The 144,179-nt window shown below is 44.5% G+C and overlaps 3 protein-coding genes and 1 pseudogene across 7 annotated transcripts in view; 2 read left to right on the forward strand and 2 right to left on the reverse strand.

Annotated features, from left to right (window-relative positions):
- The window catches only part of LOC123163820 (uncharacterized), a 12,810-nt gene extending 10,733 nt beyond the window's left edge, over positions 1-2,077 (forward strand). The window contains exons 2-5 of one of the 5 annotated variants that reach the window (XM_044581206.1): positions 191-247; positions 331-395; positions 613-830; positions 1,467-2,077. The gene's annotated coding sequence lies outside the window, so the exon portion shown is untranslated. Of the gene's footprint in view, positions 1-190; positions 396-500; positions 831-1,466 lie in introns of all 5 variants that reach the window. The other 4 variants (XM_044581203.1, XM_044581204.1, XM_044581202.1 and 1 more) reach the window with 4 other exon arrangements.
- A 52,369-nt stretch (positions 2,078-54,446) lies between these two features.
- Positions 54,447-58,702, reverse strand: LOC123168029 (beta-1,2-xylosyltransferase XYXT1). Its single transcript, XM_044585893.1, has 5 exons — positions 58,371-58,702; positions 57,289-57,390; positions 56,253-56,363; positions 55,963-56,094; positions 54,447-55,864 (listed from the first exon to the last, which is right to left on the reverse strand). The coding sequence occupies exons 1-5, from the start codon at positions 58,546-58,548 to the stop codon at positions 54,666-54,668; spliced, it is 1,722 nt and encodes a 573-aa protein (XP_044441828.1). The 5' UTR covers positions 58,549-58,702; the 3' UTR covers positions 54,447-54,665.
- Positions 58,703-60,709: 2,007 nt separating this feature from the next.
- LOC123171035 (alpha-1,3-arabinosyltransferase XAT2-like) lies at positions 60,710-117,293 on the forward strand (annotated as a pseudogene).
- A 1,556-nt stretch (positions 117,294-118,849) lies between these two features.
- On the reverse strand, positions 118,850-122,424 carry LOC123167499 (alpha-1,3-arabinosyltransferase XAT2). Its single transcript, XM_044585335.1, has 6 exons — positions 122,183-122,424; positions 121,284-121,346; positions 121,110-121,169; positions 120,916-120,990; positions 120,425-120,490; positions 118,850-120,321 (listed from the first exon to the last, which is right to left on the reverse strand). The coding sequence occupies exons 1-6, from the start codon at positions 122,316-122,318 to the stop codon at positions 119,132-119,134; spliced, it is 1,590 nt and encodes a 529-aa protein (XP_044441270.1). The 5' UTR covers positions 122,319-122,424; the 3' UTR covers positions 118,850-119,131.
- Positions 122,425-144,179: the final 21,755 nt, after the last annotated feature.

Here is a 144,179-nt window from a genome sequence, read left to right on the forward strand (position 1 = left end):
TAATATTTAATCTTTACTTATTATATATTGTAAGTGGAATTGATGCCTGCGGTGTTATACTTATATCATCTCTCCACCTCTGCGATTTTGAGCACTGGCACGTGGCCCTGGTGGGTGCTAAGTCCTTGAACGAACAAATTGATGATGAACCCTAAATTCACCCGCCACTTTCCCTTCCTCCTATTCTCAGCTCGTCGCCATGTCTTCTTCCTGCAACTCAGCTTGTCACCGCCATTTCCAATCCTAGGTATCTCCTCCTATGCCATATTAGTATGGTCGCTACCTCCATTATTAGCCCAGCTTGTTTGATTATGTATGGTTCTTGTGCAGATTGGCAAATAGTCGTGGTCAAGGAAAGGGCTGCCACCACAGCCAGGCGTTTCACAAATCCAAAGGTGCATCTACACCCAAACTATGTCATTTGTGCGTCAGTTGATTGTTTTTTCTCGACTCTCAAACTTGGCTGTTTTTACAATGTCATATGCATGATTCAACACAAGATTTACCTGCCCAGCCTTGTTTGGATACATATACCGGTTGCAAAGTTTTATTACCAAATAAATTCCACATAGAAAAGGTGTAAAGAGGCAGCCTTATATACACGCTTTGCAGGCAGCACACGGTGAGAAGATGACCTGGTATCATCAAAGGTGTGAGGACGTTGACGGGGTTTGGACTTGCAGAGGATGGCATTACAGTGGATGCAGATAAGATGATAAAAGGGCAAGCACAAAGCAATCAGTGCCATCAGGAATTGCTAGCCGTTGCCTCATTTGCTGTGACTGCAGTCTGTAGGTCTGGCCTATAATTTTTCTTGTCTGCAATTTTAGGTATTTTGGCTATCCTGTTCTACTGCTTGGTCATAAGGAGTTTCATTATTTTATATAGCAGTAAAAATTATGTTGATCTTGTTTTTCCTCCGTAGATATCAATTTTAACACTGCATACATGCTACCATCATGTTTGCGGACTGATACTGAGTATTTCTGTTGACTGAAGTTTTCATATACATTTTCTGTCACTAATGACTATAGTTCGCCTTTATGCATATACACGTTTTAGGACCTGGTTGCCTTGTACTCCCTCCATCTGTCTTAGATTTGTCTAGATACGGATGTCTCTAGACACGTTTTAGTGTTAGATACCACCGTACCTAGATAAATACTGTATGAGACAGATTTGTCTAGATACAGATGTATCTAGACACGTTTTAGTGTTAGATATATCCGTATCTAGATAAATACTCCCTCCGTCCGGAAATACTTGTCGGAGAAATGGATGTATCTAGACGCATTTTAGTTCTAGATACATCCAGTTTTACCCATTTCTTCGACAAGTATTTCCGGACGGAGGGAGTACTGTATAAGACAAGCTTTTCGGGATGGAGGTAATAAATGTTATGAATATATTTATTTATGCTACTGGCTAAGTATGGTTGTCTGAAAAAGTGAATTGTCTTTCTGCAGGAACCTCCTACTCATCTGGATAAGAGGGCCATCAAAATCACGATATACATATCTGTGTGGTGAATTTGAAATTGTGTGTCTTACCAGCAGCACCGCCTGGACCTTTTATATCCGTCCAGGTTCAGAACTGGACATGAGGTTCATCCAAACGTTTGAGAACTGCAGGAGGTTAATTAAAATGGTTTTTGCAAAAAAGTTAACTGGTGGCGAGCATAATAAAAAATGCTGAAATGCAAAGTCTTGTTTGGCACATAAGACGGCTATCCAGATTCCAGAGGCAATATTACTGCATGATGATTTGATTTGTTTCCCAATCTTCAGACATTGAGTTAGTGCAAACATATCGGAAATTACACTAATCTCATTTTGTGATTCTGATACCGGACGAGGAACTCAGTTTGGACTAATCTCACTTATTTCCGCATTGATGGATTTTCAGTTTTCCAATAATGTGAGCAAATCAGGATAGGCTAGTTCACTTCAGAATGCTGGGAAATATTAGCAACCTGCTATTACCATCTACAGTAATAGGCTAATTATGGGTCACTTGCTGTAAGCATGTGTAATTGGTGCCTGAACTCCTTTGAAGTGCTTCTAGCTTGTTCCTTTAATTCTTCTTTTTTTGCAGGAAACTTTCGATCTACGAGTATTTATCTTTAATCATGAGTAAACATTAGAAATAATAAAAAATACATCTAGCTTCGTAGACCGCCTAGGGCCCGTTTGGTTGCACGCATTGATTTTGGCGTGTTTGCATACACTTCTCAATCGGGCCTGGCTGAGCAAAAACAACCTATAAACCACCGTTTGCACATAGGTTAGTTGCATGAGGGAACTAATTTTGACCTGCTGTATCGCATTAGGCACACACAAGACTTGCTGTTTGGTTGCAACCTGCGTAGGCGTTGTCACCACTTCTAACTAGTGGTGACCTTAGCACATACGATTAACAATTTCACTCCTAGCTATGAAACAAATTACGGTTCATTCTAGCTACTATTAAATGGCAGTACACATTATTAAGAGCCAAATGGCTGAATGGGGGAAAGTTCATCATCCCTCCTCTTCCTCTTCTGTTGCTGTTGCTCTTGCTTTTCGTCTTTCTCGGTTGCTGCTGCTTCCTCCTCTGCTGCTGCTCTTGCTCTTCTTCAGATTCTTATCTAACCTTTGTTATCCCACATTACGTGTGCCCACTCCAGCCTTTTGTTTTTCCAGGCTTTGTTGTCAAATGCCTCAACACTATGGCCATTGAGGTCAAGATCGTCAGGTGTCACCTCTTCCTCCTCACGCACTAGTTCATTAACACACCATTGCATGATCTCGTTATGCAGAATGCGACATGCAAGAACAAGCTTAACCTGGGTAGGGTAAGGGTGGAATGGCTTCTAATCCAGGATCTTGAACCTGTTCTTCAGAGCTCCAAATGCCCTCTCAACCATTACTCTAAGGCTGGAGTGTCTGAGATTGAACAACTCTTGTGGAGTCCTAGGGTAGTCCTACTAGAGAACTCGTTCAGATGGTACCTGGTTTTCCTGAAGGGTGGAAGAACACCTGGCCGACATGCATAGCCAACATCTCCTAGGTAGAACTTGCCATCAAGGCGATTGATGTTGTCACTGAGTATAGCATCATGCGTTGACCCTTCCGAGCCAGCCAGTACATAGGTGAACTTCAGATCGAAGTCAACAGCAGCACGCCCATTCTGGCTTGTGTAGTGCTTCATCCCCTTGAATGCTGCAGCTTGTGACCTCAGCACTCTGGCAGTGACATCTATTGCCCCAATGCAATCCGGAACTGGCAATACAAGATTGTGTTAGTGCTCACCTTGAACTATCGAAGCATATGAAGCAATGAACTACATACTGCAGTGCTCACCTTGAAGTATGGATACCATCTTGGGCTTGTGCGAATCTTGATAGGAGTCTGGCCAGTTGGTGACTTGATCATCTCTCCTCTGAGCCCCCCAACAGCATACAACACTTGCTTGAAGTACCTTGAGATGGTCTCCATTGACCTCCTGAACGTGTTGTGGATACATTACTGCAGGTTGCTGCTAACGCGACACTACAATCAGAGACCCTTCGACAAAACTGTGTGCGATGCATTAATCGCAAACGGTGGTGTAAAAACCGTCAAAAAAGGTGCAAAACGTTTGCGATGGAGGATGTATCAAACACGGTTCAAATTATAGTTGCGTGTGCGATTCAAGGTACATGGTTAACCCGTTCGAACTGTTTGCGATGAGGCAGAACAACAGAAACGGGCAGCTATATCAATGTGTGTGCGATATACGACATACAGTTCGCTCCGATGAACTGTTTGCTATTAGGGAGTGCAATAGAAACGGTTAGCTAGATCAAGGTGTGTGTGATATAGGGCATACGGTTTACTCGGACGAACTGTTTTCGATTAGCGAACACAACTGAAACGGTTCAACTTAACAAGATGTGTGTGATACGTGGCAAATAGCCGACTCAGCTGAACTGTTTGCGATGAGAAATTACAACACAGACGGTTAATACAATTAGTTTGTGTGCGATTCTGTGTGTACAAAAAACTTTGAAATACAAACTAGTTGCTTGCAGTGGCTAGGAGTATCGCACACGATGCGTCTGCGAGTACTCGTGTGCGATGATTAGTAAGTTACTCATAGGTTTCCTTATGTTAACACTTGTGGGATAAATAACACGTGGCACCGGATACAGTATTCGGGTTGTGTGTGTGCTCCACTTAGTCTTCCCGCGCTCCAGCGAATGCTTCCCGCGCTCCACATGGGTGAATTGTAAAATCCACGCCTCTTCCCTCACCGATTTCCCGCCACCAGCTAACGGTTTGCTACATATAACCCAGGCGGCAACGCACCGCCGCGACACTCTGCGCAGATCTAGTCCTCACTCATCTACCATTAGTTATTCCAAGCATGCCAGGCAACAACCAAAGCTTCGACATCGACGCCTACCTGCTGAAAGGATCGAGATGGACCTAGAGGGGGGGGGTGAATAGGTACAATTAATTTTTTTAATTATGACTTAGCAATAATGCGGAATGTGAAGGTGAGCCTAAAAATTTCAAATGTAGTACAAAGTGCTAAGCAAGTAAAGCAAGTATGTAAGTAGGCAAGCACAATATGATAAAGGTAAGTGCTAAGAGACAAGTAACCACAAGTAGGGAGTTAGGGTTAGGAATAACCGCCACTCCAGGAGACGAGGATGTATGCCGATGTTCACTTCCTTGGAGGGAAGCTACGTCACCGTTAGAGAGGTGGATGTTACCACGAAGGTACACCAACGCCACGAAGGCTCACCCTATTCTCCCTTTGAGACAACACCACAGAGGCGTTTCTCAACCACTAGTGGTAGACCTAGGGGTGGTCTCCAAACCCTCACAAACTTTTCCGGGGGGTAATCACAAAGGTTGATTCCTCTCCGAAAGACTCCTACCGCCTAGGAGTCTCCAACCTCCAAGAGTAACAAGAACGATGGGGAAAAGCTCAAGACTTGCTCAAATCACGAATTCCTTGGGTGCAAAGAAGGGGAAGGAGTGGATCTATCACTTGATTGGAGAACTTCTCTCAAATGTTCCCAAATCACTTGGGGATCTAGGATTTGGTGTAGAGGATTGAGAGAGAGAGAGAGAGAGTGAGTGAAAAGTGTTCTTGGCAAGCTCAAAGTGAATGGCCGGCCTTCTCCCATGGGAAGGAGAAGGCTATATATAGTGGGTGTGGAAAAAGTAACCGTTTGAGCCACTTAAGTGCACTGAAGAGGTCGGACGTCCGGACTGGACCGGATGACCGGTGGCACAAATGAGTCCGGACGTCCGACAGCCATCGGTCATCCGGCCGCTGGGAATTCATAAGCCACGAACCAGCACACAGCATCCGGACGTCCGAGGCGTGCCGGTCGTCCGGAGACCGGACGTCCGGAGTGGCTTGGAAATCCGTAAATATTGTTCTGTGGAAGAAATATCGGACGTCCGAGACATGCCGGAAATCCGGAGACCGGACGTCCGAAGGGGCTCGGAAATCCGTAAATATTGTTCTGTAAGAGAATCACCGGACGACCGTAGAGAGCCGGACGTGCGGACAGCTGAGAGGGATCGGACGTCCGTAGAGTACCGGACGTCCGGAGAAAAGCTGGAGTTGGTGGGTTTGAGCAAATCTTTCACTAGATCCAACGATCCCCTCTTAATAGTGCGGGATCCCTATACTCAAGAACAAACGGTAAACAAAGCAAAGGCTAATGTCTTGTATCTCCGATCTTGAGCAATATGCATTTGTTCCTAGTCATGATCCACACACGGCCTTTGAGACATAATCCTGAGATATACTTGAAAAACATGATTGGTCCCATATATGCATGTTGTCATCAACATCAAAATATGATTAAGGGCATGATTGCACTTTCAATCTCCCCCTTTTTGGTAGTTGATGACAACATACATGCACTTCTTAATTATAATAAAACTTTGAATATCGAAGGAGTTGTTGTGGAGCTCCCCCTAACCATGTGCATAGTAAAACATAATGTGAGGAGCTCCCCCTCAGATTTATACCGAAGCACCCAAACCAAAAACTCAGCCAAACACTCAAAGAACATAAGAACCCATAATACCATAGTAAGTACCTCACTCATATCATAGATCATAAAGCATAGTGAACATGGTACATGGCACGATACATAACATAGTTCGATACATAACATAGTTCATGGTACGATACAAACTAATATCACCATATTACATAGTACTAAAAGGAAGTGCTACTCCCCCTTGGCATCAAGTACCCCAAAAAAAGGGGCCAAGAGGAACAATCAGAACAGCATCATCATCATCAGAACCCTGCCTCATCATCATCATCATGAGCACCACTGCCACCGGCCTCGTCAAAGAAATCAGACCACTCAGGACCCAAGGGAAAGCCAAAGTCAGAAGGGGGCTCATCAGGAATACAGTCATCATCACTCACATCGAACACTCCGGAATCTCTCAGACGAGCCTTCAGAGCATTCTTGGAGGTGATAAGGCGCGTGACAACATTGTGATTTTGGGAGCAGTTAAAAGTAACAGCCTTCATCAAGGCAGAGTGGGCCTTCCCCAAAAAGCGAGCAATGCGACCAAAGGGGGCAGAATGAGGGATGCTAGCAGCAGTGCGACACGGATGAGCAGAAGAGTAAGATTCCTTGGGAACATAGTTATCGGCCATGTGAGCAGGAATGACCCATCGCTCATGCAAATGAGTGCGAACAATAGGAAACGGAGCCACACTCTCAATAAATGCCTGAAGAAAGGGAGCATGAGGAAAGGCCCGCTTGTGCTGAAAGGAAGCGAGGCGAATCTCATGCCATAGAAAATGAGGCACATTGATCTTTCCTTTCGGAGACGCATAGAGGCGATGCATGAGATCAATGCAGTAGCTACTGCAGGACCCCTTGTCACCCATCTTAGGATAAATTGTGCGAATGACACATTGATAGATAATGAAGAAAGGAGCACGCCAAATGGAGACTTGGTTAAAACCCTTGTGTTTCTCCTCATCAGTTAGTTCTGCTGTGGGTTTGATAAGACCAGCACATGCATTAGTGCCCTTGGGTCTATGTTCGGGATCATCATTGTGAATTTTGAACCCGGTGTCGGGAAAACCAAGGGCAGCAACAAATTGAGAATAGGAAGCCGAGAGCTTCGTGTCGGAGGTCATCCAAGTAACATTGTTATTTGGACCAAAGAAACATGTGGCATAAAATTGATGAATGGCGGTGCAGCGACGGGGAAGGAGCCCGAGAGACGAGCAGCCGCGACGAGGAGCCGCGAGGCAGGGGCGCCCCTAGCGATGCGTCGTCATCGAGGGGCCCGGGCAACGAGCGGCCACGGCGAGGAGCCGCGAGGCAGGGGCGGTGGCGGTGGAGAACAGAGGAGGGGAACAAATGGATTAGGGTAAGCCGCAGCCCGCGCTATATATATGTGCCCAAGACAAGCCCAGTCGACCGGGGTTCTACGGATGACCGAAGACTGGGCCAGGAAAAAGGTAACGGACGACCGGATGGACCAAACGTCCGGACTAAGGGTACCAGAAGGCTTTTTACGGACAACCGGGGTTCTACGGACGTCCGAAGCCTGGGCCAGGTGAAAAAATTATCGGAAGAAGGAATAGGCCGGACGACCGGAGTCGTACGGACGTCCGGTGCCTGGGCCAGGAAAAATAGATAGGGCAGCAGAAGAGATTTTACGGTCGACCGGAGACCATCGGACGACCGATCAGGAGAGTCATTACGGACGTCCGGAGAATGCCGGACAGCCGACACACAGAAATTTTTCAATGAAAAAAAGAGAGGAGATGATGGCAGTGATGATCTAACTTATGAGTAAGGGTACCAATGATGATTACAGCAAGTAGTATTCTAGGCTAAAAACAACAATAACACCACTAGGGCACACTGATAAACCCATGTTTGAGTATATGTGACATGGCACAGCAAAAATTTGAAGTTTGGGTGCATACTCACTACTCCATCATGTTAAAGCACCATAGTTAGAATAACATGGTAGCTTTGAGAGTGTTTGTTCTTTTTATGCATTTCATAGGGTGAGATAACTCATGAGTTGAGTGTCTCCCCCTAACTATATGCCTACATCGAGATAAGACATTATGACAATGCATGAATGGGTACTATTTCACATAATATTGTCAAGCTCTAAGATACCAAGTTCACGCCTAAGTTGACAAAACCTTGCTTCATCCAATGGCTTGGTGAAAATATCTGCAAGTTGCATGTCTGTGCCAACATGAGCAATGTCAATATCACCCTTCTCCACATGATCTCTCAAGAAGTGGTACCTAATGTCAATGTGCTTGGTGCGGGTATGATCCTTGGGGTTCTCAGAAATATTGATGGCACTTTCATTATCACATAGAAGAGGCACTTCTCTATAGGTGATACCGTAATCCTTCAAAGTTTGCCTCATCCATAGTAATTGAGTTGCACAACTGGCGGTTGCAATATATTCAGCTTCGGCGGTGGAGAGGGCAACACAATTTTGCTTCTTTGAGGACCAACTTACCAAGGAGCGTCCAAGAAATTGACAGGCACCGGAGGTGGACTTACGATCCACTTTGTCTCCAGCCCAATCCGCATCCGTGTACCCAATGAGATCAAACTTAGCATCCTTGGGGTACCATAGACCCAACTTTGGGGTGTGAACAAGGTATCTAAGAATATGCTTAACCGCCTTATGATGACTTTCCCTAGGGGAAGCTTGAAATCTAGCACACATACATACACTAAACATGATGTCTGGTCTAGATGCACAAAGATAAAGCAATGAACCAATCATAGAGCGGTATTTGGATGGGTCGAAGGGGATACCGTTTGTGTCTTCAGTGAGTACAATTTTGGTTGGCATGGGTGTCTTACATGGGCTAGCATCAGTCATGCCAAATTTTGCTAGGATATCCTTGAGGTATTTTGCTTGAGACAAGAAAATTCCTTCTTGAAATTGTTGAATTTGAAATCCAAGGAAGAACTTCAAATCCGCATTGAGTGACATTTCAAAATTCTTGGTCATTGAAGCCGCAAACTTCTTGCACAAATGAATGTTAGGAGAACCAAAAATGATATCATCTTGTTTCGGATGATTACACCATTCTCATCTTGCTTGTTCTTGAAAATCCACTTTGTTCCAATGATGTTGTGTTCCGTAGTTGGCCTCTTGACTAATGACCACACTTGATTGCGCTCAAAACTATTCAACTCTTCTTGCATAGCAATGAGCCAGTCGTTGTCTATCAATGCTTCTTGTACCTTGAGAGGCTCAACAATAGACACAAAAGAGAAGTGAGCACAAAAGTTTGTCAATTGTTTACGAGTGACTCTACCTTCCGATATGCCGGTGAGGATTTTATCAACATCAACACGACCGGCCACTTGGGGCATGATGGAGGTTAAGGTTTCACGAGGTTCAACTTCATGTCCATCATCCACGTCCTCAACATATGGATCATTAATGTGTGGTGGAAAATCTTCTTCTTCAGCTTGCATTTGTTGAGGTTCATTGTCAATGATTGCACTTTCTTGTTCTTGCCCTTGAGGATGATCTTGTTCTTGATGATTATCATGAAGAGGAACTTGATCATCATTTTGTACTTGGACTACGGGCATTGGTTGAGTAATAGGAACTTGTGTTGGTGTAGATGTTGAAGTAGCTTGATGATGTGTGAAGCTTCCATCTTCTTCTTCATCATCATGAGGTTCTTGTTCCATTGGAAGAAGTGCACCGACACCCATGGCCAAGATATCTCGAGAGGAATCTTCTTCACCTACATCACTTAGATCAACTTGCACCCCACGGGAGCCATTAAATTCATCAAACACCACGTCACAAGTTTCTACAACACATCCATTGGATTTGTTGTAGACTCTATATGTGTGAGAGTTCGATCCATACCCAACAAATATGCCCTCATTTGTTTTGGATTGAAATTTCCCTAACCGTTCTCTTTTGTTGAGGATGAAGCATTACACCCAAATACGTGAAAGTACTTGACATTTGGCTTGTTCCCGGTTAGGAGTTCATATGGAGTCTTTTCCAATATTTTGCGGAGGAAGAGCCAGTTTGATGCATGGCATGCTGTGTTGACAGCCTAAGCCCAAAAACTATGTGGCGACTTGTATTCATCCAACATGGACCTTGCCATCTCCACAAGTGTTCGGTTCTTCCTTTCTGCTACACCATTTTGTTGGGGAGTGTATGGAGCTGAATATTGATGCTCAATCCCTTCATCACTAAGAAATTCTTCCAAGGTGTAGTTCTTGAACTCAGAGCCATTATCACTTCTTATTGCTAAGATTTCTTTGTCAAACATGCGTTGAGCTTGCTTGGCAAAATCAATGAAGGTGATCTTCGTCTCGTCCTTGGACTTGAGGAAGAAGACCCATGTATATCTTGAGTAATCATCATAAATGACAAGCCCATATTTTTTCCCACCAAGACTATCCCATGACGGAGGCCCAAAGAGATCCACATGAAGGAGCTCCAAGGGTCTTGAAGTAGACACAATATTCTTGGGTGGGTGCTTTGATTGATGTTGCTTCCCGGCTATGCATGCACAACACACACGATCTTTCTCAAAAGAGACATTTGTTAGTCCAAGGATGTGATTACCCTTTAAGAGATCTTGAAGATTGCTCATGCCGACATGGGCTAGCCGGCGATGCCATAGCCACCCCTTGTCGGCCTTGGCCATTAGACAAGTTGCATGGAATGTGCTCTCTTTCGAGAAATCAACCGTGTAAAGGTTGCCATCCAACTCTCCAACAAAGGCCACTTCGAGAGTATCTCTCTTAAAGACTTTCACATCCGTCAGTCCAAATAGTGTATCATAACCAACAGAAGCCAATTGGCGAACATAAAGCAAATGATATTTAAGGGATTGGACAAGCATGCCATTTGCAAGAGAGATGTCATTTGTGATAGCCACCTTACCCAACCCGAGTACCTGTCCTTTTGATCCTCCACCAAACATAATGCTCATAAATAGTTGAATAGCTTCCATGAAATGGTTGAGCAATTTGCTATCTCTGGTCATATGATTTGTACATCCACTATCAATCACCCATTTTACTCCACCGGAGAAGGCAACCTACACACAATTATTACTTGGTTAGAGGCACCCATTTTGCAATGGGACCTCTCAAGTTAGTCACAAGGGTCTTAGGGACCCAAATAGCATAAAACCGAAATGCATTTCGAGGACCAACAAACTTTGCATAAACTTCTCCATCCTTAGTCTTACGAAGTACATAGGATGGAGGCATTAACTCTTTTGGCTTGTTGAGAGTGGGCATGCCCCTTGTGGCCTTCCCACTAACAACCTTACCTTTCTCCTTGTGTCCTTCTCGTACAAAAGTTTCTTTTAGCGGGGTGGTGCACTTTTGAGAGGACACCTTCTTCTTGCTTGTGCTTGGGTCAAACCCGAGTCCCTCTTTGGCAAACACTTCATTGTGTTGGCTCAACACCTCATTAAGGTTCTTTCGCCCTTGGGCACATGTCATGAGCCCTTTTTTGATTTGAGCCTTGAGAAAACGATTCTCCTCGAGAATATATGCTAGATCACTACTAGAGTTAGTAGAACAAGCATCAACATTGATAATCGGAGAAGAGTAAGCCTTGGCTAGAGTTTCAATATAAGTAAGCTTGAGTGTCTCAAAACTCTTTGTAAGAAGGGTGAGCTCTTCTTCCTTAGTCTTGAGGGACACGGATAGGAGCTCACAATCCTTAGAGAGAGAAGCATTAGACTTCTCAAGCTTACTTTTATCATTCATCAACTCTTCGCAAGAGTCAATAGCCTTTTTCAAGGAGGCAAGATCTGTAGTATGAACATCAATGTTTGCACCAATTTTTAAGCATAGTTCATCATTTCGTGCTTCCTCATATTGGACTTTCCGCTCAAGGATTTCATATTTTTCATTTTCCTCAGTGACGAGAGTTTCGAGTTCCTTAATGGAAATGGTGTGCTTAATCACCATCTCCATAAGCATACGAAACATAGTGAGCTTCTTTCCTTTAAGGGAGCACATGAACTTATTTAGTTTAGCAAGCATAGGATCATTTATATCATCATCCTCATAACTATCCTCCGCATCAAGATACTCATCACTAGGAGTAGGAGGAGTGAAAAGAGGAAGGTTTGATCGTGGGGTTACCTTGACCTTGTCAGGAGAGTGTTGGTCCTCTCCATCTTCCACCACGGCCTTCGCCATGAGGCACTTGTGAGCGTTGCCCTTGTAGTCCTTCATGTAGTTGTAGGTGACAACATCACCACTCTTGTTGACTAGCCTCAATGTGTTTTGAGAATCTTGAGCAACTCCGGCAACACCACTAACATCATCCGGATCGGATTCTTCTTGAGCAACCATTGCTTTCCCATCTCTCTTCTTAAGCTTGGAGTTCAAAGGATTTGGCAACTTCGTCTTGGGAAAGGTCTTAGGAAATCTTGGTTTATCCTCTCTCTTCTCATAAGGGCACTCATTTGAGAAGTGGTTGGTTTCTTCATAGTTGTAGCATTTTCTTACTTTCTTCTTTTGAAATCTTCCCTTGAATTTTCCCGCGCTAAACTTCTTGACAAAGAGAGCCATGTCTTCATATGAAGGGCCCTCATCGGATTCAACCTCGTCACCATCTTCATCATCATCTTCTTCTTCTTCACTTTGCTCATCTTCACATACATGCTTGGCCTTCAATGCAAGATTGATCTTTGATGTTGGAGTACCATGCATGGCAAGATGTTTTGTAGCATTTGCCTTCGACTCTTCAAATAGTTGGAAAGTGGATATGATGTCATTTGTAGTCATTTCCTTGAAGGCATGGTGTTGTCTTATGTCCCACACCATTTGATGGTGATATGGGGCAAGAGCATGAAGCAACTTGTCCACAAGGAACCGCTTAGTCATGTTGAATCCATCTTGTGTCTTGTCACACTCACACGACTCAATGTTAGCGGTGAGAGTCATGAGACGCTCAAGGAGTTGATTGGGAGTTTCACCTTTCTCCATACAAAAGTTTTGCAATTGCCCCTTGGCAATTTCATATTCAGCACTCCGGAGGGTGGAGGTACCGGTCTTGGATCTTATAATACTTTCCCATAGTTCCTTGGCACTTGTGATGTGTATGAAAGGTCTCCTTTGCTTTTCAACCATACCTCTCCTTATACACATGGTTGCAGTGTCATTGAGATTCTTGTCATAAATTTCTCTTGGTGTAGGATTCTTTGGATCAACCACATGGTAACCATACTCCAAGATCTCCAGCATCTCATCATTTCCGTATCGAAGATGATCCTGCATAGCAACTCTCCACAAGGCAAAATCGGAAGTGGCATCAAGTAAAGGAGGTTTGCCTTGAGGGTTATATTTCGGTTTCTCAACTTGGGGTCTTGCATAAAGCCAAGGAACACTGGAGTGTTCATTGCTAGGAGGTTGTTGACCAAGCGACGGAGTAGGCACAGTTGGCCTCGAAGCTGCACCACCTGAAAGTGGTGCAAGCACCGTGGACAACGTGGCTATCCTCATTTGGACCAAGGCCTCAAGAGAAGCATCATGCTCCTCCTTTTGCTTAGCAAGGGCCCGTTCCAGATCCTCAGAAGTAAAGGTCTTGACTTCAGAAGAAGCCTCGCCTTTATCCTTCGGATCTACAACAAGGGGAGTCCCATCGGGGTTCATCTTGCTCTAGGGTGGTTAAGCCAGAAGAATAGAGCATGAGGCTCTGATACCAATTGAAAGGATCGAGATGGACCTAGAGGGGGGGGGGTGAATAGGTACAATTACAAATTTTAATTATGACTTAGCAATTTTTGGCAATAATGCGGAATGTGAAGGTGAGCCTAACAATTTCAAATGTAGTACTAAGTGCTAAGCAAGTAAAGCAAGTATGTAAGTAGGCAAGCACAATATGATAAAGGTAAGTGCTAAGAGACAAGTAACCACAAGTAGGGAGTTAGGGTTAGGAATAACCGCAACTCCGGGAGACGAGGATGTATGCCGATGTTCACTTCCTTGGAGGGAAGCTACGTCACCGTTAGAGAGGTGGATGTTACCATGAAGGCACACCAACGCCACGAAGGCTCACCCTATTCTCCCTTTCAGACAACACTACGGAGGCGTTTCTCAACCACTAGTGGTAGACCTTGGGGTGGTCTCCAAACCCTCACAAACTTTTCCGGGGGGTAATCACAAAGGTTGATTCCTCTCCGAAAGACTCCTACCGCATAGGAGTCTCCAACCTCCAAGAGTAACAAGAACGATGGGGAAAAGCTCAAGACTTGCTCAAATCACGAATTCCTTGGGTGCAAAGAAGGGGAAGGAGTGGATCTATCACTTGATTGGAGAACTTCTCTCAAATGTTCCCAAATCACTTGGGGATCTAGGATTTGGTGTAGAGGATTGAGAGAGAGAGAGTGAAAAGTGTTCTTGGCAAGCTCAAAGTGAATGGTCAGCCTTCTCCCGTGGGAAGGAGAAGGCTATATATAGTGGGTGTGGAAAAAGTAACCGTTTGAGCCACTTAAGTGCACTGAAGAGGTCGGACGTCCGGACTGGACCGGACGACCGGTGGCACAAATGAGTCCGGACGTCCGGCAGCCATCGGTCGTCCGGCCGCTGGGAATTCATAAGCCACGAACCAGCACACAGCAACCGGACGTCCAAGGCGTGCCGGTCGTCCGGAGACCGGACGTCCGGAGTGGCTCAGAAATCCATAAATATTGTTTTTTGGAAGAAATACCGGACGTCCGAGACGTGCCAGACGTCCGGTGACCGGACGTCCGGAGGGGCTCGGAAATCCGTAAATATTGTTCTGTAAGAGAATCACCGGACGACCGTAGAGAGCCAGACGTCCGGACAGCTGAGAGGGATCAGACGTCCGGAGAAAAGCTGGAGTTGGTGGGTTTGAGCAAATCTTTCACTAGATCCAATGATCCCCTCTTAATAGTGCGGGATCCCTATACTCAAGAACAAACGGTAAACAAAGCCAAGGCTAATGTCTTGTATCTCCGATCTTGAGCAATATGCATTTGTCCCTAGTCATGATCCACACGCGGCCTTTGAGACATAATCCAGAGATATACTTGAAAAACATGATTAGTCCCATATATGCATGTTGTCATCAACATCAAAATATGATTAAGGGCATGATTGCACTTTCACCTGCGTTACATCTTCGGCGAGGAGAACGAGCCGGAGCAGGTCGGGGAGCAAGAGCTTCATCGGCCGGTGCAGGCACCATGGCCCATCGGCAGCGATATCGGTGTGACAGTCCTTGGGAGCACAATCGACATATTGCAGAGGAGGTGTGACGAGCAGTTTGCCATCCACCGTGCAAAAGATCCAGAGCTGCTCGGCGGCATGGTCGACGACCAATCCGAAGAGCCGCCGTCACCAGTGCTCAACGAGAGCCTGATGCCCCGCAAGGAATGGGCAGAGGACCTCTGCGATTCAGTTAAGACACAGGCAGCCTGCGGCTTCATCGTTGCCCGCGGCGGCCGTGTCAATCTCGATCCCGATGATGTGGTGGCTAGGCTCGAGCACATCCTTGGCGGAGTTGACGTCCCAGACGAAGTAGAACATCGCCAACGCGATATCTTGAGGATGCAGGTGATGGACGGAATTTGCTACCAGACCAGAGACATGGAAATGGAGCGGTTCCGCGGAGTTGTCATGAGTGCAATTGCACGCTGTCAAGCTCTTCTAGAAGAGGCCCAGCAGCCCCAAGAGCCTGCCAGCGCCAGCAGCTCCGTAGGCGGAGGCGGGTCGGGGCACTTGGAGTGAACGGCCGCAAGGGTGCTATGCTGATCATGGAGTCCGAGAAGACCATCGTCGGAAGGCCGCCAACTCAGCCTTTTAGCTTATATTTTATTATAATTGTATGCATATGTAGGTCGTGAGTGTTCTGGGCCTTGCCGCATGTGGCATTTTAAATTATCCTGAATATGTAAGACAATTATTAAGAATTATTAACCATTTCCATTGTAAATTTGCCTCAACGACGAGCAGAGCGCGCGCAGGGACGCTGGAGCGGAGCGCGCCGTGGCCGCCTCAATGGTGAGCAAAACGCGCGGATGGACGATGAGCAGAGCGCGCCACGGCCACGTCAACGGCGAGCAACCATGTGGTCAACCTTGTGCCATCAATAAATTTTGACCTTGTTTCTCGTCAGATTGGAGATTACAACGCAATAAGTAATTGCAAATCTGTTCACACCTATCAAACTAATATATGTTCACACTTAGCACCGGGCTATAAAAAGTATATAACCACTCGAAAATTACTTCACAGTTCCTCTCCTCATCACCCACAAAACTGGTCTTTCCTGTCAAGTAGTTCCGCCATGACCGGTAGGTGGAGTTTAGGGTGGACATATAACCAGGCAGCAAAGACCAAGGCCGCGGGAGCACTAGAGAGGTCCCGCCGCGAAGCCGTAGCCGCAGCAGAGATGTCCCGATGCACCGCGGAGCCCTCGAACGAGCTCTCACGGGCACACTAGGGCTCTCACAAGCGCATTCGCGATGTCGGCCATCGCGACGAGCCAGCGTTCCTGAAGTCCTTCGCCGGCGACGACGACCTTCTCGCTGGCGTCACTACGCAGCAGGAGCTGGTCGACGGCTTGATGAAGCTGCTCAAGATCAGCGATGCCTCGGTTGACAAGGCGACCGGCCTCATCGAGCAACTCATGGGTGACAATGCGAAGCTCCTCAAGTTGGTCACGGAGAAGGAGGTGGAGGCCGCCGGCTGGAAGATGCTGCATGAGCAAAGCAGTGCCTCGGAGATGACGCTGAAAGCGGTCGTCGAGGAACTTATGGGTGGCTTGAGGAAGCTTCGGATCAAGCGCGAACAGGAGGTGGAGGAATCCGTGGCTACTTTCAAGCAAAGTCGTGAGAAATTGAAGAAGGAGCTGAAGGATTTCGTCGCCCGGTGATCCATCGACGAGTAGAGACAGTAGCAACCCAGATCGTTGTCTGCAATTTCCTTCTTCTCTTGCCCCCATGTCTTCCAGGCTTTGCCGCATGTGGCATTTTAAATTATCCGGAATATATAAGACAATTATTATCTGCACCATTGTAAATTTGTCGTCGTATTATCCGTTGCCATTTTATTTATGGTCGTATTATCCGTTGCCCTATGTGGCAATTTAAATTAGGGCGGAATACCAGTTGAAAACACAAACAAAGCAAATGCTGCCATGGGTTCACAAGCAAACACCCTCCGTCCAGGTGTTTTAATTAACCCATTAATGGAGAAGTTGTGAGTGAGGTGGGCGGCGGCTGGTGCATGGAGGTCAAAGAGCTCGCTTCCCGGTGAGCATGGGCGGCCTTGCTGCTCGCCCGTGTCCCGTCGAGCTTGCGAGGTGGACAGGATGCACGCGTCCCGTCGAGCCTGCGCGGCGGACTGCTCACACGCGTCCTGTCGAGCCTGCACGGCGGACTTCTCGCGCTCATCCCGTCTAATCAAACAGCTACACGCACGCCACCGAGTATGGTTAAATTTTGACACGGTTAATATAATACAACCGTTTGCGATATTAACGTGTCAGCTTTTTGTTTCGAAAAGGACTTCGTTGGCTACTAATGTGTGCGCTTCTTCTCAAACTGGATGATTTTTTTACCACGACATATATGTGCCATGTCATGAAACCATGCCAAGTTTCATGTTTTTTAGGTGAGTTTTTGATTTACTGGGATTTAAAAACCGAGATTCTCAATGTTTCACAACGACGACAAGTTTGTAATTCATTCCCATTCCTTAAATGAGACCTAAACATGCACCCAATGACATACGATTTCCCACCCATTTTGCTTCACTCGAGCATGTGCTTGTAGTTCAAATTTGAATTATGGACTACATTAAATGCGTAGAAAACTTAGTAATTAGTAATATATATATACAATGGCCAAACGAACCCTGAACAATTTCAAATTTCAGCCAGACACTCCTGTTATTCTATGTTGCCTGTAGAAAACAAATTTCAAGGCGAGAAGAGGCAGCAATTATTGTTTCGCCCACAAGAGGGGCATGTTTCCCTACCGGAACCACGAGGGTTGCGATAGGCTCCGGTTTGTAAGAGGCTTGTAATATAGCTTCGCCCAAATTGGACAATTATATGTACAATGTAGTGACACTATGCCAAGTTTCATGATTTCCTGGTGAGTTTTGGATTTACAGAGATTTAAAAACCGAGATTCGCAATGTTTGTGGCCAAGCCAGGACGGCGAGACGGTTGAATTTGTTCCCATTCGTTCCATGGGACCTAAACATGCACCCCAAGGAAGCATGTACATTTTTTTAGCCATTTTGGTGCACTTGAGCATGTATTTGTAGTTCGGATTTGAATTATGGACACTAAATGCCTAGAAAACTCAATTAATGAATAAAAAGGGTCAAACGAACCCTGAATAATTTCAAAGTTCAGCGCGAATCTCCCGTTGTTCCGTGTCGCATGTAGAAGAAAATACGAGGCTAGAAGAGGGAGTGATTATTGTTTGTCCCACAAGGGGACACGTTTCCCTATCGAAACCACGAGGGTTCTTGCAACAGGCTCCGGTTTGTAAGAGGTTTGTAATAAAGCTTGGCCCAAATTGGCAATGTTTTTACCACGACATATATGTGCCATGACGTGATACCATGCCACCTTTGATGACTTTCTGGTGAGTTTTGGATTTATGGAGACTTAAAAACCGAGATTCGATTTTTTTGGACGAGCCAGGACACTGGTACGGTTGTAATTCGTTCCCATTCCTGACATGGGACCTAAACATGCACCCAAGGACACAAGTATAATTTTTCTAGCCATTTTGGTGAACTGGAGCATGTATTTGTGCATTATGCTTAAGTTCAACCATGGAGTCTCTAGATTGTACATGTGGCAGAATCTGGTGGAATTAGATGATATCCAACGGCCAGTAGTGCTCGGATTTGCCATCTCTATACCGTGGGATTGGCTTCATCCAACGACCAACTTTCAAAGTTATTCGCACTATATATATATATATAGATGTGTCCCATGCTAGACCAAATAAAGTTTGAGCGCATGCGTTGGACGACCCCCCCCCCCCGCCGCCGCCTCGAAGTTGGGAAACTGACATCGTACGTATTGAACCAGGCTTGGAGTCGGGTATGGTGTTCGGTTTGTAATGTAGTTGGTGGCCCATCGAAGTTGTGCATTTGGGATTTAAACACATCACACACCATCGTACTCATACATATTTTCGGGCCGCATGCAGTGTATACGAGGTCTTCTGATTGACCACGTCTCCCTTGTGTGGTTTTTTGTGACGACACGCATATCTGTGGGCTCCCTGAGTGTATATATATATCATCCCTTTGACCGATAATGAGGGGTATTATGTGTTGGCCATGAATGGATTCCTCCTAGTTCGTGTTAGGGCCGGTCACCGTCACATGTCACTCAACCAAAGCTCGAGCTCATGCGTTGTCAGGATTCCCTCCCACATACTCGGATTGCTGGGTTCGACCTACATCAAACCCTGCGTATCTCGTCCTTAACTACCTTGCCTTCATGGTTGTTGTCTGTATCGAGAGGTAGGCACCACATCTAAATTGTACATTATTCTATATTGAAAAGACACATCACCCCTTCCCAACGTACATCATTTTGGGCCGCATGCAAGAGGTGCTGATTTTGTGGTCCCTCTCGTGCAATTTTTATGATGGTTCAATCTATTGGCCCAAGCGGTTTATCGACAACATCTGTATTTAAAGTTTTAAACATCCCCAATATCCGTACATATATTTGGCCACTTCCAGGTGGTTCTTGACTTCTGGCCCCTCTCATCGATCTTCGACGACGCGCCCAACCATGGGCCCGCGCGGTCAAAGTTGTGCATTAGAATTTTGAACATCACAAACCACCCTTTTCACTCATATATATTTGGGCCACATGCTGGTGTGGCTGTCTTCTGACCCTCTCTAACGTTATTTTTTGCTGCAAAGACTCTGATGACGCTCAATAGACACGGGTATACTATCTTAACCGTGTGCGATGCAAGTGCGCTGTGAATCACCATGACCGCGCAAGCGCGAGCAAAGGGGTGGAGGTATTGGCTCAACCGTGTGCGATGCAAGTGCGCTGAAATCACCACGACCGCGCAAGCGTGAGCAAAGGGGTGGAGGTACTGGCTCAACCGTGTGCGATGCAAGTGCGCTAAAATCACCACGACCGCGCAAGCACGAGCAAAGGGTGGAGGTACTGACTCAACCGTGTGCGATGCAAGTGCGCTGAAATCACCACGACCGCGCAAGCGCGAGCAAAGGGTGGAGGTACTGGCTTACCCGCGTGTGATGCAAGTGCGCTGTAAAACCACCACCTGTGCAAGCTAAAGGCGGGTAAGTTTATTTGGAAATTAGGACGAACCGTGTGCGATAGACCAGCTAGCTAGAAATATAAAAACAAACTACCCGAGTGTTGCAAAAATCGGTGGTTCCGCGCCACTATTCCTTATTATCATACACACATATTGTTATTGGACCATGCGCGATCTTGGGCACTCCCGCCCCGCATCAATTCCTTTACCCAAATTTTAGTAGCCGCCGTACTTCAACCATCGCCCACACTTCTCCAACACCGACCTTCTAGTAAAATTGCAGTAGCCGAGGCATTTGAACCGTCGCCCTCCCTCGTCCACCACCATCTCCACCCACCATTACTAAAATTTTCAGTAGCCGCGGTGTATCCTCAAACACCACCCCCTGAAGGAAATATGCCCTAGAGGCAATAATAAAGTTGTTATTTATATTTCCTTATATCATGATAAATGTTTATTATTCATGCTAGAACTGTATTAACCAGAAACTTAGTACATGTGTGAATACATAGACAAAAAGAGTGTCCCTAGTATGCCTCTACTTGACTAGCTCGTTAATCAAAGATGGTTAAGTTTCCTAGCCATAGACATGTGTTGTCATTTGATGAATGGGATCACATCATTAGAGAATGATGTGATGGACAAGACCCATCCGTTAGCTTAGCATAATGATCGTTTAGTTTTATTGCTATTGCTTTCTTCATGACTTATACATGTTCCTCTGACTATGAGATTATGCAACTCTCGAATACCGGAGGAACACGTAGTGTGCTATCAAACGTCACAACGTAGCTGGGTGATTATAAAGATGCTCTAAAGGTGTCTCCGATGGTATTTGTTGAGTTGGCATAGATCGAGATTAGGATTTGTCACTCGGTGTATCGGAGAGGTATCTCTGGGCCATCTCGGTAATGATCATCACTATAAGCCTTGCAAGCAATGTGACTAATGAGTTAGTTGCGGGATGATGCATTACGGAACGAGTAAAGAGACTTGCCGGTAACAAGATTGAACTAGGTATGATGATACCGATGATCTAATCTCGGGCAAGTAACATACCGATGACAAAGGGAACAACGTATGTTGTTATGCGGTTTGACCGATAAAGATCTTCGTAGAATATGTAGGAGTCAATATGAGCATCCAGGTTCCGCTATTGGTTATTGATCGGAGATGTGTCTCGGTCATGTCTACATAGTTCTCGAACCCGTAGGGTCCGCACGCTTAACGTTCAATGACAATTTGTATTATGAGTTATGCGATTTGATGACTGAATTTTGTTTGGAGTCCCCGATGAGATCACGGACATTATGAGGAGTCTCGAAATGGTCGAGTGGTAAAGATCAATATATTGGAAGGCTATATTCGAACATCGGAAAGGTTCCGAGTGATTCGGGTATTTTTCGGAGTACCGGAGAGTTACGGGAATTCGCCGGGGGAAGTAGTGGGCCTTAATGGGCCATACGGGAAAGGAGAGAAGGGCCTCAAGGGGTGGCTACGCGCCCCCATGGCAAGTCCGAATTGGACTAGGGAAGGGGCGGCGCCCCCCCTCTCTTTCCTTCTCCCTCTCCTACTCCTTCCCTCTCTCCTCTCTTGGAAAAGGAAGGGGACTCCAACTAGGATTGGGAATCCTAGTTGGACTCCCCCTATAGGCGCGCCCCTCCTAGGCCGACCTCCTCCTCCTCCCTCCTTTATATACGTGGCCAAGGGGGCACCCCAAAGCACAACCGACAATCTCTTAGCGATGTGCGGTGCCCCCCTCCACAGTTACAAACCTCGGTCGTATCGTCGTACTGCTTAGGTGAAGCCCTGCGCCGGTAGCTTCATCATCACCGTCACAACGCTGTCGTGCTGACGGAACTCTCCCTCGGCCTCAACTGGATCAAGAGTACGAGGGACGTCATCGAGCTGAACGTGTGCTGAACACGGAGGTGCCGTACGTTCGGTGCTAGGATCGGTTGGATCGTGAAGACGTACGACTACATCAACCACGTTGATATAACGCTTCCGCTTTCGGTCTACGAGGGTACATGGACACACTCTTCCCGCTCGTTGCTATGCATCACCTAGATAGATCTTGCGTGATTGTAGGAAATTTTTGAAATTACTGCGTTCCCCAACAGTGGCATCCGAGCCAGGTCTATGCATAGATGTTATATGCACGAGTAGAACACAAAGAGTTGTGGGCGATAATAGTCATACTGCTTACCAGCAACGTCTTACTTTGTTTCGGCAGTATTGTTGGATGAAGCGGCCCGGACCGACATTACATGACCGCGTTCATGAGACTGGTTCTACCGACGTGATTCACACACAGGTGGCTAGCGGGTGTCAGTTTCTCCAACTTTAGTTGAATCGAGTTTGACTACGCCCGGTCCTTGTTGAAGGTTAAAACAACAAACTTGACGAAAAATCGTTGTGGTTTTGATGCGTAGGTAAGAACGGTTCTTGCTAAGCCCGTAGCAGCCACGTAAAACTTGCAACAACAAAGTAGAGGACATCTAACTTGTTTTTGCAGGGCATGTTGTGATGTGATATGGTCAAGACGTGATGAGATATAAATTGTTGTATGAGATGATCATGTTTTGTTAAAGTTATCGACAACTGGCAGGAGCCTTATGGTTTTTTCTTTATTGCATAAGATGCAAGTGCCATACAATTGCTTTACTTTATCGCTATACGACAGCAATAGTTGCAAAAGCTATAGTTGGCGAGACGACCATGTGACGACACGTTGATAAAGATCAAGATGATTGAGATCATGGTGTCATTCCGGTGACGATGGAGATCATAATGGTACTTTGGAGATGGAGATCAAAGGCACAAGATGATGATGGCCATATCATTTCACATATTTTGATTGCATGTGATGTTTATTTTTTATGCATCTTATTTTGCTCAGTACGACGATAGCTTTATAAGATGATCTCTTACTAAAATTTCAAGGTATAAGTGTTCTCCCTGAGTATGCACCGTTGCGACAGTTCTTCGTGCTAAGACACCACGTGATGATCGGGTGTGATAAGCTCTACGTTCACATACAACGGGAGCAAGCCAGTTTTGCACACGCAAAATACTTGGGTTAAACTTGACGAGCCTAGCATATGCAGACATGGCCTCGGAACACTGAGACCGAAAGGTCGAGCGTGAATCATATAGTAGATATGATCAACATAGAGATGTTCACCATTGAAAACTACTCCATCTCACATGATGATCGGACATGGTTTAGTTGATATGGATCACGTGATCATTTAGTGACTAGAGGGATGTCTATCTAAGTGGGAGTTCTTAAGTAATATGATTAATTGAACTTAATTTATCATGATCTTAGTATAACTATGTTGTAGATCAATAGCTCGCGATGTAGCTCCCCGTTTATTTTTTATGTTCCTAGAGAAAAATAAGTTGAAAGATGATAGTAGCAATGATACGGACTTGATCCGTGATCTGAGGATTATCCTCATTGCTGCACAGAAGAATTATGTCCTTGATGCACCGCTAGGTGATAGACCTATTGCAGGAGCTGATGCAGACGTTATGAACGTTTGACAAAGCTCGGTATGATGACTACTTGATAGTTTAGTGCACCATGCTTTACGGCTTAGAACCGGGACTTCAAAAACGTTTTGAACACCACGGAGCATATGAGATGTTCCAAAAGATGAAAGTTATATTTCAGTCTCATGCCCATGTCGAGAGATATGAGACCTCTGACAAGTACTTTGCCTACAAGATGGAGGAGAATAGCTCAACGAGTGAGCATGTGCTCAGAATGTGTGAGTACTATAATCACTTGAATCAAGTGGGAGTTAATCTTCCCAATAAGATAGTGATTGACAGAGTTCTCTAGTCACTATCACCAAGTTACTAGAACTTCGTGATGACTATAATATGCAAGGGATAACGGAAACGATTCCCAAGCTCTTTGCGATGCTGAAATCGGCGAAGGTAGAAATCAAGAAAAAGAATCAAGTGTTGATGGTTAACAAGACCACTAGTTTCAAGATAAAGGGCAAAGGGAAAGAAAGGGAAACTTCAAAAGGAATGACAAGACAGTTGCCACTCCCATGAAGAAGCCCAAAGCTAGACCCAAGCCTGAAACTGGGTGCTTCTACTGCAAAGGAAATCGTCACTAGAAGGGGAACAGCCCTAGATACTTGGTGATACGTCTCCGTCGTATCTATAATTTTTGATTGTTCCATGCCAATATTCTACAACTTTCATATACTTTTGGCAACTTTTTTTATACTATTTTTGGGACTAACATATTGATCCAGTGCCCAGTGCCAGTTCCTGTTTGTTGCATGTTTATGTTTCGCAGAAACCCAATATCAAACGGAGTCCAAACGGGATAAAAACGGACAGACAATTATTTTGGAATATTTATGATTTTTGGGAAGTAAAATCAACGCGAGACGGTGCCCGAGGGGGCCACGAGGCAGGGGGGCGCGCCCTGGACCCTCGTGGGCACCCCGTAAGGCGGTTGACGCTCTTCTTTTGCCGCAAGAAAGCTAATTTTATGAGAAAAATCTGGGCGAAAGATTCAACCCAATCGGAGTTACGGATCTCCGGATATAAAAGAAACGGTGAAAGGGCAGCAGAACAGAACGCAGAAACAGAGAGAGGCAGAGAGACAGATCCAATCTCGGAGGGGCTCTCGCCCCTCCCACGCCATGGAGGCCAAGGACCAGAGGGGAAACCCTTCTTCCATCTAGGGAGGAGGTCAAGGAAGAAGAAGACGAAGGCCCCCCCTCTCCCCTTCTCTTCCGGTGGCGCCGGAACGCTGCCGTGGCCATCATCATCACCGCAATCTTCACCAAAAACTTCACCGCCATCATCACCAACTCTTCCCCCCTCTATGAAGCGGTGTAACCTCTCTCTTACCCGCTGTAATCTCTACTTAAACATGGTGCTCAACGCTATATATTATTTCCCAATGATGTATGGCTATCCTATGATGTTTGAGTAGATCCGTTTTGTCCTATGGGTTATTTGATGATCAAGATGGTTTGAGTTGCATGTTTTATTATTGGTGCTGTCCTATGGTGCTCTCCGTGTCGCGCAAGTGTGAGGGATCCCCGCTGTAGGGTGTTGCAATACGTTCATGATTCGCTTATAGTGGGTTGCGTGAGTGACTGAAACACAAACCTGAGTAAGGGGGTTGTTGCGTATGGGATAAAGAGGACTTGATGCTTTAATGCTATGGTTGGGTTTTACCTTAATGATCTTTAGTAGTTGCGGATGCTTGCTAGAGTTCCAATCATAAGTGCATATGATCCAAGTAGAGAAAGTATGTTAGCTTATGCCTCCCCCTCAAATAAAATTGCAATAATGATTACCGGTCTAGTTATCGATTGCCTAGGGACAAATAACTTTCTCGTAACAAAAAGCTCTCTACTAAAACTAACTTAGTTGTGCCTTCATCTAAACAGCCCCTAGATTTTATTTACGTGCTCTTTATTTTCTTGCAAACCTATCCAAAAACACCTAAAAAGTACTTCTAGTTTCATACTTGTTCTAGGTAAAGCGAATGTTAAGCGTGCGTAGAGTTGTATCGGTGGTCGATAGAACTTGAGGGAATATTTGTTCTACCTTTAGCTCCTCGTTAGGTTCGACACTCTTATCGAAAGAGGCTACAATTGACCCCTATACTTGTGGGTTATCAAGACCTTTTTCTGGCGCCGTTGCCGGGGAGCAATTGCATGGGGTGAATATTCTCATGTGTGCTTGTTTGCTTTATCACTAAGTAATTTTTATTTGCTGTTCTTAGTTGTTCTCTATCTTTAGTTATGGATATGGAACACGAAATACCAAAAAAATTAGGTGTACTTGCTACTCATGGAGATGGGGAACCTCCTAAAACCCTCGATGCTCGTTATGTGATAGATATTATGTACTACTTTGATAATCCTGAGAAAACCCCATTCAATCTGGTAATGGGAGACACTTTGGACCAACGTGAATACTTTAGGGATTATCGCTTGACTCAAAAAGGGAAACTATGATGGGATCAAATTTATATGTTGAAGTGGTATGCTAGGCAACTATGCTTGAGATATGATTATACTTGTTGCTCTAGGATGAAAGCTCCACACCTTCCCTTTTTATGCAAATTTAATGATAATAAAACCTTGGCTTCTTATGCTAATGGTATATATGGTTACTATGATGTGGAACAAATAGAAGAATTTGTTGCTTTTATGGGTGCTTATGAAATTGAATCTATGTTCAAAGAATATGAAAATCTTTATGATGCTGTCTATAGACCTGAAAATTTAGCTATCCTTAAATATTGCTATGCCAATTATGAATTCAATTCCGATATTGATGCATTTATTGAGAAAAGTCTCCGCTGTCCAAGAAAAGACTACTATTTTGCAGGAGTCTATGGAAGAAGAAATTGATGAAACTGTGAGCTCATTGGATGAAAAAGATGATGAGGAGAGCGAAGAACAAAAGGAGGAAGAGCGGATTAGCTACCCATGCCCACCTTCTAATGAGAGTAACTCTTCAACTCATACATTTTTAATTTCCCTTCTTGTTTACCGAAGGATGATTGCTATGATCCCTTGAATTCATTTGAAATATCCCTTTTTGATGAACTTGATGCTTGCTATGCTTGTGGCCAAGATGTCAATATGAATGATGCTTATGGAGATGAACTTGCTATAGTTCCTTATGTTAAACATGAAATTGTTGCTATTGCACCCACGCATGATAGTCCTATTATCTTTTTGAATTCTCCCAACTACACTATATCGGAGAAGTTTACCCTTATTAATGATTATATTGATGGGTTGCCTTATACCGTTGCACATGATGATTTTGATGAATATAATATGCATGTGCTTGCTGCTCCTACTTGCAATTATTATGAGAGAGTAACTACATCTCCGCTTCTTTATGTTTCCAATATGATAAAATTGCAAGAAACTGTTTATACTATGCATTGGCCTTTACTATGTGTTCATGAATTGTTCTTTTATGACATGCCGATGCATAGGAAGAGAGTTAGACTTCGTTGTTGCATGATATATGTTACTTTGTGCTCACTACTAAATTACAAATCATTGTTAATTAAAATTGGCTTTGATATACCTTGGGATCCGGGTGGATTCACTACTTGAGCACTATATGCCTAGCTTAATGGCTTTAAAGAAAGCGCTGCCAGGGAGACAACCCGGAAGTTTTAGAGAGTCATTTCTTTCTGTTGAGTGCTTTCATATAGTTTAAAAACAAAAAAAATAAAGAGGGGAACCTAAAACTTTTTCAAAAAGAAAAGCGAAAGTGAAAAAGACGAGCATTGTTGAAGTGGGAGCTAGCCTTGAACTTTGTTCATGCTCACAGAAACTTTGTGAATCTTGATTACAGAAACTTTTCAACAAAAATAATTATCCCCTTGTACAATTCCATTGTATTATAAAAATAATGTGCCAAGGTTTGCCTTTAGGATGTTTACAATGCTTGTTGGTTTGTACAGTGCATGACAGAAACTTTGGCTGTAGTGAGCGATTTTACATTTTTTACTGGAACGTCAAATGGTTCTGATTCTTTTTGCACTGTCTTTCTATACAAATTTTTTATTTTTCCTATTTTTTCAGAATTTTTCAAGTATCAGAAGTATGGTGAATGTTCAGATTATTACAGACTGTTCTGTTTTAGACAGATTCTGTTTTTGATGCATAGTTTGCTTGTTTTGATGAAACTATTGATTTATATCAGTGGATTAAGCCATGAAAAAGTTATACTACAGTAGACACAATGCAAAAACAAAATATGAATTGGTTTGCAACAGTACTTAGAGTAGTGATTTGCTTTATTATACTAACGGATCTTACCGAGTTTTCTGTTGAAGTTTTGTGTGGATGAAGTATTCGATGATCGAGAAGGTCTCGATGTGAGAAGAAGGAAGAGAGGCAAGAGCTCAAGCTTGGGGATGCCCGAGGCACCCCAAGTAAATATTCAAGGAGACTCAAGCGTCTAAGCTTGGGGATGCCCCGGAAGGCATCCCCTCTTTCTTCAACAAGTATCGGTATGTTTTCGGATTCGTTTCGTTCATGCGATATGTGCAAATCTTGGAGCGTCTTTTGCTTTAGTTTTCATTTTTCTTTTATGCACCATGCTGGTATGAGATAGTCCTTGGTCGATTTATAGAATGCTCTTTGCACTTCACTTATATTCTTTGAGTATGGCTTTATAGAATGCTTCATGTGCTTCACTTATATCATTTGAAGTTTGGATTGCCTGTTTCTCTTCACATAGAAAACCGCCATTTATAGAATGCTCTTTTGCTTCACTTATATTTGTTAGAGTGTGAGCATATCTTTTGTAGAACGAATTAAACTCTCTTGCTTCACTTATATCTATTTAGATAGTTGACAGGAATTGGTCATTCACATGGTTAGTCATAAAATCCTACATAAAACTTGTAGATCACTGAATATGATATGTTTGATTCCTTGCAATAGTTTTGCGATATAAAGATGGTGATATTAGAGTCATGCTAGTGGGTAGTTGTGGATTAGTAGAAATACTTGTGTTGAGGTTTGTGATTCCTGTAGCATGCACGTATGGCGAACCGTTATGTGATGAAGTCAGAGCATGATTTATTTATTGATTGTCTTCCTTATGAGTGGCGGTCGGGGACGAGCGATGGTCTTTTCCTACCAATCTATCCCCCTAGGAGCATGCGCGTAGTACTTTGTTTCGATAACTAATAGATTTTTGCAATAAGTATGTGAGTTCTTTATGACTAAGGTTGAGTCCATGGATTATACACACTCTCACCCTTTCACCATTGCTAGCCTCTCTAGTACCGCGCAACTTTCACCGGTACCATAAACCCACCATATGCCTTCCTCAAAACAGCCACCATACCTACCTATCATGGCATTTCCATAGCCATTCTGAGATATATTGCCATGCAACTTCCATCATCATCATATACATGACTCGAGCATTCATTATCATATTGCTTTGCATGATCGTAAGATAGCTAGCATGATGTTTTCATGGCTTGTCTGTTTTTTGATGTCACTGCTACGCTAGATCATTGCACATCCCGGTACACCGCCGGAGGCATTCATATAGAGTCATATCTTTGTTCTAGATATCGAGTTGTAAGTAAATAAAAGTGTGATGATCATCATTATTAGAGCATTGCCCCAGTGAGGAAAGGATGATGGAGACTATGATTCCCCCACAAGTCGGGATGAGACTCCGGGCGAAAAAAAAGAGAAAGGCCAAAAAAAAGAGAAGGCCCAAAAAAAATGAGAGAAAAAGAGAGAAGGGGCAATGTTACTATCCTTTTACCACACTTGTGCTTCAGAGTAGCACCATGTTCTTCATAGGAGAGTCTCTTGAGTTATCACTTTCATGTACTAGTGGGAATTTTCATTATAGAACTTGGCTGGTATATTCCGATAATGGGCTTCCTCAAACGCCCGAGGTCTTCATGAGCAAGCAAGTTGGATGCACACCCACTTAGTTTCCAGTTTGAGCTTTCATACACTTATAGCTCTTAGTGCATCCGTTGCATGGCAATCCCTACTCACTCACATTGATATCTATTGATGGGCATCTCCATAGCCCGTTGATACGCCTAGTTGATGTGAGACTATCTTCTCCTTTTTGTCTTCTCCACAACCACCATTCTATTCCACCTATAGTGCTATGTCCATGGCTCACGCTCATGTATTGCGTGAAAGTTGAAAAGGTTTGAGAACGTCAAAAGTATGAAACAATTGCTTGGCTTGTCATCGGGGTTGTGCATGATTTGAATATTTTGTGTGGTGAAGATGGAGCATAGCCAGACTATATGATTTTGTAGGGATAACTTTCTTTGGCCATGTTATTTTGAAAAGACATGATTGCTTTATTAGTAGGCTTGAAGTATTATTGTTTTTATGTCAAATGATAGACTATTGCTTTGAATCACTCGTGTCTTAATATTCATGCCATGATTAGATACATGATCAAATTATGCTAGGTAGCATTCCACATCAAAAATTATCTTTTTTATCATTTACCTACTCGAGGACAAGTAGGAATTAAGCTTGGGGATGCTGATACGCCTCCATCGTATCTATAATTTTTGATTGTTCCATGCCAATATTCTACAACTTCCATATACTTTTGGCAACTTTTTATACTATTTTTGGGACTAACATATTGATCCAGTGCCCAGTGCCAGTTCCTGTTTGTTGCATGTTTATGTTTCGCAGAAACCCAATATCAAACGGAGTCCAAACGGGATAAAAACGGATGGAGAATTATTTTGGAATATTTATGATTTTTGGGAAGTAAAATCAACGCGAGACGGTGCCCGAGGGGGCCACGAGGCAGGGGGCGCGCCCTGGACCCTCGTGGGCACCCCGTAAGGCGGTTGACGCTCTTCTTTTGCCGCAAGAAAGCTAATTTTATGAGAAAAATCTGGACGAAAGATTCAACCCAATCGGAGTTACGGATCTCCGGATATAAAAGAAACGGTGAAAGGGCAGCAGAACAGAACGCATAAACAGGGAGAGACAGAGAGACAGATCCAATCTCGGAGGGGCTCTCGCCCCTCCCACGCCATGGAGGCCAAGGACCAGAGGGGAAACCCTTCTCCCATCTAGGGAGGAGGTCAAGGAAGAAGAAGACGAAGGGGCCCCCCTCTCCCCTTCTCTTCCGGTGGCACCGGAACGTTGCCGTGGCCATCATCATCACCGCAATCTTCACCAACAACTTCACCGCCATCATCACCAACTCTTCCCCCCTCTATGCAGCGGTGTAACCTCTCTCTTACCCGCTGTAATCTCTACTTAAACATGGTGCTCAACGCTATATATTATTTCCCAATCATGTATGGCTATCCTATGATGTTTGAGTAGATCCGTTTTGTCCTACGGGTTATTTGATGATCAAGATTGGTTTGAGTTGCATGTTTTATTATTGGTGCTGTCCTATGGTGCTCTCCGTGTCGCGCAAGCATGAGGGATCCCCACTGTAGGGTGTTGCAATACGTTCATGATTCGCTTATAGTGGGTTGCGTGAGTGACTGAAACACAAACCCGAGTAAGGGGGTTGTTGCGTATGGGATAAAGTGGACTTGATGCTTTAATGCTATGGTTGGGTTTTACCTTAATGATCTTTAGTAGTTGCGGATGCTTGCTAGAGTTCCAATCATAAGTGCATATGATCCAAGTAGAGAAAGTATGTTAGCTTATGCCTCTCCCTCAAATAAAATTGCAATAATGATTACCGGTCTAGTTATTGATTGCCTAGGGACAAATAACTTTCTCGTAACAAAAAGCTCTCTACTAAAACTAACTTAGTTGTGCCTTCATCTAAACAGCCCCTAGCTTTTATTTGCGTGCTCTTTATTTTCTTGCAAACCTATCCAAAAACACCTACAAAGTACTTCTAGTTTCATACTTGTTCTAGGTAAAGCGAACGTTAAGCGTGCGTAGAGTTGTATCGGTGGTCGACAGAACTTGAGGGAATATTTGTTCTACCTTTAGCTCCTCGTTGGGTTCGACACTCTTACTTATCAAAAGAGGCTACAATTGACCCCCTATACTTGTGTGTTATCACTTGGCAGATAATAAGGATGGCAAAGTGAACAAAGGTATATTGGATATACATGTTATTGATGTGTACTTTACTAGTGTTTATAGCAACCCCTCGGTATTTGATACTGGTTCAGTTGCTAAGAGTAGTAACTCGAAACGAGAGTTACAAAATAAACAGAGACTAGTAATTAAGGGCGAGGCAATGATATGTGTTGGAAGTGATTCCAAGGTTGAGAAGATCACCATCGCACACTCCCTTTACCTTCGGGATTAGTGTTGAACCTAAAATAAATGTTATTTGGTGTTTGCGTTGAGCATGAATATGATTGGATCATGTTTATTGCAATACGGTTATTCATTTAAGTCAAAGAATAATTGTTGTTCTGTTTACATGAATAAAACCTTGTATGGTCATACACTTAATATAAATGGTTTATTGAATCTCGATCGTAATGATACATATAATATTGATGCCAAAAGATGCAAAGTTGATAATGATAGTGCAACATACTTGTGGCACTGCCGTTTAGGTCATATTGGTGTAAAGCGCATGAAGAAACTCCATGCTGATGGGCTTTTGGAATCACTTGATTATGGATCACTTGATGCTTGTGAACCATGCCTCTTGGGCAAGATGACTAAGACTCCGTTCTTCGGAACAATGGAGCGAGCAACTAACTTATTGAAAATAATACATACTGATGTATGCGGTCCGATGAGTGTTGAGGCTCACGGCGGGTATCGTTATTTTCTGACCTTCACAGATGATTTGAGCAGATATGGGTATATCTACTTGATGAAACATAAGTCTGAAACATTTGAAAAGTTCAAAGAATTTCAGAGTGAAGTGGAAAATCATCGTAACAAGAAAATAAAGTTTCTATGATCTGATCACGGAGACGAATATTTGAGTTACGAGTTTGGTCTTCATTTGAAACAATGTGGAATAGTTTCGCAGCTCACGCCACCTGAAACACCACAGCGTAATGGTGTGTCCGAACGTCATAACCGTACTTTATTAGATATGGTGCGATCTATGATGTCTCTTACCGATTTACCACTATCGTTTTGGGGTTATGCATTAGAGACAGCTGCATTCACGTTAAATAGGGAACCATGTAAATCCGTTGAGACGACACCGTATGAACTATGGTTTGGCAAGAAACCTAAGTTGTCGTTTCTTGAAGTTTGGGGTTGCGATGCTTATGTGAAAAGTTTCAACCTGATAAGCTCGAACCCAAATCGGAGAAGTGCGTCTTCATAGGATACCCAAAATAAAATGTTGGGTACACCTTCTATCACAGATCCGAAGGCAAGACATTCATTGCTAAGAATGGATCCTTTCTAGAGAAGGAGTTTCTCTTGAAAGAAGTGAGTGGGAGGAAAGTAGAACTTGATGAGGTAATTGTACCTGCTCCCGAATTGGAAAGAAGTTCATCACAGAAATCAGTTCTAGTGATGCCTACACCAATTAGTGAGGAAGTTAATGATGATGATCATGAAACTTCAGATCAAGTTACTACCGTCGTAGGTCAGCCAGAGTAAGGTCCGCACCAGAGTGGTACGGTAATCCTGTTCTGGAGGTCATGTTACTTGACCATGACGAACCTACGAACTATGAGGAAGCGATGATGAGCCCAGATTCCGCGAAATGGCTTGAGGCCATGAAATCTGAGATGGGATCCATGTATGAGAACAAAGTGTGGACTTTGATTGACTTGCCCGATGATCGGTGAGCCATTGAGAATAAATGGATCTTCAAGAGGAAGACGGACGCTGATGGTAGTGTTACTATCTACAAAGCTCGACTTGTCACAAAAGGTTTTCGACAAGTTTAAGGTGTTGACTACGATGAGATTTTCTCACTCATAGCAATGCTTAAGTCTGTCCGGATCATGTTAGCAATTGCCGCATTTTATGAAATCTGGCAAATGGATAACAAAACTGCACTCCTTAATGGATTTACTAAATAAGAGTTGCATATGATGCAACCAGAAGGTTTTGTCAATCCTAAAGGTGCTAATAAAATGTGCAAGCTCCAACAATCCAAATATGGACTGGTGCAAGCATCCCAGAGTTGGAATATACGCTTTGATGAGTTGATCAAAACATATAGTTTTATACGGACTTGCGGTGAAGTCTGTATTTACAAGAAAGTGAGTGGGAGCACTACAGCCTTTCTGATAAGTATATGTGAATGGCATATTGTTGATTGGAAATGTAGAATTTTCTGGAAAGCATAAAGGTGTGTTTTGAAATGAGTTTTTCAAAGAAAGACCTCGGTGAAGCTGCTTACATATTGAGCATCATGATCTATAGAGATAGATCAAGACGCTTGATAAGTTTTTTCAATGAGTGCATACCTTGACAAGTTTTTGAAGTAGTTCAAAATGGAACAGTCAAAGAAGGAGTTCTTGCCTGTGTTGCAAGGTGTGAAGTTGAGTAAGACTCAAAGCCCGAGCATGGCAGAAGATAGAGAGAGAATGAAAGTCATTCCCTATGCCTCAGCCATAGGTTCTATAAAATATGCCATGCTATGTACCAGACCTATTGTATACCTTGCCCTGAGTTTGGCAAGGGAGTACAATAGTGAGGACTAAGAAAATATTTCTCGGTTATGGAGGTGATAAAGAGTTCATCATAAAGAGTTACATTGATGCAAGCTTTGACACCGATCTGGATGACTCTGAGTCTCGATCTATACATATTGAAAGTGGGAGCATTTAGCTAGAGTAGCTCCGTGCAGAGCATTGTAGACATAGAAATTTGCAAAATACATACGGATCTGAATGTGGCAGACCCATTGACTAAACCTCTCTCACAAGCAAAACATGATCACACCTTAGTACACTTTGGGTGTTAATCACATGGTGATGTGAACTAGATTATTGACTCTAGTAAACCCTTTGGGTATTGGTCACATGGCGATGTGAACTATTGGTGTTAAATCACATGGCGATGTGAACTAGATTATTGACTCTAGTGCAAGTGGGAGACCGATGGAAATATGCCCTAGAGGCAATAATAAAGTTGTTATTTATATTTCCTTATATCATGATAAATGTTTATTATTCATGCTAGAATCGTATTAATCGAAAACTTAGTACATGTGTGAATACATAGACAAAAAGAGTGCCCTAGTATGCCTCTACTTGACTAGCTCGTTAATCAAAGATGGTTAAGTTTCCTAGCCATAGACATGTGTTGTCATTTGATGAATTGGATCACATCATTAGAGAATGATGTGATGGGCAAGACCCATCCGTTAGCTTAGTATAATGATCGTTTAGTTTTATTGCTATTGCTTTCTTCATGACTTATACATGTTCCTCTGACTATGAGATTATGCAACTCTCGAATACCGGAGGAACACTTAGTGTGCTATCGAACATCACAACATAACTGGGTGATTATAAAGATGCTCTACAGGTGTCTCCGATGGTGTTTGTTGAGTTGGCATAGATCGAGATTAGGATTTGTCACTCCGTGTATCAGAGAGGTATCTCTGGGCCCTCTCGGTAATGATCATCACTATAAGCCTTGCAAGCAATGTGACTAATGAGTTAGTTGCGGGATGATGCATTACGGAACGAGTAAAGAGACTTGCCGGTAACGAGATTGAACTAGGTATGATGATACCGACGATCTAATCTCGGGCAAGTAACATACTGATGACAAAGGGAACACCGTATGTTGTTATGCGGTTTGATCGATAAAGATCTTCGTAGAATATGTAGGAGCCAATATGAGCATCCAGGTTCCGCTATTGGTTATTGACCGGAGATGTGTCTCGGTCATGTCTACATAGTTCTCGAACCTGTAGGGTCCGCACGCTTAACGTTCGATGACAATTTGTATTATGAGTTATGTGATTTGATGACCGAAGTTTGTTCGGAGTTCCGAATGAGATCACAGACATAACGAGGAGTCTCGAAATGGTCGAGAGGTAAAGATTGATATATTGGAAGGCTATATTCGGACATCGGAAAGGTTCCGAGTGATTCCGGTATTTTTCGGAGTACCGGAGAGTTACGGGAATTCGCTAGGGGAAGTAGTGGGCCTTAATGGGCCATACGGGAAAGGAGAGAAGGGCCTCAAGGGGTGCCCGCACGCCCCCCATGGCAAGTCCGAATTGGACTAGGGAAGGGGCGGCGCCCCCCTCTCTTTCCTTCTCCCTCTCCTACTCCTTCCCTCTCTCCCCTCTTGGAAAAGGAAGGGGACTCCAACTAGGATTGGGAATCCTAGTTGGACTCCCCCTATAGGCGCGCCCCTCCTAGGCCGGCCTCCTCCTCCTCCCTCCTTTATATACGTGGCCAAGGGGGCACCCCAAAACACAACAGACAATCTCTTAGCCGTGTGCGATGCCCCCCTCCACAGTTAAACACCTCGGTCATATCGTCGTAGAGCTTAGGTGAAGCCCTGCGCCGGTAGCTTCATCATCACCGTCATCATACCGTCATGCTGACGGAACCCTCCCTTGGCCTCAACTGGATCAAGAATACGAGGGACGTCATCGAGCTGAACGTGTGCTGAACACGGAGGTGTCGTACGTTCGGTGCCAGGATCGGTCGGATCGTGAAGACGTACGACTACATCAACCGCATTGATATAACGCTTCCGCTTTCAGTCTACGAGGGTACGTGGACACACTCTCCCCGCTCGTTGCTATGCATCACCTAGATAGATCTTGCGTGATCGTAGTAAAATTTTGAAATTACTGCGTTCCCGGACACCCCCCTCCATAGTCCCCCACCCGCCCCCTCCCCCCCTCGAACCCTAGCTCGCGGCCGCCACCGGCGCCGGCCCCGCCGCCAACCCCTGCCGATCTGCCCGTTCCTCCTAGCTTAGATAATAAAGTTCAGGTTACCCAGCGATTCCAATACCGTCGCCCTACTCCCCTGAGTTTTAGACGAGGCCTGCGGTGTCCCTCCCACCTGAGCAAGCAGTCATTCTCCACCACATATCCTCTCCCGTATGTTCCTTTATTCTCTCTCCTCGCTCACCTCGGCCAGCTCCGGTTCAAGGATAGACTTTTTTCTCTCTGAGGTATGCGAAGAGCAGCCGGTGGTGGATCGTGTGAGGCCGGCATGTTCTTTGCCAATCTTTATGGCGCATGCATGGAAGGTGTGGCCGCCCCCGACGCAGTCCTATATCCCGACCACGAGCTGCAGCTCCAGCTACGAGAATGCTACCCGACCTCGACTCGGGGTCCTCTGTGTGAAAATAGCTGGAAGCGCTTGCACGATGCAGGGGCGCGTTGCGTGTTAATAAAGGGCCCAAGGCGGGCGGCTTACAGGAGGTTAGGATTGGGATAGGTGTGGATTGATCTCCAAGCTAACTATAGGATCATATCACAACAACCTAATCTATCCTAACAGTTTACAACGCACACCACGCCCTATCTATCACGGTTCATAACGTGACCGCAACATACAATTACAATGTTTAACACTCCCCCTCAATCACAACTATCTAAGTTGAGATTGCGCCTAAAAACCTCCAGCTGCCGCAGTGATAGTGGTTTAGTGAAACCATCCGCCACTTGATCACCAGTAGGAATAAAACGAATGTTCAGAAGCTTGTTGGCAACCCTCTCCCGAATAAAATGATAATCAATCTCAATGTGCTTCGTCCTAGCATGAAAAACAGGGTTGGCAGAGAGATAGGTAGCATCAAGATTGTCACACCAAAGTGACGCTGCAGATGGGTGACGAATGCCCAACCCTGTTAACAGATTCTGTACCCAAATTATCTCAGCTGTGGTATTTGCTAAGGCCTTGTACTCAGCTTCAGTACTTGATCTGGACACGGTAGCTTGCTTACGTGCACTCCAAGAAATCAAGTTACCACCAAAAACACAACAAAGCCTCCAGTAGATCTCCGGTTATCAGGACAACCTGTCCAGTCTGCATCTGAAAAGGCACTAACAAGCGTAGAATCTGACTTAGCAAGTTTGAGACCATGACTCTTGGTTGCCTGAAGATGCCTAAGAATTCTTTTTACACCTGTCCAATGAGTATTAGTAGGAGCATGCAGAAACTGACAAACTTTGTTGACTGAGAAACAAATATCTGGCCTGGTTAAAGTTAAATACTGCAAAGCTCCTACAACACTCCTGTACCTGGTGGAGTCCTCGGCTCCAAGCTTCGAACCATCATACAGAGACAACTTCTCCGAGGTAGATAAAGGAGTTGGAGAAGGCTTGCAGCCTTTCATGCCCACTCGCTCAAGGATATCTTGTACATATTTTTCTTGAGACAGAACAATGCCACTAGCAACATGCTTTACCTCAATCCCAAGGAAAAAATGAAGACTGCCCAAATCCTTAAGCGCAAAATCCATGCGCAGATCCTTAAGAAGTGCATCAACTGCTTTAGTGGAGGAGCTGGTGACAATAATATCATCAACATAAATAAGCATAAAACTAGTTATCCCATGTCGATGATAAAAGAACAGTGAAGTGTCTCCCTTGGAGGCAGAGAACCCAAGAGACTGCAACTTGGAATACAGACGATAGTACCAAGCTCGAGGTGCTTGCTTCAAGCCATAAATTGCTTTATCAAGCTTGCAAACATGTCGTGGCAAAACTGAACTTTCATACTCAGGAGGCTGCCTCATAAATACTTCTTCTTCCAGAACACCATGCAAAAACGCGTTCTTAACATCTAGTTGTCGCATGCACCAATTTCGAGATATTGCAACTGAAAGAATTAACCTGATAGTAGCAGCTTTGACCACGGGGCTAAAGGTGTCCTCATAATCGATTCCGTACCTTTGCTTGAAACCTTTGGCCACAAGACGTGCCTTGTACCTGTCAATGGTGCCATCAGATTTCCGCTTGACCTTGTACACCCATTTGCAGTCAATGACATTCCTCCCTCTAACTGGAGGCACCAGGCGCCACGTGTTATTCTCAATAAGAGCAGAAAATTCTTCATCCATGGCTTGTTTCCACTTGGGATCTCCCAGGGCATCTTGCAACGTCTTCGGTTCACCTATGGCACAGAAAGAGCCCCAACGAACACACCCATCATTATAAACTTTGGGTTTAGCAATACCACTTTGTGACCGAGTACGGGGACAGGCAGGAGGAGGCGGAGCTGGCCGAGCTTGCTGGAGCTGAAGACGGTTGTGCGTGGACGATACGGCGGAGTCGGACGAGGCAGACGTAGGCGCAGAAGATCCTGAATCCGCTGCCTGCAGAGAAGCAGACGGATCTGGTGTGGCAGCCGATGACGAACTGCCACTTGGCAGTTTCGGAGTGGGCGCAGGGTGGGAGGGAATCTGCGCCGCACCGGGTTCCAGGCTCCCAGCCCCGCGGACGCCACGTGGGCCTCGCCCAGCCAGCCCGCCGGGAGAGTGCGCATCGTCCCACGCGGGGGACAGCGCGGGGGTCGGCCCGCCAGGGGACAGCGCCTCGGTGCGCCTGCCTGTTCCGCCTGGCCGCCCACCTGGCCCGCCTGGCCACGCGGATCCCGGTGTGGATTCGCCTGCCGCGTCAGAGGGCACGGATCCCGCGGTGGATTCGCCTGGGATCGCCGCGGCAGCTGATCCCGAGAGATCCTGCGGATCTTCTGTGGAGCTCCCTGTTGGCTACATAAAATCATACGAGTTTTCGCCAAAAATTTCAACATTTTCCTGTTCTGTTTCCTGCACACTTTCAGCTGGGTTATTGGCATTAGGCATAGGCATAGGCATATGATCAACAGCAAAATCAGTTCCCTCTTGACCAAAACTCGAAGACGGTAAGAGGTGAGATGGTAAAAGTAGTAACTCCTTACGAAGTTGGGCGCCGGCGTTGGAGTGGAGTTTGGCGAAAGGGAAAACTTGCTCATCAAATACCACGTCACGAGAAACATAGACATGGCCAGAAGCAATATCGAGGCACTTATAGCCTTTGTGAAGAGTACTGTACCCTAAGAAGGCGCATTGTTTGGACCGAAATTCGAGTTTGTGTTTGTTGAAAGGACGCAAGTTGGGCCAAACAGCACAACCAAAAATGCGGAGAAAAGAGTAATTGGGTTTAGTACCAAAGAGCTTTTCTAGTGGAGTTTGGTTCTTGATAACTCTACTAGGGATGCGATTAATGAGGTAAACTGCCGTGAGGAACGCTTCGTCCCAAAACTTGAGCGGCATGAAAGCATGGGCAAGTAGAGAGAGAGACCAACTTCCACTATGTGTTTATGTTTCCTCTCCGCGGAGCCGTTCTGTTGATGAGCATGGGGGCAAGAAACGTGGTGTGTGATGCCAATATGCTCAAAAAAGGAGTTCAACCGTTGGTATTCCCCACCCCAATCGGTTTGCATGGCAATAATCTTTCGATCAAAGAGGCGTTCAACATGAGCTTGGAAAAGACGAAATTTCTCGAAGACATCAGATTTATTTTTGAGCAAATATATCCAGCTAAACTTGCTAAAATCATTGATAAAACTGACATAGTATTTTTGTCTTCCTACAGAGACGGGTCCAGGACCCCAAACATCTGAAAACACTAGCTCTAAAGGAGTTGTGGACTCACTAGTTGAACGAGAATAAGGTAACTGATGGCTCTTGGCTATCTGACATGCATCACACACTAGAAGATGATCTTGTTTATTGGAGACAGGAAGGTTGAAGTCGCGAAGGATCTTTTGAACTACCGGAAGAGCAGGATGCCCTAGGCGCTTGTGCCACCGTGAGGTGGATGGTTTGATGGCAGCAAGAACTTGGCGTTGAGGAGCACTTTGCCGTCCGGTCACGGGGAACAAGCCCCATCTACTCTTGTTTTGCAGAATTGTTCTCCGGGTAGCCTGATCCTTAACAAGAAATAATTCAGGGTGAAGTTCAATAAATACGTCATTATCACGCATAAGATTATAGGCAGAAAGAAGGCTTTGGTCGGCACTAGGAGCATGGAGAATATTGTTCAAGTGCAAGGAACCAGAGGGAGTAGATAGTACTGAATGACCAATATGCTCTATATCCATACCTTGACCACTAGCCGTGTGGATTTGGTCGGTGCCGGTGTAGCGATCACGGACAACTAGTTTCTCCAGCTCGCCTGTAACATGGTCCGTGGCGCCGGTATCAAGATACCAGTTAGTATCCACGCCGTAGGAGTGAGCGGAGTTAGCAGCGCGAGAGTTGCCGCCCCCGCCGCCGCCACCACGCCCACCATTGCCGCGTCCACCACCACCGCCACCTCCAGCGGGGTTGCGAACGTTGTTGTTGTAGCTTTTATCGAACTGTTTCCTGCAGCGCCACGCACCGTGGCCCTCTTCCTTGCTGATTTGGCAGCGTTCGCGGTCACCGCGGTCACCTCCCTGTTGGCGCGGCGCACCACCTCCGCCAGCATTGCCTGAGTTGTCGGCGTAGTTGCCGCCGCTGTAGCCACCGTGTCCGCTACCCTGACCGCCGCGTCCGCCGCTGTAACCGCCCCGACCACCCTTTGCAGCTAGGTTGGCAGAGTGATGAGCGGTATAGGCGGCGTGCTGGGCAGCGATCCGGGCCTCCGCAGACAGCAGGAGCGAAAAAAGTTCGCTGAGACCGATCGTCCGATCGGTGGCAGCGCGCGTGGAGATGGAGGTGACGAACCCGTTGTAGTCAGGCTCGTGCATGAGTCCCTCGAGGATGTGCGAGACGATATCATCCTCGTCCAGGGGCTTTCCTACAGCAGCAAGTTCATCCGCTAGCCCCTTCATCTTCGTGAAGTAAGCGGAAGCAGAGAGATCGCCCTTGCGGGCGTTGCCGATGGCCGAGCGGAGTTGAATCTGGCGCGCCCTGGACCGCGCGGAAAAACTTTCTACCAGGGCTTGCCAGACGCCCGCGGCCGTGGTTTTATTGGACACCTGCATGAGCACTTCGCAAGACAGAGATGCAAGCAAAAAGGTAAGCACCTGTTGATCTTGGGTAACCCAGATCGCATGCTCTGGATTAGGCATCTCGATGGTCTCCTTCTTCCCGTTGGTTTCCTTCTCGGTGACGATGACAGCAGCGGGTTCCTTGATCGAGCCATCAAGGTAGCCCATCATCGCCGCGGCCCTGACGTGCGGGAGAACTTGGACCTTCCACACCAGGAAGTTGTCGCGGGTGAGCTTCTCCGTGATGGTGTGGCCGAGGGAGGCAAGCGAGGGCATGGCCATGGCGTGGGAGGAGGAGGAAGACGACATAACCTAGATGAGATGGAAGAACTAGGCTCTGTATACCATGTGAAAATAGCTAGAAGCGCTTGCACGATGTAGGGGCGTGTTGCGTGTTAATAAAGGGCCCAAGGCCGGCGGCTTACAGGAGGTTAGGATTGGGTTAGGTGTGGATTGATCTCCAAGCTAACTATAGGATCATATCACAACAACCTAACCTATCCTAACAGTTTACAACGCACACCACGCCCTAGCTGCCACGGTTCATAACATGACCGCAACATACAATTACAATGTTTAACACTCTGCTCCCATCTCAACCTCCCGCCACGACCTCCTCCTCCCGCTGTGAGCTCGTCGGCCGGCGCCGTCCTCTGCCCCAGCCATAAGGCGCTACTGAATAGGCTGAGACCTCAGGTCCCGCTCTCCTTGTGAATCCGGTTGCTGCAGCTACGTCATCTGCCCGCCTATACGGCCAAGCAACCTCCATCCGGCCAGCTGGTGCCACTGTCGTACTTCGCCGCTGCTTCGCGCGGCTCTCCCCCGACCACTACTGTTAGAGGTCGTGCCTGTGGGTGGATTTTCTTTGCTGGATATTTTGGTAAGCACGTCTAGAGGTGGGATGGGCAGGTAGGACAGATGAAGGAATCGGGAACATAACGTTTCAGAACAAAGCGAATCGTTTTTCACTTAAAAAGGGAGTGTGGGTTGATTACCTAAAATCATAGGGACTATTTTGCAAAAGAGTCGCGACGGTGAACCCGACAGACTCAACCCATACTTTATTATTATTATAGGGAAAGAAAACAAGTTTGGATTCTTTCTCAGTTATCTATATTTGTATGTTTGCGTATTACTTATTGCATTTTTTTTAACAATTTGCTGTATCACATCACTTGCTCAGTCTATACTGACCGCTGGCCCTGCCCCCTCCGACCAACAAAGTGATGTCAAGCGAATTATCACGAAGTTGTTTTAAAGATGGATAATGACACAGTACAAAACAAAAACAGCCAAATGTTTAGAAGTAGTAGGGCAAATAACAAAAATCACCCACCCCTTTTGTTTTAGAATTTTTAAAAAGGTTTGATTTGTTTTGTCAAAAGAAAAAAAACAAGAGTGACGAACCAATCTGTGGTTGGATGGTTATGAGGATAGTGATATTCCTAGTCCATCAGGGTTTAAATCCTGATGCTCACATTTATCCTGAATTTATTTCAGGATTTTCGGCGATATGCGTTCAACAGGAGGAGACGTTCCCGTAGACTACGAGGCGTCTACGGTGACTTCGTAAAATCTCAAGATGACATGTCGACTCAGTCTCTTGAAGGTGTTCATAGAGATAGAATGTGCGTGTGTGCGTTTAGAGGGATGAGTGTATGGCCCGTATGACATTGACGTGACATGGGCCGAGCCCGATGTGCTTGGTGGCAGCGAACTCCATGGGACGGAGGACCCACCTGTCCAATATATGCCTTCTATTCGATGGATTTTTGGCATATTTTTCTGTCTTATTGTAACTTCAAGTCCTATGTTTCTGCGTAAAAGTCTCACTAAATTTAGGATAGTATTATATTATACATTAAATGAATTTTTGCGCACTCATTGAAAGTGACCCAATTTTGATATGTAAGTGTATGAAATAAGTTCTTAAAAATGTAGTAAAAATATGTTGAAGGATATATGTACATTTTGAGGTCATGTGCTGGGGACAGATAAAATATTCAACTTTGCGCTATGTTAGATCCGGACGGAGTTTTCCTATGATTTTATAAAAATGATAAAATAGCTAAATAAAGTCAAAAAAATACTACAAATTTGGCACATATGATAAAAATTGAGAAGAACACATGAAATAAAGTTCCGTAATATTCATCCCAAATCTCTAACTTTGTAACACCCAAACCAATTTCAGTGATCATTTGAGCTCTTTTCAGCTTATTTTTTTCTACAGCTTGTTTATCATTTATAATGATGAATGTGAACTAAAATCACAATTTGTTACATAATAACATTGTTTTTGCATTATCTTTAGCTATTTAAGTCTGAAAAATGAAATAAGATCTAAATGTTGTCCAAAATTACTAAAACTTGGCATGGAGTCGAAATATTCGTATGATATCTTACGATAAAAATCTTAGAAGAACACACGTAACATAAATAATGATTGTTTGCCAAGTAGACTATCTCCCATAACATCACAAGCAAATATCCACACAACATTTTTTAAATGACCATCTGCACTCATTTTCACTTCAAATGTTGTGTACTTTCTTGAACATTTGTAATGACAAATGTAAATTGAAATCACCGTTTTTATGTAATGATATATTTAGTGTTTTCTCTCACTTTTTTAGTTTAAAAATAAATAATAAAAATAAAGTTGTTGAAAAAGTCAAATCTAGCATGAATTCCCAATATTGGTACATGAGCTTGTCATGAAAAACTGACACGATTTCTTAAAAGGGTGAAAAACACTTTCTTAGAAATGACCCATTGTGGCCTACATATGACGCTTTAGCTAGACCCTATGCGTATGCTCTAGGAATCAGCTGTCCCCATCTTCCGCCGTCCCACATTTGGAGTGATCAACGCATTCACCTCGCCAAGGCATACTACCGTCAACGTCAACATAATGCCAGATAATGCCACCATCATGCATGCGTCCATCCACACGCGCCCGTCGCTGAAACTCCGCCGTGCCTTGCCGCCGAGACCCGTCGTCGGCCTTGTGGTAGGTGTAACACCAATCCTCCTCTTCTCACCTCCAACCAGCACTTGCTCCAAAACGATGCCCCTCAGGAGGGAGAACGACACCGAAGGATCCGTCATTGTCCGATTCGGGGGACCTAGATTTAGGGTTTCCCGCGGAACATCATGAGCGTGGTGATGCTGTTGGAAATATGCCCTAGAGGCAATAATAAAATGGTTATTATTGTATTTCCTTGTTCATGATAATTGTCTATTGTTCATGCTATAATTGTATTAACTGGAAACCGTAATACATGTGTGAATACATAGACCACAACATGTCCCTAGTGAGCCTCTAGTTGACTAGCTCGTTGATCAATAGATGGTTATGGTTTCCTGACCATGGACATTAGATGTCATTGATAACGGGATCACATCATTAGGAGAATGATGTGATGGACAAGACCCAATCCTGAGCATAGCACAAGATCGTGTAGTTCGTCTGCTAAAGCTTTTATAATGTCAAGTATCATTTCCTTAGACCATGAGATTGTGCAACTCCCGGATACCGTAGGAATGCTTTGGGTGTGCCAAACGTCACAACGTAACTGGGTGGCTATAAAGGTACACTACAGGTATCTCTGAAAGTGTCTGTTGGGTTGGCACGAACGAGACTGGGATTTGTCACTCCATATGACGGAGAGGTATCTCTGGGCCCACTCGGTAATGCATCATCATAATGAGCTCAATGTGACTAAGTAGTTAGTCGCGAGATCATGCATTACGAAACGAGTAAAGTGACTTGCCGGTAACGAGATTGAACGAGGTATTGGGATACCGACGATCGAATCTCGGGCAAGTAACGTACCGATTGACAAAGGGAATTGTATACAGGATTGATTGAATCCCCGACATCGTGGTTCATCCGATGAGATCATCGTGGAACATGTGGGAGCCAACATGGGTATCCAGATCCCGCTGTTGGTTATTGGCCAGAGAGCTGTCTCGGTCATGTCTGCATGATTCCCGAACCCGTAGGGTCTACACACTTAAGGTTCGGTGACGCTAGAGTTGTTATGGGAATTAGTGTGCAGTTACCGAATGTTGTTCGGAGTCCCGGATGAGATCCCGGACGTCACGAGGAGTTCCGGAATGGTCCGGAGGTAAAGATTTATATATGGGAAGTCCTATTTTGGCCACCGGAAAATGTTCGGGATTTTTCGGTATTGTACCGGGAAGGTTCTAGAAGGTTCCGGAGTGGGGCCCACCTGCATGGGGGGACCCACATGAACGTGGGTAGTGGGGGCAAGGCCCCACACCCCTGGTCAAGGCGCACCAAGATCCCCCCTTAGAAGGAATAAGATCATATCCCGAAGGGATAAGATCAAGATCCCTAAAAAGTGGGATATCAATCGGTGGGGAAGGGAAATGATGGGATTTCTTTCCCCCACCTTTGCCAACGCCCCAATGGACTCAGAGGGCAAGAAACCAGCCCCCTCCACCCCTATATATAGTGGGGAGGCGCATCGGAGCCGCACCCCTTCCCCTGGCGCAGCCCTCTCCCTCCCCAACACCCCCTCCGTAGTGCTTGGCGAAGCCCTGCCGGAGAACTGCAAGCTCCACCACCACGCCGTCGTGCTGCCGGAGCTCTCCCTCAACTTCTCCTCTCCCCTTGCTGGATCAAGAAGGAGGAGACGTCCCCGGGCTGTACGTGTGTTGAATGCGGAGGCGCCGTTGTTCGGTGCTTAGATCGGAATCAACCGCGATCTGAATCGCTACGAGTACGACTCCTTCATCCGCGTTCTTGTAACGCTTCCGCACCGCGATCTTCAAGGGTATGAAGATGCACTCCCCTCTCTCTCGTTGCTAGTCTCTCCATAGATTGATCTTGGTGATGCGTAGAAATTTTTTAATTTCTGCAACGATCCCCAACAGTGGCATCATGAGCTAGGTCTATGCGTAGTTTCTATGCACGAGTAGAACACAAGTTGTTGTGGGCGTCGATTTTGTCAATTTACTTGCCGTTACTAGTCTTATCTTGATTCGGCGGCATCGTGGGATGAAGCGGCCCGGACCGACCTTACACGTACGCTTACGTGAGACAGGTTCCACCGACTGACATGCACTAGTTGCATAAGGTGGCTAGCGGGTGTCTGTCTCTCCCACTTTAGTCGGATCGGATTCGATGAAAAGGGTCCTTATGAAGGGTAAATAGAAATTGGCATATCACGTTGTGGTTTTGGCGTATGTAAGAAACGTTCTTGCTAGAAACCTATAGCAGCCACGTAAAAACTTGCAACAACAATTAGAGGACGTCTAACTTGTTCTTGCAGCATATGCTGTGTGATGTGATATGGCCAAAAGGATGTGATAAATGATATATGTGATGTATGAGATTGATCATGTTCTTGTAATAGGAATCACGACTTGCATGTCGACGAGTATGACAACCGGCAAGAGCCATAGGAGTTGTCTTAATTTATTGTATGACCTGTGTGTCAATGAAAACGCCATGTAATTACTTCACTTTATTGCTAACTGTTAGCCATAGTAGTAGAAGTAACAGTTGGCGAGACAACTTCATGGAGACACTATGATGGAGATCATGATGATGGAGATCATGGTGTCATACCGGTGACGAAGGTAATCATGCCGCGCCTCAAAGATGAAGATCAAAGGCGCGAGATGATATTGGCCATATCATGTCACTCTATGATTTGCATGTGATGTTTGTCATGTTTACATCTTATTTTCTTAGAACGACGGTAGCATAAATAAGATGATCCCTCATAAAATTTCAAGAAAGTGTTCCCCCTAACTGTGCACCGTTGCAAAAGTTCGTTGTTTCGAAGCACCACGTGATGATCGGGTGTGATAGATTCTAACGTTCGCATACAACGGGTGTAAGCCAGATTTACACATGCAAAACACTTAGGTTGACTTGACGAGCCTAGCATGTACAGACATGGCCTCGGAACACAAGAGACCGAAAGGTCGAACATGAGTCGTATAGTGGATACGATCAACATGAAGATGTTCACCGATGATGACTAGTCCGTCTCACGTGATGATCGGACACGGCCTAGTTGACTCGGATCATGTATCACTTAGATGACTAGAGGGATGTCTATCTGAGTGGGAGTTCATTAAATAATTTGATTAGATGAACTTAATTATCATGAACATAGTCAAAAGGTCTTTGCAAATTATGTCGTAGCTCACGCTTTGGTTCTACTGTTTTAGATATGTTCCTAGAGAAAATTTAGTTGAGAGTTGACAGTAGCAATTATGCGGACTGGGTCCGTAAACTGAGGATTGTCCTCATTGCTGCGCAGAAGGATTATGTCCTTAATGCACCGCTCAGTGTGCTGAACCTCGAGCGTCGGTTGTGGATGTTGCGAACATCTGACATACACGTTTTGATGACTACATGATAGTTCAGTGCGTAATGCTAAATGGTTTAGAATTGAGGCACCAAAGACGTTTTTGAAACATCGCAGAACATATGAGATGTTCCAAGGACTGAAATTGGGATTTCAGGCTAGTGCCCACGTCAAGAGGTATGAGACCTCTGACAAGTTTCTTAAGCCTGCAAACTAAGGAGAAAAGCTCAATCGTTGAGCATGTGCTCAGATTGTATGAGTACTACAATCGCTTGAATCGAGTGGGAGTTAATCTTCCAGATGAGATAGTGATGGTTCTCCAAAGTCACTGCCACCAAGCTACTAGAGCTTCGTGATGAACTATAACATATCAGGGATAGATATGATGATCCTTGAGCTATTCGCGACACCGCAAAAGTAGAAATCAAATAGGAGCATCAATTGTTGATGGTTAGTAAAACCACTAGTTTCAAGAAGGGCAAGGGCAAGAAAGGGATACTTCATGAAACGGCAAATCAGTTGCTGCTCTAGTGAAGAAACCCAAGGTTGAACCCAAACCCGAGACTAAGTGCTTCTGAAATAAGGGGAACGGTCACTGAAGCAGAACTACCCTAGATACTTGGTAGATGAGAAGGCTGGCAAGGCCGATAGAAGTATATTGGATATACATTATAATGTGTACTTTACTAGTACTCCTAGTAGCACCAGGGTATTAAAATACCGGTTCGGTTGCTAAGTGTTAGTAACTCGAAATAAAAAGCTACGGAATAAACGGAGACTAGCTGAAGGTGAGATGACGATATGTGTTGGAAGTGTTTCCAAGGTTGATGTGATCAAGCATCGCATGCTCCCTCTACCATCGAGATTGGTGTTAAACCTAAATAATTGTTATTTGGTGTTTGCGTTGAGCATAGACATGATTGGATTATGTTTATCGCAATACGGTTATTCATTTAAGGAGAATAATGGTTACTCTGTTTATTTGAATAATACCTTCAATGGTCTTGCACCTAAAATGAATGGTTTATTGAATCTCGATCGTAGTGATACACATGTTCATGCCAAAAGATATAAGATAGTAATGATAGTACCACATACTTGTGGCACTGCCATTTGAGTCATATTGGTATAAAACGCATGAAGAAGCTCCATGTTGATGGATCTTTGGACTCACTCGTTTTTTGAAAAGTTTGAGACATGCGAACCATGTCTATTGGTTTATACGCATGAAGAAACTCCATGCAGATGGATCGTTTGGACTCACTTGATTTTGAATCACTTGAGACATGCAAATCATACCACATGGGCAAGATGACTGAAAGGCCTCGTTTTCAGTGAGATGAAACAAGAGAGCAACTTGTTGGAAGTAATACATTTGATGTGTGCAATCCAATGAGTGCTGAGGCACGCAGTGAATATCGTTATGCTCTTACTTCACAGATGATTTGAGTAGATTCTAAGTATATTTACTTGATGAAACACAAGTCTGAATTATTGAAAGGTTCAAGTAATTTCAGAGTGAAGTTGAAGATCGTCGTGACAAGAGGATAAAATGTCTATGATATGATCATAGAGATGAATATCTGAGTTACGTGTTTGGTACACAATTAAGACATTGTGGAAATTGTTTCACAACTAATGCCGCCTGGAACACCATAGTGTGATGGTGTGTCCGAACATCATAGCTGCACCCTATTGGATGTGGTGCAAACCATGATGTCTCTTATCGAATTACCACTATCGTTTATGGGTTAGGCATTAGAGACAACCGCATTCACTTTAAATAGGGCACCACGTAATTCCGTTGAGATGACACCGTATGAACTATGGTTTAGAGAAACCTAAGCTGTCATTTCTTAAAAGTTTGGGGCTGCGACGCTTATGTGAAAAGGGTTTAGCCTGATAAGCTCGAACCCAAAGCGGATAAATGCATCTTCATAGGACACCCAAAACAGTTGGGTATACCTCCTATTTCGGATCCGGAAGCAAAAGTGATTGTTTCTAGAAACGGGTCCTTTCTCGAGGAAAAGTTTCTCTCGAAAGAATTGGGTGGGAGGATGGTGGAGACTTGATGAGGTTATTGAACCGTCACTTCAACCAGTGTGTAGCAGGGCACAGGAAGTTGTTCCTGTAGCGCCTACACCAATTGAAGTGGAAGCTGATGATAGTGATCATGAAACTTCGGATCAAGTCACTACCAAACCTCGTAGGTCGACAAGGATGCGTACTATTTCAGAGTGGTACGTAATCCTGTCTTGGAGGTCATGTTGCTAGACAACAATGAACCTACGAGCTATGGAGAAGCGATGGTGGGCCCGGATTCCGACAAATGGCTCGAGGCCATAAAATCCGAGAGGATCCATGTGTGAAAACAAAGTATAGACTTTGGAAGAACTACTTGATGGTCGTAAGGCTATTGGGTACAGATGGATTTTAAAAGGAAGACGGACAATGATGGTAAGTATCACCATTAAGAAAGCTCGACTTGTCGTTAAGATGTTTTCCGACAAGTTCAAGGAGTTGACTACGGTGAGACTTTCTCACTCGTAGCGATGCTAAGAGTCTGTTGGAATTGTATTAGCAGTTACTGCATTATTTATGAAATCTTGCAGATAGGATGTCAAAACATTGTTTCCTCGACAATTTTCTTGAGGAAAGGTTGTATGTGATACAACCAGAAGGTTTTTGTCAATCCTAAAAGATGCTAACAAGTATGCAAAGCTCCAGCAATCCTTCTAAGGACTGGAGTAAGCATCTCGGAGTTGGAATATACGCTTTGATGAGATGATCAAAGATTTTGGGTTTATACAAAGTTTATGAGAAACTTGTATTTCCAAAGAAGTGAGTGGGAGCACTATAGAATTTCTGATGAGTATATGTTGTTGACATATTGTTGATCAGAAATGATGTAGAATTTCTGGAAAGCATATAGGGTTATTTGAAAAGTGTTTTTCAATGGAAAACCTGGATTAAGCTACTTGAACATTGAGCATCAAGATCTATAAGGATAGATCAAAAACGCTTAATAGTACTTTCAAATGAATACATACCGTGACAAGATTTTGAAGGAGTTCAAATAGATCAGCAAAGAAGGAGTTCTTGGCTGTGTTATAAGGTGTGAGCATTGAGTGAGACTCAAGATCTGACCACGGCAGAAGAGAGAGAAAGGACGAAGGTCGTCCCCTATGCTTTAGACGTAGGCTCTACAGTATGCTATGCTGTGTACCGCACCTGAAGTGTGCCTTGCCATGAGTCAATCAAGGGGTACAAGAGTGATCCAGGAATGGATCACATGACAGCGGTCAAACTTATCCTTAGTAACTAGTGGACTAAGGAATTTTCTCGATTATGGAGGTGGTAAAAGAGTTCGTCGTAAAGGGTTACGTCGATGCAAACTTTGACACTAATCCGGATGACTCTGAGTAGTAAACCGGATTCGTATAGTAGAGCAGTTATTTGGAATAGCTCCAAGTAGCGCATGGTAGCTGCGTCTACAAGATGACATAGAGATTTGTAAAGCACACACGGATCTGAAAGGTTCAGACCCGTTGACTAATAACCTCTCTCACAAGCGAGATATGATCAAACCCCATCGGTGTTGGATTCATTACAATCACATAGTGATGTGAACTAGATTATTGACTCTAGTGCAAGTGGGAGACTGTTGGAAATATGCCCTAGAGGCAATAATAAAATGGTTATTATTGTATTTCCTTATTCATGATAATTGTCTATTGTTCATGCTATAATTGTATTAACTGAAAACCGTAATACATGTGTGAATACATAGACCACAACATGTCCCTAGTGAGCCTCTAGTTGACTAGCTCGTTGATCAATAGATGGTTATGGTTTCCTGACCATGGACATTAGATGTCATTGATAACGGGATCACATTATTAGGAGAATGATGTGATGGACAAGACCCAATCCTAAGCATAGCACAAGATCGTGTAGTTCGTCTGCTAAAGCTTTTATAATGTCAAGTATCATTTTCTTAGACCATGAGATTGTGCAACTCCCGGATACCGTAGGAATGCTTTGGGTGTGCCAAACGTCACAACGTAACTGGGTGGCTATAAAGGTACACTACAGGTATCTCTGAAAGTGTCTGTTGGGTTGGCACGAATCGAGACTGGGATTTGTCACTCCGTATGACGGAGAGGTATCTCTGGGCCCATTCGGTAATGCATCATCATAATGAGCTCAATGTGACTAAGTAGTTAGTCGCGGGATCATGCATTACGAAACGAGTAAAGTGACTTGCCGGTAACGAGATTGAACGAGGTATTGGGATACCGACGATCGAATCTCGGGAAAGTAACGTACCGATTGACAAAGGGAATTGTATACATGATTGATTGAATCCCCGACATCATGGTTCATCCGATGAGATCATCGTGGAACATGTGGGAGCCAACATGGGTATCCAAATCCCGCTGTTGGTTATTGGCCAGAGAGCTGTCTCGGTCATGTCTGCATGATTCCCGAACGTGTAGGGTCTACATACTTAAGGTTCGGTGACGCTAGAGTTGTTATGGGAATTAGTGTGTAGTTACCGAATGTTGTTCGGAGTCCCGGATGAGATCCCGTACGTCACGAGGAGTTCCGGAGGTAAAGATTTATATATGGGAAGTCATATTTTGGCCACCGGAAAATGTTCGGGATTTTTCGGTATTATACCGGGAAGGTTCTCGAAGGTTCCGGAGTGGGGGGGCAAGGCCCCACACCCCTGGTCAAGGCGCACCAAGATCCCCCCTTAGAAGGAATAAGATCATATCCCGAAGGGATAAGATCAAGATCCCTAAGGAAGGGGGATAACAATCGGTGGGGAAGGGAGATGATGGGATTTCTTTCCCCCACCTTTGCCAATGCCCCAATGGACTTGGAGGGCAAGAAACCAGCCCCCTCCACCCCTATATATAGTGGGGAGGCGCATGGGAGCCGCACCCCTTCCCCTGGCGCAGCCCTCTCCCTCCCCAACACCTCCGTACTAGTAGTAGTGCTTGGCGAAGCCCTGCCGGAGAACTGCAAGCTCCACCACCACCCCGTCGTGCTGCCGGAGCTCTCCCTCAACTTCTCCTGTCCCCTTGCTGGATCAAGAAGGAGGAGACGTCCCCGGGCTGTACGTGTGTTGAACGCGGAGGCGCCGTTGTTCGGCGCTTAGATCGAAATCAACCGCGATCTGAATCGCTACGAGTACGACTCATTCATCCTCGCTCTTGTAACGCTTCCGCATCGCGATCTTCAAGGGTATGAAGATGCAGTCCCCTCTCCCTCGTTGCTAGTCTCTCCATAGATTGATCTTGGTGATGCGTAGAATTTTTTTAATTTCTGCAACGATCCCCAACAGATGCAACCTGCAACGACGATGCTTCGAGAAGGAAACGGCGTCAGAGACATCGCCATCGTCCACCAAGACTGCAATCGACACAATTTTCACCGGAACTCGCGTCACGCTGATCTGGCAGCTAGCTGGATCCGCGAGCACCCTCACCATGAAGACGAACGGGGCCACCTGAATGTCGGTAGAGGACCTCTGGCTGCCCCACACCGGTCCCATCACGGGTCCTCGACTGGCCAAAGCCATGCCTTGACGGATCTGCCTGGGAAGCGAGATCCACGACCGCCGCCGCCCATCGCAGAGCTGGGAAGTGCCACCGGAGCAACCCGCCGGCCATGGGGCCGCCGAAGACTGCCGCCACACGGCTTGGAAGCCGCCCTGGCCGCCGTGCAGGGCACCCTACCCGAGTCGCCCCAGTCGCCTCCAGGGGTAGCCACCACATCCTCCTGCCCCAGTGCCTTTGGCGCCGGGCGCCGCCGCCACCGCGGCCAACGCCGGCGGCAGCGGTGGCAGGGATCTGCCGGGATGGGGAGAGGGTCGGGCGACGCTAGGATTGGATTCCCTCGGTGTCTCCCTGAGGTGGAGGCGCGAGGGGATCGAACTCGTCGATAAGTTCACGACATTCATCCCGCTTTATAGATAAAACGCATACCAAAGTGCACAGCTGAACGGTACAAGATAGTGTGGCAACCCTCTTACAAAGCAGATCCCAGGATAACTGGACAACACAACGACAACGCCACACCACGTCCTAAGACAACTAAGCTACCCGACAACGTCCTCATGAGGGAGAACCACACAAAACGTCAACGCCGAACTCGGCCATAAGTTCTTTTTTTCCGGAAGAATTCTTGTATTACTCAATCAAATCACAGGTACAGTCACGCTTAACAGCGTCTAAAATGACCTTCGTCCCGACCCAAGTCATACAGAAGTTCGGCCTTGAGTCCTCCCAAAGTTTGCCAAAACATGACTAGAATTATTACAACTTCGTCCATTCTCAGTCATACGTTCAAGGGTATAAATTGCGTTTCTCTCAAAATAAAACAATCTTTAAATCTTCAGTAAAGCCCATTCTCATGCTATATCATTCTCTGATTTTCTGCGCTTCTTTTGGGGAGTGCTTCGTTTCGGAAGCTTCAAGCTCATTACACCAACATATTACCAGTACACGCAGAGGTTACAGCTTTAAAAATGAACAAATATGTGCCAATCTTCTTGCAGCCTAGGTGTATATATTTTCTATCCTCTATTCCTGGAGCGTCCGAAGCACCTGGTGCAGCGTCGGAGCAAATCGGGTGACGTTGAGCCTGATGTCCTGCTCCAGCCAGTAGTACTTCATGCCCAGCTGCCACCCCTGCTTATGTATCGACTCCGGGTCACTCACCGCCGGGTGGTCCTTGCCGTACTTCTCGTAGAGCGTGCTCTCCTCGGCGGTGATGCTGTACTCGACGTCCCGCAGCCTCATCTCCTTGGCCTGCACGCCGTAGAATATCATGGCCGAGTGCTCCATGTGGCCCCACGGCACCACCTGCAGCATCGCCGCGTCGGTGCGGAGGAAGAAGAAGTTTGTGAGCCCGGCCCCGTGCGCGCCCATCAGCACGTCGCACGAGTCCACCGCCTTGGAGAACTCCTCGAGCCTCAGGTCACGGCGCGGCTCCACGACCACCACCTCGAACCCGGCGGCCTGCACCGCCGCGGAGATCTCCGGGATGTTGACGAACTTCCTGTTCCGGCCGCGGTTGATGAGCATGAGCCGCGGCTTCCGTTTCCCCGTGCCACCGTCGACGCCGCCGCTCGCGTTCTTGTTGGCCTCCTTGTACGGGATGCCAAGGCCGTCGGGCGGCAGCGAGAAGATGTCCCGGATGTACATGCGGAAGTCCAGCAGCGTGTAGTTGCGCGGCGTGCGGGCCGGGTCGATGCCGAGGTCGCGGTGGCTGCGGAGGCCGACGACGATGCGCGGGTGGCACCGGACGCCGGCGTCCTTGTTGAAGTCGACGATGTCGTAGCGGGACAGGTTGGCGAGGATGAGGCGGTACTTGTCGACGAACCACGGCTGGAGGTCGGTGACGAGGAACTGGACCTCGCCGTCGTAGGCGCGGGCGGTGATGAAGAGCGGGACGATCACGTCGCTGAAGTCGTGCCACGGGTTGGACGTGAGCCCGTTCATGGCGAACACGACGGCCGGGACGGCGTGCTGGGAGGTGCACTCGGGCGCCACCAGGGACTCCGCAGCGCTCAGGGTCTTGACCTTCACCTTCTCGATGTACTCCAGGTACTTGCGGGACTGGTCCTTGATGGCCCATTCCTGGCCGTCGGCGCCGCGTTCGGCTGTGGGCGGTACATAGAGGATGGTACGGTTGACGCCGATGGCCCGGGCGTCGCCGGAGATCTCGCAGATGTCATACCGGGGGTCGGACAAATCGCAGACGGGCTTGGGCGGGGCACCTGCATCCGGCCGACGTTTTACCGTTTCACTGATTCATCAGATTACGAATGACGGCAACTGCACATATGAACGGAAGTGAAATTTTCTGGTAACTAACCATGCTTGACGTTGCTCTCATTCTTGTCGCCGTCTTGACCGAGTTCTTGCCGAATGAGCTCTTCCTCCATCCTGTCACTAGCTTCATTCACTGTCTGGCTTGACAAGTCTGTCCTATTGGTTTGCACGTTATCTGAATCAAATAAATTAACAGCTGGTCAATCATCAGTGAACTAAGTAACAAACCGTAAGAGAGACTAGAGAGTACTACGTATGATGATCGATAAAATAATCATAGTATGCCAAAAACAAACAGTCGATGAGTTAGGCAGTGAAAGGTCGTAGTATTACCGATCGTTTTATTCATTTCGGTTCCAGGTACGTTTTTGTCTTCGATGCGTACTTGTCCCATCGTCTTGGCTGCCTCGTCCTTCTTCCCATTTTCCATGTCATGTACTGCACCTGTCAATGTTAGGTATACATCAACAAACCAAGTTTCGCAGAATTACTTGTCCTTAGATATTCGAGTATATTGTGGAAAGTATAGCGAACTGTAACCACTTGGCCAGCTAGAATGAACTTCTATGTAGTACGTACCAATTTACTACTCCCTCCGTTTCATAACGTAGTGCCTATAGATTTTTTATGAAGTCAAACTTCACAAATTTTGACCAAATGTATAGAGAAAACTATTTATATATACAATGTCAAATATATAAAATATAAAAATACATCTTACGATGAATCTAACAATATATGTTTGGCTTTCTAAATGTAAATATTTTTTTTCATAAACTTGGTCAAAGTTTGTAAGGTTTGACTTTTTTAAAAATCCATAGGCACTACATTACGGAACGAAGGGAGTACTATATTTTCACTTTTTCAGACATAGTTTGGTGTAACTAAAGTTGAAGTAGATGCATGTGTGCGCTCACACAAAACCGCGTAACAATCAACCAACAAGCACACTGCGCACACACGCTCTCTAAAAAAAGTATATATTCTCGAAAAAAAAGTATATTCGTATTCTCTCTTCCGAAAACGTACTACGGTCCTGCCTACACATACTATGTGCTATACCTAATACCCGTGCCACACGTAGGCACATCCCCATCGTTTACTAGTATGCCATTATTAAGCCGCTGATCACGACGCAGCACCCTAACCTATCTTACGTACATGTGCGCGCCGTGGGCCAGGCAGTTCGGTTCCGTCGTTTGACAGGACCCGATGCTCAGCACAGTTCGTTTAGCCAAAAACAAACCCCACAGCATGCTAACAACGACCGAACAGCATTTGATTATTACACAGGGTGGCGATCGATGATCGCGCTAAATCAGAATATAAAGATACGTGTCACCGGACGCGTTAGTCCTAATATACGTACCTTGAGCGGAATTATTATTTGGCGCCGACGACGACGCTGGAGGGGGAGGAGGAGGAGGAGACGTCCTGGCATTCTGTTCGGCCGGCGTGGACCGCAGGGCGACTGCATGCACGTACAAGCGAAATTAGCTGGCTGTATGGTAAGCGTGACGACCTGGCGAATCAACCACATGCTTTGACATTCCACGTTTATACCCCCTTCGTTCATAAATATAAGATGTTCTGCTAACTTTTTTTCGATTCAGATGTATATATACGCATTTTAATGTGTTTGCTTACTCATTTATACTCGTATGTAGTGTATAGTAAAGTATCCAAAAACATCTAGTATTACTTATTTGTGAACGGAGGGAGCACTAGCTAGCTAGTATGACGAAATGTTGCAAATAGATAGGCCGTTACCAATTTAGATATGTGCATGATCCCGTTTTGAGTCTGCTAGAAATACTGCTCGGCGTTAAATTTAGCGCAATAGGTGAGTAGCATGTATTTTTTCTTTTCGAGGGGAGTGAGTAGTATGTATTTGAAGTATGCATTAGCTGAAAATTAATTGTTACGGAAGAATGGCGTGGCTATATGTGGTGCACTCTCAATGAAATTAATAAAACAATTAATGCAGTACAATAATTTGGATGGAAACAAGTATGATTGCATATGTATGGTTTGAATATTTCTGAGGAAGAAGCGTATGTCATTCTCCTGAAAAAGAAAGGTGACTGGTTTTCCACTGTTTTTCTTGATTTGTAGAGCCGGACAAGTCATACATACATAGCCAGTGTGGGAGGAGACTTCCAAATGAAGAGTAGTGTATGGAATCCATACGTCACCGAGTCTACCAGTGGGGTCAAGGGAAACAAAATAAGGATGAATATAGCCGAGTTGAGTTTAGCCATGGAGTCGTGAACAGAAATCGGATGCATTATTCTTCAACTAGTGATAAAAACAATTAAGCTCTAGTATGGCGGACCAGGGTCAAGAGAAACGTCAAGGACGTTACCCCGGTAAACAAGCAGGGAGAACCGCATGCAGGTAATAACTGATAATAATTACTGTAGAAGGTTACCACGGCTACTCAATACTCACCAATGGTGTTGGTCGTCCCGAACTGGCCGGACGCCGTGGTGTAGAGCACGAGGATGACGAAGAAGCCGAAGAGGAAGCCGACCACGGCGCGGTGGTGCTGGGACAGCGCCCTCGCCACGCCCTTCACCGACGGCGCCGCGGCGGCCGACGACGACGACGGGGACGGGTCGGCGGTCATGCCGTCGAAGCGCTCGCGCAACGCCCTCCCGCTCTACCTTCTTTTGTCTGTGTGTAAGTTACAAGGCTCGGCTTATGCGACGGGTAATGTCTGCGCCGCGCGTGTATTTATACAGGCGGCTCGCCGGGCAGAGTGGTAGCGAGTTCCATGTGGCTCTAACTAAGCTTGATTTATCGCCTAAAAAGAACTGGTTTGATTAGTCCACGGAACGTGCCGCTGGCGGCGAGAGGGGGTATCAAATCGTATGATGCGTTGGCCGTTGGCTAGCGAGCTCTCCCGTTCGGCACGTCTCCCTGCGCGCGGTGCGGTGGAGTGGACCTTACACGGCAACAGCCTATCAACGACCCGGTTTGCAGCTCCTTCGCCTTGTGTACTCAGAGCAACTCCAACGCAGGGACCCAAACAGACACGAATTTTGTGCGTTTTTTGTCCGTTTGGGTCATCTATCCATCAAGCGGACGTGGGGCGAACACTGCGGGTATCCAACGGGAGAGCACAAAAGCGGATAGAGCGGATAGGGAGCAGCGAGGCGAGCTGGGGCGAGCTGCGGGGCGTCCACTCCAGCCGCCGCCGTGCCTCTCCGCTTCCCCTCGCGGCGGCGACGGCTTCCACCAGGCGCTCTTCGCTGTGGTGCTCGGCGGCGTTGCCCTGGACGCGGCGCGTTAGGCGGGACAGGCTGGCCTCCGCGCGCCGCCAGGCCTCTCCACTCCAACGACCGGCCGTTGTGCCTCTTCGCTTCCCCTAGCGGCCGCCGGGCCCCTCCGCGCGCCGCCCGTCCGCTTCCCCTCGCGGCCGCAAGGCCCCTCTCCGCGCCGCCCGTCCGCTCCCCATCGCGCCGCCGGGCCTCTCCAGCCGGAATCGGCCGACGTAGCGGAGGCAGCAGAGGGGATCGAGAGAGAAAGTAGTACGAGTGGGATGAGGCGCACCCCTCTTGCTTCTTATCTGCCCTTGGCACTTCGGTCTCGGACCATTGTCCGTTGATGCTGGACCTAAACATGGATATCAATATAAGGAAGCGTTTCAAGTTCGAAGCATTCTGGTGCAAAGCGGATGGATTTATCGACGTTGTCCAAATGGCATGGACGTCAATCCTGTCAGCATCAAATGTGTATCTCACACTACACAATAAGCTCAGAGCCACGGCCGTTAGTCTCCAAAAGTGGAGCGATCGTTGGATTGGGAATGTGAAGCTGCAAATTACTATTGCTATGGAGGTAATCAAGCAACTAGACACTGCTATGGACTCGAGAGAGCTCTCTGAGGAGGAAAGGAACTTGCGGCGATGCTTGAAGAAAAAACTGCTAGGGATGTGCTCTCTGGATAGAACAATTGCAAGACAACGATCCCGGCTGTTGCAATTGCGGGAAGGAGATGGGAACACAAGGCTGTTTCACCAGCAAGCGAGCCACAGGCAGAGGAAGAACATTATTAGGGTTGTGCGGCACAATGGCCAAATATACTCGGGCCGGGAGGAGGTTGCCTCGGCGGTTGATGCATATTACGGGACTGCTTTTGGCACTGTGGAGCCGCGTGAGCACACTATCAACTTGGATGCCTTGAACATACCACATCTGAACCTCTCACACCTTGAGGAGCCGTTCACAGAAGATGAGGTGGAGAGGGTGATTAAATCCATGCCCCCGGATAAAGCTCCGGGGCCGGACGGATTCACAGGCAGGTTCTATGAAATGTGTTGGCATATCATCAAAGAGGATTTCATGGCAGCCATGCGCTGCTTCTACAATGGTGACATGAGGGTATGGCAGCGATAGACAAGTCTCTTGTTACCCTCCTGCCGAAGAAAGAGGGGGCCCTGGATGTGGGGGACTTCCGTCCCATAAATCTTGTGCATAGTGCAATCAAAATCTTTGAGAAAGTGCTCGCGTGCAGACTAGTGGTGGACTTGCCGAGACTCGTAGGCAATCATCAGAGAGCATTTGTGAAGGGTCGATCGCTGCATGACAACTTCATGCTAGTACAATGCATGGCCAGACGCCTCAACGCCTTGAGAAGCCCGACGATTTTACTTAAGCTCGATATCTCAAAAGCCTTTGATTCGGTGAGGTGGCCTTTTCTCCTGGAGTTACTATAGCAAATGGGCTTTGGACCACGGTGGAGATCATGGATATGCGGTATACTTGCAACCTCATCCACCAGGGTCATGGTTAATGGTGACCCTGGTGACACTATCCTCAACTGCAAGGGGCTACGACAAGGCGATCCCATCTCACCAATGCTATTCATTCTGACTATGGAGCCGCTTCAGCGTTTGTTTGAGTTTGCTGCCAGTGGAGGATTCCTTGCACCCTTGGCGCAGGTAGGCCTAAGGAAGAGGCTTTCCATCTTTGCGAATGATGTGGCTTTGTTTGTGAAGCCTATCCCTATGGATCTTGCTATCTGTCGGTGCATTTTTCAGCTGTTTGGAGAAGCGTCAGGCCTCAAGATCAACATGAACAAGTCGGCAGCCTTGCCAATACGCTGCACGGAGGAGGAAGTCAACTTGGTTTGTAGTCAGCTTGGATGCCCCGTGGGATCGTTCCCTATCAAGTACCTTGGCCTGCCATTGTCCTTACGGAAGCAGACCGCGCCCCAGCTACAATATCTTGTGGATCAAATGGCGAACAAGTTGCCCACGTGGAAAGCTGCCCTGATGCCGAAGAGTGGTAGATTGACCTTGGTACATTCGGTCCTATGTGCCATGCCAATTCATGCGATGATGGCAATGGACTTGCCCATAAAGACGATTGAAGCTATAATCAAGATATGTCGAGGCTTCCTCTGGTGCGGAAGATTGGAAGCGAAGGGTGAAAACTGTACTGTGGCATGGGACGTTGTTTGTGCTCCCAAATAGGCGGGAGGCTTAGGCTTGCCTAACTTGAGATGGATGAACGTGGCCATGTAGTCTAGATGGCCCTGGCTTAAAAGAACTGATGTGACCAGACCATGGAATGAGCTCCGCATTAAAGTCCCTAAGGAGTCCACGCTAATCTACCAGGCAGCCGCTACGAGCACTGCTAACGATGGGCGCACAACACTCTTCTGGGAAGATCGATGGTTGCATGGGCAGAGGGTACAGGAGGTTGCACCTTTGATCTACAACAGTATACCGAAAAGGATCCGAACCTCTATGGTGGTTAGGCAGTCCACCAAGGATGGCGCTTGGGCCAGGGATGTGGACCTGAACCTGGGGCCGGATGCGCTGCAGCAATTCTTGCTGCTTTGGCAGAGCGTGAGCACTTGGGAGGTTGTGGAAAGCATGCAGGATGCTACCTCATGGTCTTGGGAGACGAATGGTCAGTTTTCGGTCTGATCCGCGTATGCAGCCAAGTTTTGGGCGAGAGAGGTTATACCCACGGCGGACCTAACTTGGAAATCACGCGCGCCATCACAATGCAAATTCTTTGCCTGGCTGGCCTTGCGGGATCGATGCTGGACGTCTGATCGCCTAGCACGGCGTGGGCTACCTCACCAGGATGCGTCTCCTTTTTGTGACCAGGAGTAGGAAACAATCAACCACCTACTACTCACGTGCGTCTTTTCCAGGACGGTCTGGAAGGAGATTTGCGAGGCTTTTGAGCGGCCAGACTGGGCGCCGACGCAGCACGACATCCTTGCACCTTGGCTATGCAACAAACATGGACTGAACGGCATGAGCATCAAGGATCTGCGTACTATTCTAGGACTAACTATGTGGGAGCTATGGAAGCATAGGAATGCCATTGTCTTCGATGGGGCACAACCCTCGTGTGGGTGTCGGCAGGCCTACTGAAAGGGGATGTAAGCCCCTTCTTCAGTTGGCTGGCACGATGGGATAGACGTGAGGAGTAGCGTACTTTAAGCATTGAACATTGTATTATGGCGGAGGCATTCTTTTACCCTTCTTTTTTAATATATGATATGCACACTCGTGTATATTCGAGAGAAAAAAAAAGTTGTACAAGAGAGAGAGAGAGACGAGAGATGCGTGCTAGCGCAGCTGTGCGCGGTCGCTCGTAGGTAGGACCAGGGCGGACACGAGCGGGCGGTAGCGAGCGACGAGAGCATCCGCTTCTGTCCTCTTCGTACCCATTTGTTCCCAGATTTGGGTCAAGTTTGGGTCGGGGATGGACAGCAGGCGGACACGGACGTCCGTTTGGGTCGTCCCATTAGGCCAAGCTTTATGTCCGGATGATCCAAACACACAAAATGGATCGGCCCCTTGGAGTTGCTCTGACTGACTGATGATGCACGCACGCACTTTTGTTTCTGGCGTAATAACAGTGTGCCCGCGGACGGGTCGTGCTCAAGAACTGTTGGCATGCCAGCGAACGGGTTTTTTTTTTTTGCGAGGATGCCAGCGAACGGGTTTGCTAAGCATAGGTCGACCAGTTTTTGTTTATATCTCAGTCGACGTGATTTGACCGTCCGATGCCCTTGGTTTGTATGGGGTAATGATCGTTTCGGCTCATGGTGAAAATTGAATAATGCTAGACCTACGGAGAAATAATTAAGGATTCAACGGACTATCTAACGCGGAGGATTAGAGCATGAAAAACATATTTCCTTTCCCCAATAAATTGCATGTATTGGGGGCTGACGTAAAAACACACACACACACACACACACTCCAACAGACTTCTAGACTCTCATTTGTCAAAAAATTAATCAGCTCCATCTCTCCCAATATATTGGGATTTTTTTGTCCCTCCCAATATTTCTTCTGATAATTGCCATGTCTCATTTTTCAAAAAATTATTGTGATGTCTCAATAATCACCTCCATCTCTCCCAATATTTTGGGAATTTTTGGCCCTCCCAATACTTCTTCTGATAATTGCTATGTCTTATTTTTTAAAAAAATATTGTGATGTCTCAGTAATCACCTCCATCTTCCCCAATATATTGGGAATTTTTGGCCTTCCCAGTACTTCTTGTGATAATTGCCACATCCGAGGGACATCACCGGAAACCGCCACGCCGCGGCCGAAGACCACAGTGGCCATCGCCACTTGCCCGCACGCCGTTGCTCCACCGCCGTCGGTCGACGAAGACCATCGCCACTGCCGCCATGGTTCCGGAGTCCGCCGAGCCACCATCGGAAGAGAGAATGTCATCACATTGACAAGTGGGGCCTCGAAGTCAGATATATTGCGAAAGAAAGTATTGGGTCTCTGAAAAAACATCTCACATTCACAATCTCCCCAAATTATAGGGAGAGCCGAAAAATACGCTTATGGGAGGGGGTGGGGCTCGTGAGGTTGTTGGAGATGCTCTACGCTTGGAGATTAGTGAGGATGAGGACATGTACATGCGTAATCCCTACCGTAAGTTTTTTTTAACATTTAATCCCTCCTGAAGGGTTCATGTTGTCTTTTAAACATATTACTGGATGCAAAAATATATATTCATGTATTGAAAAGTTTTCTAAAAGGTTCCTTGATTTACATAAATTTGTTTGTCACTTCAATATATATATTCATATACTTTGGAAAAATGATTACATATTAGTACGAAAGCAAAAACATAACCAAAAATAGTAACATCAAAAGGAAATATTAAAAAGAAAATTAAAAAAAGTAAAATAAAAATAAAATGCATGGAAGAGAAAATGAAAACACTAAAAAAGCAAGCAACCATATAAGTTTTTTAACATGCGCCCTGCCCATGTAGCTCCCTTTCAGGTGTTGTAGAGCACCCCACTGGCAAGTCCTATTCACCGCCTTTAGCACCATATTGCCGCTGAAACACCCCCATGGACCTGCCTAGGTAGTGCTCTTGTTGCCAGAAAAATCAGACGCCACCTGGTATAAACGGAAACTCGACAGGAGATGGCTCCCAAAATATTATTTATATTTTATAAATTTGCCTAAATAGGCTATTATTTAAATTTGCCTAAAATAGGCTATTATTTAAATAATGTATTATTGGAAAATATTTTCATGAATATTAGAAAATGTCTAGGAACTATAAATGTTCATGATTTTATTTAAAAAAGCACACATCTGAAAGAGAGTTCACTAATTAAAAACATCAATTTTAAAAATACATGTTTTAAACATTATTCATGTATTAGGAAAAGTACAATTAAAAATGTACTAAACATAAAAAATAAAAATGAATAAATAAATGATGAATACGAGAAAAACCATGGAAAACCTGTAGAGAAATAAACAAAAAAACCTAGAATATAGATCGATTGAATATGCTACAGTCTTACGCATGGTAGCTATATTCACCGTGTTAGTTGGGCCTGACGCAATAACAACTATCCTTCACTATGACCGAGGGTAATATGCCAGTTTTTGCTAGACAACCGACCAAATCAAGAAACCAACAAAGAAACTGCCAGAGGATGAGACGTGAGCTGGGCTAGCGAGCAAGTGCATTGTGCGTGCACATAGCACACGGAACAGGGGTACATAGGATAAATATTGTTTTGTGGGAGCTCCTAATCGGCATCTTCAGCACCGGTTAGAAGAAAGAGAGCACGCGTGACATCCCTCATAGGCTGACAAACAGGAGGCCTTATCTCCAGTTCGCTCGTTCTAAAAAAAACAAAAAACTGCGTTGACCAGTCCACGGTTTGATCATTGACTATTCAAAAAATAGAAAAAAGGGAATTCAAAAAACTTCATCAATTTTTATAAAAAACATCACCAAATAGCAAGGGGTTCAAAGATTTTGAATTTTTTAAATCATTTAATTTTGAAAAAAGTTCATCAATTTTGGAAAAATTCATCGATTTTTAAAATGTTTTTCATCATTTTTGGGAAAAAGTTCACGAAAAAGCGAAATAAGATCACTGATTTTGAAAAAAACTTGCACAATTTGAAAAAAGAAAGAAGGAAAAAACACCTAGGAAAGCCAGATAGAAATACGTAGAAAAAACAAACAGAAAACAGAAACAGGTCGGCCCGCTACTAGAGCTAGTGTATAGGAGGGTGTGTGCCCGGTACCGAATAGCCTTTAAGCGGCGCCTTAAGCACCATATAGGAAATGCCTTATTTTGGGAGCTCCTAATCGGTGCTCTAGACGCCGGTTGGCACTACTAGTGCTCACTCGCCCACGCTCATGGGCCGACCCATCTCGAAGGTGATTCCTTGATTGCATTTCACCGGTTTCCTCTAGTCGCTCGATCACAATTGACCGAGCGCGGTGGACCAGTTGATCGGTCAACCATAGACTTCACAAGTAGATAAGGAAACAAATAATTGTTTTTGCAGAAAATCAAAAAAGTTCATGAATTCAAAAATTTCACATACTCCAAAAAGTTCACACATTTGATAAAAAAATAATGATTTAGAAAAATAGTAATTTTTAATAAAATAATCAAATTTGAAAAAAAATAATCAGATTTGGAACTTTTTTCAAAACTTTTGAAAAAATATTGATTTCCGAATAGGTTTACCCAATTTATAAAAAGTTCATAAATTTTGAAATAAATTTTATGGAATTTGAAAAAAATCATTGAATTTTTAGAAAAAAGTTCATGAATTTGGAAAAAAATTCACCAAATTTGGAAAATCTCGTGGATTTGCAAAAAAAAAATTTCAATTTTGCTAAAAAAAATCACGCATTTTCAATAAAATGAAAAAGAAAAAGAAAAAAAAAGAAATATGTGAAGAATAAGAAGATGTAACTAATTTAATTCGGCTGGGTTGCGTGGTTGGCTGCTCTAGAGGAGGAGGGCGGGGTTTGAACGATACACCGCTCACACACTTTTGGGGGGGTTTAAAACAAAAAAGGTGGGTCAGGCAGCGCCGAGGGTTGCTCGGGGGGGGGGGGGGGGAGGGGAGGTGTGTGCCCATTTGTAAATAATACTGCAACGGAAGAAATGCCCTTGTTTTCTGCCTTCGGTAATGGTAAAACACAAACACTACGGGCTGGCCCATGTACGACTTTATTATATTAGTTTTTCATCTTGAGGAACCTTCTAGAAGCTTCCCACCATTTTTTTTCTTTCATGTGCTTGTTTCTAGTTTACTGGTTTCCTTTGTGTTTTTTCAGTTATATTTTCTATTATCCTTTTTATTAACTTTTCTTTACCATTCATGAGAATTTTTTCTAGTTTGTGAATATATTTTTCTAATTCTTGGACACCTTTCAAAATTTGAAACATTTTTTTCAAATACCTTTTCTATTTTCATCATTCTAAGCATAATATCCATAAAATAATTAAAAAATAGTTGAAAACTGGTTGTCAGAGAGCATGCGGCTTATATTTTTTTCCTGAAGGGAAGGGCCGGTTTTGCTATACAGCCCACCAAATCAACAAGTCACTAGAGAAATCATCCAGAAATCAATAGGGATATGGGCTGGCCCCACTGAGTGAGTGGGTTCATAGTCAACAACAAAAACTGAGCGACTGTGTTGTGTGGTTTCCTTTTTTTAGACAATCTGTTGTGTGGTTTGCTTCTTATTTTGTGTGTAGGATTATCCCTATTTGTTGCTCAACGCGAGTAAAGATGTAGGCAAAATGCACTGATGAGGAGCCCAATTGGCTCGTACATGATTTTGATTTTCTCATTTTAGGGAACTTGTACTATAAAATTTCTTTTCCCCTCTTTGTTTTTTGTACCAGTTTTCCTTTTTGGTTTATTTTATTATTTATTATTTCTTTTCCTTAAATAAATGTTCTTAGTTTTAAAAAATGCCCTCAAAATTGTACTCTATTTTGAAAAATATTTAAAACATCAAATATATTTAAGAAAAAATTACAATTTTTAAAAATATTTGCAAGTTTAAGAAAATGTTTGATTTTTTAAAGATTTTCAAGATTTTTAGAATGTTCTAAGTAACAAAATATGTTTTTTTACATTTTTTGTTATAAATATATGTTTGGTACATTTTTTTTGGAAAAAACCACAAATAAACACCAACTGAAAACTAATAAATGAAAGAAAAAAATGTAGAAAAGCCGCTCACTACAGAAAGTCGTTACAAGCTAGTGCTAAACGGGCTGGCTTAGTGATCTAAACGTTCTTGTATTAGTTTACGGAGGGAGTACGACATTTAGTCACACGGACCGATACTAGGAGGTCCCGAATAGGAGTACCCAAAAAAGGCATTTCCTACATGACACTTATTGCGCCATTTCGTCGTCGTTTCGCACAGACCGGACGAACTGGCGAATAGGAGTACCCAAAAATGGCATTTCCTACATGACACTTATTGTTTTCTTTACAGTTATTTTGGTCTATTTATTTATCTCCCTTTTTAGATTACTTTATCTTTTTAAATGTGCACGGAATTTATAATTTTGTTTACATTTTTTAAAGTATTCTAATTGAAAAAATGTTCCCTTTTTTAATAAAATATTGCAAAATGCAGAAAATACAAAATCTTAAGTCGTATTTTAAATGTTCAACTTTTCTAGTAGGCAATTAAAGAGAAGTTCCAAATTAATCGTTTTCATGATACGCAGATGTGGGAACTCCAAGAAGAAGGTTAAGTTGCAACTTCATCCATGCTCGCATGAACATCTGTGCCATGGAAGGTGACGTTCGTATGCACGGCAAAGCCGCCACTGTCTACATGGTCTCAACGACTGACGACAGCTACCGGACGGAGGACGGGGCGGTCACAATCCGCCCATTCCCGCGCAAGTGGGAGATACAGACGATCTAGCAGGTTCAGGAGGTGACCATCCGCTCGAGCGCCCCGGGTGCCATGAACATGGTCCTGCCATGTTGCACAATCACCCACTATGTCCCTGCAATGGTCTTTTCCGCCTGGACTACAACAACAACTTCTACCACGACATGGCCAACATTGTTGTCCCTCTCTACAACACAACAAGGGTGTACAACGGTCGCGTCCATCTCTTGGACACCGACTACAACCGCAAATGGATCGTCAAGTATCGACACATCCTCGCAACACTTTCCATCTACCCGGTCATCGATTTTGACACTGGCGACGCTGTGCGCTGCTTCCCATCGATGCAAGTAGGCATCAAGAGCCATAAGGACCTAGGGATCATTCTTGCTCTTTCCAAGAAGGGCTATACGATGATGGACTTTCGGGACTTCCTCCGGTCAGCCTACTCGCTGAAATGTGTGCGGGCAACCCCTACAAGTCATACCTTCGGCGATAGGCTTGATCTTGTCATGCTATTGCAACGCCACTCGAGGGCGCTCACAAATAAGGCAGAGGCCATTGTGACTGCCACTGAGGTCGGATTTGAGGTGGTGGTCGCAGGGCCGAAGGTCGTGCGTGACATGGCCCAGTTCGCGGAGGTGGTGAACTCATGTGATGTAATGGTGGGCGTGCACGGCGCCGGGCTCACCAATATGGTGTTCCTCCCGCACAATGGAACGTTGATGCAGATAGTCCCGTGGGGCGAGATAAAGTGGCCGTGTTGTATTGCCTTCGGCCAGCCCACACCTGACATGGGGCTTCGGTACGTCGAGTACGAGGCAAACACTGAGGAGATGGCGCTCAAAGACATATATCCGAAGGACCACGCCATCTTCACTGTGTTGGGGAACGTAGTAATTTCAAAAAATTTCCTACGCACACGCAAGATCATGGTGATGCATAGAAACGAGAGGGGAGAGTGTTGTCCACGTACCCTTGTAGACCGTAAGCGGAAGCGTTATGAAAACACGGTTGATGTAGTCGTACGTCTTCACGATCTACCGATCCTAGTACCGAACGTACGCCACCTCCGCGATCTGCACACGTTCAGCTCGGTGACGTCCCACGAACTCACGATCCAGCAGAGTGTCGAGGGAGAGCTTCGTCAGCACGACGGCGTGATGACGGTGATGATGAGGCTACCGGCGCAGGGCTTCGCCTAAGCACTGCAACGATATAACCGAGGTGGAATATGGTGGAGGGGGGCACCGCACACGGCTTGGAACAATCAACTTGTGTGTCCTAGGGTGCCCCCTACCCCCGTATATAAAGGAGCAAGGGGGAGGCCGGCCGGCCTTGGGGCGCGCCAAGGAGAGGGGGGTCCTCCTCCTAGTGGGAGTAGGACTCCCCTTTCCTAGTCCAACTAGGAAGGAGGAAGGGGGAAGGAAGGAGAGCGAGAGAGGGAGGAAAGAGGGGGCGCCGCCCCCCTCCTTGTCCAATTCGGACTCCCAAGGGGGGGGGAAGCCCTATGCCCTCTCCTCTCTCTCCCACAAGGCCCATTTTGGCCCATTAGTTCCTCCGGGGGTTCCGATAACCCCCCGGCACTTCGATAAATATCCGGTGACCCCCGGAACTCATCCAGTGTCCGAATATAGTCGTCCAATATATCAATCTTTATGTCTCGACCATTTCGAGACTCATCGTCATGTCCGTGATCACATCCGGGACTCCGAACTATCTTCGGCACATCAAAACACATAAACTCATAATACGATCGTCACCGAACGTTAAGCGTGCAGACCCTACGGGTTCGAGAACTATGTAGACATGACCGAGACACGTCTCCGGTCAATAACCAATAGCGGAACCTGGATGCTCATATTGGCTCCTACATATTCTACGAAGATCTTTATCGGTCAAACCGCATAACAACATACGTTGTTCCCTTTGTCATCGGTATGTTACTTGCCCGAGATTCGATCGTCGGTATCTCAATACCTAGTTCAATCTCGTTACCGGCAAGTCTCTTTACTCGTTCCGTAATGCATCATCCCGCAACTAACTCATTAGTTACATTGCTTGCAAGGCTTATAGTGATGTGCATTACCGAGAGGGCCCAGAGATACCTCTCCGACAATCGGAGTGACAAATCCTAATCTTGATCTATGCCAACTCAACAAGTACCATCGGAGACACCTGTAGAGCACCTTTATAATCACCCAGTTACGTTGTGACGTTTGGTAGCACACAAAGTGTTCCTCCGGTATTCGGGAGTTGCATAATCTCATAGTCATAGGAACATGTATAAGTCATGAAGAAAGCAATAGCAATATACTAAACGATCAAGTGCTAAGCTAACGGAATGGGTCAAGTCAATCACATCATTCTCTAATGATGTGATCCCGTTAATCAAATGACAACTCATGTCTATGGCTAGGAAACTTAACCATCTTTGATTCAACGAGCTAGTCAAGTAGAGGCATACTAGTGACACTCTGTTTGTCTATGTATTCACACATGTACTAAGTTTCCGGTTAATACAATTCTAGCATGAATAATAAACATTTATCATGATATAAGGAAATATAAATAACAACTTTATTATTGCCTCTAGGGCATATTTCCTTCAGTCTCCCACTTGCACTAGAGTCAATAATCTAGATTACACAGTAATGATTCTAACACCCATGGAGTCTTGGTGCTGATCATGTTTTGCTCGTGAGAGAGGCTTAGTCAACGGGTCTGCAACATTCAGATCCGTATGTATCTTGCAAATCTCTATGTCTCCCTCCTTGACTTGATCGCGGATGGAATTGAAGCGTCTCTTGATGTGCTTGGTTCTCTTGTGAAATCTGGATTCCTTTGCCAAGGCAATTGCACCAGTATTGTCACAAAAGATTTTCATTGGACCCGATGCACTAGGTATGACACCTAGATCGGATATGAACTCCTTCATCCAGACTCCTTCATTTGCTGCTTCCGAAGCAGCTATGTACTCCGCTTCACACGTAGATCCCGCCACGACGCTTTGCTTAGAACTGCACCAACTGACAGCTCCACCGTTCAATATAAATACGTATCCGGTTTGTGACTTAGAGTCATCCGGATCAGTGTCAAAGCTTGCATCGACGTAACCATTTACGACGAGCTCTTTGTCACCTCCATAAACGAGAAACATATCCTTAGTCCTTTTCAGGTATTTCAGGATGTTCTTGACCGCTGTCCAGTGATCCACTCCTGGATTACTTTGGTACCTCCCTGCTAAACTAATAGCAAGGCACACATCAGGTCTGGTACACAGCATTGCATACATGATAGAGCCTATGGCTGAAGCATAGGGAACACCTTTCATTTTCTCTCTATCTTCTGCAGTGGTCGGGCATTGAGTCTGACTCAACTTCACACCTTGTAACACAGGCAAGAACCCTTTCTTTGCTTGATCCATTTTGAACTTCTTCAAAACTTTATCAAGGTATGTGCTTTGTGAAAGTCCAATTAAGCGTCTTGATCTATCTCTATAGATCTTGATGCCCAATATATAAGCAGCTTCACCGAGGTCTTTCATTGAAAAACTCTTATTCAAGTATCCTTTTATGCTATCCAGAAATTCTATATCATTTCCAATCAACAATATGTCATCCACATATAATATTAGAAATGCTACAGAGCTCCCACTCACTTTCTTGTAAATACAGGCTTCTCCAAAAGTCTGTATAAAACCATATGCTTTGATCACACTATCAAAACGTTTATTCCAACTCCGAGATGCTTGCACCAGTCCATAAATGGATCGCTGGAGCTTGCACACTTTGTTAGCATCCTTTGGATCGATAAAACCTTCAGGTTGCATCATATACAACTCTTCTTCCAGAAATCCATTCAGGAATGCAGTCTTTACATCCATTTGCCAAATTTCATAATCATAAAATGCGGCAATTGCTAACATGATTCGGACGGACTTAAGCATCGCTACGGGTGAGAAAGTCTCATCGTAGTCAACTCCTTGAACTTGTCGAAAACCTTTCGCAACAAGTCGAGCTTTGTAGACAGTAACATTACCGTCAGTGTCAGTCTTCTTCTTGAAGATCCATTTATTCTCGATGGCTTGCCGATCATCGGGCAAGTCAACCAAAGTCCACACTTTGTTCTCATACATGGATCCCATCTCAGATTTCATGGCCTCAAGCCATTTTGCGGAATCTGGGCTCATCATCGCTTCCTCATAGTTCGTAGGTTCGTCATGGTCAAGTAACATGACCTCCAGAACAGGATTACCGTACCACTCTGGTGCGGATCTTACTCTGGTTGACCTACGAGGTTCAGTAGTAACTTGATCTGAAGTTACATGATCATCATCATTAGCTTCCTCACTAATTGGTGTAGGAGTCACAGGAACAGATTTCTGTGATGAACTACTTTCCAATAAGGGAGCAGGTACAGTTACCTCATCAAGTTCTACTTTCCTCCCACTCACTTCTTTCGAGAGAAACTCCTTCTCTAGAAAGGATCCATTCTTAGCAACGAATGTCTTGCCTTCGGATCTGTGATAGAAGGTGTACCCAACAGTCTCCTTTGGGTATCCTATGAAGACACATTTCTCCGATTTGGGTTCGAGCTTATCAGGTTGAAGCTTTTTCACATAAGCATCGCAGCCCCAAACTTTAAGAAACGACAACTTTGGTTTCTTGCCAAACCACAGTTCATAAGGTGTCGTCTCAACGGATTTAGATGGTGCCCTATTTAACGTGAATGCAGCCGTCTCTAAAGCATAACCCCAAAACGATAGCGGTAAATCAGTAAGAGACATCATAGATCGCACCATATCTAGTAAAGTACGATTACGACGTTCGGACACACCATTACGCTGTGGTGTTCCGGGTGGCGTGAGTTGCGAAACTATTCCGCATTGTTTCAAATGAAGACCAAACTCGTAACTCAAATATTCTCCTCCACGATCAGATCGTAGAAACTTTATTTTCTTGTTACGATGATTTTCCACTTCACTCTGAAATTCTTTGAACTTTTCAAATGTTTCAGACTTATGTTTCATTAAGTAGATATACCCATATCTGCTCAAATCATCTGTGAAGGTGAGAAAATAACGATACCCGCCGCGAGCCTCAACATTCATCGGACCACATACATCAGTATGTATGATTTCCAACAAATCTGTTGCTCGCTCCATTGTTCCGGAGAACGGCGTTTTAGTCATCTTGCCCATGAGGCATGGTTCGCAAGTACCAAGTGATTCATAATCAAGTGATTCCAAAAGTCCATCAGAATGGAGTTTCTTCATGCGCTTTACACCAATATGACCTAAACGGCAGTGCCACAAATAAGTTGCACTATCATTATCAACTCTGCATCTTTTGGCTTCAATATTATGAATATGTGTATCACTACTATCGAGATTCAACATAAATAGACCACTCTTCAAGGGTGTATGACCATAAAAGATATTACTCATATAAATAGAACAACCATTATTCTCTGATTTAAATGAATAACCGTCTCGCATCAAACAAGATCCAGATATAATGTTCATGCTCAACGCTGGCACCAAATAACAATTATTTAGGTCTAAAACTAACCCCGAAGGTAGGTGTAGAGGTTGTGTGCCGACTGCGATCACATTGACTTTGGAACCATTTCCCACGGGCATCGTCACCTCGTCCTTAGCCAATCTTCACTTAATATGTAGTCCCTGTTTCGAGTTGCAAATATTACCAACAGAACCAGTATCAAATACCCAGGCACTACTGCGAGCATTAGTAAGGTACACATCAATAACATGTATATCACATATACCTTTGTTCACCTTGCCATCCTTCTTATCCGCCAAATACTTGGGGCAGTTCCGCTTCTAGTGACCAGTCCCTTTGTAGTAGAAGCACTCAGTCTCAGGCTTAGGTCCAGACTTGGGCTTCTTCACTTGAGCAGCAACTTGCTTGCCGTTCTTCTTGAAGTTCCCCTTCTTTCCTTTACCCTTTTTCTTGAAACTGGTGGTCTTGTTGACCATCAACACTTGATGCTCCTTCTTGATTTCTACCTCCGCAGCCTTTAGCACCGCGAAGAGCTCGGGAATTGTCTTATCCATCCCTTGCATGTTATAGTTCATCACGAAGCTCTTGTAGCTTGGTGGCAGTGATTGAAGAATTCTGTCAATGACACTATCATCCGAAGATTAACTCCCAGTTGAATCAAGTGATTGTTATACCCAGACATTTTGAGTATATGCTCATTGACAGAATTATTCTCCTCCATCTTGCAGTTGTAGAACTTATTGGAGACTTCATATCTCTCAATCCGGGCATTTGCTTGAAATATTAACTTCAACTCCTGGAACATCTCATATGTTCCATGACGTTCAAAACGTCGTTGAAGTCCCGGTTCTAAGCCGTAAAGCATGGCACACTGAACTATCGAGTAGTCATTAGCTTTGCTCTGCCAGACGTTCATAACATCTGGCATTGCTCCTCCAGCGGGTTTGGCACCTAGCGGTGCTTCCAGGACGTAATTCTTCTGTGCAACAATGAGGATAATCCTCAAGTTACGGACCTAGTCCGTGTAGTTGCTACCATCATCTTTCAACTTAGCTTTCTCTAGGAATGCTTTAAAATTGAATGGAACAACAACACGGGCCATCTATCTACAACAACATAGACATGCAAAAATACTATCAGGTACTGAGTTCATGATAAATTAAAGTTCAATTAATCAAATTACTTAAGAACTCCCACTTAGATAGACATCCCTCTAATCATCTAAGTGATCACGTGATCCATATCAACTAAACCATGTCCAATCATCACGTGAGATGGAGTAGTTCTCAATGGTGAACATCACTATGTTGATCATATCTACCATATGATTCACGCTCGACCCTTCGGTCTCAGTGTTCCGAGGCCATATCTGCATATGATAGGCTCGTCAAGTTTAACCCGAGTATTCTGCGTGTGCAAAATTGGCTTGCACCCGTTGTATGTGAACGTAGAGCTTATCACACCCGATCATCATGTGGTGTCCCGGCACGACGAACTTTCGCAACAGTGCATACTCAGGGAGAACACTTGTACCTTGAAATTTAGTGAGAGATCATCTTATAATGCTACCACCGAACTAAGCAAAATAAGATGCATAAATGATAAACATCACATGCAATCAATATAAGTGATATGATATGGCCATCATCATCTTGTGCCTTTGATCTCCATCTCCAAAGCACCATCATGATCACCATCATCACTGGCGCGACACCTTGATCTCCATCGTAGCATCATTGTCGTCTCGCCAACTATTGCTTCTACGACTATCGCTACCGCTTAGTGATAAAGTAAAGCAATTACATGGCGATTGCATTTCATACAATAAAGCAACAACCATATGGCTCCTGCCAGTTGCCAATAACTCCGTTTCAAAACATGATCATCTCATACAATAAAATTTAGCATCATGTCTTGACCATATCACATCACAACATGCCCTGCAAAAACAAGTTAGACGTCCTCTACTTTGTTGTTGCAAGTTTTACGTGGCTGCTACAGGCTGAGCAAGAACCGTTCTTACCTATGCATCAATACCACAACGATATTTCATCAAGTATGTGCTGTTTTAACCTTCAACAAGGACCGGGCATAGCCACACTCGATTCAACTAAAGTTGGAGAAACTGACACCCGCCAGCCACCTGTGTGCGAAGCACGTCGGTAGAACCAGTCTCGTGTAAGCGTACGTGTAATGTCGGTCCGGGCCGCTTCATCCAACAATACCGCCGAATCAAAGTATGACATGCTGGTAAGCAGTATGACTAGTATCGCCCACAACTCACTTGTGTTCTACTCGTGCATATAATATCTACGCATAAACCTGGCTCTGATGCCACTGTTGGGGAACGTAGTAATTTCAAAAAAATTCCTACGCACACGCAAGATCATGGTGATGCATAGCAACGAGAGGGGAGAGTGTTGTCCACGTACCCTCGTAGACCGTAAGCGGAAGCGTTATGACAACGCGGTTGATGTAGTCGTACGTCTTCATGATCGACCGATCCTAGTACCGAATGTACGGCACATCCACGATCTGCACACATTCAGCTCGGTGACGTCCCATGAACTCACGATCCAGCAGAGTGTCGAGGGAGAGCTTTGTCAGCACGACGGCGTGATGACGGTGATGATGAGGCTACCGGCGCAGGGCTTCGCCCAAGCACTGCAACGATATAACCGAGGTGGAATATGGTGGAGGGGGGCACCGCACACGGCTTGGAACAATCAACTTGTGTGTCCTAGGGTGCCCCCTGCCCCCGTATATAAAGGAGCATGGGGGGAGGTGATACGTCCATTTTGCACCATGCTTTTATATCGATATTTATTGCATTATGGGCTGTTATTACACATTATGTCACAATACTTATGCCTATTCTCTCTTATTTTACAAGGTTTACATAAGGAGGGAGAATGCCGACAGCTGGAATTCTGGGCTGGATAAGGAGCAAATATTAGAGACCTATTCTGCACAACTCCAAAAGTCCTGAAACTCCATGAAAGTTATTTTTGGAAATAATACAAATATTGAGCGAAAGAAGTACATCAGGGGGCCCCACCTGGCCACGAGGGTGGGGGGCGCGCCCTACCCCCTGGGCGCCCTCTTGCCTCATGGGCCCCCTGTTGGCCCTCCGGTGGCCATCTTTTGCTATATGAGGTCTTTCGTCCGAAGAAAAATCATAAGCAACCTTTCGGGACGAGACTCCGCCGCCACGAGGCGGAATCTTGGCGGAACCAATCTAGGGCTCCGGCAGAGCTGTTCTGCCGGGGACACTTTCCTCCGGGAGGGGGAAATCATCGCCATCGTCATCACCAACGCTCCTCTCATCGGGAGAGGGCAATCTCCATCAACATCTTCACCAGCACCATCTCCTCTCAAACCCTAGTTCAGCTCTTGTATCCAATTCTTGTCTCCAAGTCTGGGATTGGTACCTGTAGGTTGCTAGTAGTGTTGATTACTCCTTGTAGTTGATGCTAGTTGGTTTATTTGGTGGAAGATCATATGTTCAGATCCTATATGCATATTAATACCCCTCTGATTATGAACATGAATATGCTTTGTGAGTAGTTACGTTTGTTCCTGAGGACATGGGAGAAGTCTTGCTATTAGTAGTCATGTGAATTTGGTATTCGTTCGATATTTTGATGAGATGTATGTTGTCTATCCTCTAGTGGTGTTATGTGAACGTCGACTACATAACACTTCACCATTATTTGGGCCTAGAGGAAGGCATTGGGAAGTAATAAGTAGATGATGGGTTGCTAGAGTGACAGAAGCTTAAACCCTAGTTTATGCGTTGCTTCGTAAGGGGCTGATTTGGATCCATATGTTTCATGCTATGGTTAGGTTTACCTTAATACTTTTGTTGTAGTTGCGGATGCTTGCAATAGAGGTTAATCATAAGTGGGATGCTTGTTCAAGTAAGGACAGCACCCAAGCACCGGTCCACCCACATATCAAATTATCAAAGTACCGAACGCGAATCATATGAACGTGATGAAAACTAGCTTGACGATAATTCCCATGTGTCCTCGGGAGCGCTTTTCTCTATATAAGAGTTTGTCCAGGCTTTTCCTTTGCTACAAAAAGGATTGGGACACCTTGCTGCACTTTATTTACTTTTGTTACTTGTTGCTCGTTACAAATTATCCTATCACAAAACTATCTGTTATCTATTATTTCAGTGCTTGCAGAGAATACCTTGCTGAAAACCGCTTATCATTTCCTTCTGCTCCTCGTTGGGTTCGACACTCTTACTTATCGAAAGGACTATGATAGATCCCCTATACTTGTGGGTCATCAAGACTCTTTTCTGGCGTCGTTGCCGGGGAGTGAAGCGCCTTTGGTAGGTGGAAGTTGGTAAGGAAAAATTTATATAGTGTGCTGAAATTTACTATCACTTGTTACTATGGAAAGTAATCCTCTGAGGGGCTTGTTCGGGGTATCTTCACCCCGACCAGTAGAGCAAAGAGTTGCTCCTCAACCTACTGAACCTACTGAAAATGAAAATGAAAATGAAGATATTCACTTTGAGATTCCTTCGGGTATGTTAGAAAAACTGCTAGCTAATCCTTTTGCAGGACATGGAACAAAGCATCCTGATGAGCACCTAATATATGTGGATGAAGTTTGTGGATTATTTAAGCTTGCATGTATACCCGGTGATGTTATTAAGAGGAAGGTCTTCCCTTTATCTTTGAAGGGAGATACATCAACATGGTATAGGCTATGTGATGATACGGGATCATGGAACTACAAACGATTGAAATTGGAATTTCATCAGAAATTTTATCCTATGCATCTTGTTCATCGTGATCGCAATTATATATATAATTTTTGGCCTTGCGAAGGAGAAAGCATCGCTCAAGCTTGGGGGAGGCTTAAATCAATGTTATATTCATGCCCCAATCATGAGCTCTCAAGAGAAACAATTATTCAAAGTTTTTATGCTCGGCTTTCTGATAACAATCGCACCATGCTTGATACTTCTTGTGCTGGCTCTTTTATGATGTAGACTATTGAATTCAAATGGGATTTATTGGATAAAATTAAATGCAACTCTGAAGATTGGGATCTCGACGAAGGTAAGGAGTCAGGTATGACACCTAAGTTTGATTGTGTTAAATCTTTTATGGATACCGATGTTTTCCGTAAATTTAGCACTAAATATGGACTTGACTCTGAGATAGTAGCTTCTTTCTGTGAATCTTTTGCTACTTATGTTGATCTCCCCATGGAGAAGTGGTTTAAATATCATCCTCCCATAGAAGTAAAAGTAGCTGCACCTATTAAAGTTGAAGAAAAGACTATCACTTATAATGATCCTAGTGTTCCTACTTCTTATGTTGAGAAACCACCTTTCCCTGTTAGAATAAAGGATCATGCTAAAGCTTCAACTGTGGTTCGTAAAAGCAATACTAGAACTTATACACCTCCTGAGCAAATCAAAGTTGAACCTAATATTGCTATTTTTAAAGATCTCTTGTCTGGTAATATCAATGGGCATGTTATTTATTTCTATGAGGAAACTGCTAGAATTGCCAAACCTTGTGCTAAAGATAAACATAGACCTGTGGTAGGCATGCCTGTTATTTCTGTTAAAATAGGAGATCATTGTTATCATGGCTTATGTGATATGGGTGCTAGTGCTAGTGCCATACCTATTGACTTATACAAAGAAATTAAGCATGATATTGCACCTGCTGAGTTAGAAGATATTGATGTCACAATTAAGCTTGCCAATAGAGATACTATTTCTGTAACACCCCGCATGTAACTTGCCATATTTGTAACTCTGACTCTTGCCATTTTCGGCTATGTGTTATGATATTCCCTCCGTGGTCGGGTTTTGTTTTCCGTTTTGCATTTTTTCTTGTCATGCATTTTCATATCATGTCATCATGTGCATTGCATTTGCATACGTGTTCGTCTCTTGCATCCGAACATTTTCCCCGTTGCCCGTTTTGCAATCCGGCGCTCCTATCTCCTCCGGCGCATCCCTCTTGTTTTCTTTCGTGAGCGGGTGTCAAACTTTCTCGGAATGGACCGAGGCTTGCCAAGTGGCCTTATTACACCACCCGGAGACCACCGGTCAAGTTTCGTTCCATTTGGAGGTCGTTTGGTACTCCAACGGTTAACCGGGCATCCGCAAAGTCCATTTGAGTGTCAAGCAAAACCCCCCTCAAAAACTAGCCCAAAACCCACCGAACTCTCTTCCATGCTCTAGGTCGTTCGATCACGATCGTGTGGGCGAAAACCGCACCTCATTTGGACTCTCCTAGCTCCCTCTACCTATAAATATGCATCTCCCCCGAAAAACAAACGCAGTCAAACCCTAACCCTCGTCCCTCTCCGCCGCCGGACACGTCCGGGCGGAGCCGGACGCATCCGCCTCCCTCGCCACCGCCACGTGGCACGCCGCCGTACGTCGCCGCCGCCGAGGCCCGCCGGCCCGCGCCGTCGCCTCCCGGCCCCGAGCGCCCCGCCGTCTCCTCCGCGCGACCCGCCGCCGTCCCGCCGTCGCGCCGGCCACCGCTCACCGGTGATCTCGCCGCCGCCACCGGCCGTGCCCCTCGCCGCCGCGCCTCCCCTCCTCCTCCGGCCGCAGCTCGGGCCCCGCCGCCTCCTCCCTCCGCCGGAGTCCGCCGCCTCCTCTTCCCCAGCGCCGGCGACCGCGAGCTCCCTCGAACGTCGGCCTCGATCCGATCTGGTATAACTCCGGGCGTTGACTTTCTCTTTCCCCCGAAACTGCTAAGTCCTGTGATTTTTACTGCAAGTGCCCATGTTCATCGTTGCACAACTCCTTGCACGTAGCTTCGATTCGCGCGTGTAATATGTCAAATTGTTTGTCTCATGATGTTCTACATTTTGTTAAATTGCACCATGTTCATTAGAGGTCATCTTGATGCCCAAATCTCTGTTGCAAGAGGGCTAGTTGCTGTTATCTTCTAGTTCTTAGCAGAACTTGGAGATTTGTCATTTTTCTATCATTTAACTGTGCATCTTATCGGCATGAGCTCTACATGTGTTTTGTTGTATGCCATGCCATCTTTCCAAGGGTGTATGCCATGTATTTTTGTGATCTCTGTGGTGACTAGCATAAACATGCAAAGTAGGCTCCGTAATGTTTCTGATTTCAGGGACTTAGTGATTTCTCTAAGTCCTTGTCTGCTGTTATTTTGTTGCCATGTAAACTTGATGCTACAGAGAGATCCATGCATATTTTGGAGATGTTTAGTAAGTATGTTTTATAGCTATAGTTGTAATTTATCCATTCCTGCCCTTGTTTGCAATTATGGAGTGCCATAGCATGACTCAATATTTCTCTACTTTTGCTATAAAATATTTTTGGCAGATTCTTAACATGATATGCAATTTTGCCAAGCCTATTGTAGTTGATACATACATGCTATGATTTTGTTCTTGCCGTGCTTAGCTTCATAAACATGCCATCTTTCTGTAGGTATGCTAGTTTTGTCATGCATTGCTCTGTAGTGAGTGCATCAAGCTCACCAACATGCCTTCATTTTCTGCCATGCTCTGTTTTCTGCTAAGTCTGAAACCTGATAATGAAACTTGCTATGTTCACATGCTTGCCATTATATCTTCTGGTCCTTTTTGGCTTATGGTCAGTAAGGGACTTTTGTCATGTGTATTTAGTAGAACACTGCCATGCCTTGTTTTGCTATGTTAAGTTCCTGTAGCATGTTGATTTTGTGCTCTGAACATTGCTACCTGATGCTGTTTTCTGCCATGTCCAGTTTTTCACTAAGTCTGTGATCCTGTTATCTTTTGCACTTTTGCCATGCTTGTTTGAGCTTGATATGTTATGATCTAGCCGTAGCTCACTGTTCATATTTTGTCAAGCATCTCCTGTAGATTACTGTCATATACTTTTTTACTATATTGGGGTGTTGTAGCATTGTTACTTGTTGCATTTTAAGTGCTATCATGCTGTTAATCGCAGATTCGTGTCATTCTTGTTTTGCTTGCCATTTGCAAACCGTGCATCCGTTTCCGGTGATCTTTATATCGATTTCGACCGAAATCATCTCACCTTTCCAGTGGCATGCTTGGTTTGCCAAGTTACTGCCTTGTTCATCATTTTTCTTCCGGAGCACGCATATGCATCGCATATCATATCTTGCATATCATACATGTTTTGCATCATGTTGCTTGTGCATTTCTCGTGGTTGATTGTGGTTCCGTTTGTTTGTGTTCTGTCTTGGGTAGAGCCGGGAGACAAGTTCATGAACGAGGAACCTGTTGAGTACTCTTACGAGGATCAAGCTCTCGACAACTCTGAGAACCTTGCAGGCAAGATGACCACCCCTCGAAATCACTTCTATCTTTGCTTTGCTAGTTGTTCGCTCCATTGCCATGCTGCGCTACCTATCACTTGCTATATCATGCCTCCCATTTTGCCATGTCAGCCTCTAACCATCCTTTCCTAGCAAACCGTTGTTTGGCTAAGTTACCGCTTTTGCTCAGCCCCTCTTATAGCGTTGCTAGTTGCAGGTGAAGTTGAAGTTGTTCCATGTTGGAACATGGATATGTTGGGATATCACAATATCTCTTATTTAATTAATGCATCTATATATATTTGGTAAAGGGTGGAAGGCTCGGCCTTATGCCTGGTGTTTTGTTCCACTCTTGCCGCCCTAGTTACTGTTATACCGGTATTATATTCCTTGAGTTTGCGTTCCTTACGCGGTCGGGTGATTTATGGGACCCCCTTGACAGTTCGCCTTGAATAAAACTCCTCCAGCAAGGCCCAACCTTGGTTTTACCATTTGCCACCTAAGCCTTTTTCCCCCGGGTTTTCTAGAGCCCGAGGGTCATCTTTATTTTAAACCCCCGGGCCAGTGCTCCTCTGAGTATTGGTCCAAACTGTCAGTCGCCGGTGGCCACCAGGGGCAACTCTGGGCTGGCCTATCGGAAGCTTGGATAATCCGGTGTGCCCTGAGAACGAGATATGTGCAGCTCCTATCGGGATTTGTCGGCACATTCGGGCGACTTTGCTGGTCTTGTTTTACCATTGTTGAAATGTCTTGTAAACCGGGATTCCGAGACTGATCGGGTCTTTCTGGGAGAAGGTTTATCCTTCGTTGGCCGTGAGAGCTTATGATGGGCTAAGTTGGGACACCCCTGCAGGGTATTATCTTTCGAAAGCCGTGCCCGCAGTTATGAGGCAGATGGGAATTTGTTAATGTACGGTTGTAGAGAACTTGTCACTTGACCCAATTAAAATGCATCAACTGCGTGTGTAGCCGTGATGGTCTCTTCTCGGCGGAGTCCGGGAAGTGAACACGGCCTGAGTTATGAATGACGTAAGTAGGAGTTCAGGATCACTTCTTGGTCATTGCTAGATGATGACCGCTCCGTTGCTTCTCTTCTCGCTCTCTCTTGCATATGTTAGCCACCATATATGCTTATTGCCGCTGCAGCTCCACCTAATTACACCATCCTTTCCTATAAGCTTAAATAGTCTTGATCTCGCGGGTGTGAGATTGCTGAGTCCTTGTGACTCACAGATTCTACCAAAACAGTTGCAGGTGCCGACGATGCCAGTGCAGATGATGGGGTCGATCTCAAGTGGGAGTTCGACGAGGAACGTGGTCGTTACTATGTGTCTTTTCCTGATGATCAGTAGTGGAGCCCAGTTGGGACGATCGGGGATCTAGCATTTGGGGTTGTCTTATTTTCATCTGGATTTTGACCGTAGTCGGTCTATATGTTTGTATTTTTGGATGATGTATGAATTATATTTATGTATTGTGTGAAGTGGCGATTGTAAGCCAACTTTTTATCCCATTCTTGTTCATTACATGGGATTGTGTGAAGATGACCCTTCTTGCGACAAAACCACTATGCGGTTATGCCTCTAAGTCGTGCCTCGACACGTGGGAGATATAGCCGCATCGTGGGCGTTACAATTTCACCAATGGGAATTGTTAGATATGTTGAAGTCTTGTGTGGGAAAACTAAATATCCTGCTGATTTTCTTGTTCTTGGTTCCCCACAAGATAGCTTTTGTCCCATTATATTTGGTAGACCCTTCTTGAACACCGTTAATGCTGGGATAGACTGCGAAAAGGATGTTATTACTATTGGTTTGGGTGATATGTATCATGAGTTTAACTTTTCTAAATTTCGTAGACAACACCGTGAAGAGGAATTACCTAGTAAGGATGAAATTATTGGTCTTGCTTCTATTGCCGTACCTCCTAGTGATCCTTTAGAACAATATTTGCTAGACCATGAAAATGATATGTTTATGAATGAAAGAAGGGAAATAGATGAAGTGTTCTTTAAACAGGAACCTATCCTGAAACACAATTTGCCTGTTGAAATCCTAGGGGATCCTCCTCCACCCAAGGGTGATCCCGTGTTTGAGCTCAAACCGTTACCTGATACTCTTAGATATGCTTATCTTGATGAGAAAAAGATATATCCTGTTATTATTAGTGCTAACCTTTCAGAGCATGAAGAAGAGAGATTATTGAAAACTCTGAGGAAGCACCGTGCTGCTATTGGATATACTCTTGATGATCTTAAGGGCATTAGTCCCACTCTATGTCAACATAAAATAAATTTGGAGGAAGATGTCAAACCAGTTCATGATCATCAACGACGGCTGAATCCTAAAATGAAGGAAGTGGTAAGAAAAGAAATACTAAAGCTCCTTGAGGCAGGTATAATTTATCCTGTTGCTGATAGTCAGTGGGTAAGTCCTGTCCATTGTGTCCCTAAGAAGGGAGGTATTACCGTCATTCCTAATGATAAAGATGAATTGATTTCGTAAAGAATTATTGCAGGTTATAGGATGGTAATTGATTTCCGCAAATTAAATAAGGCTACTAAGAAAGATCATTACCCCTTACCTTTTATCGATCAAATGCTAGAAAGATTATCCAAACATACACATTTTTGCTTTCTAGATGGTTATTCTGGTTTCTCTCAAATACCTGTGTCAGCCAATGATCAATCAAAGACTACTTTTACTTGCCCTTTTGGTACTTTTGCTTATAGACGTATGCCTTTTGGTTTATGTAATGCACCTGCTACCTTTCAAAGATGCATGATGGCTATATTCTCTGACTTTTGTGAAAAGATTTGTGAGGTTTCATGGACGACTTCTCCGTCTATGGATCCTCTTATGATGATTGCTTGAGCAACCTTGATCGAGTTTTGCAGAGATGTGAAGAAACTAATCTTGTCTTGAATTGGGAAAAGTGCCACTTTATGGTTAATGAAGGTATTGTCTTGGGGCATAAAGTTTCTGAAAGAGCTATTGAGATTGATAAAGCCAAGGTTGATGCTATTGAAAAGATTCCATGTCCCAAGGACATCAAAGGTATAAGAAGTTTCCTTGGTCACGCCGGTTTTTATAGGAGGTTCATTAAGGACTTCTCAAAAATTTCTCGGCCTCTGACTAATTTATTACAAAAAGATATACCATTTGTTTTTGATGATGATTGTGTAGAAGCATTTGAAATACTTAAGAAAGCATTGGTCTCTGCACCTATTGTCCAGCCACCTGATTGGAATTTACCCTTTGAAATTATGTGTGATGCTAGTGATTATGGTGTAGGTGTTGTTCTATGGCAAAGAGTTGATAAGAAATTAAATGTTATTCAATATGCTAGTAAAACTCTAGACAATGCCTAGAGAAATTATGCTACTACTGAAAAAGAATTCTTAGCAGTTGTATTTGCTTATGATAAGTTCAGGCCTTATATTGTTGATTCTAAAGTAACTATTCACACGGATCATGCTGCTATTAAATATCTTATGGAAAAGAAAGATGCTAAACCTAGGCTTATTAGATGGGTTCTCTTGCTACAAGAATTTGATTTGCATATTGTTGATAGAAAGGGAGCTGAGAACCCCGTTGCAGACAACTTGTCTAGGTTAGAAAATGTTCTTGATGACCCACTACCTATTGATGATAGCTTTCCGAATGAACAATTGAATGTCATAAATGCCTCTTGTAGTACTCCGTGGCATGCTGATTATGCTAATTATATTGTTGCTAAATTTATACAACCTAGTTTCACATATCAGCAAAAGAAAAAGTTTTTCTATGATTTGAGACATTACTTTTGGGATGACCCACACCTTTATAAAGAAGGAGTAGATGGTGTCATTAGACGTTGTGTGCCTGAGCATGAACAGGAACAGATCCTACGAAAGTGTCATTCCGAAGCTTATGGAGGACACCACGCTGGAGATAGAACTGCACATAAGGTATTGCAATCCGGTTTTTATTGGCCTACTCTCTTCAAGGATGCCCGTAAGTTTGTCTTATCTTGTGATGAATGTCAAAGAATTGGTAACATTAGTAGACATCAAGAAATGCCTATGAATTATTCACTCGTTATTGAACCATTTGATGTTTGGGGCTTTGATTATATGGGACCTTTTCCTGCCTCTAATGGATACACACATATTTTAGTTGCTGTTGATTACGTTACTAAGTGGGTAGAAGCTATTCCAACTAGTAGTGCTGATCATAACACTTCTATTAAGATGCTTAAAGAAGTTATTTTTCCGAGGTTTGGAGTCCTAGATATTTAATGACTGATGGTGGTTCACATTTTATTCATGGTGCTTTCCGTAAAATGCTTGCTAAGTATGGTGTTAACCATAGAATTGCATCTCCTTATCACCCGCAGTCTAGTGGTCAAGTAGAATTGAGTAATAGAGAGCTCAAATTAATTTTGCAAAAGACTGTCAATAGATCTAGAAAGAATTGGTCCAAGAAACTTGATGATGCATTATGGGCCTATAGAACTGCATATAAAAATCCTATGAGTATGTCTCCGTATAAAATGGTTTATGGAAAAGCATGTCACTTACCTCTCGAACTGGAACATAAGGCATATTGGGCTATTAAAGAGCTCAACTACGATTTCAAACTTGCCGGTGAGAAGAGGTTATTTGATATTAGCTCACTTGATGAATGGAGAACCAAAGCTTATGAAAATGCCAAGTTGTTTAAAGAAAAAGTTAAAAGATGGCATGACAAAAGGATACAAAAGCGTGAGTTTAATGTAGGTGATTATGTATTGCTATACAACTCTCGTTTAATATTTTTTGCAGGAAAACTTCTCTCTAAATGGGAAGGTCCCTACGTTATCGAGGAGGTCTATCGTTCCGGTGCCATAAAAATCAACAACTTTGAAGGCACAAATCCGAAGGTGGTGAACGGCCAAAGAATCAAACATTATATCTCAGGTAATCCTATAAATGTTGAAACCAATGTTATTTAAACCGTAACCCCGGAGGAATACATAAGGGACACTTTCCAGAACGTTTCAGACTCCGAAAAGGAATATGTATGTGGTACGGTAAGTAAAACGACTCCAAAACAGTTTTTATGGCAATATTTCTCTGTTTTGGAATATTTAGAAAAATAGAAAAATAAGAAGCAGTCCGGGAAGGACACGAGGACTCCACGAGGGTGGAGGGCGCGCCCCCTACCTCGTGGGCACCTCGTGTGCTCTCCGGACTCTGTTTTCTTGCACGATACGTATTTTGGTCTGTTCATTATATAATATCCCGAAGGTTTTGACTCCCGTATCACGCAATTATCCTCTGTTCTTGTTTCGAGCTGTTGCTGCTGCAGATTAGAGCAAGATGTCTTCTCAAGAGTCAGTCGGGGAGAGCCGGGTGTCTCATCCGGCATCGGAACCAAGGGCAAACAGCGATGCTGACCACTTTGGGCCAGCAACGGAGGAAGAGATGGAGGCTGATTTGATGAGGATAGATGCCATGGAGGATCAAGAAGTCACTTCTCGCTTCCGAGCTGGGTTCACGATGGGAGAACTACAGAGCTCAGCCATTCCAAACTCGGTTATCCCTTCCAATGTTAGATTTCTTTCTTATGAAAATATGAGGAAGATTGTCACTTGTTCTCCCGCAGCTATGCAACACCCTTGGGTGCAAGGAGCTTTAGCCGTTACAGGAAAGCTTCGTAAGGAAGTAATGGACCTCAAGCAGCAAGTCAATAAGTTTGAGGAGGAGAATCGTATCCTGAGGGGCATCATCGCCAAGAATATCGCACCATCACCTCCGAAGAAGGAGATATAATCACATGGGTATGGGCACTCCCCTTGGCAACTGCCAAGCTTGGGGGAGATGCCCCGGTATCGTATCACAACCACATCTCCTTTCTTTACCATTTTTCTTAGTTTGATCCTATTAGTACTATCTTGATCTAGTAGAATAAAGTTTTGGCATGATCTAGTTTTGAGTTTTGCTTTATGATCCCTCTATGTAATCAATTCCGTGAGCTATATAATAAAGATTAGTGTTGAGTCAGGGGCTTGATTATTTTGCCATGATCTTGAGGGAATAAAAGAAAAGAGAAAATAATAAAAAAAGGAAACAAGGAGATCATATTGATCTTATTGAGAGTAATGACTTCACATAGAAAGAGTATGATGATTAAAAGTTGTTGAGAGTTGACAAACATAGCTTTGGTCATCGTTGCAATTAATAGGAAGTAATAAAGAAAGAGAGGTTTCACATATAAATACACTATCATGGACATCTTTTATGATTGGGAGCACTCATTAAAATATGACATGCTAAAGAGTTGATGTTGGACAAGGAAGACAACGTAATGGGTTATGTTTTCTTATATCTGAGATAAAGTATATTGTCATGGATCATCCAACATGTTGAGCTTGCCTTTCCCCCTCATGCTAGCCAAATTCTTTGCACCAAGTAGAGATACTACTTGTGCTTCCAAAAACCCTTAAACCAGTTTTGCCACGAGAGTCCACCATATCTACCTATGGATTGAGTAAGATCCTTCAAGTAAGTTGTCATCGGTGCAAGCAATAAAAATTGCTCTCTAAATATGTATGATTGATTGGTGTGGAGGAAATAAGCTTTATACGATCTTGTGATGTGGAAGAAATAAAAGCGACGGACTGCATAATAAAGGTTCATATCACAAGTGGCAATATAAAGTGACGTTCTTTCGCATTAAGATTTTGTGCATCCAACCCTGAAAGCGCATGGCAACCTCTGCTTCCCTCTGCGAAGGGCCTATCTTTTATTATTATCTTCTCCCTTATGCAAGAGTCATGGTGATCTTCACCTTTCCGTTTTACATTTTATCCTTTGGCAAGCACAAGGTGTTGGAAAGATCCTGATATATATACCTAATTGGATGTAGGGTAGCATGAGTTATTATTGTTGACCTTACCCTTCAGGTAAAAGGTTGGGAGGCGAAACTATAAGCCCCTATCTTTCTCTGTGTCCGATTAAAACTCCGTAACCACAAGTATTGTGTGAGTGTTAGCAATTATGAAAGACTAAATGATAGTTGAATATGTGGACTTGCTAGATAGCTCTGACATAGACTCTTTCTGATGTTATGATAAATTACAATTGCTTCAATGACTGAGATTATAGTTTGTTGGTTCTCAATAAAGTTTCTGATTCATACTTTGCATTGTGAATAGATTATTACTTGAGCATAAGAAATCATATGACAATATCCATGTATGTTGCTGTTATGAGAATAATCATGATGCCCTCATGTCCGTATTTTATTTTATCGACACCTCTACCTCTAAACATATGGACATATTTGTGGTTATCGGCTTTCGCTTGAGGACAAGCGAGGTCTAAGCTTGGGGGAGTTGATACGTCCATTTTGCATCATGCTTTTATATCGATATTTATTGCATTATGGGCTGTTATTACACATTATGTCACAATACATATGCCTATTCTCTCTTATTTTACAAGGTTTACATAAGGAGGGAGAATGCCGGCAGCTGGAATTCTGGGCTGGATAAGGAGCAAATATTAGAGACCTATTCTGCACAACTCCAAAAGTCCTAAAACTCCACGAAAATTATTTTTGGAAATAATAAAAAATATTGAGTGGAAGAAGTACATCAGGGGGGCCCCACCTGGCCACGAGGGTGGGGGGCATGCCCTACCCCCTGGGCCCGCCCCCCGCCTCGTGGGCCCCCTGTTGGCCCTCCGGTGGCCATCTTCTGCTATATGAGGTCTTTCGTCCGAAGAAAAATCATAAGCAACCTTTCGGGACGAGGCTCCGCCGCCACGAGGCGGAACCTTGGCGGAACCAATCTAGGGCTCCGGCAGAGCTGTTCTGCCGGGGACACTTCCCTCCGGGAGGGGGAAATCATCGCCATCGTCATCACCAACGCTCCTCTCATCGGGAGAGGGCAATCTCCATCAACATCTTCACCAGCACCATCTCCTCTCAAACCCTAGTTCATCTCTTGTATCCAATTCTTGTCTCCAAGTCCGGGATTGGTACCTGTAGGTTGCTAGTAGTGTTGATTACTCCTTGTAGTTGATACTAGTTGGTTTATTTGGTGGAAGATCATATGTTCAGATCCTATATGCATATTAATACCCCTCTGATTATGAACATGAATATGCTTTGTGAGTAGTTACGTTTGTTCCTGAGGACATGGGAGAAGTCTTGCTATTAGTAGTCATGTGAATTTGGTATTTGTTCGATATTTTGATGAGATTTATGTTGTCTATCCTCTAGTGGTGTTATGTGAACGTCGACTACATAACACTTCACCATTATTTGGGCCTAGAGGAAGGCATTGGGAAGTAATAAGTAGATGATGGGTTGCTAGAGTGACAGAAGCTTAAACCCTAGTTTATGTGTTGCTTCGTAAGGGGCTGATTTGGATCCATATGTTTCATGCTATGGTTAGGTTTACCTTAATACTTTTGTTGTAGTTGCGGATGATTGCAATAGAGGTTAATCATAAGTGGGATGCTTGTTCAAGTAAGGACAGCACCCAAGCACCGGTCCACCCACATATCAAATTATCAAAGTACCGAACGTGAATCATATGAACGTGATGAAAACTAGCTTGACGATAATTCCCATGTGTCCTCGGGAGCGCTTTTATCTATATAAGAGTTTGTCCAGGCTTGTCCTTTGCTACAAAAAGGATTGGGACACCTTGCTGCACTTTATTTACTTTTGTTACTTGTTGCTCGTTACAAATTATCCTATCATAAAACTATCTGTTATCTATTATTTCAGTGCTTGCAGAGAATACCTTGCTGAAAACCGCTTATCATTTCCTTCTGCTCCTCATTGGGTTCAACACTCTTACTTATCGAAAGGACTACGATAGGTCCCCTATACTTGTGGGTCATCAGGAGGCCGGCCGGCCTTGGGGCGCGCCAAGGAGAGGGGGGAGTCCTCCTCCTAGTGGGAGTAGGACTCCCCTTTCCTAGTCCAACTACGAAGGAGGAAGGGGGAAGGAAGGAGAGGGAGAGAGGATGGAAAGAGGGGGCGCCGCCCCCCTCCTTGTCCAATTCGGACTCTGATACGTCTCTGTCGTATCTACTTTTCCTAACACTTTTGCCCTTGTTTTGGACTCTAACTTGCATGATTTGAATGGAACTAACCCGGACTGACGCTGTTTTCAGCAGAATTGCCATGGTGTTATTTATGTGCAGAAACAAAAGTTCTCGGAATGACCTGAAACTCCACGGAACTTATTTTTGGAAAATATTAAAAATATTGGCGAAAGAATCAAGGACAGGGGGGCCACCACCTGTCCACGAGGGTGGGGGGCGCGCCCCTGCCTCGTGGGCCCCCTGTTGCTCCACCGACCTCAACTCCAACTCCATATATTCGTGTTCGGGGAGAAAAAAATCAGAGAGAAAGATTCATCATGTTTTACGATACAGAGCCGCCGCCAAGCCCTAAACTCTCTTGGGAGGGCTGATCTGGAGTCCGTTCGGGGCTCTGGAGAGGGGAATCCGTCGCCATCGTCATCATCAACCATCCTCCATCACCAATTTCATGATGCTCACCGCCATGCATGAGTAATTCCATCGTAGGCTTGCTGGACGGTGATGGGTTGGATGAGATTTATCATGTAATCGAGTTAGTTTTGTTAGGGTTTGATCCCTAGTATCCACTATGTTCTGAGATGGATGTTGGTATGACTTTGCTATGCTTAATGCATGTCACTAGGGCCCGAGTGCCATGATTTCAGATCTGAACCTATTATGTTTTCATGAATATATGTGAGTTCTTGATCCTATCTTGCAAGTCTATAGTCACCTACTATGTGTTATGATCCGGCAACCCCGAAGTGACAATAATCGGGACCACTCCCGGTGATGACCATAGTTTGAGGAGTTCATGTATTCACTATGTGTTAATGCTTTGGTCTGGTACTCTATTAAAAGGAGGCCTTAATATCCCTTAGTTTCCGCTAAGACCCCGCTGCCACGGGAGGGTAGGACAAAATATGTCATGCAAGTTCTTTTCCATAAGCACGTATGACTATATTCGGAATACATGCCTACATTACATTGATGAATTGGAGCTAGTTCTGTGTCACCCTATGTTATGACTGTTACATGATGAACCGCATCCAGCATAATTCTCCATCACCGATCCAATGCCTACGAGCTTTTCACATATTGTTCTCCGCTTATTTACTTTTCCGTTGCTACTGTTACAATCACTACAAAACCCAAACATATTACTTTTGCTACCATTACCGTTACTTCCATACTACTTTGCTACTAAATACTTTGCTGCAGATATTAAGTTATCCAGGTGTGGTTGAATTGACAACTCTACTGCTAATACTTGAGAATATTCTTTGGCTCCCCTTGTGTCGAATCAATAAATTTGGGTTGAATACTCTACCCTCAAAAACTGTTGCGATCCCCTATACTTGTGGGTTATCAAGACTATTTTCTGGCGCCGTTGCCGGGGAGCATAGCTCTATTCTTTGAGTCACTTGGGATTTATATCTGCTGGTCACTTTGAGGAACTTGAAAGACGAGAAAACAAAAATTTATCCCTCAACTACGAGGGGAGGTAAGGAACTGCCATCTAGCTCTACTTGATTCACCTCCTGTTTTGAGTAAGCTTGCGACACCTAAACCTGCTTCTGCTATTAATTCTGATATGTCGCATGTTATTGATGATGCCACTTCTGCTATGCATGATACTTATGATGAAACTACTTCTATGCTTGACTACTGTGCCACTTGGTGAATTTCTTGATGAACAACTTGCTAGGGCTAGAGAGAATGAAATTATTGAAACTGATAATATTGATGATAGTGATGATGAAGACTCTCCCCCTAATAAATATGAATTACCTGTTGTGCCTGAGGGCTATGTTATGGATGAAGAGACTAAAAGAGACTTTCTTGCTTGCAATGATAGAAGTGATCTTAAGAAATTATTAGCTAAGCTTAAACAAAAAACCCGGAATGCTAGAATGAAATATGATCCTGCTTATGCTACTTCACCTATCTTTGTTACTGATAAGGATTATGAATTCTCCATTGATCCTGATATAATTACTTTGGTTGAATCTGATCCTTTTTATGGCTATGAATCTGAAACTGTAGTGGCACATCTTACTAAATTAAATGATATAGCCACCCTGTTCACTAATGATGAGAGAACTCGCTACTTTTATATCCTTAAAATATTTCCGTTCTCATTAAAGGGTGATGCTAAGATATGGTTTAATTCTCTTGATCCCGGTTGTGTGCGTAGTCCCCAGGATATGATTTATTACTTCTCTGCTAAATATTTCCCTACTCATAAGAAACAAGCTGCTTTAAGGTATATAAACAATTTTGTGCAAATTGAAGAAGAGAGTCTCCCACAAGCTTGGGGGAGGCTTCTCCAATTACTTAATGCTTTGCCTGATCATCCTCTCAAGAAAAATGAAATACTTGATATCTTTTATAATGGACTAACCGATGCTTCCAGAGATTACCTGGATAATTGTGCTGGTTCTGTTTTCAGGGAAAGAACACCGGATGAAGCTGAAATTCTATTGAATAATATGTTGACAAATGAAAATAATTGGACACTTCCTGAGCCAGCTCCTGAGCCTATTCCTAAACCAACTCCGAAGAAAAGAGGTGTTCTATTTCTCAGTCCTGAAGATATGCAAGAGGCAAAGAAATCTATGAAAGAAAAAGGTATTAAAGCTGAAGATGTTAAGAATTTACCTCCTATTGAAGAAATATATGGTCTTAATCCATCACCTATTGAAGAAACTCATGGTCTTGATAACCCGACACAGGTAGTAAAGGTTAATTCTCTCTATAGATATGATAAAGCTGAAATTCCTCCTACTAAGTTTGCTAGCCGATGCTTGGATGAGTTTGATAACTTTATGGTTAAGAAAGAAGATTTTAATGCTTATTTTGGTAGACAATTAAAACAAAATGCTTATATGATTGAACACTTGGGTGATTATATGTCTAGAGTTAAAGGTGAACTTAAACTCATTAGTAAACATGCTTCTATGGTTACCACTCAAGTAGAACAAGTACTTAAAGCTCAGAATGATTTGCTCAATGAATTAAATAGTAAGAATAATGATTATGCTGTTAGAGTGGCTACTAGAACTGGTAAAATGACTCAGGAACCTTTGTATCCTGAAGGCCATCCTAAGTGAATTGAGCAGGATTCTCAGAGAAATAATGTAGATGCACCTAGTCCTTCTAAAACGAAGAAAAGGAAAAATGATAGGACTTTGCATGCTTCTAGTGAACCTATTGCTGAACCACCTGAGAATCCCAATGATATTTCTATTTCTGATGCTGAAACACAATCTAGTAATGAACATGAAACTAGTGATAATGTTAATGATGATGTTCATGTTGATGCTCAACCTAGCAATGACAATGATGTAGAAATTGAACCTGATGTTGATCTTGATAACCCACAATGAAAGAATCAACGTTATGATAAGAGAGACTTTGTTGCTAGGAAACACGGTAAAGGAAGAGAACCACGGGTTCAGAAACCCACGCCTTTTCCTCCCAAACCATCCAAGAAAAGGGATGATGAGGATTTTGAGCGCTTTGCTGAAATGATTAGACCTATCTTCTTGCGTATGCGATTGACTGATATGCTCAAAATGAATCCTTATGCTAAGTATATGAAGGATATTGTTACAAATAAAAGAAAGATACCGGAAGCTGAAATTTCCACCATGCTTGCTAATTACACTTTCAAGGGTGGAATACCTAAGAAACTAGGAGATCCAGGAGTACCAACTATACCATGCTCCATTAAAACAAATTATGTTAGAACTGCCTTATGTGATCTTGGAGCCGGTGTTAGTGTTATGCCTCTCTCTTTATATCGTAGACTTGATTTGAATAAGTTGACACCTACTGAAATATCTTTGCAAATGGCTGATAAATCAACTGCTATACCTGTCGGTATTTGTGAGGATGTGCCTGTTGTGGTTGCAAACGTTACTATTTTAACGGACTTTGTTATTCTTGATATTCCCGAGGACGATAGTATGTCTATTATTCTTGGAAGACCTTTTTTGAATACTGCAGGGGCTGTTATTGATTGCAACAAAGGCAATGTCACTTTTCATGTTAATGGCAATGAGCATATGGTACACTTTCCGAGGAAACAACCTCAAGTTCATAGTATCAACTCTATTGGAAAAATTCCATCGATTATTTTTGGAGGATTTGAATTTCCTCTACCTACTGTCAAGAAGAAATATGATATTCTTATTATTGGGGATGTACATATCCCCGTTGAGGTAACATAGTGTTATTCAAAATTTCTCCGGTTCCATGTTATTCGGAATGAGTTTGTTAACAAGACTTGATCAACCTTGTTAGTGGATTCCTTTTGATGAGCATGAGATGGATGAAGTTAGAAAGCACAACCTTCTGTACCCTCTCCCTACTTTCTGTTATTTAGTTGAAATAAAGTAAAAATAGTATTTTCTGTCAGTTTTCTGAATTATCCATGCAATATAAAAATATCCCGAAAATAAAAGTTCTCCAAATGCCTTGCCAATTTAATATGATTTTTGCTGGAATATTTGAGAATATCTGGCACTGAAAACACAGCAGGGGGAGCAAGCACCTGGCCACGAGGGTCCAAGGCGCGCCCCCTGCCTCGTGGGCCCACGGTGGCTCCCCTCCACTTATTCTTGCACCCACACACTTCTTCTTCCTCCCAAAAAAAATCACCATCCAGCTCAAGCACGAGTTCTAGCTCATTTTGCTGCGATTTTTGATCTCCTTGCTCAAAGCACCTCTCACAAAACATTGTTGAGCTTGTTAGGGATCGTAGCAGAATCTTAAAATTTTCCTATGCTCACCAAGATCCATCTATGGAGTATACTAGCAACGAGGGGAAAGGAGTGCATCTACATACCCTTGTAGATCGCGAGCGGAAGCGTTCCAATGAACGTGGATGACGGAGTCGTACTCGCCGTGATTCAAATCACCGATGACCGAGTGCCGAACGGACGGCACCTCCGCGTTCAACACACGTACGGTGCAGCGACGTCTCCTCCTTCTTGATCTAGCAAGGGGGAAGGAGAGGTTGATGGATATCCAGCAGCACGACGGCGTGGTGATGGACGTAGTGGGTCTCGGCAGGGCTTCGCCGAGCTTCTGCGAGAGGGAGAGGTGTAGCAGGGGAGGAGGGAGGCGCCCAAGACTGTTATATTACTGCCCTCCCTCCCCCCTTTATATAGGCCCCCTGGGAGGGGGGGCGCCGGCCAGGAACCCATCTGGATGGGGGGGCGGCGGCCAGGGGGGTGACTTGCCCCCCAAGGCAAGTGGGGCGCCCCCCCACCCTAGGGTTTCCAACCCTAGGAGCAGGGGGAAGGACCATGGGGGGCGCCCCAGCCCACTAGGGGCTGGTTCCCTTCCCACTTCAGCCCATGGGGCCCTCCGGGATAGGTGGCTCCACCCGGTGGACCCCCGGGACCCTTCCGGTGGTCCCGGTACAATACCGGTGACCCCCGAAACTTTCCCGGTGGCCGAAACTTGACTTCCTATATATAATTCTTCACCTCCGGACCATTCCGGAACTCCTCGTGACGTCCGGGATCTCATCTGGGACTCCGAACAACTTTCGGGTTTCCGCATACTCATATCTCTACAACCCTAGCGTCACCGAACCTTAAGTGTGTAGACCCTACGGGTTCGGGAGACATGCAGACATGACCGAGACGCCTCTCCGGTCAATAACCAACAGCGGGATCTGGATACCCATGTTGGCTCCCACATGTTCCACGATGATCTCATCGGATGAACCACGATGTCGAGGATTCAATCAATCCCGTATACAATTCCCTTTGTCAATCGGTATGTTACTTGCCCGAGATTCGATCGTCGGTATCCCAATACCTTGTTCAATCTCGTTACCGGCAAGTCTCTTTACTCGTACCGCAATGCATGATCCCGTGACTAACGCCTTAGTCACATTGAGCTCATTATGATGATGCATTACCGAGTGGGCCCAGAGATACCTCTCCGTCACACGGAGTGACAAATCCCAGTCTCGATCCGTGCCAACCCAACAGACACTTTCGGAGATACCCGTAGTGTACCTTTATAGTCACCCAGTTACGTTGTGACGTTTGGCACACCCAAAGCACTCCTACGGTATCCGGGAGTTGCACGATCTCATGGTCTAAGGAATAGATACTGACATTGGAAAAGCTCTAGCAAACGAAACTACACGATCTTTTATGCTATGCTTAGGATTGGGTCTTGTCCATCACATCATTCTCCTAATGATGTGATCCCGTTATCAATGACATCCAATGTCCATAGTCAGGAAACCGTGACTATCTGTTGATCAACGAGCTAGTCAACTAGAGGCTTACTAGGGACACGTTGTGGTCTATGTATTCACACATGTATTACGATTTCCGGATAATACAATTATAGCATGAAACAATAGACAAATTATCATGAACAAAGAAATATAATAATAACCATTTATTATTGCCTCTAGGGCATATTTCCAACAGTCTCCCACTTGCACTAGAGTCAATAATCTAGTTACATTGTGATGAATCGAACACCCATTGCGTCCTGGTGTTGATCATGTTTTGCTCTAGGGAGAGGTTTAGTCAACGGATCTGCTACATTCAGGTCCGTATGTACTTTACAAATATCTATGTCTCCATTTTGAACACTTTCACGAATGGAGTTGAAGCGACGCTTGATATGCCTGGTCTTCCTGTGAAACCTGGGCTCCTTCGCAAGGGCAATAGCTCCAGTGTTGTCACAGAAGAGAGTCATCGGGCCCGACGCATTGGGAATCACCCCTAGGTCGGTAATGAACTCCTTCATCCAGACTGCTTCCTGTGCTGCCTCCGAGGCTGCCATGTACTCCGCTTCACATGTAGATCCCGCCACGACGCTTTGCTTGCAACTGCACCAGCTTACTGCTCCTCCATTCAAAATATACACGTATCCGGTTTGTGACTTCGAGTCATCCAGATCTGTGTCGAAGCTAGCGTCGACGTAACCCTTTACGACGAGCTCTTCGTCACCTCCATAAACGAGAAACATATCCTTAGTCCTCTTCAGGTACTTCAGGATATTCTTGACCGCTGTCCAGTGTTCCATGCCGGGATTACTTTGGTACCTTCCTACCAAACTTACGGCAAGGTTTACATCAGGTCTGGTACACAGCATGGCATACATAATAGACCCTATGGCCGAGGCATAGGGGATGACACTCATCTTTTCTCTATCTTCTGCCGTGGTCGGGCATTGAGCCGTGCTCAATTGCACACCTTGCAATACAGGCAAGAACCCCTTCTTGGACTGATCCATATTGAACTTCTTCAATATCTTGTCAAGGTATGTACTCTGTGAAAGACCAATGAGGCGTCTTGATCTATCTCTATAGATCTTGATGCCTAATATATAAGCAGCTTCTCCAAGGTCCTTCATTGAAAAACACTTATTCAAATAGGCCTTTATACTTTCCAAGAATTCTATATCATTTCCCATCAATAGTATGTCATCCACATATAATATGAGAAATGCTACAGAGCTCCCACTCACTTTCTTGTAAACACAGGCTTCTCCATAAGTCTGTGTAAACCCAAACGCTTTGATCATCTCATCAAAGCGAATGTTCCAACTCCGAGATGCTTGCACCAGCCCATAGATTGAGCGCTGGAGCTTGCATACTTTGTTAGCATTCTTAGGATCGACAAAACCTTCCGGCTGCATCATATACAACTCTTCCTTAAGGAAGCCGTTAAGGAATGCCGTTTTGACGTCCATCTGCCATATCTCATAATCATAGTATGCGGCAATTGCTAACATGATTCGGACGGACTTCAGCTTCGCTACGGGTGAGAAAGTCTCATCGTAGTCAACCCCTTGAACTTGTCGATAACCCTTAGCGACAAGTCGAGCTTTGTAGATGGTCACATTACCATCCGCGTCCGTCTTCTTCTTAAAGATCCATTTGTTTTCTATGGCTCGCCGATCATCGGGCAAGTCAGTCAAAGTCCATACTTCATTTTCATACATGGATCCTATCTCGGATTTCATGGCTTCTAGCCATTTGTCGGAATCCGGGCCCGCCATCGCTTCTTCATAGTTCGAAGGTTCACCGTTGTCTAACAACATGATTTCCAGGACAGGGTTGCCGTACCACTCTGGTGCGGAACGTGTCCTTGTGGACCTACGAAGTTCAGTAGTAACTTGATCCGAAGCTTCATGATCATCATCATTAACTTCCTCCCCAGTCGGTGTAGGCACCACAGGAACATCTTCCCGCGCTGCGCTACTTTCCGGTTCGGAAGGGGTGACTATCACCTCATCAAGTTCCACTTTCCTCCCACTCAATTCTTTCGAGAGAAACTCCTTCTCCAGAAAGGACCCGTTCTTGGCAACGAAGATCTTGCCTTCGGATCTGAGGTAGAAGGTATACCCAATAGTTTCCTTAGGGTATCCTATGAAGACGCATTTTTCCGACTTGGGTTCGAGCTTTTCAGGTTGAAGTTTCTTGACATAAGCATCGCATCCCCAAACTTTTAGAAACGACAGCTTAGGTTTCTTCCCAAACCATAATTCATACGGTGTCGTCTCAACGGATTTCGACGGAGCCCTATTTAAAGTGAATGCGGCAGTCTCTAAAGCATAGCCCCAAAATGAGAGCGGTAAATCGGTAAGAGACATCATAGATCGCACCATATCCAATAGAGTGCGATTACGACGTTCGGACACACCGTTTCGCTGAGGTGTTCCAGGCGGCGTGAGTTGTGAAACGATTCCACATTTCCTTAAGTGCGCACCAAATTCGTGACTTAAATATTCTCCACCACGATCTGATCGTAAGAATTTTATTTTCCTGTCACGTTGATTCTCAACCTCACTCTGAAATTCCTTGAACTTTTCAAAGGTTTCAGACTTGTGTTTCATTAGGTAGACATACCCATATCTACTTAAGTCATCAGTGAGAGTGAGAACATAACGATATCCTCCGCGAGCCTCAACACTCATTGGACCGCACACATCGGTATGTATGATTTCCAATAAGTTGGTTGCTCGCTCCATTGTTCCGGAGAACGGAGTCTTGGTCATCTTACCCATGAGGCATGGTTCGCACGTGTCAAATGATTCGTAATCAAGAGACTCCAAAAGTCCATCTGCATGGAGCTTCTTCATGCGCTTGACACCAATGTGACCAAGGCGGCAGTGCCACAAGTATGTGGGACTATCGTTATCAACTTTACATCTTTTGGTATTCACACTATGAATATGTGTAACATCACGTTCGAGATTCATCAAGAATAAACCATTAACCAGCGGGGCATGACCATAAAACATATCTCTCATATAAATAGAACAACCATTATTCTCGGATTTAAATGAGTAGCCATCTCGAATTAAACGAGATCCAGATACAATGTTCATGCTCAAAGCTGGCACTAAATAACAATTATTGAGGTTTAAAACTAATCCCGTAGGTAGATGCAGAGGTAGCGTGCCGACGGTGATCACATCGACCTTGGAACCATTCCCGACGCGCATCGTCACCTCGTCCTTTGCCAATCTCCGCTTATTCCGCAGTTCCTGTTTTGAGTTACAAATATGAGCAACCGCACTGGTATCAAATACCCAGGAGCTACTACGAGTACTGGTAAGGTACACATCAATTACATGTATATCACATATACCTTTGGTGTTGCCGGCCTTCTTGTCCGCTAAGTATTTGGGGCAGTTCCGCTTCCAGTGACCACTTCCCTTGCAATAAAAGCACTCAGTCTCAGGCTTGGGTCCATTCCTTGACTTCTTCCCGGTAACTGGCTTACCGGGTGCGGCAACTCCCTTGCCGTCCTTCTTGAAGTTCTTCTTACCCTTGCCCTTCTTGAACTTAGTGGTTTTATTCACCATCAACACTTGATGTTCTTTTCTGATCTCCACCTCCGCTGATTTCAGCATTGAATATACCTCGGGAATGGTCTTTTCCATCCCCTGCATATTGAAGTTCATCACAAAGCTCTTGTAGCTTGGTGGAAGCGACTGAAGGATTCTGTCAATGACCGCATCATCCGGGAGATTAACTCCCAGCTGAGATAAGCGGTTGTGCAACCCAGACATTCTGAGTATGTGCTCACTAACAGAACTATTCTCCTCCATTTTACAGCTGAAGAACTTGTCGGAGACTTCATATCTCTCGACCCGGGCATGAGCTTGGAAAACCATTTTCAGCTCTTCGAACATCTCATATGCTCCATGTTTCTCAAAACGCTTTTGGAGACCCGGTTCTAAGCTGTAAAGCATGCCGCACTGAACGAGGGAGTAATCATCAGCACGTGATTGCCAAGCGTTCATAACGTCTTGGTTCTCTGGGATTGGTGCTTCACCTAGCGGTGCTTCTAAGACATAATCTTTCTTGGCTGCTATGAGGATGATCCTCAGGTTCCGGACCCAGTCCGTATAGTTGCTGCCATCATCTTTCAGCTTGGTTTTCTCTAGGAACGCGTTGAAATTGAGGACAACGTGGGCCATTTGATCTACAAGACATAGTGTAAAGATTTTAGACTAAGTTCATGATAATTAAGTTCATCTAATCAAATTACTCAATGAACTCCCACTCAGATAGACATCCCTCTAGTCATCTAAGTGAAACATGATCCGAGTTAACTAGGCCGTGTCCGATCATCACGTGAGACGGACTAGTCAAGATCGGTGAACATCTCCATGTTGATCGTATCTTCTATACGACTCATGCTCGACCTTTCGGTCCTCCGTGTTCCGAGGCCATGTCTGTACATGCTAGGCTCGTCAAGTCAACCTAAGTGTATTGCGTGTGTTCCGAGGCCATGTCTGTACATGCTAGGCTCGTCAACACCCGTTGTATGCGAACGTTAGAATCTATCACACCCGATCATCACGTGGTGCTTCGAAACAACGAACCTTCGCAACGGTGCACAGTTAGGGGGAACACTTTCTTGAAATTATCATAAGGGATCATCTTACTTACTACCGTCGTTCTAAGCAAATAAGATGCAAAAACATGATAAACATCACATGCAATCAAATAGTGACATGATATGGCCAATATCATTATGCTCCTTTGATCTCCATCTTCGGGGCACCATGATCATCTTCGTCACCGGCATGACACCATGATCTCCATCATCATGATCTCCATCATTGTGTCTTCATGAAGTCGTCACGCCAACGATTACTTCTACTTCTATGGCTAACGCGTTTAGCAACAAAGTAAAGTAATTTACATGGCGTTATTCAATGACACGCAGGTCATACAAAATAATAAAGACAACTCCTATGGCTCCTGCCGGTTGTCATACTCATCGACATGCAAGTCGTGATTCCTATTACAAGAATATGATCAATCTCATACATCACATATATCATTCATCACATCTTCTGGCCATATCACATCACATAGCACTTGCTGCAAAAACAAGTTAGACGTCCTCTAATTGTTGTTGCAAGTTTTTACGTGGCTTGTATAGGTTTCTAGCAAGAACGTTTCTTACCTACGTAAAACCACAACGTGATTTGCCAATTTCTATTTACCCTTCATAAGGACCCTTTTCATCGAATCCGTTCCGACTAAAGTAGGAGAGACAGACACCCGCTAGCCACCTTATGCAACTAGTGCATGTCAGTCGGTGGAACCTGTCTCACGTAAGCGTACGTGTAAGGTCGGTCCGGGCCGCTTCATCCCACAATACCGCCGAAACAAGATAAGACTAGTAGCGGCAAGAAGAATTGGCAACATCAACGCCCACAACTGCTTTGTGTTCTACTCGTGCATAGTAACTACGCATAGGCCTGGCTCATGATGCCACTGTTGGGGATCGTAGCAGAATTTTAAAATTTTCCTACGCTCACCAAGATCCATCTATGGAGTATACTAGCAACGAGGGGAAAGGAGTGCATCTACATACCCTTGTAGATCGCGAGCGGAAGCGTTCCAATGAACGTGGATGACGGAGTCGTACTCGCCGTGATTCAAATCACCGATGACCGAGTGCCGAACGGACGGCACCTCCGCGTTCAACACACGTACGGTGCAGCGACGTCTCCTCCTTCTTGGTCCAGCAAGGGGGAAGGAGAGGTTGATCGAGATCCAGCAGCACGACGGCGTGGTGGTGGATGTAGCGGGTCTCGGCAGGGCTTCGCCGAGCTTCTGCGAGAGGGAGAGGTGTAGCAGGGGAGGAGGGAGGCGCCCAAGGCTGTTATATTACTGCCCTCCCTCCCCCCTTTATATAGGCCCCCTGGGAGGGGGGCGCCGGCCAGGAACCCATCTGGATGGGGGGGCGGCGGCCAGGGGGGTGACTTGCCCCCCAAGGCAAGTGGGGCGCTCCCCCACCCTAGGGTTTCCAACCCTAGGCGCAGGGGGAAGGCCCATGGGGGGCGCCCCAGCCCACTAGGGGCTGGTTCCCTTCCCACTTCAGCCCATGGGGCCCTCCGGGATAGGTGGCCCCACCCGGTGGACCCCCGGGACCCTTCCGGTGGTCCCGGTACAATACCGGTGACCCCCGAAACTTTCCCGGTGGCCGAAACTTGACTTCCTATATATAATTCTTCACCTCCGGACCATTCCGGAACTCCTCGTGACGTCCGGGATCTCATCCGGGACTCCGAACAACTTTCAGGTTTCCGCATACTCATATCTCTACAACCCTAGCGTCACCGAACCTTAAGTGTGTAGACCCTACGGGTTCGGGAGACATGCAGACATGACCGAGACGCCTCTCCGGTCAATAACCAACAGCGGGATCTGGATACCCATGTTGGCTCCCACATGTTCCACGATGATCTCATCGGATGAACCACGATGTCGAGGATTCAATCAATCCCGTATACAATTCCCTTTGTCAATCGGTATGTTACTTGCCCGAGATTCGATCGTCGGTATCCCAATACCTTGTTCAATCTCGTTACCGGCAAGTCTCTTTACTCGTACCGCAATGCATGATCCCGTGACTAACGCCTTAGTCACATTGAGCTCATTATGATGATGCATTACCGAGTGGGCCCAGAGATACCTCTCCGTCACACGGAGTGACAAATCCCAGTCTCGATCCGTGCCAACCCAACAGACACTTTCGGAGATACCCGCAGTGTACCTTTATAGTCACCCAGTTACGTTGTGACGTTTCGCACACCCAAAGCACTCCTATGGTATCCGGGAGTTGCACGATCTCATGGTCTAAGGAATAGATACCTGACATTGGAAAAGCTCTAGCAAACGAAACTACACGATCTTTTATGCTATGCTTAGGATTGGGTCTTGTCCATCACATCATTCTCCTAATGATGTGATCCCGTTATCAATGACATCCAATGTCCATAGTCAGGAAACCGTGACTATCTGTTGATCAACGAGCTAGTCAACTAGAGGCTTACTAGGGACACGTTGTGGTCTATGTATTCACACATGTATTACGATTTCCGGATAATACAATTATAGCATGAACAATAGACAATTATCATGAACAAAGAAATATAATAATAACCATTTATTATTGCCTCTAGGGCATATTTCCAACAGAGCTTGGTTCACTTTTATTTGAAGTTACTAAAATTTTCAGAATTTTTTCAAAGGGAAGAAATATGTTTAGGAAAATGTACCAAGGTGGTTCTTCAAGGAAGCAAGGACCCAGGCTTGCAATGCGTGATGCTGACGATGAACCACCAAGGGACGCTCCAGTGCGGCCTTGTGAATGGCCTTCAGAAGACTTTATGGATCGAGCGGGAATCAAGGAAGAATTTAACGCATATTTGCGTAACGCTGATCTTGTGAGCTTCGAGGCAGAAAAGTGCCGTCAGTACCACTATCTCACTAGTTCCTTTGTGAGGAGGTTTGAATTTTCATCTTCACGCAATTCTCAAACTGTCCTGTTTGATCTTTATGAAAATTCTTATACTATGGACTTAGAGGATTTTACCACTGCTTGCAAACTTCCACAATGGGGTAGTACTAGTGAACCTCGCAAATCTGAATTTAGGGATTTTCTTGCTAGTATAACTGTGGGGGAATCTAGAGATATAGCACAAGCTACCATAGGGAGCATTCATTTTCCTGCTATACATTATTTTGCTCTCTTTATAGGTAGGTGCATAAATGGTTAAGATGAAGCATGTCATATGTGTGTCCCTGACCTCATTATTCTTAGGAGCGCTGTGTTAGGAGATAAATCTTATAATTTGGGAGCCATTGTTGCACGTAGGTTGCATCATAATAGATTTAATGGAGAGTTCTTTGGCGGAATTTATGCAACCCGCTTAGCTGATTTTCTTGGTGTAACCATACGCGATGATGATATTGAATTGCCTCCTACTTATCTAGACTTTAATGCTATGGTTCACCATCAGGTTGTCGAGAGGAATGAACCACCTCTCCAGTACCGACTAATCTTTGACAGGCGTCACGCCGTTAATATTGTTCTCCCTGCCCCTACTCTCTTTGACTTTCTGGCAAAGGGGAGACATTTTATAACCAGGGAGGAGGCAAATGAGTACGAAAGGAGGACGAGGGCAGCTCGCCTCCAAGCTGCAGCCCACGATGCGATAGCCGCTGCATCTCATTACGACCCCAACTACAACTATGGATATCCGCCAGGCCATCCGTGGCAATAAGCCAACTTAGGCCAAAAGCCTAAGCTTGGGGGAGTACGTATTTCCCACCGACATTATATTTATGTTTACACACTCATCGCTAGATGTTGGTGCTCATACTCTTTCATTGTACTATCCATGCTAGTTTATTTTCTTTTTCTTGCTTTCTTCTTGTGTGTTTGATAAACCTTAAGAAAAACCAAAAAAATTAGTAGTAGCTTTTAGCTAGTTTACTTTCTTTCTGTAGTAGTAATAATTAAAAAGAAAACCCAAAAATATTTTCTGTTCTTCTTTTGCTTGTTGGGAGCTTTCCCGTGTAAATATTTTTATTTCTTTTCTTTTCTTTGGGGGTCGATAGGAGAAGACCATAATGAAATTGTTGAAGTGGCTCTTATATGCATTATTGTTGATTTAACCAAGAGCCCATATTGCCTTGTCTTCTCCTGTTTATTGAATGCTCGCAGATTCCAGCTTAGTCCAATGCACGTGCACTATTATTATTCACATCGTTCGGTCGTGCAAGTGAAAGGCAATTATGACGATATATGATGGACTGATTGAGATGAGAGAAGCTGGTATGAACTCGACCTCTCTTGTTTTTGTAAATACGATTAGTTCATCGTTTCTGATTCAGCCTATTATGAATAAACATGTTTGCAATGACAATTAGAGATCATAGTTGCTTGTGCCATGCTTGATTAGCTATGAGTTATAATGGTTTACCTTGCGTGCCAACATGCTATTAAAATGGTTGTGATGTGGTATAGTGGGGTGGTATCCTCCTTTGAATGATTTAAGTGACTCGACTTGGCACATGTTCACACATGTAGTTGAAACAAAATCAACATAGACTTCACGATATTTATGTTCATGGTGGATTATATCCTACTCATGCTTGTACTCAATGTTCATTAATTTTGATGCATGTTCATGACTGTTGTCGCTCTCTAGTTGGTCGCTTCCCAGTCTGTTGCTAGCCTTCACTTGTACTAAGCGGGAATACTGCTTGTGCATCCAATCCCTTAAACCCCAAAGTTATTCCATATGAGTCCACTATACCTTCCTATATGCGGTATCTACCTGCCGTTCCAAGTAAATTTGTATGTGCCAAACTCTAAACCTTCAAATAAACATTCTGTTTTGTATGCTCGAATAGCTCATGTATCAACTAGGGCTGTCCGTATCTTCCATGTTAGGCGGGTTATTCTCAAGAGGAGTGGACTCAGCTCCTCACTCACCGGGATGCCCAGTCCCATGCTTTATGCAAATCAAATCAAAGTAATTGCAAACAAAACTCCCCCGGGACTGTTGTTAGTTGGAGGCACTCGTTGTTTCGAGCAAGCCATGGATTGATGCTTGTTGGTGGAGGGGGAGTATAAACTTTACCATTCTGTTTGGGAACCGCCTATAATGTGTGTAGCATGGAAGATATCGCCATCTCTTGGTTGTTATGTTGACAATGAAAGTATGCCGCTCAAAATATTATTTATCTCTGCTTCAAAATCGAGCTCTGGCACCTCTACAAATCCCTACTTCCCTCTGCGAAGGGCCTATCTATTTACTTTTATGTTGAGTCATCACCCTCTTATTAAAAAGCACCAGCTGGAGAGCGCCGCTGTCATTTGCATTCATTATTGTTAATTTAGATTGGGTATGACTATGACTGGATCTCTTTTACCATGAATTACAATGTCCAGTCAGTCCTTGATCTTTAAAGGTGCTCTGCATTTATGTTTTGCGGTCTCAGAAAGGGCTAGCGAGATACCATCTTGTTATATCATATTATGATTGTTTTGAGAAAGTGTTGTCATCCGAGATTTATTATTATAGCTCGCTAGTTGATTATGCCATTGATATGAGTAAACATGAGACCTAAGTGTTATTGTGAATGTGGTTAGTTCTAATCTTTGCTGAAAACTTGAATGCTGGCTTTACATATTTACAACAACAAGAGCAAACAGAGTTTATAAAAGTTTTTCTTTATCACTTTCAGTTTATCAACTGAATTGCTTGAGGACAAGCAAAGGTTTAAGCTTGGGGGAGTTGATACGTCTCCGTCGTATCTACTTTTCCAAACACTTTTGCCCTTGTTTTGGACTCTAACTTGCATGATTTGAATGGAACTAACCCGGACTGACGCTGTTTTCAGCAGAATTGCCATGGTGTTATTTATGTGTAGAAACAAAAGTTCTCGGAATGACCTGAAACTCCATGGAACTTATTTTTGGAAAATATTAAAAATACTGGCGAAAGAATCAAGGCCAGGGGGCCCACTGATACGTCTCCAACGTATCTATAATTTTTTATTGTTCCATGCTATATTATATTCTGTTTTGGACATTATTGGGCTTTATTATACACTTTTATATTATTTTTGGGACTAACCTATTAACCGGAGGCCCAGCCCAGAATTGTTGTTTTTTGCCTATTTCAGAGTTTCGCAGAAAAATAATATCAAACGGAGTCCAAACAGAATGAAACCTTCGGGAACGTGATTTTCGGAACGAACGTGATCCAGAGGACTTGGACCCTACGTCAAGACATCAACCAGGAGGGCACGAGGTAGGGGGCGCGCCTCCCCCCAGGCGCGCCCTCCACCCTCGTGGGCCCCACGTTGCTCCACCGACGTACTCCTTCCTCCTATATATACCTACATGCCCCCAAACTACCAGATACGGAGCCAAAAACCTAATTCCACCGCCGCAACCTTCTGTACCCGTGAGATCCCATCTTGGGGCCTTTTTCGGAGCTCCGCCGGAGGGGCCATCGATCACGGAGGGCTTCTACATCAACACCATAGCCTCTCCGATGATGTGTGAGTAGTTTGCCTCAGACCTTCGGGTCCATAGTTATTAGCTAGATGGCTTCTTCTCTCTTTTTGGATCTCAATACAATCTTCTCCCCCTCTCTCGTGGAGATCTATTCGATGTAATCTTCTTTTGCGGTGTGTTTGTTGAGACCGATGAATTGTGGGTTTATGATCAAGTTTATCTATGAACAATATTTGAATCTTCTGAATTCTTTTATGTATGATTGGTTATCTTTGCAAGTCTCTTCGAATTATCAGTTTGGTTTGGCCTACTAGATTGATCTTTCTTGCAATGGGAGAAGTGCTTAGCTTTGGGTTCAATCTTGTGGTGTCCTTTCCCAGTGACAGTAGGGGCAGCAAGGCACGTATTGTATTGTTGCCATCGAGGATAACAAGATGGGGTTTATATCATATTGCATGAGTTTATCCCTCTACATCATGTCATCTTGCTTAAAGCGTTACTCTGTTCTTATGAACTTAATACTCTAGATGCATGTTGGATAGCGGTCGATGTGTAATAGTAGTAGATGCAGGCAGGAGTCGGTCTACTTGTCTCGGACGTGATGCCTATATACATGATCATACCTAGATATTCTCATAACTATGCTCAATTCTATCAATTGCTCAGCAGTAATTTGTTCACCCACCATAATACTTATGCTCTTGAGAGAAGCCACTAGTGAAACCTATGGCCCCGGGTCTATTTTCCATCATATTAATCTTTCAACACTTAGTTATTTTTATTGCCTTCTATTTTACTTTGCATCTTTATCATAAAAATACCAAAAATATTATCTTATCATATCTATCAGATCTCACTCTCGTAAGTGACCGTGTAGGGACTGACAACCCCTTATCGCATTGGTTGCGAGGATTTAATTGTTTGTGTAGGTGCGAGGGACTCGTGCGTGGCCTCCTACTGGATTGATACCTTGGTTCTCAAAAACTGAGGGAAATACTTACGCTGCTTTACTACATCACCCTTTTCTCTTCAAGGGAAAACCAACGCGGTGCTCAAGAGGTAGCAAGAAGGATTTCTGGCGCCATTGCCGGGGAGTCTACGCAAAAGTTAACACACCAAGTACCCATCACAAACCCTTATCTCCCGCATTACATTATTTGCCATTTGCCTCTCGTTTTCCTCTCCCCCACTTCACCCTTGCCGTTTTGTTCACCCTCTCTTTTCCGTTCGCCTCTTTTTCGCTTGCTTGTTGTTATGGCTAGTCCCCTATCTTCTCCGTTGTCTCTCGAGAATGAAGTTCTTAATTTTAAACAAAGGGAAGGAGAAAATTTAAAAGATGCTTGGTATAGGATTTGTAATGCTCAAAATAGATCTACCAGGAAGCAATCCACTTCCGTTCTTCTCTGCAATTTTTATGTAGGCACTACTCCTTGGTACAGATATATCCTTGATACTATTGCCGGAGGGAATTTCTTAGGTAGCCATACTTTTGATTCTTATAATGCTATGATAGATTTGTTTGGCTCACCCCCTCTTATGATTAATGGAACTATGTTAACTTTGGAGCATGTAATGCAAAGACTTGAAATAATTGAAAATAAAGTTGCTACCGTAGAGCTAATTGAAAATTTGGATCAAAAGATCCACAACCGAATCACTCAATATGGATCTAAAGTAGGAGTCACTTTGAAAAATATTAAGGAGAAGGAACTCATAGTTAATGAGAAAATAAATCAGGATTCCACTAGAATCGATAAACTTGAGAATATCATTACCAACTTGGGAACCGCTTTTTCTTCCGTAAAGAATACTACAAGTCCTCCAACTAAAATTGCCAAGCTTATGTATGTTCCTAAAAATAAGGGTGAATCCTCTAGTAAGGAAACTGCGGATCTCAAATCTATAAGTATTCATCCCAATCTTTTTGCTATCATTAAGGAACCATTTGCTACAAATGAATTTTTAGATCTTGTGCCTAAAAGTTTGATTATTAATAAAAAGAAAGAAACTCCTAAGGATGATAGATGCCTCATTGAAGAATTGCCTACCAAAGATGGCAATACCTAGATCTATCCTTGCTATTATGCCTAGCTAGGGGCGTTAAACGATAGCGCTTGTTGGGAGGCAACCCAATTTTATTTTTAGTTTTTTGCTTTTTGCTTCTGTTTAGGAATAAAAATTTGTTCTAGCCTCTGGTTAGATGTCTTTTTATGTTTTAATTAGTGTTTGTGCCAAGTTTAACCTATAGGATCTTCTTGGATGATAGTTATTTGATCTTGCTGAAAATTCCAGAAACTTTCTGTTCACGAAAATAATTGTTAAAAATCACCAGAACGTGATAAAATATTGATTCCAATTGATGCTGATCAATAAACAACTTATCTAGGTCTTCCTATTTTGGTAGAGTTTTTGGAGGTCCAGAAGTTTGCGTTAGTTACAGATTACTACAGACTGTTCTGTTTTTGACAGATTCTGTTTTTCGTGTGTTGTTTGCTTATTTTGATAAATCTATGGCTAGTAAAAGAGTTTATAAACCATAGAGAAGTTGGAATACATTAGGTTTAACACCAATATAAATAAAGAATGAGTTTATTACAGTACCGTGAAGTGGTCTTTTGTTTTCTTTCGCTAACGGAGCTCACGAGATTTTCTGCTGAGTTTTGTGTTGTGAAATTTTCAAGTTTTGGGTGAAAGATTTGATGGATTATGGAACAAGGAGTGGAAAGAGCCTAAGCTTGGGGATGCCCATGGCACCCCCAAGATAATCTAAGGACACCTACAAGCCAAAGCTTGGGGATGCCCCGGAAGGCATCCCCTCTTTCGTCTACTTCCATCGGTAACTTTACTTGGAGCTATATTTTTATTCACCACATGATATGTGTTTTGCTTGGAGCGTCTTGTATGATTTGAGTCTTTGCTTTTTAGTTTACCACAATCATCTTTTCTGTACACACCTTTTGAGAGAGACACACATGATTCAAAAATTATTAAAATACTCTATGTGCTTCACTTATATCTTTTGAGTTATATAGTTTTTGCTCTAGTACTTCACTTATATCTTTTAGAGCACGGTGGTGGTTTTGTTTTATAGAAACAATTATTCTCTCATGCTTCACTTAGATTATTTTGATAGTCTTAAACAGCATGGTAATTTGCTTAAATAATCCTAATATGCTAGGTATTCAAGACTAGTAAAAACTTTCTTATGAGTGTGTTGAATACTAAGAGAAGTTTGATGCTTGATGATTGTTCTGAGACATGGAGGTAGTGATATCAAAGTTGTGCTAGTTGAGTAGTTGTGAATTTGAGAAATACTTGTGTTGAAGTTTGCAAGTCCCATAGCATGCATGTATGGTAAACGTTATGTAACAAACTTGAAACATGAGGTGTTCTTTGATTGTCCTCCTTATGAGTGGCGGTCGGGGACGAGCGATGGTCTTTTCCTACCAATCTATCCCCCTAGGAGCATGCGCGTAGTGCTTGGTTTTTGATGACTTGTAGATTCTTGCAATAAGTATGTGAGTTCTTTATGACTAATGTTGAGTCCATGGATTATACACACTCTCACCTTTCCATCATGGCTAGCCTCTTCGGTACCGTGCATTGCCCTTTGTCACATTGAGAGTTGGTGCAAACTTCGTCGGTGCATCCAAACCCCGTGATATGATACACTCTTTCACACATAAACCTCCTTATATCTTCCTCAAAACAGCCACCATACCTACCTATTATGGCATTTCCATAGCCATTCTGAGATATATTGCCATGCAACTTTCCACCGTTCCGTTTATCATGACACGTTCATCATTGTCATATTGCTTTGCATGATCATGTAGTTGACATAGTATTTGTGGCAAAGCCACCATTCATAATTCTTTCATACATGTCACTCTTGGTTCATCGCATATCCCGGTACACCGCCGGTGGCATTCATATAGAGTCATACTTTGTTCTAGTATCGAGTTGTAATCATTGAGTTGTAAATAAATAGAAGTGTGATGATCATCATTTTCTAGAGCATTGTCCCAAGTGAGGAAAAATAAAAAAATAAAAAAAGAGAGAAAGGCCATAAAAAAAGAAGAAGGCCCAAAAAAGTGAGAGAAAAAGAGAGAAGGGACAATGTTACTATCCTTTTTACCACACTTGTGCTTCAAAGTAGCACCATAATCTTCATGATAGAGAGTCTCTTGTTTGTCACTTTCATATACTAGTGGGAATTTTTCATTATAGAACTTGGCTTGTATATTCCAACAATGGGCTTCCTCAAATGCCCTAGGTCTTCGTGAGCAAGCAAGTTGGATGCACACCCACTTAGTTTCTTTTGTTGAGCTTTCATATATTTATAGCTCGAGTGCATCCGTTGCATGGCAATCCCTACTCCTTGCATTAACATCAACCGATGGGCATCTCCATATCTCATTGATTAGCCTCGTTGATGTGAGACTTTCTCCCTTTTTGTCTTCTCCACATAACCCCCATCATTATATTCTATTCCACCCATAGTGCTATATCCATGGCTCACGCTCATGTATTGCGTGAAAGTTGAAAAGGTTTGAGATTACTAAAGTATGAAACAATTGCTTGGCTTGTCATCGGGGTTGTGCATGATGAGAGCATTCTTGTGTGACGAAAATGGAGCATGACTAAACTATATGATTTTGAAGGGATGAACTTTTCTTTGGCCATGTTATTTTGAGAGGACATAATTGCATAGTTAGTATGCTTGAAGTATTATTATTTTTATGTCAATATTGAACTTTTATCTTGAATCTTTCGGATCTGAATATTCATACCACAATTAAGAAGAATTACATTGAAATTATGCCAAGTAGCATTCCACATCAAAAATTATGTTTTTATCATTTACCTACTCGAGGACGAGCATTAATTAAGCTTGGGGATGCTCCCACCACCTGTCCACGAGGGTGGGGGGCGCGCCTGCCCCCGGGCGCGCCCCCTACCTCGTGGGCCCCCTATTGCTCATGAGATGCATAAATGATAAACATCACATGCAATCAATATAAGTGATATGATATGGCCATCATCATCTTGTGCCTTTGATCTCCATCTCCAAAGCACCGTCATGATCACCATCGTCACCGGCGCGACACCTTGATCTCCATCGTAGCATCGTTGTCGTCTCGCAAACTATAGCTTCTACGACTATCGCTACCGCTTAGTGATAAAGTAAAGCAATTACATGGCGATTGCATTTCATACAATAAAGCAACAACCATATGGCTCCTGCCAGTTGCCAATAACTCCGTTTCAAAACATGATCATCTCATACAATAAAATTTAGCGTCATGTCTTGACCATATGACATCACAACCTGCCCTGCAAAAACAAGTTAGACGTCCTCTACTTTGTTGTTGCAAGTTTTACGTGGCTGCTACGGGCTGAGCAAGAACCGTTCTTACCTACGCATCAATACCACAACGATGTTTCGTCAAGTATGTGCTGTTTTAACCTTCAACAAGGACCAGGCGTAGCCACACTCGATTCAACTAAAGTTGGAGAAACTGACATCTGCCAGCCACCTGTGTGCGAAGCACGTCGGTAGAACCAGTCTCGCGTAAGCGTACGCGTAATGTCGGTCCGGGCCGCTTCATCCAACAATACCGCTGAATCAAAGTATGACATGCTGGTAAGCAGTATGACTAGTATCGCCCACAACTCACTTGTGTTCTACTCGTGCATATAACATCTACGCATAAACCTGGCCCTGATGCCACTGTTGGGGAACGTAGTAATTTCAAAAAAAATCCTACGCACACGCAAGATCATGGTGATGCATAGCAACGAGAGGGGAGAGTGTTGTCCATGTACCCTCGTAGACCGTAAGAGGAAGCGTTATGACAATGCGGTTGATGTAGTCGTACGTCTTCACGATCGACCGATTCTAGTACCGAACATACGGCACCTCCACGATCTGCACACGTTCAGCTCGGTGACGTCCCACGAACTCACGATCCAGCAGAGTGTCGAGGGAGAGCTTTGTCAGCACGACGGCGTGATGATGGTGATGATGAGGCTACCGGCGCAGGGCTTCGCCTAAGCACTGCAACGATATAACCGAGGTGGAATATGGTGGAGGGGGGGCACCGCACACGGCTTGGAACAATCAACTTGTGTGTCCTAGGGTGCCCCCTGCCCCCGTATATAAAGGAGCATGGGGGGAGGCCGGCCGGCCTTGGGGCGCGCCAAGGAGAGGGGGGAGTCCTCCTCCTAGTGGGAGTAGGACTCCCCTTACCTAGTCCAACTAGGAAGGAGGAAGGGGGGAGGAAGGAGAGGGAGAGAGGGAGGAAAGAGGGGGCGCCGCCCCCCCTCCTTGTCCAATTCGGACTCTGATATGTCTCCGTCGTATCTACTTTTCCAAACACTTTTGCCCTTGTTTTGGACTCTAACTTGCATGATTTGAATGGAACTAACCCGGACTGACGCTGTTTTCAGCAGAATTGCCATGGTGTTATTTATGTGCTGAAACAAAAGTTCTCGGACTGACATGAAACTCCACAGAACTTATTTTTGGAAAATATTAAAAATATTGGCGAAAGAATCAAGGCCAGGGGGCCCACCACCTGTCCACGAGGGTGGGGGGCGCGCCCCCTGCCTCGTGGGCCCCCTGTTGCTCCACCGACCTCAACTCCAACTCCATATATTCGTGTTTGGGGAGAAAAAAATCAGAGAGAAAGATTCATCATGTTTTACGATACGAAGCCGTCGCCAAGCCCTAAACTCTCTCGGGGGGGGGGAGGGGCTGATCTGGAGTCCGTTCGGGGCTTCGGAGAGGGGAATCCGTCGCCATCGTCATCATCAACCATCCTCCATCACCAATTTCATGATGCTCACCGCCGTGCGTGAGTAATTCCATCGTAGGCTTGCTGGACGGTGATGGGTTGGATGAGATTTATCATGTAATCGAGTTAGTTTTGTTAGGGTTTGATCCCTAGTATCCACTATGTTCTGAGATTGATGTTGCTATGACTTTGCTATGCTTAATGCTTGTCACTAGGGCACGAGTGCCATGATTTCAGATCTGAACCTATTATGTTTTCATGAATATATGTGAGTTCTTGATCCTATCTTGCAAGTCTATAGTCACCTACTATGTGTTCTTATCCGGCAACCCCGAAGTGACAATAATCGGGGCCACTCCCGGTGATGACCATAGTTTGAGGAGTTCATGTATTCACTATGTGTTAATGCTTTGGTCTGGTACTCTATTAAAAGGAGGCCTTAATATCCCTTAGTTTCCGCTAGGACCCCGCTGCCACGGGAGGGTAGGAAAAAAGATGTCATGCAAGTTCTTTTCCATAAGCACGTGTGACTATATTCGGAATACATGCCTACATTACATTGATGAATTGGAGCTAGTTCTGTGTAACCCTATGTTATGACTGTTACATGATGAACCGCATCCGGCATAATTCTCCATCACCGATCCAATGCCTACGAGCTTTTCACATATTGTTCTCCGCTTATTTACTTTTCCGTTGCTACTGTTACAATCACTACAAAACCCAAAAATATTACTTTTGCTACCGTTACCGTTACTTCCATACTACTTTGCGACTAAATACTTTGCTGCAGATATTAAGTTATCCAGGTGTGGTTGAATTGACAACTCTACTGCTAATACTTGAGAATATTCTTTGGCTCCCCTTGTGTCGAATCCCAAGGGAGGGGGCACGCGGCCAGCCCTAGGCCCTCTCCTCTCTCTCCCACAAGGTCCATGTTGGCCCATTAGTTCCCCCGGGGGTTCCGGTAACCCCCCGGCACTTCGATAAATATCCGGTGACCCCCGGAACTCATCCGGTGTGCAAATATAGTCGTCCAATATATCAATCTTTATGTCTCGACCATTTCGAGACTCCTCGTCATGTCCGTGATCACATTGGGGACTCCGAACTATCTTCGGTACATCAAAACACATAAACTCATAATCCGATTGTCACCGAACGTTAAGCGTGCGGACCCTACGGGTTCGAGAACTATGTAGACATGACTGAGACACGTCTCCGGTCAATAACCAATAGCGGAACCTGGATGCTCATATTGTCTCCTACATATTCTACGAAGATCTTTATCGGTCAAACCGCATAACAACATACGTTGTTCCCTTTCTCAACGGTATGTTACTTGCCCGAGATTCGATCGTCGGTATCTCAATACCTAGTTCAATCTCGTTACCGGCAAGTCTCTTTACTCATTCCGTAATGCATCATCCCGCAACTAACTCATTAGTTACATTGCTTGCAAGGCTTATAGTGATGTGCATTACCGAGAGGGCCCACAGATACCTCTCCGACAATCGGAGTGACAAATCCTAATCTTGATCTATTCCAACTCAACAAGTACCATCGGAGACACCTGTAGAGCACCTTTATAATCACGCAGTTACGTTGTGACGTTTGGTAGCACACAGAGTGTTCCTCCGGTATTCGGGAGTTGCATAATCTCATAGTCATAGGAACATGTATAAGCCATGAAGAAAGCAATAGCAATATACTAAACGATCAAGTGCTAAGCTAACGGAATGGGTCAAGTCAATCACATCATTCTCTAATGATGTGATCCCGTTAATCCAATGACAACTCATGTCTATGGTTAGGAAACATAATCATCTTTGATTCAACGAGCTAGTCAAGTAGAGGCAAACTAGTGACACTCTGTTTGTCTATGTATTCACACATGTACTAAGTTTCCGGTTAATACAATTCTAGCATGAATAATAAACATTTATCATGATATAAGGAAATATAAATAACAACTTTATTATTGCATCTAGGGCATAGTTCCTTCACACTGACCCTATCTCCATACACAAACAAGGATTTGCGGAGGGTTGGAAGTATTTCCTCGACGGCGAGAACGTCAGCCTTGACATCGACCGCTTCAAAGGGGTGATGCAGCAAATCTACCAGAACATCACCATCACATAGAGTACGCATGTTTATCCTAATGTTATGTTCACCGGTGTGTGATTTTGAGAAGAGCTTTACTTATTCGCTTACCTAACCACCCACTGGTTTCTATGTGAGTCCTAAGGAGCTGAATAGGTGTGCAATGAAACAAAGCAAATTGTGGAAAAATTACAGAATTATGAAACTTAATTTCAGATACAATTTGCGAGCAAAGATAACGCTCTATTTTTTCCTCCTTGAATAATTCATAATATTCCTTTTTTTGAAAACAAATGAAATAAATGATTTCTTTATTTCACATGGGTTACCTTTATTACATTAATACTTAGATAGTCTTGGGTACGTATGCGTCCACATGGGCATAATGCCTTAGTTTCAAGGTGATGCCTCCAAAGTTGTAAACTTTAGACATCTTCTTGGGAAAATGCACTACAAACTTTGGTCGTCATCACGAAGCCACCGCAACTTCGCCTCCCTGAGCGGAACACAAACTCCAACCGAACTGAAAATTGTAACTAAAAGTGGAGCAAGAGCCCTCCCACCAGCAAGGGACGTGTCCACCATGCCTTCATGTCCCTAAGGCCACCGGAGATGAGACAGGTCGGCGGCGGCAGCGACAGAAGACATGGAAACCCAATCACCTTGTCATCTAGAGACGCAAGACACAAGTAGCATACCTCTAGCCTATATAAAGCCCTCCATGAGAGTCATTTATCAAATGCACATAACTCATTCACTCTCACTTGAATAAACTCAAGGGGAAATGCTTGAAGCTCTAGGTTGTAGCCGAGGGGTTATTCTCACCCTCACCCTAAGACAGAGGATGACGCTTCATCAGAAAGAAGGCGCAAGCATGCTCAAGGATGGCTATACATAGATCAAGCTTCATCAAAAGGCAGAGAAATTTACGTGGATGGTCAAATTGTTGCCATTTTGTGCTGGTTTCTCGGTAACCAAACAATAATCCTAGACTTACCGATGGTGAGCAGACCTCCTTTTCAGATACAGATTTTTCAGGATCTTGTGGCGCAGTGATTCATGATCATGTAGGGAATTACTTAGCAACTGCAACTGCAAAGTTATCACATGTTCCTGATGTTGTTTCATTGAAGCCGCAACTTTGTATGGACAGTTGAAGCTTACTACTCGGATGGGGTGCAACAATCTTTTAGTTCGAACGGACAATACCATTGTGGTTCAACCTCTTAATCAGGATGAAGGATATTCTATGGTGGCAGCCCGTATATTAGATGATTGTCATCGCGATTTGTGTGAGTTCGGGAAGGCCTGCATTGATTATTGCAATAGGGAGTCGAATGTAGTAGCGCATGTGCTAGCTGAATGGGGTCGCGAAAACCCGGCCTCAGTTTGGTTTGAGTCACCCCAGACTTTATCGTTAATTTGACGTGCAGTGATTTGAGTATTAATAAAGCTAGTCATTATGGCTTTCCACTCACAAAAAATTACACCCCCTCCCCTGGATTCCACAGGGTGAACCCCTTGCACCCTAGTCTCCAATAATAATAAAAAACAGGCACATGTCTACAATTGAAAAACCCGTAGATCCTGTCCGTGAGTCTAACATCTCGTTACCAAAAGAGCCCTTGTTTATTCACACAAGCCTTTGCCATTTCTCCTCAGCTAATTAATTACCATTTTGTGTGACTATTCATAATGATCAGTTGAAAAGTAGTACTCCCTCCGTCTCAAAATGTAAGATTATTTTTGACATCATATGGTGTAAAAAATGATCTTACATTTTGAGGCGAAGGGAGTACAAACGAAGCAACAAAGAGCAAAAATTACAGAGTGACGTGCATAACTTCAGGGGCAGCGGACGTACGTAGTCTCTACATCTATGTAACGGTGACGTCCTGGTAGATTTGTTGCATGACCCCTCGGAAGCGATTGATGTCAAGGGTGACGTTCTGGCCATCGAGGAAGATCTTCCACAGCTGGTCGAATCCCTGTTTGTGTATGGAGACGGGGTTGGTGAAGACGGGGTGGTCCCTCGGGTACACGTCCTTGAGCGTCGTCTCCTCGGCGGTCGCCTCGTACTCGACGTACCGGAGCCCCATGTCGGGCACCGTCTCGCCGAAGATGCTCCAGCACGGCCACTTCATCTCGCCCCACGGGATGATCTGCATCGCCGTGCCGTTGTGCGGGAGGAAGACCATGTTGGTGAGCCCGGCGCCGTGCACGCCCACCATCACGTCGCACGAGTTCACCACCTCCGCGAAGTGGGCCATGTCGCGCACGGCCTCCGGCCCCGCGGCCACCACCTCGAAGCCGACCTCCGCGGCGGCCGCGACGGCCTCCGCCTCGTTCGTGAGCGCCCTCGAGTGGCGCCGCAGCAGCATGACGAGGCGAGGCCTGCCGCCGGAGGTCCGGTTGACGGGCGTCGACCACGCGCGCTTCAGCGAGTAGGCCGACCGCAGGAAGTCCCGGAAGTCCATCAGCGTGTAGCCCTTGTGGGAGAGGACGGGGTTGATCCCTAGCTCCTTGTGGCTCTCGATGCCGACGTGCACCTTCGGGAAGCAGCGCACGTCGTCGTCGGCGTCGAAATCGATGACCGGGTAGGCGGAGAGCGCGCCGAGGACGTGCCGGTACTTGGCGATCCACTTGCGGCTGTAGTCCGTTACCACGAGCTGGACGCGGCCGTCGTACTCCCGCGCCGTGTTGTAGAGAGGGATGACGATGTCCGTCACGGCGTGGAAGAAGTTGCTGCTGTAGCCGCCGGTGGAGAAGACCACCGCGGGGACGTCGTGCGTCACCGTGCACCGTGGCGGGGCCATGTCCGCGGCACCCGGGCCGCTCGAGCGGATGGTCACCTCTCGGGCCAGCTGCATCGTCAGTTTCTCCCACTTGCGCGGGTATGGGCGGATCGTGACCGTCCCGTTCTCCGGCCGGTAGCTGTCGTCGGACGGCGAGACCACGTAGACGGTGCCGACCTTGCCGTGCGTACGGACGTCGCCTTCCATGGCGCAGATGTTCATGCGATAAAAGCTGAAGTTGCAACTCAACTTGCTTCTTGGCGCTGCCACATCTGCCACAGTTAATTTGAAACTTCTCTTTAGTTGTCTGCCAGAGTGCCTGCCCCAACCAAATCGTGAATGCAAATCGTGCTTGAACAGGCAGTGGTTTGTTACCTGAATTTACCCCAGAATCGTCTCTCTCACCGTTCATGGCAAGCAACTCCGTTTGGTTTTTGAGATCTGCGACAAATTACATTTGATCAATATCAGCTCCCGAAAGCTAGGCTCTGCTTCACTAGTTATCAGGTGTTGATCGGGCTCTACTTCTGTAACTTCACTACAACACCGCACCTCAAAACATAAAGAATGCTGTAAATGCTAGTAAAACCACACCAAGAAGAAATGGTTGAGCGTAACATGGTTGACATGTGCACAAAACGCCAGATGTGGATTCTACTGATTCTGTTCTGTATTTTTTTTTTGTACTTGTTTTTGTTTTTGGCGGTGGATCCCGATCCGCTGACTCCTTAGCTATAGCCTATAGCTTGTACGTAGACACGTAGTATAGTGTGTGTAGCAGGCGCGTGCACTGCACATGAGCCAAACCTCACTCCCGAACAAGTCTAACTTCAACTTCCGTTCTGCAGGGAGAGTCAACTAATTACCTCCGTTGGCATCGGCGACGCCGGCGGCCATCTCGTTACTTGATGCGGTGGGAGGTGGCGCTCCGACGACCGGATCTGAATTCGATGAAGGTTCGACCACATGGCACATATTGTTGTTAACGCCAATCGATGATCTCATTAGAGAAATAAAGCCTCTATAGTCTAGGTTAAATAATGTGAGTTTTGAGGCATACCATGCGCGGATTTTAACCTGGCTACGTCAACTGCTTGTTGCTGCGTTGCACTCTCTGTGCCTGGGACAAGGAAAGAGGACGTAGCCGCCAAGTTAATTGCCAGGATTTCAGCTTAATTAGACGCGCCTGCCATGCACGAGAGTTAAAGCTAGGAATGCATGCGGGCAGGCTTACCTGAAGACGGAACCTTGTTAGCCGATCCATCTGCTGCAGGTTGGGTGAAGCTGAACTGTGCAACTGCAAAACATGAAACGCAGGTCATGTCGCTGTGATTGTTGGTTTTACATTTGTCACCGCAAACATATTATTACCGAAACGAGGAAATAGTACTATCTCTCAACAGATGGACTAACAATCTCTCGAGACCTATGCGCGCTGCAGGATGAATGAGTGAAGTAAAACGATGTCAAACCCCGAGTTCTAGAGAGGTGAGCTTAAAGTATCACTAATGTAATGCTGATCCCTGATCGATATTGTGAACCTCAAGATGAGGATTCGATTAACTAGTCATTGAGTATAGAAAAATCAGTACTACTAATCTCTACTCCTCGAGAGCTACGGGCTGCAACAAATATGGTAGTACTGTAGTACAAATCATTGTTACCGCTCAATTCTCATATGGATCAAGATTTTGACGAAAGGATTTTACCATAAGTAGTACTTTTTTTCCATTTGGACTGACGGGTAGTACGTTTTACGTCTATCTAACACACAAAACATGCAGTACTTATGCGTATCAAGTAAACCAAAAAGGCAATTTCACACACGAAATCCTAATCATTCACTACGCGTATCAGACAAAATCAAGGTGTGTTAAAATTGCCTCCACGAAATTAAGAATCATATATTCTCCGGAGAAGACAGTTAATGCGGAAAGATCCAACCCCGCATCGGGGAGCTGCATGCAAGCCCGTAGCTAGGTAAGGTTTACCCTTCGTGAAAAGTACGACACCACACCATCAAAATTGAGAACAGAAAACCAAAAAACCAACGATGACTCGAAGAAGAACGTAGGTACACCAGCCTGTCAGATCAAGAGAGTTGCCGATCGTACTGTAACTTGGGGGACTTACAGAGTTGTCGTACTGTGACCTGCGGCAGGCAATCGGTCTTGAGCACGACGAGGACGACGAGAGGGAGCAGGAGCCACACCGCGAGCGCCCCTCCGCTCACGACCTTCTTACTGCTCTCGTTCCCCCCGGCCGTCATCTCGCATCCGGATGCTGCTCTCGTACTGGCTTCGAGCTGGTTGCGCCGGAGCTATATGTGCTTTCCGAGCGTAGTACTCTTCTTCTTACAAGTGAAGCATCCTCTACGTGTGTGATCTCTCCTTTTCAAACGCGTTTAATGCGGGATTAGTTTAATCAACGATTCTCATATCCCGTTGTGTGCTCTGGGCAGGGTTCGTTGACCTCCGGTGTCATTAAATCCTTGCCGCTGATCGGACAGAGAGCTCCTTGCAAGGCTAAGCATAGGTGTACCATGTTCTACTATACTTCATACTATAGTATTAACACGAAGTAAATAAATAGCGGAAATTCTATCTGTGCGCATCCCCACACAAGCAAATGCAAGGAAAAACATAGAGATTGTCTAGAAACCACGGAACGGCAAACATCTACTACCAGTAACTTAAGATTTAAGTGTCAAGGTTTAATTAAATTAGACTCGCACAGCAAAGCACAAAGCGATTCAGGTAAAACCTTCCCCACTAAGATGCCTGTGATATATCTAATCTTTTTTGGATTTCGCTAAAAATTTGACATCAGATTTTTAGGCATGGCAAATTGAACGTCCGAGATGAAGCGAGCATGGCAAATCCAACAATGCTCAGTGTTTTGCCAGGACATGCCATGTTTGCTCGCAACAACCTAAATTGCCATCTTGTGGGTTTGATTTGCCATGCCTAAAAATTGAACTTCAGATTTTAACATTTCCGTCTTTTTTATTCAAGTTTCTAAAAGGTGTCCTGTTTCCTTCAAAAAATCAATGTTTGTCATGGCATTTTCTCTTTCAGTTGTACTTTGTTTGTTACCAGGAAAATTACATTACTCTCATAAACTTCGGACAGTTATATTGGAAATTACTTAAGTCCACATGTTTATAACACTTTTTTTGCGGGAATGTTTATAACACTTATTTGCATAACTCTCGGAATAACATTTATTTATATCATGGTTGCATGGAAACAAATCATGCGCTTTGCTAAAGGTCGAGTTGGTATATCGCAATGAGTGAATACTCGCCCTCTGCAAAAAAAAGATGCGGACAACCAACAAGCCGAGAGAAAATAAAAAAAAACAAGTTTTTTTTTGGAAAAGGAGGCTCACCCCAGTCTCTGCATTTGAAAGATGCATGCGGCCATATTATTAAGAAGTAGGAATAAAACAAAGACTTAGCTCCATTACAGCTCGCAAACGGAGCAAAAATAAAAAGGGAAACTCATTGCCACAACCGGTAGGATAAATAGGACTAGAACACTAGACGCCTATCCTATTATGAGACTGCCATCCAAACCGGTTGAATATAGCCCGTGCTACCATCTCCCACTGGGTACATCCAGTAACCAAAGGCTCCCTGGAGTCCGTAGGAGTGAGTAAGGACCACATACGAATCCATGTCGTAGCTCTGAAGATGACCTGCAAGAAAGTTAAAGTATGTTGTCTGTTAAAATCATATCATTTCTGCAATTCTATATAGCCCAAATAAGCACACATATTCCAATCCGAATACGAGACGCAGTAGTATGATGTAAATAAAAGTTGGCTAAGATGTAGGAGGTCCTATCGGAAAAACTACACCAACACCCATAATGGTACAAAATCTCCCTCGCCATGTGCCCTAACCAGGTAGACGTCAACATAAGTCTATGTCCGTTAGCCTATGCAGTATAGTCCAAGTACATAGCCAATATGTACATGCATGAATAATCTACACAGGAGACTGAACACACTTTTCTAGTAAAAACACATCATTCCTCGAAAACATTAGAGCCCAACATAAGGTTGTCGCTCCACGAGGATATGTGAAGATTTCTTTCCATGAACCCGCTCAATCAGTTGCCAGATATATTACACACCTATGGTAGGGCACATGTTAGAAGCTACAATAAACCACATCACACGAGCAAACTAACACTTAAAAATAGGCGTTCAATTGACTTGTCATGGTGGCAAAAGACACAACGCTTACTATCATGCCAATTTCGGCGTCTAAGGTTATCTCTATTCAAGACCAACCCCCTGATTTTAAAACCAAAGGAAAATCTTCACTTGAAGGGTACTTGAGCTTCCATAGTTTTATTATTGTGCATGGGGACATCACTATGGCCGAGTGGCGTGTATAAAGAATGTATAGAAAACTTTTCATTCTGTTGTAAATTCCATCTAAATACATGGATATTATGTGGATATTAGTCTGGTGCAAATTCTATCTAAATACATGGATATTAGTGAAAATAAAGCATATACTACAAAATCTTCAAACAGTGAAAATATCTCACCGATAATTATTTGGATATTAGTGTAATACACGCGATAGGTCTTCATGCCCATTGTTTCACAATAATTCACAGTTTGCTTTTCTCTTAAGTCAAACTTAGAAAAGTTTATTCCGCAATTGTTTTTTAAAAGTTTGATCAGGTTTATAGAAAATATCAACATCCACAATACCTAATCAGTATCGTTAAATCAATCATGCAATATATTTTTACATTGTATTTATTTTGTATTATAGACACTGATTTTTTTAACATGAGTTTGACTTAAAATAAAACTAATATGCAAAGTAAATTAACACAGAGGGAGTATCACTGCCAATTGATCTACTAGCCCTATTGTTAACAATGGACCATATTTGACATATATTTGATAAGTTAACTAAATATTGTCTCGGCTCAAAAGTTAACTAAATATTGAATCATTCAAAATATTTTTAGATTACTCCAATGACGATGGTATGTTACTATTCCAATTTAGTTTGATTATTCCTCCCAAAACAATGTTCGAGTACAAATACTTATAACAATACCAGCTCAATCATAAATATTTATACCTACCCAGAACAAAAGAAACCATGGATATAGCAAATATCATAATAAAGTAAAACATCTCACCATTAATCATGTGGATTTTATATAGTAAACTACAGCTAATATATCTTCACAATGTTATCTAGATATCAATATGCCATCTTTCCGATAAAATGAAGGTGATACAACCGCACCAAATGCAAATCCGGTACATCTGCATAACTAGATGCAAATAGGGACAACCTCCTCTTTCCCACGGGCCTAATAAACCCGGACAGAGGGAGTAATGGATCACCTAAACATGAATCGTTCAAGTATCAATCAGCTTGACTATGTACTAATAGTGTTGTCCAAAGTCAATAGAACATCATATGTTGTGTTACACCTAATACAAAGTTTGGCTGGATTTTTAGTTTTGGTTCTGACGCAATATCATGAACACATCTTGTGCGAACATAGCTAGAAAATGTGAAATAAATCCAAAAGAATGCGAGCACCGGTCAAGTCTAGGACTTGAACAGTGATGGGCTGATTCCACCACAAGAAACCTAACCATTTGAGCTACGCTCAGTTTGCATTGGCTAGGTCATTATTTGAACTTTAATTAGTTCCATATGTCTAGACACCAGTAGTCAAAGTTTGAAAATGTTTCACTTTATTTATGCTTAAGATTAGAGCTTTTTAGACAATTAGAGAATGTTATTGTGTCGCTTGTTACCACTTCGTTCAGTGTTTTTTCCGAGGTGAAGGACGTAGCTATCATAATCTATCTGGTATTATGAAAACGTTTCAATCATGGAAGAGCCCAATATTATTTAATTGAAACATTTCTGTGAAACTCGCAAGAACACGCTAAGGACTTTCACTAAACAACTAGTGTCGGTAAGCAATTTTTACTCCTATTTTCCTTTTGTTGCATGAACCATACTTCACAACGCCGCGAACCGACGATCACATGTACCATGTTGGAAATACAGATAGATGCCAATCACAATGCTCTACCGTGCGGATCACGAACCCACTAGCCAGTGGTGAAAAAAGTCAGTATAAGAACGCAAAGTACGGATCATGCTAGGAAACAGATCCGATTGAATAAGTCTCTTCTATGCACCCCTAGAAGAAAAGAGAAAGCCTTTTCTAGTCATGCAGCGTCCTCTCCAACGCATAAAACTAGAGCAAGATTGCCAACACCGATGCCGATTGACCGATGCACCTTGCATTATCTCCGGTTTTAGGTGTGGCCACAGGACGAACACCTGAACAAGGAAAGAACAAATGTATGTCACCCGCAAAAGAAAAAAGGAAACAGACGTACTATGTCTATGTGCGTGTTGACAGAGGTGACATCGCACTGGGTGCACGAGGTCGCTCATCATGCATCTGGTTAGAACAATGTTTAGGATTTCTCTCGCACAAATGCAAAACTACTGCATCTGGTTAAAAATAATTAAAGTATTGACTGGTACTCTCCCTTTTTACAGAAAAGTCAAAGACTATATACGCAGGAGCGTTGCTGTACACCCGGCTTTTCGCACTAACGTGAGGTGGAAGTATACATGTGAGTTAAAAGTTTCTAATGGGGGTGAACAAGCTTCTTGGGAATGAGAGCATTATTAGTCTCACTAAGGGCATCTTCAATGCCGACCGTCAAACGACCCGCTTCTGGACGTGTTATGTCATCCAATCAGTCTGTCGAATGGTCTGAACATGTCTTTTTCCCACAAACCGGAGCCAAAATAGCGGGGCTTTGCGGGCATTCGGACCGCTGCCACGTCCGCGTCTGACCGCGCTGGCCCGCCCAAACCCCCTACCTCGTCCGCGCGCGCTTTCTTGCCCGAAATGGTCAGCATCGCTCCAGAGCGTAAGTGCAACATTCTTGCTCGGCCAGAGCGGACGCGACCTCTCACTGGTGGCAGCATTGAAGTGGCACGTCCGCCGAGAGAGCGTCGCCCGCGCCGCTCACCGGTGCACGCGACTGCTCCTCGTTCATGCGACACCATGGCCGGCCATCTGTTAGTCCGTCTGCTGCCCACATTAATAACACGCGGTTGCCGAGGAACCAACTCCGGCGCCACCCGTCCGTCCGCTTGCCGCCCATCATTGTCATTCGCCCGCTATATAAAATGCAGCCCCGACCATAGATGTAGTCATCCTCCTCCGATCCCTTTTTCCTCTCCGCACCATTCCCACCATGGCCTCCTCACGCTCCAAAGCTCTCTGAGACGGACTGTCGCCGGAGCAGAAGAAGCAGACGGCCGCCATTGCTGTCGGTTGGCAGGCTGACAGGCAACCGGAGGCCGACAACATCCCAATGTAGGACACGGCCGAGGACGAGCCGGCGCCACCCTCGCCGGTGCATTGCACGATGACCATCGGTGAGGCCCCTGCCTATTAGATGAACATAGTGCTGGAGGGGCTGGATGAGCAGTTCTGGAAGGCGCAGGCCGATGCGGCCTACAATCTCCAACTCCTCCAGGAGCACCAACAGGCCGAGGAGCAGCTCGCCGTCGGTAGAGCGATCGCGCCGGACACATACGTGGAGGAGCAGGCGACGCTGCTTGAGTCCTACCACTCCGCCCGCGAGATCCACCTCAACCGCTGGCGGTACCGCTAGCGTCAGGCAAAACTGGAGGCCGACTACAAGGAGTTCAACGAGGTGGCGGACGAGGTGTGGGGAAAGAGCGAGGACAAGGAGGACATCGCCGGCTCCGCCAAGGGTGCGTCCCACTGCCATGACCACAAAGTCGGCACATCCTCCGGCGCCACCGACGGCGAGGAAGTGTAGTGCATGGTAGGACGCCGCTGCTCGAGTCCCAGGAAAGCCATCGCTCTTCCCCTTCACCTGAAGCCAAGCTTGGCGGGTTGATAATCGTCGGCCTATTAGTCACTCAAGCTGTGGTGGCGGAGGCTGCAGAGGCAGAGCTGGAGAGCGTCGAGGCGGAACTGGAGAAGGCGAAGGCAAGTGCAGGAGCTTCAGTTCTCGGGGCTCATAGCCGGACATGGGGAACGGGCGCTAGCGATCATTTAGATTAGGTTTAGATTAAAGTATGTCTTAAATTATACCTCTAGAGTTGGACGAGCTCCGCTTTTAGTTGAAGTATGTCCGAAATGTAATGAATTTCATCCGGTTTATATGAAGTCCACCGTGTTTACATGAATCTCATCCAGTTTATACGAAAATCCACCGTGTTTCCATGAATTCCGTCCGGTTAGTTAAAAAGTTGTTTGAAATGTATGCGGGCATCATTGGTTGGCTGCCTCTGGCATCACTGTTCGCAAACTGATCCCCCTCTGTCCGCGGACAGATGCCGGAGCAAATTTGCGTGTCAGCTAATGAGGTGGAGGTGGAAGTATACCTGTGTGGTAAAAGTTTCTTACCAAAGTAGTGACATCATCCTCAATCCACTCCCATGTATAGTGATGTAAGCAGCCTTATATATTTTTTATAGCGTTTAGTTTCATGTCGTTAAGAGTGCATGATTTCCTGTTTATCAGGGATAGAATAAGTGAAATTATCTGTGTGAGGAGATTGATGAGTTCCCATGAGAGGCATGCCAATGTTGGTATTAGGACCGGAGAATATGTATCTGAAATAATTAACAAAAGCGTTAGCAATTTGCTGCAGCTTAAAATGAATAACATCATTTTTCATCTTTGATGAAGACGATCGTGTTTCTTCTCCTTCTCTTTGGCATGGCGTGGTGAAAGTATCTTGTGTTTGTATCTTCATCTTTAGCCCGCTTTTTAGCCCTTTGTTTGTAAAATTCATTGAGTTTAGTAGATTTTGTTCATACCCGGTGGTCTGTTAGTTTTTCAACACATGATCTTGTTGGTGGAGATACTTCATTTGGATTTAATTAATTTTTTAAAAATGATCAAATTTATTATAAAAGTTCATCGGAAGTACCAAGCATCTAAAAGTAATAAAAATTACAACGAGATTCCGAGACCACCGAAAGACCACTACTGCCGCCAGAGCAAGCCGTCGACTTGTCGATGTCGCCGCTCCCCTACCGGAGCGGGTTTGACCTTGTCAATGACAACCGGGAAGTCTTCATGCACGTGCCCCTAAGGACCAGCGCCCTGAAGCCGCAGTTGTCGCCGTTAAACCCTTGCATAGATCTGAAGCACCTCACCAAATATTGCCACAAGACGAGAAAACCCTTACCTCATCACTTCAAGGAGATGGCAGGAATCTATGTCGGAGCTCTGTTGACTATTTTCAGACGGATGAACTTGAGAAGGATCGAATCCCGAAAGACAAACTCAAAAAAGAAACGTCGCCATCCGTCCAAGTGTCACGCCTGCCAGGACTAAAACCCCCTAATCTAAGCTACCAATCGGAGAGGAGGCATCGGGATTCCCTCCCCACCACCAGTCGTCGGATGGATTTAATTAATATGATCTTCAATGTTAAGCTCTTGTTGGATTGGTTTTTTTCTTCCTACACTATCTCTTTAGTGTCCCTACAAGAGCACTAGGGCATCTACAGTGCCGACTCGCAAATTTCCTCCACATCTATCCGTGGATAGGGGGAACCAGTCCGCGGACACTGATGCCGAAGGCCACCATCCAACGTTGCACGCATACATATCAACCACGGTTCAAACCAACCGTACAAAATTCTTGCAAACAGGTCGATATTCATCAAAGTTCAGATAGGAAATAACACAAATCATCCATACATATCATGCAAATAAGTCTAGTACAACAACAATTAACCGGATGCCCAACAAGTTTTCATCAATGGATCATGTCGTCCCACACGCTGCCCCTTCAGCTTCATCCAACTGTGTGTGTACGTAAATGACTGTCTCTGTGTCCTGTGGTACGTCACGACAGCGCGTGCGGGCTACATAATGTGTAGACCGATATTGAGTGAATGAATGGTTTAAACAAGTTGAGCAAGAAGAAGCAAAACTTACAATCTCCTCATTTGTCACGTGCAATGGCCACCTTGCCTCCAACTAACCAACCACGTGACAAAACTTGGTGACGATGGTCTGGATGGTGTATCAGTGATACGATAACGACCTCACATTGCGTTCTTGAATGATGTGTGAAAGGATCGATATAGTTGACTAGAGGGGGGTGAATAGGCAACTAACAATTTTTAGCTTTTCTTTGCCAAATTAAACTTTGCATCAAAGTAGGTTGTCTAGATATGCAACTAGGTGAGCAACCTATATGATGCAACAACAACAAGCACACAAGCAAGCAAGGAATAAATCACAAATAAGCTTGCACAAGTAAAGGCACGAGATAACCAAGAGTGGAGCCGGTGAACACGAGGATGTGTTACTAAAGTTCCTTCCTTTTGAGGGGAAGTACGTCTCCGTTGGAGCGGTGTGGAGGCACAATGCTCCCCAAGAAGCCACTAAGGCCACCGTATTCTCCTCGCGCCCTCACACAATGCGAGATGCCGTGATTCCACTATTGGTGCCCTTGAAGGCGGCAACCGGACCTTTACAAACAAGGTTGAGGCTCTCTCCACAACTTAATTCGAGGCTCCCAACGAAACCTCGGAGCTTCACCACAATGGAATGTGGCTCCGAAGTGACCCCTTCCATCTAGGGTGCCCAAGCACCCAAGAGTAACAAAATCCACACAAGAAAGTATGGGGGAATCAAATATCCTTTGGTGGAAGTGTAGATCTAGGTCTCCTCCTTCAATCCCTAGCAAATCAATAAGTTTGGGTGGCTAGGGAGAGAGATCGGGCAAGAAAGCTTTAATGGTAGTAATGGAGGAGAGAGAGAGGCAAGAGGTAGGCGGGAGGTAGGAGAAGCACCTCCTTAAATAGGCCCCCCAAGATCCAACCGTTATGTGCAGAAATGCATGGGACCGGTACTTCCGCACAAGACACCGTTACAACCGGTGAATGCGGGGAACCCCTCCTAGGGCACCAGGGCGGTACTTCCGATGGCGCACCCGGTAGTACCGGTTTGTCGGAACAAACCGGAACTACCGCACAGCCACCGCTCAACTACCGGGCCACAACAGAAAGAAAAACCCTCAGGCCGGTAGTTGGAGCGGAGGTTGGACCGGAACTACCGCTGGGCCTGTAGTTCCTGGGCGGTGGAGTCCGAGGCGGTACTACCGCCCTGAACACCGGCAGTACCGGTTTATCGAGAAAAACTGGAACTACCGTTCCACCACCGGTCTACTACCGCACCCGGTACAGAAGGGAGTCACCCCTGACCGGTACTAGGGGCGGTGGTAGGACCGGAACTACCGGCCAGCGGTACAACCGCTCAATGAAGCGGTACAACCGCCAAGAGCAGGACTGCACAGAACAGATGATGGGGAACCTCTCTCTCCTCGAACGGAGGGTATATCGTGGGTGCAGAGAATGTGTACGTGAATGATTCACCCAATACCTTCCGATGGATTCCCTCTTAATAGTACGAATGCCCTACGACCAAAGGAAATAAAACGTCGGAAACTCCGTCTTCGAACTTTTCTGCATAGAGGGAAAACCTAACCGTCTTGCGCCACACCATGAGTACCTGAGAAAACTATGGCGCACGATTAGTCCACGTGTGTTGTCATCATCACCAAAACCCTAAGTCAAAGGATGCCCTTACAATCTCCCCCTTTTTGGTGGATGATGACAACCACACGATTAGTCCAGGAGTTCTAAAAATAAAGGAGGGGCTCCCCCTGAGTGTGAGCACTATTTAGAGTTTGCTTTTGGAATGCAAAGTGCGCACACTTGGGAATGCCCCCCCTGGATTTTATAGACCAACCGGAGAGCGCAATACAACTGTAATAGACATAAGCAATCGAGACAACATATAATAAGCCAACATATAATAAACTCTACTAAAAGAAGAGTGCATAGATAAATCGAACGACGCATGTCTTACACCATGCACGAGATCACAACAAAGAAGAAGTCCATAGAGCACTAGACAGAGCAGGCAAATAAACTAGAAAGACCAACTGCAAATATAACCACCCATGCAACTCCCGTGACCTAATGGAGCTCTCTCCCCCTTTGGCATCGAGACACGAAAAAGGACAAGAGCAAAGCTAGCGCCCGGGGGCTTAGTAGACCTCCTCGCCAGTAGCCGCAGAGCTGTCTGATGCATCATCATCAATATCATCGTCAGGATCCTGAGCCTCATCAGACTCCTCAGCCCTCGCAGTAGCTGCCTCAGGAACACAGGCAGAGGAAGAAGCAGGTGCTTCACAGACCACTGACAGTTCTCCAAGCACCAAGTATCCTCAGGAGTAATGGTCTTCTCAGAGCCACTCTTCACATCTGGCACATTGAGGTGCCTCATCAACTGAATCTGCCTGCGACGCGCCATCTTCTCAGCAACGTGGGCCTTGTAGAGCTTCTTCTGGATATGTGTCTGCAAGCAAAAGGTCTTCTTGATCTTGGACGTCAGCTTCTCAACCCAGGTGGGCTGGACCCGAGGCTCCAACTCAAAGTCCTCGTCATCCAAGGTAGCATACACATCCTCCTGATTACCCGTAGAAAAGCGGGGATTCTTATGCTTCTTCTTCCTTAGCTCCTTGACATCATGCTCCGTGAGGTTGGCAGGAATGGTGAGAGGCTCTCCTGGCCTACGGACTGCCCAAACGGTGCTCAGAAACTGCATCACAAAGGGAGCATATATCGGTACCTTGCGGTACAACACCATGTTGTACATCTCCTCCCATAGCCACTTGGAGACATCAAACGTGGCACCGAATCCCCTCTTGGTCTTCATGGCCACAAGCAAATCCACCAGATAACCATAGATATCATCTTGATTCCATACCTTGGGAAGCAGCACACACCAAAACACACGATGCATAATGTCATAGACTAGCAGAAGATCATTTGACTTGCCCACAATGCCATGTCCAGGGATGTATAGAGGGGCGAGCTTCACCTTGTCCATGGGGTGAGCACGGTCATGAGGACGGATGCCACCTTGACCCTCAATCCCGGTATCCTCATAACCAAGACCATTGTAGAAGGCTCCCCACGGAACATGAAAGAACTCATCACGGCACATAAAGGAGAGATGGCGTTCCACATCAGAGCCGAAGTAGACTGTAGCACAGAACTGATGGACGAGCTGCACATCGAAATCACAGTTCATGGTCATGAGCTTGATCAAGTCAAACTCTTCGCAGATCTCCAAAGCTTCTCCAAAGTAATCAAGGTTGTTCTTCCAATGGTCGATGTCAATGGACCACATCCGGGTGAACTTGTTCTTGTGATGCTCAAAAACTTCTGACACAATCCTCAACTGTAACTCATTCCGGAACTGAGAGTTGTTCCAACGGGGATTCGGTGCAACAGTGTAGGGATCCTGGAAACAAAACTTTTGCCAGTCTGGCATCTTCCACTTGTGCATAGGCAAGGCAACACGTTGCTTGGCAGCAGCAGACTTCTCCCGACGAGTGGTCTTGGTAGGAATCACCACTTCATGATCATCCTCATTGTCACCCAAAGGTTTCCCCCTATGAGCCCTCTTCTTGGTATTCTGAGGCTTCCGAGCAGCACGAGAGCTAGAGCCACCTGCACATGCACATAGAAAGCACACAGAAACCCCGGCAAAGATGAGAGGAATGTACACAAGATCAGAGGAATATGTTTCATATACGTGGGTAGAAGAGAAACAGGGTACATAGGTTCAGAGAAACCGGTAGTTCCGGTTGGACCACCGGTAGTACCGCCCGGGCGGTAGTACCGCTCGCAAGGAGCGGTAGTACCGTTGGGAGCGGAACCGCCGAGTGGAAGAACTGGAACCGCCCGTTCTCAAATCTATATGCCATATTCCTATTACTACGTACGCACATGAAGCAGAAAGAGGCTATACGGATCTCTCCCACCAACCATTTGGCCAAAAATGGGGGAGTACAAGCAATGCCCTAGGGTTGGATTCAAAACGAGGAACCCTAAAAGGAGGAGAACAAGGCATTACCGGTATCCATGGAAGAGATCGAAGAGTAGGCGGCCTCCACGGAGCGGATCCGATGGAGGGCCGACCGATCCGGAGAGCCTGAGGGCGCTCCGGGGTGAAGGGCAAAGCAACCGGCGGCGTGGGAGAAAAGGGGGAAGACGAGCACGAAGGGGAAAAGAAAGACCCCTTCTGCCTGCCGCCCGCGTCCCTTTTAAACGCCCCAGATGTCAACCGGTAGTACCGCTCCTAGGAGCGGTAGTACCGGTCCTGTAACTACCAGGCGGTTGAGAGCGGTACTTCCACTCCAGAAGCAGCGGTAATACCGCGTCCAAACACCGGTAGTACCGGTCAGAGGTACTGGTATAGGCAGGAGCAGTAGAACCGCTCGTGCAGGACCGGAAGTACCACTGAGACTGTACAACAGAGGGGAAGACCGGTAGAACCGGTCTGACCATCGGTTGTACCGCCAGGTTGGTACAGCCCAAGCACAAGGAGATCAACTTGTGTACATTTGGAAAGGATGGCTTGGGATAAGAAGGCTTAGGATAGAAACAGGTCACTGTAACATGATGATGAAGACTCTCAAGAGTGCAAGAAGCAACCAAGAAAAGCCACTCTTTAGAGAATTCAAACATCTCGGCAAACGGAAACACCCAACAAGGAAAAACACCTAAGCACAAGGGCAGTGGCCGAAGCCACCTATGTTTGAGTTAAGAGGATATGGCGCCGTGAAGAATTATTCTTGGGCCCATGACCACAACTCGTCTTTGAAGCACAAGTACCATCAACAATGGCTAATGTGAAAGAGTTGATCAATTTATGCATAATGGGGGGAGGAAGAGTTCATTGAGAGAACAACACCCCCCCCCCTATGTCCATGCCTACACCTAAACAAGATAACAAGCTGAGTATGATGGGGTGTGCAAGGGTTCAAGCAACATTGCTCGAATCAATGATATTTAGCTCATGCCTTAACTCGCGAAATCTTGCTTCATCCAAAGGCTTCGTGAAAATATCTGCAAGGTTATCATGAGTGTTAACATAGTTGAGCTCGATCTCCCCTCGCCTAATGTGATCCCGGATGAAGTGATACCGAATCTCAATATGCTTCGTCTTGAAGTGTTGAACCGGGTTGAGAGAAATCTTGATGGCACTTTCATTGTCACACCAAAGAGGCACTTTTTCATAAATGACACCGTAATCCTTTAAAGTTTGCCTCATCCAAAGAAGTTGTGCACAACAACTACCAGCCGCCACATACTCCGCTTCGGTGGATGAGAGAGACACACAACTTTGTTTCTTGGAAGACCAACTCACAAAAGAGCAACTAAGAAATTGGCACCCTCCGGAAGTGGACTTCCTATCCACTTTGTCTCCCGCCCAATCGGAGTCCGAATATCCTACAAGCTTGAATTTTGCTCCTCTTGGGTACCATAAGCCAAAGTTTGGGGTATGAGCCAAATATCGAAAGATTCGCTTGACCGCCACAAAGTGGCTTTCCTTAGGTGCGGCTTGAAACCGTGCACAAATTCCCACACTCAACATGATATCTGGTCTAGATGCACAAAGGTAAAGCAAGGAGCCAATCATGGAGCGATATACCTTTTGATCCACCGCTTTACCATTGGGGTCAATGTCAAATTGGCACTTGGTGGGCGTTGGAGTGGAAGCCGGCTTGACATCACTTAGCTTGAATCTCTTTAGCATGTCTTGAGTGTATTTGGCTTGGTTGATGAAGGTTCCTTCTCTTCTTTCTTTGACTTCGAATCCAAGGAAGAACTTCAACTCTCCCATCAAAGACATCTTGAACTTAGAGGTCATGAGAGCGGAAAATTCCTCATTGAAAGCTTTGTTAGGGGAACCAAAGATAATATCATCAACATATAGTTGGCACACAAACAACTCCCCTTTGACCTTCTTAGTAAAAAGAGTGGGGTCGATTAGCCCAACTTCAAATCCACGGTCTTGTAACAACTCGGTAAGGTGGTCATACCACGCACGTGGGGCTTGTTTAAGGCCATAGAGTGCCTTATCGAGTTGATACACATGATCGGGAAAGTAGGTATCCTCGAACCCGGGGGGTTGCTTGACATATACCAACTCATTAACAGGACCATTAAGAAAAAGCACTTTTAACATCCATTTGTTGTAACTTAAAGTTGTGATGAGAAGCATAAGCAATCAACAAACAAATGGATTCAAGGCGAGCAACGGGAGCAAAGGTTTCATCGTAGTCGATACCCTCGACTTGGGAGTAGCCTTGAGCCACCAATCTTGCCTTGTTGCGAATGATGGTCCCATGAGCATCGTGCTTGTTCTTGAATATCCACTTGGTTCCAATGACATTGTGGTTCCCCGTTGGCCTTGGCACCAATCTCCACACCTTGTTGTACTCGAAGTTGTTGAGTTCTTCATGCATGGCATTAAGCCAATCCGGATCTTCGAGCGCCTCATATACCTTTTGGGGTTCAACACAAGAGACAAACACGTGATGTTCACAATAGTTTGCCAATTGTCTACGAGTGCTTACCCCCTTTTGAATGCTTCCAAGCACATTCTTCATGAGATGACCCTTGGTGGAGAGCTTGGAAGCAATCTTGGCGGCACGACGCTCCAATTCCTCCTTGGGGGTGAGTCGAGGAGCGGTCACTTGATCATCTTGAGCACCGTCTTGAGCTTGTTCTTGATCTCGAGGAAGCTCTTGATCTTGAACTTGCTCGGAGGAGAGAACTTGACCTTGGGCATCACTTGATGTTACAACACCATCTTGGGATTGATCTTGTCCTTAGTCTTGTTCTTGAGGTTGAGGGCCTTCACTTTGTTCTTCGGAAGCGTGTGGGCCTTGGGTTGGTGATGGATCCACTTGAGTGGAGCATTGTCCTTCTCCTTCGGCCACAAGGGGTTCCTCAATGAGTAGGATAAAACCAACACCCATTCTTCTTATGGCTTGAGGAGGAATTTCATCACCTACATCACAAGTGCCACTTTGCTCCACTTGGGAGCCATTATTCTCATCAAACTCCATGTTACACGTCTCCTCAATGAGCCCCATGGACTTATTGAGGACACGGTAAGCATGAGAGTTTGTAGCATAACCAACAAATATGCCCTCATAAGCTCTAGCCTCAAATTTAGACAAACGAACACCTTTCTTGAGAATGAAACACTTACACCCGAAAGTACTTGAGGTTGGGCTTGTTACCGGTGAGTATCTCATATGGAGTCTTGTTCAAGCCTTTGCGGAGATAGAGACGATTTGATGCATGTCACGCGGTGTTGATGGCTTCGGCCCAAAAGTTGTATGGAGACTTGAACTCCGCCATCATGGTCCTTGCCGCATCCATCAACGTCCGGTTCTTCCTCTCCGCAACACCATTTTGTTGAGGGGTGTACGGTGCGGAATATTGATGTTTGATCCCCTCATCTCTAAGAAACTCATCCAAGGTGTAGTTCTTGAACTCGGTGCCGTTGTCACTTCTTATTGTCAAGATCTTTGCATTGTTTTGACGTTGGGCTTCATTTGCAAAGTCAATGACGGTTTGTTGGGTCTCGCTCTTCCTCTTGAAGAAATATACCCAAGTGTATCTTGAATAGTCATCCACAATCACCAAGCAATACTTTCTACCCCCAAGACTATCAAAGGATGGAGGCCCAAAGAGATCCATATGAAGGAGCTCCAAAGGCCTCTTCGAGTAAATGATAGTAGTGGGAGGGTGAGCCTTTTCATGTAGCTTTCCTTCGATACAAGCACTGCAAGCACGATCTTTAGCAAAACTAACATTCGTTAGTCCATGGACATGGTCCCCCTTGAGAAGACTTTGCAAAGATCTCATACTGACATGGGCTATACGGCGATGCCAAAGCCATCCCACGTCAACTTTAGCCATTAGGCATGTCGCGGTCTTAGTGGGTCGCTCCGAAAAGTTAATCACATAGAGACCATTCTCGACATGCCCAACAAAGGCTACTTTAAGAGTCTTGCTCCACAAGAGGGCCACGGTATCAATATCAAAGAAGGTGGCAAAACCCATGAGTGCAAGTTGACGAACGGAAAGTAAATTGTATGCAAGGGACTCAACAAGCATGACCTTCTCGATCGTGAGATCATGAGAAATGACAACCTTGCCGAGTCCCAATACCTTAGAAGACGAGGCATCATCCCACTCAACATTGGTGGGCATAGATGGAATCTTGTGCACGTCCACCACCAAGTCCTTGCTTCCGGTCATATGATTTGTAGCTCCACTATCGAGCAACCATGATCCCCCACCAGAAGCAAACACCTACAAGAGATCAATGCTTGGTTTTAGGTACCCATTTTGTAATGGGTCCTTTGATGTTAGTGACAAAGGTCTTAGGAACCCAAATAGACCATTCAATGTACTCATAAGGAGAACCAACAAATTTTGCATAAACATGCCCATCACTAGCACGGCACAACACATAAGAAGGGTTAAAGTCGCCGGCTTTGTTGGAAGGGGTGGCATTGCCCTTCTTGACACCACCACCCTTCGCATTGTTCTTCTTTTCCTTGGGAGCACCCTATCCCTCCTTCACAAAAGTTTGCTTGAGAGGAGGAGGTCGTTTGGTCTTGTCATTCTTCTTCTTGTTCTTGGGCTTGGGTGCGAACCCAATCCCCTCCTTGGATACAACTTCCTTTTGATTACTCAAAAGGTCGTTGAGGTTCTTCTCACCTTGTATGCACGACACAAGGCCCTTCTCAAGTTGCATCTTCAACTTGGCATTCTCCTCAATAAGATGCACGTGCTCACAACATGGGTCAGTAGCATTTGCATTATCAATCAAAACCATATGAGGAAAGGTGGCTTTCTCCTTAGTTAGCTTCACTTGGAGTTGATCGTGAGACTCTTTAAGACTAGCATGAATACTTTTCAAGGCTTTAAGGGCCTTGTCAAGTATATCAAACTCTTCCTTGAGTCTAGCAAAATCAACTTCAAGTTTGGCCTTCTCAGAATTTAGCACACGAGATAAGACACAAGCATGATCAAGATCTTTCTTTAATTTAGCATGATCATCATTGTGTGACTCCTCAAGAGCCAAACGAAGACCACGCTCTTCCTCAAGAGCATTAGAGAGATCCGATATCTCATCGGCATAATCACGACTATGCCCCTCCATCTTAGAGATGGTTTCTTCGTGAGCCTCGATGGTGTCATTGGCTTCACCAAGTTGTTCCAAGAGAGCAATGATACGTCTCCAACGTCTCTATAATTTTTTATTGCTCCATGCTATATTATATTCTGTTTTGGACATTATTGGGTTTTATTATACACTTTTATATTATTTTTGGGACTAACCTATTAACCGGAGGCCTAGCCCAGAATTGCTGTTTTTTGCCTATTTCAGAGTTTCGCATAAAAAGAATATCAAACGGAGTCCAAACGGACTGAAACCTTCGGGAACGTGATTTTCGGAACGAACGTGGTCCAGAGGACTTGGACCCTACGTCAAGACATCATCCAGGAAGCCACGAGGTAGGGGGCGCGCCCTCCACCCTCGTGGGCCCCCTGTTGCTCCACCGACGTACTCCTTCCTCCTATATATACCTACGTACCCCCAAACGATCAGATACGGAGCCAAAAACCTAATTCCACCACCGCAACCTTCTGTACCTGTGAGATCCCATCTTGGGGCCTTTTCCGGAGCTACGCCGGAGGGGGCATCGATCACGGAGGGCTTCTACATCAACACCATAGCCTCTCCGATGATGTGTGAGTAGTTTACCTCAGACCTTCGGGTCCATAGTTATTAGCTAGATGGCTTCTTCTCTCTTTTTGGATCTCAATACAATGTTCTCCCCCTCTCTCGTGGAGATCTATTCGATGTAATCTTATTTTGCGGTGTGTTTGTTGAGACCAATGAATTGTGGGTTTATGATCAAGTTTATCTATGAACAATATTTGAATCTTCTGAATTCTTTTATGTATGATTGGTTATCTTTGCAAGTCTCTTCGAATTATCAGTTTGGTTTGGCCTACTAGATTGATCTTTCTTGCAATGGGAGAAGTGCTTAGCTTTGGGTTCAATATTGCGGTGTCCTTTCCCAGTGACAGTAGGGGCAGCAAGGCACGTATTGTATTGTTGCCATCGAGGATAACAAGATGGGGTTTATATCATATTGCATGAATTTATCCCTCTACATCATGTCATCTTGCTTAAAGAGTTACTCTATTCTTATGAACTTAATACTCTAGATGTATGGTGGATAGCGGTCGATGTGTGGAGTAATAGTAGTAGATGCAGGCAGGAGTCGGTCTACTTGTCTCGGGCGTGATGCCTATATACATGATCATACCTAGATATTCTCATAACTATGCTCAATTCTGTCAATTGCTCAACAGTAATTTGTTCACCCACCGTAAAACTTATGCTCTTAAGAGAAGCCACTAGTGAAACCTATGGCCCCCGGGTCTATTTTCCATCATATTAATCTTCTAACAACAAGTTATTTCCATTGATTTTTATTTTGCTTTTATTTTACTTTGCATCTTTATCATAAAAATACCAAAAATATTATCCTATCATATCTATCAGATCTCACTCTCGTAAGTGACCATGAAGGGATTGACAACCCCTTTATTGCGTTGGTTGCAAGGATTTATTTGTTTGTGTAGGTGCGAGGGACTCGTGCGTGGCCTCCTACTGGATTGATACCTTGGTTCTCAAAAACTAAGGGAAATACTTACGCTACTTTGCTGCATCACCCTTTCCTCTTCAAGGGAAAACCAATGCAGTGCTCAAGAGGTAGCAAGAAGGATTTCTGGGGCCGTTGCCGGGGAGGCTTACGCAAGGTCAAGTCAAGATTTGGACTCCCGACAACAAGCCATTTCTGGCGCCGTTGCCGGGGAGTCTACGCAAAAGTCAACATACCAAGTACCCATCACAAACCCTTATCTCCCGCATTTATATTATTCGCCATTTGCCTCTCGTTTTCCTCTCCCCCACTTCACCCTTGCCGTTTTATTCGCCCTCTCTCTTTTCCGTTCGCCTTTTTTCGCTTGCTTCTTGTTTGCTCGTGTGTTGGATTGCTTGCTTGTCACGATGGCTCAAGATAATACTAAATTGTGTGACTTCACCAATACCAACAACAATGATTTCCTTAGCACTCCGATTGCTCCTCTTACCGATACTGAATCTTGTGAAATCAATGCTGCTTTGTTGAATCTTGTCATGAAAGATCAATTCGCCGGCCTTCCTAGTGAAGATGCCGCTACACATCTAAATAGCTTCGTTGATTTGTGTGATATGCAAAAGAAGAAAGATGTGGATAATGATATTGTTAAATTGAAGCTATTTCCTTTTTCGCTTAGAGATCGTGCTAAAGCTTGGTTTTCGTCTTTGCCTAAAAATAGTATTGATTCTTGGAATAAGTGCAAAGATGCTTTTATCTCTATGTATTTCCCTCCCGCTAAGATTATCTCTCTTAGGAATGATATTATGAATTTTAAGCAACTTGATCATGAACATGTTGCACAAGCTTGGGAGAGGATGAAATTAATGATACGAAATTGCCCTGCACATGGCTTGAATTTGTGGATGATTATACAAATTTTTTATGCCGGATTGAATTTTGCTTCTAGAAATCTTTTAGATTCGGCCGCGGGAGGCACTTTTATGGAAATCACTTTAGGAGAAGCTACTAAACTCCTAGATAATATTATGGTTAATTATTCTCAATGGCACACCGAAAGATCTACTAATAAAAAAGTGCATGCGATAGAAGAAATTAATGTTTTGAGTGGAAAGTTGGATGAACTTATGAAATTATTTGCTAATAAAAGTGTTTCTTCTGATCCTAATGATATGCCTTTGTCTACTTTGATTGAGAATAATAATGAATCTATGGATGTGAATTTCGTTGGTAGGAATAATTTTGGTAACAACGCGTATAGAGGAAACTTTAATCCTAGGCCGTACCCTAGTAATTCCTCTAATAATTATGGTAATTCCTACAACAATTCTTATGGAAATTTTAATAAGATGCCTTCTGAATTTGATACTAGTGTTAAGGAATTTATGAATTCACAAAAGAATTTCAATGCTTTGCTTGAAGAAAAATTGCTTAAAGTTGATGAATTGGCTAGGAACGTTGATAGAATTTCTCTTGATGTTGATTCTTTGACACTTAGATCTATTCCACCTAAGCATTATATCAATGAGTCTCTCAAAGCCATGAGAATTTCCATTGATGAGTGCAAAGAAAGAACCGCTAGGATGCGTGCTAAGAAAGATTGTTTTCTGAAAGCGTGTTCTTCTAGTTTATATGAAAATAAAGATGAAGATCTAAAAGTTATTGATGTGTCCCCTATTAAATCTTTTTTTTGCAATATGAATCTTGATAATGATGGGACTGAATATGATCCACCTTTACCTAGAAGACGTTCCAAAAATTCGGAGTTTTTAGATCTTGATGCTAAAATTAATAAAAGTGGGATTGAAGAGATCAAAACATTAGATATTAATGAACCCACTATTTTGGATTTCAAGGAATTTAATTATGATAATTGCTCTTTGATACATTGTATTTCCTTGTTGCAAACTGTGCTAAATTCTCCACATGCGTATACTCAACATAAAGCTTTTACCAAACATATCGTTGATGCTTTGTTGCAATCTTATGAAGAAAAACTTGAGTTGGAAGTTTCTATCCCTAGAAAACTTTATGCTGAGTGGGAACCTACTATTAAAATTAAAATTAAAGATCATGAATGCTATGCTTTGTGTGATTTGGGTGCTAGTGTTTCCACGATTCCAAAAACTTTATGTGATTTGTTAGGTTTCCGTGAATTTGATGATTGTTCTTTAAATTTGCACCTTGCGGATTCCACTATTAAGAAACCTATGGGAAGAATTAATGATGTTCTTATTGTTGCAAATAGGAAGTATGTGCCTGTAGATTTTATTGTTCTTGATATAGATTGCAATCCTTCATGTCCTATTATTTTTGGTAGACCTTTCCTTAGAACGATTGGTGCAATTATTAATATGAAGGAAGGGAATATTAGATTCCAATTTCCGTTAAAGAAAGGCATGGAACACTTTCCTAGAAAGCAAATAAAATTACCATATGAATCTATTATGAGAGCCACTTATGGATTGCCTACCAAAGATGGCAATACCTAGATCTATCCTTGCTTTTATGCCTAGCTAGGGGCGTTAAACGATAGCGCTTGTTGGGAGGCAACCCAATTTTATTTTTAGTTTTTTGCTTTTTGCTTCTGTTTAGGAATAAAAATTTGTTCTAGCCTCTGGTTAGACTTCTTTTTATGTTTTAATTACTGTTTGTGCCAAGTTAAACTTATAGGATCTTCTTGGATGATAGTTATTTGATCTTGCAGAAAATTCCAGAAACTTTCTGTTCACGAAAATAATTGTTAAAAATCACCAGAACGTGATAAAATATTGATTCCAATTGCTGATGATCAATAAAAAAATTGTCTAGGTTTTCCTATTTTGGCTGAATTTTTGGAGTTCCAGAAGTTTGCGTTAGTTACAGATTACTACAGACTGTTCTGTTTTCGACAGATTCTGTTTTTCGTGTGTTGTTTGCTTATTTTGATGAATCTATGGCTAGTAAAATAGTTTATAAACCATAGAGAAGTTGGAATACAGTAGGTTTAACACCAATATAAATAAAGAATGAGTTCATTACAGTACCTTGAAGTGGTCTTTTGTTTTCTTTCGCTAACGGAGCTCACGAGATTTTCTGTTGAGTTTTGTGTTGTGAAGTTTTCAAGTTTTGGGTGAAAGATTTGATGGATTATGGAACAAGGAGTGGCAAGAGCCTAAGCTTGGGGATGCCCATGGCACCCCCAAGATAATCTAAGGACACCTAAAAGCCAAAGCTTGGGGATGCCCCCGAAGGCATCCCCTCTTTCGTCTACTTCCATCGGTAATTTTACTTGGAGCTATATTTTTATTCACCACATGATATGTGTTTTGCTTGGAGCGTCTTATATGATTTGAGTCTTTGCTTTTTAGTTCACCACAATCATCTTTGATGTACACACCTTTTGAGAGAGACACACATGATTCGGAAATTATTAGAATACTCTTTGTGCTTCACTTATATCTTTTGAGTTATATAGTTTTGCTCTAGTACTTCACTTATATCTT

This window comes from Triticum aestivum, chromosome 7D (assembly GCF_018294505.1).
Source record: "Triticum aestivum cultivar Chinese Spring chromosome 7D, IWGSC CS RefSeq v2.1, whole genome shotgun sequence".
Classification (NCBI taxonomy): domain Eukaryota; kingdom Viridiplantae; phylum Streptophyta; class Magnoliopsida; order Poales; family Poaceae; genus Triticum; species Triticum aestivum.

What these genes read in the sequence shown, in the direction of transcription:
- LOC123167499 (XM_044585335.1), bottom strand. Translation starts at nt 122,318, where the DNA reads ATGACGGCCGGGGGGAACGAGAGCAGTAAGAAGGTCGTGAGCGGAGGG. An exon ending in TAACAAGGTTCCGTCTTCAG is followed by an intron (nt 121,170 to 121,283) that starts GTAAGCCTGCCC and finishes TCCTTGTCCCAG; the next exon opens with GCACAGAGAGTGCAACGCAG. An exon ending in CAGGTTAAAATCCGCGCATG is followed by an intron (nt 120,991 to 121,109) that starts GTATGCCTCAAA and finishes CATCGAATTCAG; the next exon opens with ATCCGGTCGTCGGAGCGCCA.
- LOC123168029 (XM_044585893.1), bottom strand. Translation starts at nt 58,548, where the DNA reads ATGACCGCCGACCCGTCCCCGTCGTCGTCGTCGGCCGCCGCGGCGCCG. An exon ending in CGGGACGACCAACACCATTG is followed by an intron (nt 57,391 to 58,370) that starts GTGAGTATTGAG and finishes ACGTGCATGCAG; the next exon opens with TCGCCCTGCGGTCCACGCCG. An exon ending in CGAAATGAATAAAACGATCG is followed by an intron (nt 56,095 to 56,252) that starts GTAATACTACGA and finishes TATTTGATTCAG; the next exon opens with ATAACGTGCAAACCAATAGG.